This window comes from Rattus norvegicus, chromosome 6 (assembly GCF_036323735.1).
Source record: "Rattus norvegicus strain BN/NHsdMcwi chromosome 6, GRCr8, whole genome shotgun sequence".
Lineage (NCBI taxonomy): Eukaryota > Metazoa > Chordata > Mammalia > Rodentia > Muridae > Rattus > Rattus norvegicus.
The window spans coordinates 116,453,834-116,598,012 of NC_086024.1; the positions used below are offsets into that span (position 1 = coordinate 116,453,834).

Below are 144,179 nucleotides of genomic sequence, written 5' to 3' on the forward strand. Positions count from 1 at the left end.
TGTGGACCGAGATGGCTCAGCAGTTAAGAGAACTTGGTGCTTTTGTACATGGCCCAGGTTTGATTCCCAGCACCTACATTAGGTGGGTAGTACAAATAGCACAACCATCTGAAACTCTAGCTCAGGGGATTGATGCCCTCTTCTGACCTCCACCAGCATCTGCACAAGCATCGTGCCCACACAGACTAGCAGGTGCACATGCACACATATAAATAAAAAATAAATGGTTTTTTAAAAGCTTATTCTGGAAGCAAATAGTTCCTGTTGTCTATGGATGTTGTGACATCATACCCCAGGGCATTACTCACATACTCACGGAGCAAGGTGGGCTCCCCAGACAAAACAAAACAAAACAAAACCTTAGACTATAATTTAATCAGGTCTAATAAGAGTTCAGGCACAAGCACAAGGGGAAAAAAAAGAGGGTGAAACAGCTTTAAATGCATACTTGTTGAAATTGGAACTCCGGAACTTAGGCCTCCTGGTACTGGATCCTGTATTGCAGCTCCTCAGCCATTAACAGAAACTGAAACAAGGGGCTGGGAGCCCCACCCAGGAACCCTCTTAGAGAGTCAGCCGTACTTTCATTTCCTGTCTCCCTCTGTCTCTTGTGACCCTCTGTTCTTACCAGTCCCATGCTCCTAGTCTATCTTAAGGTCCCACAAACCTTGACACATAGCAGGAAAGGCCACATCCGCTCCTTATTCACAGATCCTCAGATTGCCTTTCTATTTTGGACTGGTTCCCACAGCCTGTTGGGAAGCTTGGGTCCATCCCTAAAACCCTAACAAAAGCTCTAACAAAAGCTTCTAGACTACTCCTTAAAACCATCATCACTTCCAGAACAGCATCACAAGACTATAGCCAGCAATGCAATAATAAACTGCCGGATGGAAGCCTGGCAAGTAACTAAAGTCAAGCAGGCTTTCCCTGAAGCCTCAGGAGACTGCAATGTACAGAAACATTTGACGGACTGAAAACCTAAACGCCAGAAAAGGGAAGAAGGACCCAGAAAATTGAGTGTTTAGAGGGTGCCCCAGTGGCTACGATTCTGCCTATCAGGAACATGAGTCATTAAAGGCTGAGAGACTTGGAGGCAATCAGGCAATGGCTGTCTAAGGATAAAGTTACAGTGACAGGCGGTCAAAGTCATCAAGTAAACCTCAGTGTGGAAATCAGGTAGTGAGATGGGAATTAACGATGTGTGTTATCCCAGAGATAATAAATGGAGAATCAGGAAAGTTCTGTCTTCAGCCTTAGCTGAGTACTTCCTGCTTTGGGAAACCCTGAGGTGAGCCTTTACCCCCAAGATTATAGACATGTCGATGGAGGCCAGGAGACTTGGCTGGCAGGTCCTTAGGTTCAGCACAGGACAGAGTCCCTCAGTTAGTGTTTCACCCAGTGAGACCGTAGAGACGCTACACTGACGTCTTTCTAAGACGTACTGTGAAGCATCAATACTGACTTTAAATCCAGAGTTTGAACTTTTAACACAATCCCAAGGGACAAACTTAGCTCCCATTTCTTTTTCGTCCCGTTTGTTCCAGGCACCTACTTTCTATCATAATTTGCAAAAATGCATAAGCCACCACCCGCTCTCCACATTTCGAGAGGGCGCCATTTTATAAGCGCCATCACCACATAAGGAAAGCCTCATTCTTTTCTGTGGTCATGCATTTCTTGAATGTAGTATCTTCTAAGTCTCCAGGTCTTGTAACAGATGTTTATTTCCTTTGTCTCTTTGACTATTATTTTTGTCATTACAAAGAGTTCTGTAGTGCTCTTACACCTAGCACAGCGGGGGCCTGTACTGGCTGGGATTTATTTCAACTCTATACAAGCTAGGACCACGAGGGAAGAAGAAATCTTGATTGAGAAAATGCCGCCGTGAGATTGTCCTACAGGCTAGTCCGTAGAGCATCCTTTTGATTGATGACTGATGTGGGCGGGCCCAGCTCAGTGTGGGTGGTGCCATCCTTGGGTCATGTGGTCCTCATCTAAGAAAGGGGGCTGAGCAAGCATTGAATGAGCAAGCCAGTATGGACGGTTCTTCTACAGCTTGCTTCTGCTTCAGTCCCTGCTTCCAGGTTCCGGGTGAGTTCCTGCCCTGTGCCCTTGGAGGTCGGAGCATGATGTGGAAGTGTAAGCTGAAATAAATCCTTTTCTCCCCAAGTTGTTTTTGGTCACTTTTTTTTTTTTTTACATCGCAGCAATAGAAACCCTAACGAAGGCAGAGTCATAGTGGGCAAAACGGGTAAAAATAGATATAAGGGTAAAGAAATCTGTCAGGAGACGTCCAGGAAAGGCTAAAGGCAAGCGAGTCAGTTTTCCGGAGATGGCTCATCGCTCTGCATGGCTGTGATGGGTGAGCTCTAGATTGCAAAGCTCTGAGATTTTTATTTCAGGATCACTTCTCGCTGCTGATCTGCCATTCCTGCCACTATTGCATAACCTAATGATCCCCGGGCATCAGCCTGCCCTATTGGGCAGGTTTTCTGCAGATCAATGAAGATGTACTATCATGTAATAATGCTGTGTAGACAGATTGGTGATTTTGTAATTTCTGATAGCGATTTTATAGAATTCCTAAATTTGTACGAGTAGTTTCCAGCTCCCTGAATATGGCTGTGCAAACCTTCATGTGTCACAGGCTGATTGCACTAGGCTAGGAAAGCAGGCTCGAAGCAGATTAATGTCAGGGAAAACATTCCTTCTGGGTTAGCTATGAGATCACTATCTGATAACTCAAGGTCATCAACTGGGAATGGACAACTCGTTGTAGGTGCAAGGACAGAAAATAAAATGTCGACTGGTTTATCTGTACAAAACTTCAAGAGTAATGAGGCACAAGGCAGATGATGTGTCTCTTGGCAGAACTGTCCTAACTTATAACATTAAGAATCATTGTTTTAAACTTTTAATGAACTTATGGGAGCTAGTAACAGATAATGAATGGTTAGTGAGGTACTAGTCTTAATGGAAACACACGTAAACACTTCCACTGTGACCCCTCATCACTTGAATTATTGTATTAAACTTGCTGTGAACTTATGGACTGTAAGGATGCTTGGAGAATCACGTGATCAATTTTGTATGAAGTATGTAAGAGGAAGGCAAACAGCATCAAAGAATAAATAGAGAGGTTGTAAGGCCAGGGATCATCAGTCTTCGACCTTCGTCCAATGCTGTGTCCCACTTCAGCCCCAGCCAGAGCAGGCCTCCAGCAGAAATCATCTTCTGGTCGACATATTGTAGAAATATGCACACAGTAAGAAGCAAATACGCACAACATCTGTGCTGTTGGAAGTCCCAGGGAGGGGATCTGGGGGGAATGATAAGATCCTGTGGTATTCTCTCAGACAACCTGGATTGCTTCTCAGCAACCCCATGGCAGCCGGAACCAACCCCATGGCAGCCGGAACCAACCCCATGGCAGCCGGTGGCTACAGGTCCCAGGGATCTGACGTCCTCTTCTGGCTCCAAAGGCATCACCAAGGGCACATTTGAGGTGCATATACCCTCATGTGGGCTCTCTCTCTCTCTCTCTCTCTCTCTCTCTCTCTCTCTCTCCCTCTCTTTCCTCCCTCCCTCCCTCCCTCCTTCTCTCTTTCCTCCTCCTCCTCCCCTGGCGAGTCTCTGTGAATTTGAAGCCAGCCTGGGCTACGGAGTGAGTTCAGATGTAGCCAGGGCTACACAGAGAGACCTTGTCTCAAAAATCTGAAGGAGAAAAAAAAAAGAGTTTTCACAAATGATGCATTTCACAAAAGTCTATGTCTTTGTCACCATGACAGCTTCAATAATGGTTTGAAATAACTCCTACTTAAAGGACTGCATTCAGTAGCATCTAAAGGAGAAATGAAGGGATAATAAACGACAAAGACACGTCCCTTAAAAACATTATTGTAGATAGGACTGGAGAGATGGTTCAGTGGTTAAGAGCCACTGGCTGCTACTCTAGAGGAACCTGGTACTATTCTCAACACCCATAACTATCTGAAATTCCTGTTTCAGGGGCTCTGGTGCCCTTCCTCTGAGGGTACAAGTCATGCAAATGGTACACAGACATGCGTGTGGGCAAAATACCCCTACACATTAAAAAAAATTATTCTAGGTCACTGGATGGTGAGATGGTTCACCCAAGAAAGGCACTGCTGTCAAGCTTGCTGTCATTACAACTCATTGGTGGTTGAGGAACTCCCGAGAGTTGTCCTCTGACCCCCCCCCCCACATAAGTGAGTGCCCACATAACTTCACCCACCAATACAAATTATTTTTAAAATGTAACAAAAATAAATGGTAGGTTCTACTCTAGGGCAGGCAGTGAACCCTGAACATATTATCTACCGAAGAGAAGTAGAGGTCCCACATGACTCTGTGTCTCTGGGAGAAACCTTGAGCTCCCACACAGAAAGAGGGAAGCTTTTCTTCACCACACCCACCTGCTTCCCTTTGTAATCCATCAAGTCTGTTTTCTTCCTCCCAAGCTTCCTGCCTCTGACAGGAAGGTCAGTTTCTATTCATGCCATTCATCAGGAGGGGGTTGGTCTGGTGAGATCACAACTCCTTGTGGGCAGGAGGGCTTCTCAGGAGCATAGCTGTTCGACCTAGCATGCATAGGACCCTGGGTTTGGTCAGGAAAAAAGCCCACTCACATGTCAGTATAACAGAGCGGGAAAAGCTACATGAACAAGAGTTTTTCTCAGGGAGTGTCTGGCATAGGATTGGAAGGTGCGTTTGTGGTAGGTTGGGTGGGGAGTGGTCTCTTTTCATATCCAAGGGGTCTGTCGGCCCAGGAAGTGCTGGCCGGTTGCCAGCTGACTTTAAGGAAGGTGAGTCTGGAATGCTCCCAGAATTCCCCTATGTATTTTGTTCTGTGTGTGTGTGTGTGGGGTTGCAGGTGTGTGCAAAGTGTAGAAACAATAAGTTAATATCACCTGTTCTCTGTTCCTCTCCACCTTACGGTTTGAAATAGGGTCTTTCTTTGACTCTGTAGCTCACTGATTCCACAAGATCATCTGACTAGTCAGTGGTTCTTTTGTCTCTGCCCCCACCGTGCTGGATGTCACCATTATGCCACCAGGAACTTTTTATGATTTCTGAGGGTCTAGGATCGCTTGGGTCATGAACACTTTGCTCAATGAAACATCTCGCTAATCCTCTTCTTTCTCAACTGCTAGATATGCTTAAAGAATACGTTTGGGATGATTCTTATCTGCCTGCTTAGGCATTATGACTAGCCCTGATCACTTTCCTCATTTTCCAAGGTCATCTTTCTCTCTTAGAAGCCTGCATTTCAAAAGTCAGAGGTCCTTGGAAATTATATAGCAAAGCATTGAGAGCTTGGATGGTAGAACAAAGAAATGCTGGGTGGTGGTGGTGTTAATCCTTTAATCCCAGGACTTGGGAGGCAGAGGCAGGTGGATCTCTGTGCATTCGAGGCCAGCCTGGTCCACGTACAGAGTGAGTTCCGGGACTGTCAGGGCTACACAGAGAACTCCTGTCTTGAAAAACAAACAAATAGCAAACAAACAGAAAGAACAAAGTAGTCAAGGTGACACAACTCACCAGGACCAAGAGACAAAGGGCACGCAGATTTGTGACCTGCTGCAGCTCCTTTATCAGCAAGAGACTGATTTCCTGACAGCAGCCCAGAAGGGATCAGTAACCTGAGAGGGAAGGGAAGCAGCGTGATTAAATCCACAGAGGGAAGTGGGTCACTGCTAGTGGATGGTAAACCTCACACCAGAAAATGCAAAAATGGAGCCAGAACACTTTTGAGAGTCCCTGGAAGATACCCCTTCTTCCCCTGGGCCCATCTCTGAATTATCTACAACCGGAGGTAATTCCTGTGAGTATCCCACACCAATTGCTACTAACCCTGTTACACATGGCTGTGGAAGGAACAACTTGGTAGATGCCAAAGGAGGACACTGCCAGTGGAGACCCATGCATGGGAGAGGGTGCAAAGCCTCTTTGTTTCTTACGGCACTACACCCAAGAACTGGGTAGACCAGATGGCTCCTTGGGTTGACGTCAGGTTGCATGTGTTCTCTGCAACTTCTATATTGTGCACAAAAAGACAGACTCATGATGGCACAATGGGACAGTGCTGATGATGCCAAGAGCCCCCAGGATGCCTCTACAAGTTACAGTTATATTCTTGTGAGGAGCACCTGACCTCAGACTTCATCTTTTCTCAGAAAAGTAGACTGGAAACAAGAAACAAAAAACAGAAACAACTGGAAAACTTGTTTTTTTAAAGCAAAGCAAAGCAAAACCAAAACAAAAACAAAACAACCCACGCACAAAAATTTTCAGGTGTGGCACTCTGGTGCCCTCTAGAGCATATTTTGGAAACGACACCCAAGTTTTTCAGAGGGTAATTATAAAGTAATTGATTTCATTGTGATACTTTCATATACGTGTCTCATTATACGTCATTCTCATTCATTCCCTTCCCCATTGTCCCTGACTCCATGCTCCTTGACCCCCATCCCCACCCTCGGTCGTTTCATTCTTGTGTCCAGATAGCCTCATGGCTTTATTTTCTTTACCTCGAGAGGAACTGATAGGTCCAGATTTAAAACAATGTGAGATACACAGTTGAAGACCTGAGCACACAAGAGCTTAGACTCTGAACTGTCACGTTCAATCATTTGACGTAGATGGCAACACAGTGTTATCATCTACGAGTTCACATCTGAGGACTGCGCCATCGAGTGACAAAATAATTATTTATTATTATTGATGTTATTATGATGGAGTTTTGTGCTAGGCTGCAATCATGGCTGCCTTTGGGTGCATGTGGCAATGGGGTGTAGGTTGGACTTGTCTGGTAGACATGTTCATGGTAGTTTAGCCTGACTTGCTATTTAACTTAGATAGAGGCAGTTCTGGGAGAGTAAGAGGAGTCGGTCTGCATTGTGGACTCTGCCATTCTTTCTACAGAGTCACATCCGGCAAGACAAAGATGGCTGTGTAACGACTGTAGCCACAGAATCCTAAAGAGAAACTAGACATTTTTAAGTGATCGGTAGTTACTGAAGACTCGATAGTTTTAATGGTATTTTACCACCTTGATAAGACTTTTGACTTAAGACTTTTGGGGTTAACTATATTCCAGGCAAGTTTCTCATCTTTGTGATAGCCAGATTTTCTCAGTGAAGAAAGATGAGCACGGAAAGGCCCCGTGTCCCGTGTGAGTTAGTGTGAGTTAGTAGACACAGTGCGAAGCTGGCAACCCCTGGTGGCACTCACAGCCCCTTAGCTACACTGCCTTTCTTCTCCTCTCTGGTCCAGGCTTGGGGGCAGTAAGCACCCAGGCTGCATTGGATGGGATTGGCACAGCAGAGCTAAAGAGGACAGAGGTAGTTTGGGTTTCTTTTCAGTGATGCTCTAAGTTCTCCATGCTTCCCCCTTCTTACTTTGGAAAGGGATTTGTTACTTCAGTGAGGCAATTCAATGTGAAACTTTCTGTTCCTATTTCTCTCTCTTTTTAAAAGATTTATTTAATTGTGTACACTGTAGCTGTCTTCAGACCTACCCAAAATGGGCATTGGACCCCATTACAGATGGTTATGAGCCACATGGTTGCTGGAAATTGAACTTGGGACCTCTTGAAGAGCAGTCAGTGCTCTTAACTGCTGAGCCATCTCTCCAGCTCTCTCTGTTCCTATTTCTCCATCACAGCCTGTGTGTGTGTATGTGAGATTCCTGAGCAGTCCCTCCCTCCAGGGGATGCGGGGTACTCGTCCCACTCCTAAGCTGGTTTCTCAGAAGGGATATCTCCATCCTTCTTGGGATTCGAGAGAGTCCAGGGAAGTCTCATACAAAGTGGCTAAGCCACGGGGCACCACTCAAACCATTAAATGTCCATTTGCATGTTCGCACTTTCCCCCAAGAACAGACTCTGGATATCAACCCCCCCCCCCCTTTCCCACATTCTTGCTACTAGAAACTCCATCTGCTAATTCAAAAATGAAACAAATTACTTTGGATGTTGGGCGTCATGCCAAGCACTGGACCCCTGCTGGCGAACAAGACAGACTGGTTCCTGTCTTGGGATTTACAAGCTGGGAGCGTGTAGCAGGCAAGTACTGTGATCGACGATAAGGAGAGCCATCAAAGAAACACACAGGGGCACATAGCAAATGGGCCTGACTTAATGTCGACCCAGTGGAGTCGAAGCAGAGACTTGGGGAGGAGCTTGGGCCTGATCGGGGGGTAGAGAGGCCTCAGGGAACCTTAGGAAAAGAGAAGCCAGAAGAACTGAAGCAGCCACAGTTGGCACCGAGTGTGCACACACGCAGGCCCTTATTGGCTCCACTAATCTTTTTCAATGGCCCAGATATGTCATAATGGATCCCGTGATCCAAAAGCTATAGACAAACTGAGCAGACGACAGTTACATCAGAACCCCCCTCCCTTCCAAACTTGGTACCACGGAAACAGCGTGGGCACGAGATGCTGCTGAAGATCACAGTTGAAGTCCCCGAGGATGGGCTGCTGTTTGATTCCTGGTGTTACCCTTGCCTTCCCACCCTGAAGAGCCCAGGCTACTCGTAGAGAAGCTATCTAGGAGCGAGACGTTGCTGATTTCCATGCAAGTGCGTGGCTGCTCCTGTGGCATTCTAAAGCAGCTCTACCTGAGCTCTTCGGATGTTCGCTTTGAGACTATTCTTCCTCCTCGGTTAGAGAGGTACTGGCCAGCTCCCAGATGTTTTGGGCATGCTAGCCCAGGAGCCAAGCTTATGAGTGCAGGACAGACAGAGGCTGGTTATTCTGCCCTCGGGTAGAGATGTCAGCCATCGGGGAAAAGGTTCAGGTCCTGGTCACGAGGCTCCTGTTTAAGTCATTTCACCTTGTCCTAGACATGGTGGAGCAGAGACCTTTGACCCTCACAACACTCCAGATGCCTGTCATGCTTATAGTCACAGCATGGTACCAGATACCTGTAAACAGTTTTAGCAGCACATGCTAAAAGTAGAACAGCCTGTCAGTGTGGGCAGGTTGACACGGAAGGGGACGGATATTGCATTTTCTCTCATTACTCTTTCCTGTTCACCACAGGATGGTCCACAGCTCCCTTACCACGCTGCATCGAGGGCATAGCACATCACAGCAGCTCACTCGGGTTTTAGAGCAAGGGATGTCTTCATTTGCATTTGAGTTTTTATGACTCGCACCAGCTGAGCAATCTCCAGTTGCTCAGCTTTTCAGAAGTTTGCTTCTTCGGCGGTCAGGAGAAATTCGGGAATGGGAGTGACATCATGGAGAAATTACAGTCCAGTTCAGTAACACCTGCAAAGCGCCTCTGTGTTCAGTCGGTGGTGGAGATGTCTCTTGGAGGACAAGAGCCATTCTCAATTCATTCTCTCATACACACTCATTTTCAGATTTATTTCAGTGACTTGAACATAATAAAGGCTGTTGAATGACGGACAAAACCGAAGACTTAAAATATTGCTGTTATGAATGCAAATATGCAAATACGTGTTTTCTGATGGTCTTAGGTGACCCCCGTGAAAAGGGTTGCTTGACCCCTGAGTTAAGCCATTCAGGGATGGTGGAAGGAGAGGACGGGAACTCAGCTGCAGGCCATGGGGGGTGTGTCTGACCCTTCCCTCACACCTCTGTCTCATGGTCCAGAATGGTTACAACGAAAAGGCTGTTTAATGAAGCTAACAGACCAGAGGGAGGCAACCAGGTTTTCTTCAGTTAATGCTGGGGTCTTCTTCCTGCTCATGGCATTTCCTCTATGTCAGTACTTTAAGGCCTATACGTCTTCACTGGGACTTATCAAGCTGTATCTGGGGACACTGACTTCTATATTTTTCTTTGGTTTCACCAACCTAAGTATATAGAAAATATCAGTTTTTTTTTATGATGATTTAATTACTTTTAAGTCTCAGATGAGGGATGAGATAGATACCAATGGAACAAAGGGGGAGGGGACCCTTCAAATGAACAGAGGCAGCTGTTTGCCACTGTGGACTATTTCAGTTCATGTCAGAATGGGGTTATAGGGAAATAGTACACTATTTTCAATCCTCTCTGTAAGAAATACATTTGCATGCAGTGTGTAAGATGTTACCAAACAACGCTGTTCGAATAGCGAGTGAAAGAAAATAGTATGTGTGCAGGACGCCAGAGGAACCGTTCTCAGAGATGAAGACCCGAGTTCCAGCTCATAGGCTCCCTCTGTTCCAACCACTGGCCACATACAAAGAGCCAGCATTAGTCAGAATACATTTCATTTAGAACAAAAATGTTCATTGCATACAATTTTGTTAGGAAAAGCATAGGGTGGTCAAGGCCATGGGGGTGACGGGGAGGGGAGCAGGGAAACCCAGGTGGGTAAATTCTGAAACTCACAGCTGCATTTGCACAGCTCAAAATAGGCCAGCTTTCAAGAATGGTTTCTATTCACTGATTTCATGATTCACTGAAATCTTGAATCATGTAAAACAGTGACAACCTCATTTTCCAAGTTCAGAGTCCTTACTGGAACCACATGGTCCTCCAATACTTATAAGACTTGGGAGAAGTCCTTTTCAATGGGAGGCTGGTTCTTTTGGGAGAGGCCGAGAGAAGGCCAAAGGAAACTGGGTTGAACCAGGAGAAGTATTACCGTGAGCAACATGGATGTTCAAAGGTGGGTAGCTGGCAGACCGCAAGCCACTAATTCATGTAAGCAAGCATGCCTTTTTAAAAATAGAACTTAATCCACTCTTGGGCATCAGCACCAAAAGTAAGTCTCAAACGAGGGACAAAATAGATACTAATGAAACAAAGGGGGTGGGGTTTCCTCAAATGAGCAGAGGCAGCTGTTTGCAGCGCCAGTACTGTGGACAGTTCTACTTAGTTCAGATCAGGTCGAAATCAGGTTATAGGGAAATAGCATGCTATTTTCAATCCTTGCTATGTAGATCAGGCTGGCCTTGAACTCACAGCGGTCCTCCTGTCTCTAAGGGCAGGGAATAAAGGTGTGCACTACCACACTCAACCTTTTGATACTATTGCATTTCAATGAAATTAATCCAGAGAACAACTACTTGGCCTTAGGAAAGTTGGCTTTGTCCATAGTGAGACATTATCCACATATTACCAGTTTTGGTAGCGTTCTCGGGACCCACAAATGTTCAATCTGCTTTCTAAGCTGTAGCTGGGCCAGGAACACGTCCTCTTGGACTACTGGGTTCTAAAGTGTTTTTTGTTGTTTTGTTTTTTAATTCTTATACTCCTGGGGAATAGAAAATGCTTCCTTCTGCATGTTTTTCAGTTTGTACTACAGAAATGGTTCCTATTCTCTAAGTTGTATGTAGTTCGTGTACCCAAAACACACAGACGACACAGTGCGCAAGGCCACGGTTGAAGAGTCTGGGATAAATTCTCATCTCCACAGCTCAGCGCCAGCCAATCCCAAGGAGGTAGATCCAATGTATGTTATTGCCCTCAAGGGAGCTGAAGGGCAGGAGCTGTAATCGCCAGCAGAGACTGAAGGCTTCACTGTAGTGCCTGCCCAGACAAAAATGCTGTCAGCAGTACACGGCCACCATGCCTCACTCCAGGCAGACTTTGAACATTGTCACTTGGATGTTTCTATCTTCACTTCTACTTTAGCTGAGGCCATCTCGGGTAGCTGTGTTCCTTGAAGTAACAGTTGAGACCCAAACTTTTATTTGTGGCAGTCTGTTTTAGGCAGACTGATGGATCTGATGTTGCTAAGCTGGACCACTTTGCTTTTATCACGTCCAAGTTGTCTGCTAGGGTGCTGAAGGACAAACCTAGGACTCTTTTCTGGCTTGCTTTTTTCCTTAAGGATGGAACCCAAAGCCTCTCATACTTCATCAGTAAGCCCTCTCCCACTGCCACACGCCCTACCTTGAGCTAGAACTGTGTGCACAACGTGCACTCAGCTTATGTTGTTCCTGTGTCTTTTATTTAATCTTATTTTAAATAGGCTTTATCTATGTCTGTTTAAATAGGCTATATCTATGTGCTGTATCTGTGTCTCTGCAAGCCCTGGTCAGTTTATACTATAACCAGTGTATACAGAGGTGTCCTTACTCTCAGGCAGCCTGAGGTCAAACACCAGATTCCACAAATAGTTACCACTTCCTGGTAAATTTATATCCTCCCCAGGACAATGTTCAATTAATTCATGGGAATCTGATTGACAGATAGTAAAGATGAAAGACAGATTCAAATTTCCCCAGATGAGTGCATTCTAGAATTTCATTTCTGTATTTCAGAAAAGACTCACTAAAATGTTGTATCTTCTGGTTAAAAGCCAAGTCTGAATGTGAAGGCCTCTGGGTGTGGAGTACTACCACAAACAGGTAGCCAGAGATGGGATCTTTATTTCACAAGTTTCAAGATACAGTACAAAATGAGTCTGTACATCTCTCTATTAACAGGATTTGTTTACACAATTATAATACACTTCACCAGCCGTTATACTGCATTCCATTAAATATAAAATAAATTTACAAAAAGTCTAGTATGGTGTTCCTTCACAATGTCAGCTTATGTTCTTTAAATATGTCCCTCAGCGTTTATAGTGGTCATATTTTGATCATATCAACATTGTTTTTAAATAAAAGAGAAATAGTGTCAGATCGTTCACCAATAAATAGTAAAGGAAGAACATCTGAATGCCTCCTTGAACATAACCAAAGGGGCCCTTCATCTGCATACAAAACCGGCTTTTAATGTGTAAACAGTCTCTTTAAGATACAGATCATTGGTATATGGGGCTATTTCACTAGGGGTATTTTCTTGAAACCCCTAGTGGGTGAAGACACTTAGGTCCTTTTTCAAAGAACACTACTCATTTAAAAACCTGACAATATAGCATCCAGAAATAGTTTCTCTCGTATCTGAGCAAATTTTTTTTTTGCATAAAATTGTTTTTTTTTTTTTTTTGCTCTGGTTATTTCTTGGATCTCTCAGGGCCGTAATATTGTATACCATACTTTAGAATCACTTCAAATACCAGCTGTTCCTGAAGTAAATATAAGCCTGCTCTTCTTGGCAGGGAGGGGGATCACTAGAAGCATCTTGTTTTGAAATATACATGTGAGGTGTTAGTCCAAACCCCTGGAGAGGAAAATTTCGCAGATGTAATTAGACACTGGTGCAAATGCCACACACACACACACACACACACACACACACACACACACACACACACACACACAAGGAGTTGAGGTCTGCATTTGGAGGCCTACAGGCCTGCTCCAAGCACTAGAGGACAAGCATGAGGAGCAGGGAAGAGAGAGAGAAAACCCAACCAAGCAGCCAAACAAAACCAAATTTTGTGTATAGAACACCCAGCCACCGGCTCCTTACCAGATCCCTGGTAGTTTTTAATGCTTCTCCATGGTAGAGATGGTAATAAAAATGTTCAGAAATTAATCTATATATATTTTCAGTAGAATTACAAACCTTCAGGAATATCAAGATTTAGGACTTGCATTTTTACATTAATCTAGTTTAGGTATTAATGAATTTCGGGGGGGAAAAAGCCCCTGTCCAACCTTTTTCTGTATTATTGGCTAGTAACTAAGAAAACCCGGAAATCAGAAACAAAAAATTCAAGAACAAAAACTCCACCTTTGTACAACACCACAGAAGTAAAACTTGTGGTCTCTAGACTCTGAAACAGTTGGTGGCCCGGTGGGGCAGGTGCACAGGAGAACAGAGGCTGGACAGAGCCTTCGTAGGCTGCAAGACAGACCACGAAAGGCAGCAGCAGGGATGGGCTACAGGGAGGAAGGAAGTCACGCTCTATCTGGTAAATCTAAACCCTAACGCTAGAACTCCCGAATCCTGGAGTTGGCTTAATGTCACTGACATTAACTAGCTTTATTGCCACTTTATTCAAATGGATGCCATTAGTAAGTACTGTGCATTAGTTTTAAGAGAAACACCGAACCCAATCCTATTTGCTAAGGTACCATTTCCCGTGAACTGTTAAGAGAACAGGAGCAAAGCAGCTTGAGACCATGTGTGAAAGAAGTGGTAAGGACTGAATTATTTTAAACCCGCCATTCAGACTTCCGGTAGCAGACAGCCCAGGCTGGAGACAGGGTAATAAGCCGAGGGAAGGGCGTCTGCAGTAGTGACAGTAAAGAGGATAGCAAGGGGCAAGTCTGCTACACGAAGAGCAAACCTAGACTGTGTGCAGCCGTAGGTAGTGTATGCTATTTTAAGAAATGTTCTCTCCAAGTACTCTCTGTGCGAAGTAAAGACGGACGCAAAAATGCTGCTGTCCAAGGAGGCTTGAGGTGGAATGGCACGGGAAAACCATAGAAGCCACTGGCATCTTAGAGTTTATTTTTAGAGACTGGGTCTTGTTGTGTTGCCTAAGTTGGTCTTGAACTCCCAGCCTAATGTGCTCTTCGTCCCTCAGTCCCCCAGTGACAGGGGACTACAGGGACAGACCACTGCGCCCAGTTCCTGTAATAATGTAAGACCTGCCTTCTAAACAGCGCTGGGACCATGGAATTCACTCGCTGGGCTGAGGGTGGGGCTGGGAGAGGAGGCAGCAGTAAAGGACCCTGCTTACTGTACCACTCACAATCTAATCTCCAAGCACAGGACACCAAACAAGCCTCACTATTTACCAGTGCTGCTCAAAGAGAGAAATGGTGGCTGCCTCTCAAAGATCTGCTTTTGTGTACATGGCCCTTCTGTGGCCATGTCTTCAAATTTGGAGGCAAATATCTTCGAGGAAAATTTGCTTACTGGGTTTCCCATAATACTGTGAGCATACACAAATGTACACAACTTCACATTTAAAGCCTTCATGTTCGTTATAGAGGAACTAAATTGAATTCTGATTACAACCCCAACATTCAAACTCAAAGCTTTCCAAAGTCCACAAGTGATAAACTCCAGTTGCGTTGCAGACAGGGATTACAGAAAACAAGGTCAAGGTGACAGTGAGCAGGCCAGCCTGAGCCCCGTGGGGTGCTGGGCTTGGGCTTCAGTCCTTTCACACGGGTGAGTGTGTGAAGCTCTCAATGTTTGCTGCTCGCTCACTGTAACAACTTCAGTTTCCTAGCGTTTACAACAGAAGGGTGGCAGCATGGCCGCTGAGCAGTGGCTGACGTTCTACAGCCACAGGAAACGTCAGAAACGAAAAGCTACCACAGCACACACCACGGTACACCCAGGCCTTTGTTTTTGCCATGCACTGGGTCTAACCCATCCTCAATCATCTGAGTTTTAGAATTACAAAGGAAGTCACCACCTGCCATATCTTGACAACAGAATTTCGTATTTGAAGATTTCGGAGGGCTGTCTGTTCCTGTGCCATAAGAAATGCAAAGTACAACGAAACCTGGGAAGCATCGAATCAACCCGAGGGAGGGCGTGTCTCAGATCCCACCTCAAGTCGGTTAAGGCTGTTTTCTGATTTCTCCAGTTAGTCCATCCTCTGGTGTCTGGACTAGGGCTCTGTACACTCAAACCAACAAGCAAATCACACGAGTACTTGGGGTAAAGTCCAACGTAAGAGTAAGGAGTCAGTTCATTGAGTTTTACTTCTGTTCCACTGCAAGGAAGTGACGGCCACAAAGACTTCTTTAGTAAAGCCTTTCAGTCTTCGAGGAAGAGAAGTCTGCCATGACCTGTCACAGCCACAGTGCAGGAATCAATAATTCCTTTTAAAACAAGAGTGCCAAATATAGGAACGCGCATGTAGACTGGTAGGATTTCCCAAACACCCTGAAGACATCCTGCTTGGCTTGTTTTGCTTTTGACTTAAAGGCAAGTTCTATTCTCAGACTTAAGCATGTTTTTAGGGTTAAACTTGCAACTAACTGGGTTTTCCCAGGTTGTCAATGCTCAGGACCTTAAAAGACATGGATGTAAGAAGTTATGCACATCAACAGGATGACAAAAGGTCTCTCAGGAAAGACAGTGGGTACAGTAGACATGACTTGAGTGTCTTGTGTATGTTTGCAGAACGAAGAGAGAAAAAGAAGGAAAAAGGAAAGCCACTGAGAGATGTCATTCCATATGGCACTGAAACAAACATTCACTGTAGCTCTGGTGAGAGCTACTCGTCCCTGAAAAGGAAGGCAGCAGGTTCTAAGCAGCTTCTGGGATTCAACACTTCCTCACGCCTCTTCCAGGTGGTGGCCACCATCCAGAGCCCTACATCAAATGCGAGTGTTCTCAGTGAGCAGCTCCTTAGTGGTCACGGACCCAGGCGAGGGTGGCTGCTACTGTGGTGGCTGCTGCTCTGGGGGTCCTTCCTGCTGGGGAGGAGCTGGCCGTGGCCCTGGGGGCCTGGGAACTGGTATGTCCTGGTGCTGTCGCTGCCTGTAGGCTATGACTGTACCCAACAGCAGTGCAATGATGGTCATGAGGTAAAGATCCCACTCAGGTCCCAAGAGCTGGTCCATATCCAGTTGTGTGAATAGATCTCGAATCTTAATGAGAACAACACAAAAAGCATTATCACTTCAATGTCAGTGAAAAAACTTTGAAAGTAGTTACTTAACAGTAGAGAGAAGCACGAGACTTTGAAGAACTGGATTCTGGGACACTGCAATGGTTTTTAAGCTCTTCTTAAAAGGCATGTCTCAGGACCTAAGCTTTGGTTTCCTAACAGCTCACAGCAGCAGATGTCCAACCGCTCTTTTCAACGGGGCAGTTTCCAGTTATTTCTCTAGTAGATATTTAAAGGATCACAGGACAATAAAAGCACCCCCCTCTCAACCTGAATCCTGCATACCTCTAACCTCTACACAGTGACAGTGAGGCCAGATGAGTAGCCTGCTCTCCTCACAGCCAGCTGTGCTCCCATGTAACTGACCACTACAGGACTAGATGTCCACTTGATGAACAAACACCTCCTTTTGGTTGTTTTAACTAAAATGCACACTGTTTTACACAGAAACTTGAACTTTCTTAGTCCATGAGATTTTGCAAAATTATGCCCCAAAAGCTCCCATAATACATATTTGTAGGCACAGGTGTAGGAAAAAAAAAATTCCAGGAAACTATTGTGTTCCCAGGGAATTTTGTGTCTTTTTATCCAGCTTGACTTCCTTCTCATCGATACTTATTTCTGTTGCAGTGTTTAATGGGCTGAGATTACTTTGCTCCTTTTTGTTTCAGTTGGAGAATCTTACTGCCCTCTTTGTAGATCTGTATAAGAAAACAGCAAAAAGGGGTTGGGGATTTAGCTCAGTGGTAGAGCGCTTGCCTAGGAAGCGCAAGGTCCTGGGTTCGGTCCCCAGTTCCAAAAAAAAGAACCAAAAAAAAAAAAAAAGAAAACAGCAAAAGCACCTTCTCCACGGTATGTTGCCATCCTGCATCGTAGACTGCACTCACTGAAGATAAGTGTGGGGAACAGCAGTATAGGACAGCCCTGCAGAGTCCGAGAGCCACCTTCTGTTGGTTGGGTATGAAATCTAGCACAGGCTAGACGGCTACTCTGTCCCCACACCTCAGCCTGGTCCTCACTGTCAGCTGGCTAGTGCGTTTTGGCAGGAAGTACAGCACACTGGCTCATGCTGCCAAGGACTGCAACAACTGACATTATACATATGTAAGTAGCTGGGTGGGTGGAGTCTAAGGTATCCTGGGTTCTGAGAATCTTTGTGGACGATCAACTGTGAGGTTAAGGTAGCAAAGGGGAGAAGTCCATGGTTTCTGTCAGTGTAGAACAGGCATTGCTTACTTTTAATTCTGTATAAGGAGAACTTGACTCTGACAATGGGTTTCGTGGTGTGGGATAAACTAAAGGTTAAAGGCTCCAACGAAGGCTCCAAGCATTGTAGTGTTTATGGAGCAAAGGGCTGCACCGCTAACCCACCATCCAGGAGCAGAATCTAAGTGGGTTCTGCCCCTGTTAGAGCAATCAGATGTAAGGGAAGCAGCTCTCAGGCTTCCCCTCCAGCTTTCTTTGCCTAAGGTACTGGTCTGACTTGATGTTCATTACTGTTTCAGAGTGTCCCGAGTCAGGTCTCTGTTTCCCTGAACACCAATGACACGTGCTGTCCTGTCAAGAGCACTGAGAAACGCCGCCTGCATCTGCGCTCCTGCAGCTCTGCAGCTTACCCACCTGAGGAGCTCCCTTGCCCTTTACCTGGAAAGAGAGACCCTGGGACTCCAGCTTTTAATCTCCAGGCCTGAGAAAGCGACGTAATTTGTATTTGTTAACTAAGGGACGCTGCTCACTCACGTTTGCTTCCCGTATGTACTGTAAGAAATAGACGACACCTAATTTGCAGAGTGCGAGGAATACAGGTACTTGTGCATCTGGGCTGGCTTCGGCTGCCATGTCATAAAAGCGTTTTGCCAGGTGGATATCCTAGAGGACAGAAAGAGAAGGAGATTCTATCTAAAATTAACGTCCAGTACCCAAAGGAAAACCAAGCTTTACCCAGGTAAAACTCATTTAATTATCTAATCAATGATTTTGAAAATTTAAGATAACCTCAGATTTTGCATGTGGACACGCTGGATTCAGCCACACAGCTGACGCATATTACTGATCTAGCGATTTCCATGAAAATCTCTAAGTTTCAAGTTAATTTTAGTCAGTGTAAGCAGCTCTGGTCCCACACTGGGGTAGGACAGCCAAGAATCTGAGGTTGGTCCTGCTCTAGAGAAGTATGAGAATCTATTTGGGGATCTCTCAGCCTCTACTGTGTGTTTTCTAAGACAGAAGTGCAGGGGCCAGGCCTGGGTTCATGGTAACCCGTGTCTGCAAAGGAGTGCTGCTGCTTTACTGTGTGGGGTGGGGAAACCTCAGCCATCACTCTGTCGAGGCAGGCATCTTGCGATGCTGTTTTAGGAGCAGGCCCCTGTGTTGACTGATACAAACTGCCACAGTCCTGCTTACATAATTCTGAAAAGCGTGACCCAAGCCATGGTCAATTCAGTCTTAGGACGGCAGGTTTAGAATTCAGAATGGAGGACAGGATGCTGGGAGCTCTAAAGAAAACCAAATTTGTAGGACAGAAGGCAAAGGAAGAGGAACACCCGTCTCCCTCCTCCATACACAGATCAAATGAAGCTGTTACTTTCAGGTAGTCCTGTTCCTAGCCTTCACATGTGTCATTTGTAAAAGAGAAAAGCGCTTTCAATAATAGTAAGACTTCGGTTAGTACCCGATTACAAATATGTAAGTTAAATGTTTTTTACAAATGGAATCTTTTGAGACTGTGGATCCAACTTATTGTGCTACCATAGACTTAGTGCTGTGAATGACTGTATGGGGTAATTAAGCCATATCAAACCACACCCTGAATCACATTTTCTAATCATTACTAATCTTCACACTTTGGTGTTGAACTGAATTTTGTTGCTGCTGTTGTTTTGAGACAGGCCTAGAAGGAGCTGGGTGTTGAGGAAGACCTTAATCTGATCCCCTTGCCTCCACCCTGGCTGGCATTACAGCGTGTGCCCCATGCCCAGTGCACTGAGTAGCTTGTAGTAGTAAGAATGCTTACTTCATTTACAAAGTCGTGCTCTGTAAGTCATGCCATGCTATGGACTCACTGAGTTTTGTATCCAATCACTTATTTTCAACAGCTGAACCCCACTTCCCTTCTGGAGTACTCTTTTATCATAGTCTATATTTCAAAGTGTCAAATAGTAATACTTTCTCTGAATCCTTTTGAGGTAGATAGGTAAAAACTTGGAACCATTCCAAAGAAAAGTAGGTTTCATTAGGAAGATGAAGGTCAGGAAAAGTTCATCAGTAGAAAAGATTTTAATCCATTTCAAAATGATTCAGAGGCAACTGTGTTGACTAAAGGTGCATGTAGTTCCTGACAAAGGAAGCTTTCCACAGGGCAGTGCTACCTAAGATACAGCAGAGCTTACACCGTGTATGTGTGTGCTGGAAATGACACACTGGAGACCCGCTTCTCCTCCTGTAGCTCCAAGTCTGACAGAATTCCAAAAGCACTGTCTCGTTCCAGTGCAGGCAATGCCCCCTGCCTTAGCCATGCTACTCAAGTGCCAGCTTTGATGTCACACTCACCTGTTTAATGCCTAGGCCCTTCTCATGCATGTACCCCAGGTTAAACATAGCTTGGGCACTGTGCTGTTGCTCTGAGGCCAGGCGGTAATGAATAAACGCAGTCTCGTAATCCACATCAGTGCCAAATCCATAGAAATGGTAGTCTCCAAGTTTAATTCTAGCCACAGTATAACCTGAAATAAAAATAAAAAATAAACTGCTGAGAAAGTATGCTTAAAAGAAATTAAAAGTTATTTTTTAAAACATGCGTATATAAAACAGAATTTTCATGATGTAGAAAAACTTTAAAAGGATCCCTGAACCACGTTCTAAGGTCAGTAAACATTTAGAGTAGACATCATCTCTTCTCAGAAAGCATGTTAACAGGCATAGAGACGTAGGCCATTCTGCAAAGGGTCATGCTCCACCTATGTCACTGCATGGAAAGCACTATTCAGTGTGAGCACTGCGCACAAGTGGAGAAGGAGAGGCCTAACGTGGAGAGGAGTAAGTGAGAAAAATACACTAGAGAGAAAGAGTGGGAAAGGTGAGCTCTTTTCTACTTCAGGATGGTATTCTACAGTCTTCAGTTATCAATGAATACAATCAACTGGCCTGTAAAATTCAAATGGTATTGAAAATGCCCATCAAGGACTGGCACTGCGACCACTGACCTAGGAATGAAGACCGATCACAGGGTAAGGAGCAGTGTCTGATGACGTCCACGAGAGACAAAAACCAGCACAGTGAGGATCCTGGGAAAGACTCTTTCTGACAATTAGCCAGTCACTCACCTTGGGAGGCGGCCCTATTCCAATGCAGCAAAGCTCTGGGGTAAGTTTCATTCTCACCTACAATGGTTGCTTCTCCTACAGGGGAGACATGAAACAGAAGCCAAGTGTTTTCAGTTGTAAGTTAGGGTGGCGCACAGCAAATACTAATGAAGGCGGTCTGGGAAGTAAACAGGTGGTAGGAGGTGCCAGGTTCAGAGGAGCCGTGGGTCGGACCACACTACCTCCTGCAGCAGGTTTTCGCCTGCCGAGGTTGACACTAGTCTAGGGAGATGGGGCGGAAGGGCAGTTGCTATTCACTTCGTTTTGAAAATCTACTGCTCAGTGTGGTTTAAAGCTTCGACAGGACGACCGTGGAGCTTACTCTGGTCGAGGATGAAGGCTGCGTTGCTCTGCGCCACCTCGTAGCCCTGCTCCGCCAGCAGGAGGTACTGGACCACAGCGGCGTTGTAGTCGTCGTCTTTATAGCTGTTGTAGGCGGTCATCAGCCTCTCTGACCAGCGACCACGCTCACACACGTTCTTAAACAACTGTGCAAAGAGGAGAACTACATGTGTGTGCTAGAAAACAACTACATGTGTGTGTGTGCTAGAAAACAACTACATGTGTGTGTGTGCTAGAAAACAACTACATGTGTGTGTGTGCTAGAAAACAACTACATGTGTGTGTGTGCTAGAAAACAACTACATGTGTGTGTGTGCTAGAAAACAACTACATGTGTGTGTGTGCTAGAAAACAACTACATGTGTGTGTGTGCTAGAAAACAACTACATGTGTGTGTGTGCTAGAAAACAACTACATGTGTGTGCTAGAAAACAACTACATGTGTGTGCTAGAAAACAGCTTTGCATCTTGGCTATGGTGATTATTAAGTTTGCTCCATGAGCTGCTGGCTGCTGGCTTTCCTTACCCTTCAGAAGCAACCACACAGTAGAAACAACAACAACCTACGCCTGTCCACTGTGCCAGGGCTGTTCTAGTGACATCTGTGCATTACAGGTATCAGCACATTCTCCTACCTGGGGTGCTGCTCATGAGGTGAATTCTATTAAAAATCCCAGCTGACAAGGGAGGACTTATCAGTGTCCCTCAGTGACAGGCATGAGAGCTAAGGGGAAGCAGGCCCAGTTAGGAGATGCTGGCCTTGCCCTTTTCATGTGTCCGTCAATGTACTTTTTGATCCTATGCATCATCTACTCTGACCCTTGCAAACATTGCTTCTTACAGGAACAGTGAGTGGAGTCAGCTTGTACCATGGAAGGAGTCAGGTCAGGAGAACTGGAGAGCAAAGGGCCGGCCTGGCCAGCAGTAAACCCATCCCTACAGATAGAACCGCCCTCACCTCCACTGCAGTGTGGCAGGATCTCATCACCCCTGTGCCGCTGGCGTGCATCTGTGCTAGGTTATAGAAAGCCAAGATATGGCCTCCCTGAGAAGCTAAATTAAAATACTTCAAGGCCTGTTTATAATCTCTCTTGACTCCAATGCCATCTGCAAGCAAAACAAAACAGACAAATGAAAGGTGAGCAGTCTTAAACAGGATTTAGTTAAGCACAGAGAAACTAGAAGGGGAATGAAACTAGTGGAAGTCAGAGTTCTTACCCAGCAAAACATGTCAACCTCACCAATGCAGAGTAATATAGATGGCGATGAGAAGCGAGATGCATAAGTATTGAATTGGTAGAGTATGAATTCCCCAGAATCGACCCCTCCCCGCCTGGTTTTTATCTTGGCGCCATCTAGTGGAAGCCGGTCGAACCTGTTCATCTGTGACCCACTCTGATGATACCTACTGTAGTACATAGAGCCAAGCTGCAGCTGCCCGTCCACCCAGCCTTGCTCAGCAGCTTTCTGGAAATACTTGAGTGCCAGGTCATAATTCTGTAGAAGGAGATTCCAAACGGTAAGAAAACACCAAGACTGATACACATGAGCACAGAGACATTCTCTGTATAACAAAGTATACATATTCTAAAAATAAAAAACCCAAATAAGAGCTGAAAACTAAAATGCAAATAAGAGTTTTATGAAACAATTTGCTTTCAGAAAGCACAAACGCACATAGAACATGAGAGCACGAGTTAAGACAACTTGTTTTACTATCCACCTTCAAACCTTAATTTATCTAATATTAAGTAATACTATTTTCTCCTTATTTGTTCCCATCCTGTGTACATTACAAGATGCTATGTTTTTCAATCCCAAAGGTCTGTGTCATTGTAGAAAAAAACTAAAATACATTACTCTGATTTTGGTATCCTAATTTCCAGGAGTCAGGTATCACTGTCTTCTGTGTTAGAAAATAACTACAGATAAGATTTTAAGACTCAGTCCTTAGTTTCAGACATAACAATGTATGCTGCTTGGAATAACATCACGATTCAGTGGCATCTACCCTGAGTCAGCAAGTGCCTGCAGACACAATCTCAGCATTTAGGAGGTTACCTGTGACCTGGCTATGAGGCGGAAACCTGACAGCTAAGAACTAAGGCTGCTTGTTAAGGCTCATTCTTTGGAGGCACTGGGCTTTCAGCGAAGGACTGGGGAGAAGAGAAGCAGAAGCTAGAAGGAGCGAAGGGCAGGAGTTGGCCTAAGGAGACAGTTAGGTGAGGTGTGAGGAACAAGTCAACTCAAGAGACTGAGGGATGGACTCGGGCTTGCTGCAATGGCTTGGTTCCACCAGGCTGGATGTGGAGTTAGTCAAGGACTACCTCCCACCAGCATGCCACACCACACACTTACAACTTGAACTCCTCTTCCATAGAGGTAGGCCATTCCAAGTCCGCTCTGTCCCACCGGGTTGCCCTGTAAACCAGAGAAATGAGACAAAGTGATAAGCCGTAATTAAAACAGGGGGAGGATAAATGACTGCAAAAGAAATAATCTGAAAGATATTGAAATATATCTTAATTAGTTTCCAAATAAGACAACCTTTTTCTTTCTAGTCATGTTAAACATGAGTTTTAGACACCAGTGGGCTGTCAGTAATTTGTTTTCAAAGATTAAACATTAACTGCCTTTAAGATCAATTCTTGTGACTTGACTTATGACCACCGGTACCATGAATTTATGACACAAATGTGACCAACATTATTTCACCAAAATTAAAAGCCAGTCCCATGGGGGGTGATTAAGCTTTGGTGATTTCCTGCCTATGGAAGGAGGAAGACAATGCTGTTGGGGTCAGTTAGCAGTCACATGTTAACAGGAACAATGCTACCTGGAGCATTAATGCAGTCACAAAGTATTTCCAGATGCAGGACAGAAAATTCTAGAATTCCCTCAAACTCAGAGGGATAGATGACATCTTAAAGAGATGGGTCATGGCATTTCTCAGGAAAACATTCAAGTAACATTCTGATGCACAGTGATCTATCGTTGGAAAGAGGTTGGTAAATGCTCAGGAAGCATACAGGGTTTTAAGTATCCTATATGCGTTTTTTTTTTCTGGGCCAAAGAAAGTTCAAGTTGTGTATCATGGTTACCAACGGAACTAGATCATGGATGCTTTTAAACTCTATACTACAGCTGAGGTAGGTTATGTAACTCCCAATTTCACGGCTAAGAACTAGTACTCTCCTGATTAGGAAACACTAAGCTAACATTTACCAGTTGGTTATGATTAATCCTTCCACACGTACATCTATTGAACACTAGTAACAGCATGCAGGTCGGAAAGTCTTACCATGTCAGCAGCTTTCTTGAAGTAGTGAAGTGCCGTCTCGTTACTCTGAGGCACGATGTCACTTCCCTCAGAATACATCTGGAAAACAGCCCCCGATTCCATGTGGAGTTGTCTGTCTCCGGTCTCCACACAACATTTCCCTTCTCACCTCATTTTCATTGTTATTAGCTTTCCTGACATTACCCCACAGAGTTTACGATTCTTCATAGGAAAGTGTAAAATTGAAAGCAAATTTTATTGGTAAATATATACATATTTTTAAGTATTTGGTATTCTATTAAATATATGATTTAGGTATAGATTTGAATATATAAAGCAAGTTACTGGCTGCTCAAGAAATCCTAAAACATTTTTGAAAATTACATTTGCTTATGTATATGTGCTTATGGGTAGCTATGCAGGTAACATGGTACATGTGTGGAGGTCAGAGGACCACCTGCTCCTCTCCATCAACAGTCTGGGTCCTAGGGATTGTCTTTAACCCAGGGCAGTGAGGTAGCTAATAATTTGGTTGAGACCAGATGACTGATCCCATCAGTACAGGCAGACTTTCAAGAGTCACAAAGTCTACTTTGCCATTTCCTCTACCAAGCTGCTCCAGAACAGGGTAAATGGTGCATCTGGGGTTAACAGATAGTTGGGGAGATGGCTCTTGGTAAAATACCAGATGTAAGCATGTAGACCTAAGCTAGAGCCAAGTCTAAAGAAGCTGGACATGATGGCATGCACTCGCAGTCTCAGCCTGGGAGGCAGAGACAGACAGGCAGATTCCAGAGGACTGCTGGACAGCTAACCTGGTTACTTGTTAAGTTACAGGCCAATGAGAGACCCTGTCTCAAAAATAAGGTGGATGACACCCAAGGCTGTTTTCTGATCTTTCTCTCTCTAGGCACACACATGTGCATGCATACCTACATACACATAGGACCTGTGTGCAAATACACAAGACAACAAGTAACTAAAGTTATTTAACAAGGTATACGTGATACTGACTTATAGGGCCAGTAAGGCCTAAGAAGAAAGGAAAACACGTGGCCAGCAGCGCTTTACACATAATATACTAAGGAAACAGCACTAAAGTTGCTTTTACACATAGGATTAATTAGTAATTTAAGAAAATTTAAGTATAAATGTTGGGAATAAATAAACCATAAATAACCATAAAACACAAATAAAAGAGATAAAAGACCCCAGTCATGATGCTCACTACCACAGGCTCCATGCTATAAATATGGAATGTTCCAGCTCCCAGTTAGCTGGCTGAGATTATGTGGTGAGTATGGATGAGATTTTCCTATATGTAAAATCCTTGGAATCCCCCTGAATTTCCCTCTGTTATGATTTGGTTATACATGAACAACTGTCAGTTTGCACTGTATTACTGCTAAATTAATGAAAATGGAATTCTTCCCTGACACAGAATCTCTTCGTTAGTTTTTAGATGTAAATGTTTCCTTGCTCCACAAAAAGACTATACTTAGCGGTGCTCACAGATGTCATACTTAAGGCAATGAAAAGATCTGCAGACAAATCCTAAAAACTCTCTCACTCCACCATGAAAAGAAACACAACTGTGATTCTGAGTTAAACCCTGTGTGTTATACAGTTCGATCCTGACCACTGTGTACCGTAGATACAACATTAGGAGGTCACACAGTGAATACATTTAGGAGCAAATGCTACACTATGTCTAAGTTGTCTAAGCAATTCACATAGCATTTACCTTAAGACAGGACATAATACCCTTGAGCTGGAAATTTTATTTTGCTGTTATATAAATAGCTGTAGGTATACAGTACCTTTCCCAGGAAGGCCATAGCATGTGAATTGCCAGCATTTGCTGCTAAGTTGAAGTAGTCAAACGCTCTCTGTGAAAGAATTATAAGAATAATTATTTTTTAACAGAATTCATTTCAACAAAAACACTTATTTCAGGAGTATCAAGAAACTTTTTTTTTTTGCTATAGTAAATCAACTTAAAAAATAAGAATATTCATCAGGATTTCAAATAAAATTGTGTATATCTCGAAGTTTTATAACCACAAATAAATGGTGTTCCCTAAACTTCACAGATATGATGTCTTATTTACAGCTGATGTGAAGAGGCTTCAGGCAGCCTACTTCACTAGTTTACTTTACTATTGGTCCTCATGAGAAAGGAAAGAAACTAAGAGGCAGTCACAAGACATGGTATATTCTGAAATACAGCTTCCTTTCGTATAGTGAGAGAAAAATGTGGGGCTGTACTGGAGTCCATGACAGCACTGTTGGAAGACACTCACCACCACCCTCTCGGCTCAAGGCTGCCGTGGCTCACTTCTGTTATGGATCTTATCCCACTGCCCATCCCTTGTTGCTCCTCATGATTTACCATTTTTTCTTCAGTTTCAGCTTCTTTTCCATGGGACCACTACAGGATTCTCCTTTCTGCAAGCGTGACTGGCTTCCACCAACTACTTCAGAGAGGAAGCTGCAGACAGCCTCCTCATCACTAGTGCAAGCCTCTCTTCTCACTCTACCTCTCTAGTATCTGACGCGCCCTCCTCACGCCCCTGGAAAGACTCCTTACTCGGCTCCACACGCCACTCTTTCCTTAGCCTTTTCTGTACCCGCCCTCTGGAAGCCACCCTTGCTAAGTCTCATTCTATCTTCTGCCTCTTTACGGTCACGTTCTTCAGGGCTCTCCTGACGCCCGCATTCTCACTTTATACGGTCTGAGCAGGCTCACTGTGCTCACAGATCATCTACTCAATGGCAGTGTCTACATTACATGTCTGAGCTCTGAACTAGCCTAGTTATGGAACTCGCAAAGTACCCGATGAATCCCGACTAACTGCCTGCACATGGTTCTAGTCCATATTACATCTTCTCTCATATGAACCTGTCAAATATTCTCCACTTTGATTTCCCTGATTGTACTTTGGGATTCTACTAACTCATTTTCCCCATGGTATTAGCAAAAGCCAATGTTTTCAAATCTGTGCTCGAAGAGTCCCTTGAAGTGCAGAGGTTAAGCTGACACAAGCAAGCACTGACTGTCTAGAATTACTATGTTCTATGATGTCAGCACTACGGGAATACCAGTCACACTCCTCTCTGCCCTGGGGCCTGTGCGTGTTCTGTTCCTTTTGCCTTGGAATAGCTCTACCTCCAGGGTCAATATGCCACCCTCTTCTCCCTAAAGAAGTCTTTCCTGTCAGCTTCCTTCCCTTACTTATCATATCCCTTGATTCTGCTTTTAATCAGCAACCACAACTTGACATGCTTGCTATTTGATGATGTAAGTTATTTAAAAGGTAACTAATATGCCACTGAACTTGAGACTCCAGTAAGGACAATGACCAGAGCTGTATGCTGAAACCTGGCAGTGAGCAGCACATAGCAACCACAATGTTTGTTGGAGTCACAAAGCCGCGTGCTGGGAAACCCTAGTCTTTCACTGCACAGTCACTTTACAGGTTTCCATAGCGCATGGTACGAGAACATTCCCAGATCTTGCATGCATGAGCTCTGGGGCAAAGCCTCGCAGAATCCTGCTCTCTCGTTATTTTTGTTCAGTAGCATCATCTAGCATACATTTTGGTGACCAAGAGACAACAGCAGCTGTCAAAAGTTGCCCAAATAAAGAAAACCCATAGGTGTTTGGCATAACTCATAAGTGTAGTTTTGTGACAATTTAGTCCTTAAAATTGAGAGGGTACAGTATATGAAATAACGTTACTTGGTATAGTTAATTAGTATGATAGCAAAATAAGAATTTTATGATTTGACGACTCTTTGAGAACTCAGGCCGTACTGGGTTCTGCTGGGGTCTGGGTAAAGTGTAAACAAAGCACACAGGGCTATGCTCTCTTCAACTTAGGCTCTAGCCAGGAAACAATTTCAGTTACATAACAAATTAACCTACCTTGGACAAGAATCACAAAGAGCACATATTCTCAGGCATCCTTTGTCATATGAGACCTTTCTCTGGAGTGGGGATGGGGCTGATGGGGAGACATTATATGTTGGTGTTGAGTTCTGGAGGCTGGGTAGGAATTACCACATAAGCTAAGTAGCTGTGCTGATGATCACCACCAGGGACTTTTTAAAAGGGGACATTGCTTGAAGTCATGAGAAAGAGGCTCTCAGTAGGCTGAAAAACCTTAGAAACTTCTGTGTGCTCATGCCTTAGACAGTAAAGGGCTGGAGAGGTCCAGACACTGGGATTGGGTCTTGGGGGTCAAGTTAGAGGGCAAATCTTTAAGCTACTGGAACCCACAGAGCACTGAGAGTTTTAGGTGAACCACAGTTCACCTCTGTTTACAGAGACACATTGATACCTAGAACCTGCAGGTGGCAGATAATTCAGACAAGTGACAGTTGACAATATTGGAGAGAAGGAAAGAGATGAGTCATATTTAGGACGGAAAGCAGACACAACTTGGTGAGCAGCTATAGATTAGATGGGAATAGTTGTACGCTCCTGATAGCATTTCCTCAGCCCTAGTAAGAATCCTTTAAAAGGTGCTCTTTTTATGGCTTCCATTTTGCTTTTTGAAAAAAATTAATTTTTAATTATGAGTATTTGTGTGTCTGAGTGTGAGTATGTATACCTGAGTGTAGGTAACTGCAGGGCCCTAAACAGTGTCAGATCCTCTGGAACTGGTGTAGTAGCTCTAAACTGTTCACATGGGTGCTGAGAACAGAACTCAGGATGCCAGTAAGAGCAGCGAGTACTTCTAACTGCTAAGCCATCTGTCCAGATCCAAAAGGTATCGAAAGACCCACTGTTATATTTAAAACAACAAAAAAGTCAAGATGTGTTTGTGTATGTTCGTGTGTGTGTGTGTGTGTGTGTGTGTGTGTGTGTGTGTGTGTGTGTGTGTGTGTTTGGGACAGTAATAAACCTAGGGCTGCAGAGATGGTTTGGCAGTTAAGAGCACATGCTCCATTCTTCCACAGGACCTGAGTACAGTTCCCAGCACCCACATCTGGTGGCTCACAACCACCTGTAACTCAAGCTCCAAGCTGTCTGACATCCTTTTCTGGCCTGTGTACTGGTACCTGCTCATATATGGCATACAGAAACAGGCACACACACACACACACACAGAGGCACAGGCACAGGCACAGGCACAGGCACAGGCACAGACACACACACTAAAAGTAAATGAAAAGGGCCTTTCTGGCCCTTTTGAGGTCTATTCATGTGTTTATCAGCCATCAGGTAGGTCATGAGAGTTCCCTTGTGACAGTTGTTAATGAGCCTGAGTAGCTCAGAACACACACCATGTGTAGCACCATGTTTTGCTACAATGTGAAGAAAGCCCTATAACAGGGTAAATACCTGGTGATTCTGTTCTACTCCACGCCCTCCATGCAGATGCAGCTGTCCCAGACCAACCTGAAAAGCAATAAGAATGATGCAAACGTGAAAGTGAGCATCTGGCATGCAGCTAAAGTCAGACCAATAGCTGGCTGCAGGAAGGCTCTGAGCGTTAGCCAGAAGACTAGAAATCCAGTCTTTCATCCTGCGTGTTAATTCTGTTTCAATTATCTTAAAACTGCCAAGAGCTAAGAAGGCACGCTTTAGAATCAATAGCATTCTTTTGCGGATGTATACAGAGTTTGTGAGTGTATGTATGTTCACGTGTGTGTAAGGACACATGTGTGCAGGTGCAAATGCATGCAGGTGGAAGGCCGACGTTGCTGTCAGAGTTCCCCCTCAGCTGCTTTCCATCTTATTAATGGAGGCAGGCTCTCTTAACTCACCAGAGATCCCCAGTAAGGCTGCCCTAGGCAGCCAGCTTGCTCTAGGGACCTTCTGAGTGCTAGCACTACAGGCAGGAGCCACACTCAACTTATGTGGATTCTGGGCACACAAACTCTGGTCCTCAAACTTGTGCAGCAAGTGCCTTACGTACTGGCTCATCGGCCTGCTTCCCTAAATGGCTTTAGACAAACGGTGCTGGCTTCAGTGAACATGCTCTAAGGGAAATAGTAAAGGATGCCCTTAGGCTAACAGACACAGTCATCTGAGAAGCTTAGAAAGAAGAAATGAAAACAAAAGGAAAGACCAATCTGTGAATGAGTTTAAACTAGTAATTTCTGTATAAGAGATTCTCAAAACCATGTAGAGTTAAAGCATGCTAAGCATATTGTAAAATCTCTGTGTCATATGGGGAACAGTAACATGTTACACACTAGACTTGGCAGGCAGACTGAGTGGCAATCTCTAGGGAACACAAGGAAGGCCTGACTTGTTCATGGACAGAGGCAAGGTAACAGCGGCAGGCATCATACACAAGGTCAAGGAAGCAGAGGAAAGGGAATGTAGAAAAGGAAGGTAATTAGACAGCAGATACAAGAGAACACTTAAAGCAAAAATACACCCCTGAAAACTAGACAAGGCAGTTGCATTCTAACTTCCATGAGTAACAGTAGATCCTACTGTAGATTCATTACAGTTTTAATTAAGACTTCCTTCTGTGAGCCTTAAAACCATTCTTGTAACTGTTACTTATTTCTATAGATCCCAATAGCTGCGATTTTAATGGAAAAAGGTGCTGAGAGTGTAGGATACTCTTTTTCTAAAGGAAACAAAGCTGATAATTACTCAGAGCAAAGACAATCTTACTTACAGATGTGGGTGCTTGCCCTCCCTTCCTGGATTAAGTAGACAGTGCAGTAAGAAATTCCCCGAAGCACACACACCTGTGCTTGGACATCACCCTTCTCAGCTAGGAACTGGTAATACTGAATCAGATCTTCTTCCAGCATCCCACTGTTCATCCCTGGGTTTTCCACTTCATCAGGCAGCCGTATTCTCTGGACTACAGAGCCTCCAGTTAGGGAGATATCACTAGCGACTGATGGAGAAGGACAAATAGACGAAGTCAGAGGAGCAGGCCCACAACTGTAGCAAGCAGACGTCGACAGACATGGGATGAATGGTACTAATTCTGTAGTAGTCAACAGGCAGCAGCATAATAATACATTAACAAATTATACTCCCACTGTGAAACACTTAAGAATAAAATGTAAATGGTTCTTTTTTTTTTTTTTTGGTTCTTTTTTTTTTTTTTCGGAGCTGGGGACCGAACCCAGGGCCTTGCGCTTCCTAGGCAAGCGCTCTACCACTGAGCTAAATCCCCAGCCCCAAGATTTATTTATTTTATGTATTTTTGTACACTGCTGATGTCTTCAGACACACCAGAAGAGGGCCTCAGCTCTCATTACAGATGGTTGTGAGCCACCATGTGGTTGCTGGGAATTGAACTCAGGTCCTCTGGAAGAACAGCCAGTGTTCTTAACCGCTGAGCCATCATCTCCATGTAAATGTTTCTTGATAGTTAAAAGATAAGCGCACTCAAAAGAGTCATTTTCAGTATTTAAATTACTACAACCAAAACATATATATTTAAAATTAATTGCATTTTTTCCCCTACAGGATGAAAGAGAAAAAAATAAAACAGGTACCATGATTGGCAACAAGACGATAATGGGTCAGTGCCGACTCGCAACTCTGGAGGACTCCGATGCCAGCCCAGTAGCGGTAACCCTGTAAGACACCTTGGAGTGAGACTACAGCACCAGCACAGGTTTCTATAGAGCCAATCACACTCAGAATCTGCTTCTGCAGTCCTTTGACCCACTCACTCCAACAAGAAGTCCATAGCTAAGCGCGAGAAAAGAACACTCCTAGAGCAACCAAACAAGTGCCATGAGCTTCCCGAAAAGGCACGTACATAGTTTTCACTCAGAACCAGACTTAACCTTAGTGAGAATGAGGTGCGTGTACCGATATAAAACCATAAACTGGCAAACCAAGGAAACGTGCCCAGGACGCAGGTACAATTACTCTAGTAACAAATGACACAAGAGTAATGCGGGAGGGACGACTGATTATCAGGAACATGAAGCAGGAGGGAGCTGTGGGAACCAGTTGTGCTCCTGGGTACCACTCAGTTATTTTGCTGGATTTCTATCTTCCCTGTGTATCAGCTCCCAGCATTCTACTCTTTAGGCTATCTCTGTCTACCTGCAGTATCTGATCTGATCCTGACAATCACTCGATAATTATGTTTGAAATGATCTTTGATTTACGCATCTGGCTGGACTAGCCTTGTCTGTGCTGTCAGTAACCAAGTGTGGAGATCCCTTCCTGTGCTGGATGGGTTTCCTACTTTTAGTTTCATGTCACTCAGTCCAACCGTGACATTCCTGTCAACAAGGGACTTATATTCATTTAAAACATAGCATCCATCACGCACCATGTCATGTGACCTACCCTAACTGAATTCACAAGAAAGTTAGGCCACTTAGCCCCAAAAGATTTTGGTGGAAAGGTCTGTATCACTAAGCAACATAAGAGGTCAATGCTATCAGTTTATACACAGATATTTGCAAGTGTCCATTATAGGACAGTTTTTTGTATAGTAGGAAATCAATTTAAATACAAAGATGATCCAATTAAAAATAATTTGAATAAACAATTCTAATTTACATAACTATTAACAAGAATCTGGTGGATGTTCAACTGAGCAAGGCTAGGAAGCTTACAACTACTGACGACATACATTTTACCATTTAATGAAAGTAGTCTTTAAGCTCACACTTACCAAAACCATATGCGCTATCAGGTTGCCTCCAAGAGCTCCAAAAGTGTAATACACAAGAGCCTGTGAAAATCAGATACATAAATGAGCACAGGCCAGTGCTTATTCAATTCCAAATTTAATGTGCAGTAAGACTTCAATAACATTACCTTCGCCTGACTTGAATTAACACCAAGTCCAGAAGCGTAGAGAAAGCCAAGACCCTGGGTAAAAGGAGGAAAAGTCAGTATTCTAACTTTGGTGAAGACACATACAGTCTTAGACACTGAGAAGAGTCAAAGATCTTTAACTATGAAGATTTGAGGACAACTATGCAGGATGGTTCAGTGAAAGAGCTGGAACAATACATTCAGCCCTCTATAAACCACGCAGTTAAGTGCAACTTTAACCAACTTGAGTTCAGTTGGAAGGTTAGCAGGAAGTTAAGAAGGTATTAACTAGAAAACAAAGTCAACCACACTTAAATGTGGTTTGGACTTCATTTGCTTTAGCCATTATGAAGATAAAACACCTTTTATGACATTATATCAACATATTTCTTCCTCTGCAGGGAGGAATGAATAGGACAAAAGTATCCCAGGACATCAGTGTCCAAGCAATCTCAGGAATGAAGAAACACCAGGTGGTTAGGTGGCAGCCATATCCACTAGAAACCGTGAGTCATGAAGTCACCCGGCTAAGCCTGACACAGCTCCAGCGAAGCTGAGCCAATCGAGGCACACGCTGCCCTTCTGTCTCTAACTTCTGGGTTTTGGTCTCTCCATGTTGCTAGGGACTTTCTGCATTGATTCATTTTATGTCTTTTCCTGGGAAAATTATGTCTAAGTCTTTTTTTGGGTATAATCCTAAAATTAACTTTATCTGGCTCTATCTGGAGGTTTTCTTTATGCCCTGGAGACTATGAAGCACAGAGAAGCACACAGCTAGATGAGGCCATTACTCCAGGAATTGTCTTGTGGTTTCTGCCCCTGAGCAGGCTCTAACAGTATAATTGGTGCAGGGTAAACAGACAATAGCAAACTCTGACTGGCCAGGAGAATGGTTACAGATTCAAGCCTCCATCTACAATACTCTTAGAGCTCTCTGAAAGTGTAGTTTAAAGATAGGGATGGTACAAGGTACATCCTGGGGGAATAACAACGCAGTAAGATAAGGTTGACTAAAATAAGTTCTTCCTACTTTATAGTGTAGAAGATGAAATGTACAGTAAAAGAAGTGAGGTATTAGTATTTGCTAGTCATAAAAAGACCTGTTCATATTTTTCTGTTTGTCTGGGGTGCTTTCAAACTGCAAACACTGCCAACCTAAAAGCAGGCTGTCATATAATGAATGAGTTTCCCTTGGAGGAGACATTTTTTAGGTTGTCTAAACTGGAGTTACAGGGTTGGTAATAAAACCTGTCCTGCCTGTATTTTCTAATTGTGAGTAGACTTGTAATGTGGGACGTGTAATGAAAAATTGAACACACAATCTGTATTCCTTGGATAATCATTAGTCTGCCTTTGTTCTTGAAACATGTATAACTGGTTGCTAGTCAGTCAGTCATATTACCCAAGTGATAAGGGCAGAGTGACAGAGAAGAGGAGTGTCATTAGTCTATTTCAGCCTTCCTTGCAGTTAGGTAAGACTATGATCCTAGATATGGTTGCAAAGAAGGCCAGCTGTTGCCCAGGAGTCACCATTTACAAGGAAGCAACACAAGGCTCAACCTCATTGGCAGAGCAAGAAGTATCTGACTTGGGGATCTGACTGCTGCATCAGCTATACCTAATTACCACAGAGAGAGTGCTTGGTGGGCTCTGAATGGAACAACACTGCCTTAAAGACATCAATGCCCTGAGGATAATATATGTGTACATAGGTTTACTTAAGTTGGTTTAATTAAGAAGGGAAAATATTTCAGAAACAAGAAAAACAGTTAAGATAGCATCTGTTAAAACGATTAAAAATGAGACTAAAAATGAGAAGAAAGGACAGTGGATTTATTAAGTATTCCCAGAAAATAATGGGTATGATCCTGCTAGTAAAACACCTCGAGAGGATTGTCTCACAAATTCATTCCATTATGGTTAGGGGGAAACAGGCATTTTTCTAGGTGGCAGAAAAACTTTAGAGGAAAATGTATCTTATAAAAAAATTTCATAAATTAGCATGTATTCCAACAATTTATTCTTAAGTATAACTCATATTTTGATTAAGCCTGAATTATCAGAGGCAGTTTAAATAAACACAATGTATAATAAACACAACCTAGAAGTGTATGTATGGACGTATGTACAGATGTATGCTATGTATATGGGTGCTTTGCCTGAATCTGTGAGTAAAATACTCTTGCAGGCCAGGAGAGGATGCTGGATCCAGTGGAAGAGGAATTACGGCTGTGAGCCACCCAGTGGTTGCTGGGAATTGAATCATCTGGACCAGCAGCCAGTGCTCTTAACAGCTGTGCCATTTCTTCCTTCTCCAATCAGATGGCCTCTTAAACCTAGGCATCAACCTCTGTATTCTCTGTATTACTAACTGGATGTTGTGCAATGTGGTATTGCAATTCACTTATAATGAATAGCTAAAAATAGTTACTTAGGTTTGCCAGCCTTTAGCTGTGGTATTTGGCTTACAGGAAATACAGGTAATAGAAAAACTAACTAATGGATACTATGACGAGGACAATTGCAGGCCGGACATTCTGTAGAAAAAAACCGCATCTACTTCTAACATAGAAACAAATCAAGCACCTAACCAACCAATCAGACAAAGGCTGGGTTAGAAATAACAGCAATGTAATGCTGTGATGGGCACTTGGCTGGACAAAGATTGGGATAAGCTCAATGCTGTAAGAATATATTATGGATATATAGACTGGAGAGATGGTGTGTGTGTGTGTGTGTGTGTGTGTGTGTGTGTGTGTGTGTGTTTGTGTGTGTAGGGCACTACTAAGAGATTGGATCAGTGCCTTGCATATGCTAGGCAAAAGTTCTTTTTCTTGACTATATCCCCAGTCCCAAAACATTTTATTAATTTATTTATTTCTTAAAGATGTCAATATTGGCTGGAGAGATGGATGGCTTAGCTGTTAAGTGTGCTTGCTGCTCTATCACAAGGATCAGAGTTCAGATCCCAGTACCAATGTCAGGATGCTCACCAACACCTGTAATCCCAGATCCCAGGGATCTGATACTGTTTCCTGGCCTCTCAGCACACCCATAACACATACACACACACACACACACACACACACACACACACACACACACACACACACAGACACACACACACTCATATACTAACAGACACTAATACACATTAAAATATTAAGGTTAAGCTTAGGGGAAATACTATGCTGAATAATTTCAGATAAATTGCTGCTGTAGAATTGTTCTTCATATTTCACTCTCTATAGATTTAATACTAAAAAACTACAAAAGAAATTGTGGTACAATGTAGATATAAAGCTATTTCCATGATCATAAACCTTCTTAGATGAAGGGAAACAAGTATCCAAGAAATTAAGTAAAACAGTCTGTTGTCGCTCAGTCCCCTCTAGTTATTGAAAGAAGTCGGGGCTTGGAGAACAAACTGCTCTTAGAATCAACAAGCTCTGCGTACTGCAGAGAGCCTGGAGAGAGGGCTCCGCAGTTAAGAGATGTGCTGCTCTTCCAGAGGACCCAGTTCAGTTCTCAGCACTCATGCTACTTGCCTCCTGCACTCACATGCACACAGACACATAGATGTTCACACTTTATTAAAAAAATTACAAAGGGGCAGGTGCTGGGGAGATGGCTCTATAGTTAAGACACTGTGTGATTCCCACACCCACATGGTGGCTCACGACCATCTATAACTCTAGTTCCAGGGGACAGGACACCCCCTTCTGATCTCCCTGAGTACCAGGCACACAAGTGGTGCAGACACACATGCAGGCAAAACATTCATGCACATAAACAAGGCCCCAACCCCAACCAACCCCAAACCAAAACTCAACAACAACAAAGTGCCATGTACAGAGGTTCTCCACTGAAGCCACACTTACAGTTTGTCCTTTGGGAGACCCTTCCTCAGTCAGTTTCTCAAACATCTCTTTAGCTGCCTGGATATTCTGTGTGAGGTAATCACCAAACAAGAGAGCATAGGACACTCTCTCCAGGGCTTTGGTGTGATTCATGCCTGCTGCCTTCTGAAGGTACCGATATGCTCTTTAAACAGAAGCAATCAAACAGAGAGTCAGTAGTGTTTTTAGAACAGCCATTAAAATATTTTTCATTACTAAATGAAGCATAATTTTCTTATCGTATAATAATAAATGTCCATTTATTATTCCTATTCTCTCACGTTATTTATGTTTGTAGAAACATGCTGGATAGTTTGATTTGGCTAAGGGGCCAGTTTCTCTTATGTCTAATATTTTAAAATGAACTAATTATACTAACAATGAATAAGAAATCTAAGGAGCAAGTTAACAAATTTACAGTAGAAAATTATAATCATGTAAGATAAGTATTCCAATAACTCAAAATTTTCTAATTCTACACATAGACTAACAAAACCAGCAGAAATCAGAGAGACATAAAATATTAGAATTCTTTTGGAGTGTTACATTCTAGGTAAAAATTTCAAAGCAAAACCCCAAATCAACATACTTGGTGACAATTGTTTTTGTATTTTATGTTATTTTTGAATCTGAATAGTGTATTTACTCTTAGGTCTTAGAGCTGACTACAAGTTCAATATACTATTGTGATTTTTCTCATTGGTCAGTAAGTATAATCTTTTCATCCTACTGAGTTAAAGTGTGCCAGACACACTTGGAGGTGTCTTACACCAGCACTAGGACATCTGTGTATCCGGCAGCACAGTCTCAGGAGCAAGCTCAGCGGCTGCCTCACACAGGCTGTGTCAGACGGGCCTGTGCCGGGGGCTGAACCTACTCTCTCTTTTGGTTCTTCCTGGTGCTGCCGTTCAGGATCTTCATCCCGCTCTGATAGATGGCTTCTGCTTCCTGCATCTGTCGCCTTTTGGCAGCATCTTCTTCGGCTGACAATGAAATGACACATGCACTGAATGAACCTCAGTTTTCTGTACCAAGCTCACCCACTGTGTGACCCAGGAATACACACAGAGAAGGATCGGTCATACTTCCAAATGGCTCTAAAACAGCTGACTTGTGTCCTGTACTGACAAAAGACTTCTAAAAAGCACAAAGTCCACCAAGTCACTTTCTTGTAGAGAAAGCAAGATCAGGCTACTTTTGAGGATATTTTTGTGTTAGTAATGGTGACTTTTCAAAATACAGTTCAACTAAGATTTCAAATTAAATGCTAAATTCAGCTAAAATAGTAACAAAAAGCAATTAGAGAAGAATAAACATAAAACTACCATATTCAAAGGTCACATGTTGTACATTTAGAAAAGTATTTAATTATATAATTAAAATCTTAAAACCTGACTTTTATTAAACACAGATCTCGTTCAGTGTGCAATGTTCAAGTATATTAATTTTCTCTCTCTGTCTCTCTCTGTCTCTCTCTTTTTTTTTTTTTTTTGAAATAGGGTTTCATGTAGCCCAGCCTGGCTTCAAATTCCCTATGTAACCAAGGATGCCACTGAACTTTTGTGCCTGTGTTCAGAGTATATGATTAAGGCGTGTGCCACCACACACAGTGTATGCCGTTCTGGGGACCAGTCCCAGGGTTTTGTGCATGATAGACAAGCATTCTAGCCATCAAGCTGTAGCTCAGGTCCAGCTCATTCCCTTTTCATACTCATTAACGTAGCACTGAAAGCCTGTACAACTGCTGTGAAGTTTTAAAGAGCTATTTTGTTACTTTAGTGCAAGATTTTAAACAATACAGAACTCATCATAAGACAGTAGAATCAGTATTTATTTACGTATAGAAGTGATACTTCTTTATGTAATAAAGAAAAACCTGACACATTAAACTGTCATGCTAGCCTATCTGGAGATGGCCTACATTTGATGCAGCCTTCTAGAGATGCTGTGATGTTAGAAATGGTATCTGGTATTAATTACACTGCTATGTCCCCTAACCACGGCTTTCCAGCAGAGGGCAGCATTTACACACAGGTGGTTAAGTATACTACATATGTCAAATGTTACACACGCATAGCTTATTTCACTCTAAGTGTTTAAATTAGGGTAGCTTTTGGTTTTCTTTTAATTACTATTAACCTTCACCATCATAGTCAGCTTCCATTACTGACAAAATGTTTTTGTATTACTTAGTTCAAGAGCTTGCCTCAAGGGTTTATAGAACTACCTGGGAATCAATGAGACATGAGTGAGAAGGCTGAGTGACAGCCTGAAGTAAATGCATCACACGCTCACAGTCCTCAAGCCCTTCTTTAAGGCCTGTCAATAACACTGGTTTATACAGAAGAGGACAGCTAGAAAATGCCTTCCAAATACTGCCCTAGACTAAAGTACCAGGGCGTGTCCCCACTTGAACAATACGCACTTTCGCAGAAGCCCCACTTCTCATCTGTCTTGTAGTCATAGGTTGTGGCACACCACAGTCTGCCATCTTCCCTCCCGTCTGATGTGCACTCATCATATTCCTTATCCAGGAAAAGGAAAGGGAAGTGGCAGGGCTCCCCGTGCGCCGTACCTTCAATGGCAGTCAAAACTGGAAAAAAGCACAAAAGTCTAAATATGAACACCTCTGCAATTTACAGACTCAACAGTGTTGAACTTCAGCTATCAAACTCTGAAAGCAAAGATCGCACTGCACTATTTGTAATGGGAACTGGAGGAGAGAGCTGTAATTGACTGGAGACGACCTGAGGTCAAGTCCACTCAATGAGCCTGGCTAACTACTCACGAGCATCCAGCTTAGACTTTGAGTTCTTCAGATAAAGCAGCACTGGTGTTCAAAGTCTACTGTGGAACAGTGTAAAGGCTGTCATGAGTTGGAGACTAGCCTGGGCTACAGTCTCAGGAAGCAAAGCAAAGTGAAGCAAAACAAGTGCACACGAAGGGTTCCCCAAATCTTGTCTAAGGGGTGAACAAACACTAAGGCAGATATAAGGCAACCATCTCTGTTCTTTTCTTCTGAATTAAGTACATCAATTTCAATTATCTCCTGGGATAATGCTTCCCCAGGCAAAATTAATCATTTACAGATTCCTCTGCGAAGCACATTTTACTAGGGTACTTATCATATGTACTTAGGGTTTAATTACCCCCCTCCCCAACAGGTAGCTCTGGCTAGACTATGTAATACAGCCCCTGGCATGTCAGATAATAAGTTCAAGAGCTGACAGCTGCTATTATTGCTAAAACCCTTTCCCTCCTTTTTTTCCAGTTTAATAAAGGCTACATCCTAAGACACTAATTGTAAAATTACTTTCACTACGCAGAGAGACAAAATGTTTCAAAGGTTGCATCAGGTAGATGCCCTTATCTCATAGCTGAAAGGGATCTAAGTGTACCTCCTGTAGGAGCTGCTGCTCTTGCTGCACAGACAATGGCTCCAAGTGTGCCCGGGGCTGTGTGAGGAAAGGGCAGTCACACAAGTACAGCCACCATGTTTGATCTGCATGTACTTAACCAGATTTTTTCTTTCCTATGGTTCTAACCAAGTGGTTCTCAACCTGTGGTTGTGACCCCTTTGGGGATCAAATGATTCTTTCACAGAGGTAGCATATCAGATATTTATATTATGATTCATAATGGTAGCAAAATTAGTTAGGAAGTAGCAACAAAAATAATGTTATGGTTGGGGGTCACCACAACATGAGGAACTGTATTAAGGGTCACAGCATTAGGAAGGTTAGGAACCACTGCTCTAACCTATTTACCAAATTCTCTTTTCTATGAATAATGAATAATAAAAGTCAATACCTTGATTCTAGAATAAAGGAATTCTATGATTGAGGAGACCTGGATACTCCAGTTCTAATGTCAGGTTGTCCTGGGTTAATCTTAGTTCTTCCCCTACATAGTCCTTTATCACTCACTCTGTGTGACATAACATCCTTGCAACTGTTAGATTAAAACCTTTGGCATGCATAAACTTAGGAGACCATTAGCCTCTACCAACTCAAAGGCTACAAATGTCATCAGATAGCATCTGAACCTATAACATATTTCCTCATTTTAACTCTTCTAACTTGACATCCCCATCGTTGCATTTGGTTAAAAACAACCCCTAGACTTGCAGTTGTCTTTTTTTCTGTGACTGTAAAACTTCATGTAACTGCTTACACACTGGGACAAGCAATGCTTCCAGGTCCTGGTCCCTCAGACCTGGCTCAGAATCAACCTTCTTACTCTCTTGGAGGGAGAGCAATATTTTGAGTGAACAGCAATGAAGATCTTTCCACCAAAGTTGGGGCCCACTGGAAGCTATTGCCTATGACTTCACAATCCTCCACTAGATGAAGGATTCTTCCCTTGCACACCCAGAGCAACAAAGAAGCACAAACAGCTGGTATCACCCAGCAACTTGCTTTCTCTGAACCTGTTTGTGCCAGTGAAAGATCAGGTGTTGGTTAGTGTACTGAGTTAGTATTCTTTGTATTTTTTACTTTACTGTTAGGAACATATATTTTTATATGACACAATAAAAACAACTGGACAGTATGCAGATGTGAAGAAAATAATCAATCATCTTTGCCTATTGCTTCAAACTCCTTTTCTCCAGAGCTAAGGAGGCTTTATAGAAATTTTGAGCTTTTCCTTTTCATTTGCAAACAGGAAAAAAAGGTGCCCGCGCCCCAACACATGTGACTCACTTGTTTGTTTAATGTGGTTTATGCTCAACACCTACTTTCCTCTGGGAAGTCTAAAGTTTTGGTGCATGCTAGGCTAGTTCCCAGTCAAAACATCAGGTACTAGGTCTCTCGTGAGCTACCCTGTGGACAGCATCTCACATGTCATCCCAAAGTGCTCTGTTATGGAAGCTATAAAGTGTCAAGTGAATCCTGTACGGAAATGAGGCTTTGAAAATTTAGCCAAAAAGTGTTTTTCAGCTCCAACTCTCCACAGCAAGTACTGTATGCAGTACGGATGACTAATTCCCTCAGACCCTGTATGCAGTACAGATGACTAGTTCCCTCAGACCCTGTATGCAGTAGAGATGACTAGTTCCCTCAGACCCTGTATGCAGTAGAGATGACTAGTTCCCTCAGACCCTGTATGCAGTAGAGATGACTAGTTCCCTCAGACCCTGTATGCAGTAGAGATGACTAGTTCCCTCAGACCCTGTATGCAGTAGAGATGACTAGTTCCCTCAGACCCTATATGCAGTACGGATGCCTAGTTCCCTCAGACCCTGTATGCAGTAGAGATGACTAGTTCCCTCAGACCCTGTATGCAGTACGGATGCCTAGTTCCCTCAGACCCTGTATGCAGTAGAGATGACTAGTTCCCTCAGACCCTGTATGCAGTAGAGATGACTAGTTCTCTCAGACCCTGTATGCAGTAGAGATGACTAGTTCCCTCAGACCCTGTATGCAGTACAGATGACAGTTCCCTCAAACCCCGCCCAGCTCCAGGAGCTAAGCCTTATCTTCCAGTTCAAATAACTGAGACACATTGACTAAATCTACATATGTACACTGGCTGCATTTTTTCCTGCCTTTTCTGTAACTTGTAACATTGTTTAGATGTTGAGAGTGAGAATTTCCTCTCAGTTTTGGCCTAAACAATAAATAAATTAAAAACTTTGCTTATACATGATGTCTGCCTGTGTGTGATGTGCATCAGTACAGTGCCTATTGAGGCTAGAAGAAAGCTGGAGTTACAGGCAGTTATAAGCTGCCTGACAAAGGTGCTGCGGTTGCCTGTAAGCGTTGCGACTCCTAGGAGAGGGAGGACCTTAGGAGCTTCAGTCCTGCTTCCCCTATTTACCATAGGTATCTTTCCCTTCACTGATTTTGCTCTGGATCGTTCCGTTGTATAGTCATGGCCAAGCGCCGTGATTCCTTCTAGCAAATCACCAAGCCTGGGATGGTCTTGGGTACCCTGATGCCTTGCAAGTGGGATTTCCTAGAATGACTAGGACTCACTGTTCCCACTGCTAAGGAAGAGGAGAGAAAGGGGCAAGGCATGATAAGCTTGGTGCACAGGTGGGTTACAGAGCCACAAGAGGTTCTGTGTGCATGAGAAAGTTACCGCCGGGGGGAACTGAAAATTAAGGGGTTTAACTCTAGGAGATGGGCTTGGATCCCTAGCTGCTCTTGGTCTTACTGTCTATGGAATGGGAAATGATAGTAGTTCAGTTGATACAGATAGTTTTGGCTTTTATCTAGATGTCCTCTCATGAAGCCTTAACACTCTCCAGATGAGACCAAAGATGTTAACCTTTCTTTACCCTTTCTTTACTCTTTTCTCTAAAAGTGTGTGTGTGTGTGTGTGTGTGTGTGTGTGTGTGTGTGTGTGTGTGTGTGTATGTATGTATGTATGGGGGGGTATGATTAATGATTAAATCAGGTTCCAGAGCTGAAGAAAAATGGCCAATAAAGCAGAGGACAAAAGGGGTACAGGCAGTCTTCAGCCTGGCTGCCATCATGGCTGCAGCGGCCTTCCCTGCTCTACTCATGAAGCTGGGTCATCTCTGGCTGCTCTGAGGCAACACAGCAAACGCTGAATTTAGGACTTGGGATTTGAACAAACAGCAGTGAGGGGTAAAAGTGGAAAGGGGGTTTTAAGTGATCTGTACTGTGTGGTTAGTGCATCTTGGCTATGTGGTAAAAATCCACACAGAATACTAAGTACACTGATTTTGTGAGCGGTAGCACCCGGGTCAAGGGAACCCAAAGGAAGACTGTGTTACTGAGACATGGCTCCCTTGGCTTCTCTAAGCATAGGCACTGGAAACACAATAAATCTCAATAGCTGATCTTTTCTATTTCGGAAGATGTGGACTGGTCTGCTTAAGAGGAATCAAGAAGAAAAGGAGGTGGTCTATAGACAGAGGTATTCTTTTAGAGTTTAAAAAACAGGTTTTAGTTGCTAATTTACTCTTGTGAAAGCTGAAGTCTGACTCACTGCTTCCTTCCCTTCCTTCTCTTCTCTTTTTCCTTTCCCTTCCCTTCCCTTTCCTCTCCCTCCCTCCCTTGTTTGGTGATAGGATCTCACTACATCACCTTGGCTGGCCTGGAACTCACTATGTAGACCAGTCCTGCCTCTGCCTCCAGAGTGCTGGGATTAAAAGCATGTCACCAGAGCCAGCCAAAGTCTGATTTCTTAAAGGCAGATGATTTTCCAACTAGAACGTATTTTGAGTAGGTCAGTTAAGACTAAAGACTGAATAGACAAAAAGGACTTAGGAAAGCCTGGCTTATCCAACTCCCTGGCACTGAGGCAACCTTGCTTCTCTTATTGCTCATATCTGGCCTTCTTACAGCCCTGAGTTTACAGACCTTCATTGCCTGGACTTGACTCTGAGCCAAAAGCCAACACTGCCAGGATAGGCTTTCAGTCCCAGGGGGAACTGTGCCTCTTCTGAAGCAGGAATGAGCTCCATGAACAGCGCGAGGCTCCCAGAGCCTCACACATTTAGGACACTGCTTAGGGCCCCTGCAGCTGTGAAAGGCCATAATTTTGGATGTTAGCTGGCCTAAATAGCCACATCCATATGCCCCCAGGGATGGGCTCATTCTGTGTGGGGACCCCCTGAGATCAGGCTGCTGACTGGCTGTCCACGTCTCACACAGCCAGCACGGTGACACTGGCAAGTCTGGTGACGACACAGTGAGAGACCATGATCCTCTGCTCACTCTGGGCAGGCAACCTGAGTCCTGCTGGGCGGTGCTCACGCACTGCTGCTGGCCTTATGCTTCTTTCCCCATCAGCTGCAGTGCACAGCAACAGACTGATGGCCTGCCTGGTTTCCTTCACCCACTTCCTGTTCTGCACAGCTCAGGGAAGTCTGAGCCATCACAACCTCCCCTCGGACTGACTGGTACGTGAGGAATGAGCAGAGTGAAAGTGTAAGAGAGCACATGAATTCATCTTCAAACCACTTGAAAAGTCAGGGTTTTGTTGTGTCCAGTTTCTGTGTATAAATAAAGTTACACAAAAATGTTTTTCTGTGACACTGTGCTGCACCTCTTCCATATAACCCCTCTAGACAAATGATAGAGATCAAACTAGGGAATGGCTGAAAATGTCTATTTATGATTTCTGGATAGAATTATTGGTTTTTCAAACAACTGAGTATAACAAGCTGAAACTCGTGCATGGAGAAGGCAGGAGAGAGCACAGGGCATTCCTGACATTTGGAAACTGGGTCTAGAACCTTCCTGCATCCTAAAGACAGCTAGCCAGGGAGGACGGACTAGACAGCAGAGGACCCAAGCTTTCAGTTCCTACACTTTAGTCCTGCCGATGCTTCAGACTCATGGGGAGATGGACCGAGTTATGGACAGCACAAGGACATGAAACCTACTAGCAAGTCCTCTGAAACCAAGGACCTGACTAGGAAGGCTTAGACAAGCCACCCATGGTGGAAGGGCACATATACCACTTAACCAACAACTGTCAGCTCGTGGTTTCCAGGGTTGTCATGTGTGCCGTGGGGGATGGAACTTCTCATAACCCTACTTTAGCTCTGGAAGGCCGTTAGGTCTACTTCAACCTACTAGACCCAGTAATGCTACATGTCAATTGATGCTTTGAGCCAGGTAAATAAGAAAGAAATGTTAAAATAGAAACTTAAGGAGGAAACCACCTGGTTTTCTAATAGATCTACTACAACTAATAGGATTTGATGTAATTCACTAAGAACAGACCTCCTGGAGGACAAAGCAGCAGACTGGCCTCCTATTCCCAGGTCTTACTGATACATCTTGGCTCTACAGATGCCTTGGGCCAATGGCCACAGAGGTAGAGACGGTGCTGTGCGGAACCAACATAGCAGGCCATAGTTCTATCCTTGAAAAGGGTTATCCTGCTGACGTGCCCTTAGCTGGCATGTGACTTCTGATGCGCTCCTACCAGCTTGCCTCTTCAGAGTGGCTCCCTCAAGTTTTACAAATAGTACAGTTCATGCTGAACACTTGCATTCCCTCTGTGCGTTGGCATGTGCTAGGTACATGGCTGCCACCTTGCCCAGCTCCCAATACAACTTCAGGTACTTTGTCAGCTCCATCCTAAGGTACTGGGACTCTGTTTGGTATGTGTTACTATTACCTACTGCTGTGCATCTGGTTAAGTGCATCTGGTGGGATATACCTGGGACAGGACCCCTAGATTTGACTTTATGTACTTCTTCCTTTGCATTTTAAGAGTAAAATTAATTAACTGGGGGAGAGGCAAGGGCATGCCACAGTGTTTATGAGTGTTGTGTGTATGTGTGCATGCATGTGTACCTAAAATGTCAGTCTATTGCAGAACAGCTATGAATACAACTATGTGCTAAGTCTTTAGATTCTCTCTGGTGAATTGCTAACCCTGGGGCTGTGGTTTTCCTAACACGGTGTGAAACAGGACTAGTAAGAAGGCGAGTGTGGCTGGGGTCATGTGGGAGATGGGGAGCAGCAGAAGAGGAAGCTAGAAGGAGGGAGGTCTTAACAATAAAGGCGACACGTTTGGATTCTGAAGATGACAGGCACCTGCAAGACTGAGCGGAAGGCTGGCTCTGCCTGCCTGCCCGCCTGCCACCAGGGACTGACTTTAGAGGAAAGAGTGGAAGTCTGAGCCAGAAGGAGGCTCTTAGCCTGCGTGATTTGTGAGTAGCGGAAAGAAGAGCAGACACCTGGTAGTCAGGTTTGTTTGAGGGGCTGGTGGGCGGGGCATTAAATCATGAGGATAACCTGTGGAAGGCCCTGACACAAACTGAACAGCACACTTGGGGAACTTTCTGAGAAAGGATGTTCCAGGGAGGGCTGCAGGAAGTGAGACTGCAGAGCTCATGCCATGCCAGAGTCTCCGAATCAGGCCAAGAAGTGCAGAGTGTGCACTTCAGAAGGCAGAAGGAAGCAGTAGGGTCAAATGTGAATTTTAGGAAGATTAACACAACAGCAACAGGAGCCAGAAGCTGACCAGAGTAATTTAGCAGGGACTGTCATAGAATCTCATTCTAATGTAGCTGAATGGAACACACAAAGCCATGCAATCCCATGCAATATACATTACATAACATGCATACATACATATGCATACATTACATACATATGCATAAGTGTATAATATTTCATGTGTTATGAATGATTGAAAAATCAATCCAAATCATTACTGAAAACTAAAACAAGTAGAACAGACAAATGTAAATATTTATAAAGTTGTTGGTATAACTACCCACAGAAAATTATGTAAGAGACAGTTAAAACACTATTTCAAATCCCTAGTAAATACATCTCGGAAACAAAAAATCAGAAATCCCAATTTGTTGTGTCCTTTCTCTGGTGTAAGAAAAAGAGAGATGACCTGATAAATATCCCTTATAAAAAATGCTTGTGACAGACCTGCATCAAACATGTTACAGGCTAAAGGGTCGAAGCTATGGAAGTGACCCTCCATGGCACCAGAGGGTGGTGGACCCAGAGGCGTGTGGAGGCTCTGCTTCCTCTCTACATATTTACTGTCTCATTGTTCACCTGCCTTCTGTAACACACTTTATAACAGATGGGTAAACACGAGCTTATTCCTGACTTTGTGAGCTGCTCTAACAAATTAACTGAACCCAGGGATGATGCTATGGGAACTCTAGCTTACACAGACTGTCAGAAGCACAGGGAATTGAGACTTGTAACTGGCATGTGAATGGGGCAGGTGGCAGTCCTATGGGACTGAGCATTTGACCTGGGGGAATCTGATGCTATCTCCAGGTAGTGTGAGGGAACCAAGGTAAATAAGAGGACACCAGGTAGCATCAAGTGTAAAATCCACTGCAGAACTGCTTGCTTGCTATGTGGGAAAATACTTACCAACTGGTGAGTGTAAGACAATTACCTGCATTTGTTTCTTTTCTCTATATTCTTATTAATTCTCAAAAAATAAAGCAAAGAACTGCCACTGTACACACACCTGGTGAGAAGCCTGACAGAATATTCTCCAGGATGCTGTCAAGCGTTCTTTTTAGTTGACGGAATAAAGAATCTTTACTATTTAAGAAACGATCATTCTATTGATAAGGATGGCATCATTTTAACTGGGCCGGATTCCTGACAGTGGCTGCTGTGCCCATCCAGGAAGTTATAAATTAAATGGTAAAATGCTAGGCGAAGGCAGAGTATATATGTCACCAAATCTGAAAGGACACTTAACACACTGCGTATTAAGAAAGAGCAGCTTTCGGGGCTGGGGATTTAGCTCAGTGGTTAGAGTGCTTACCTAGGAAGCGCAAGGCCCTGGGTTCGGTCCCCAGCTCCGAAAAAAAGAACCAAAAAAAAAAAAGAAAGAGCAGCTTTCAACGTGAGGCTGTGAAGCAGGCGCAGGTTAGAAGGCGGTGTTCAGGAATGTTTCAATGGGAGAGGGGTAAGACCTAAATCCAGGAAGACTGAAAAGTTACAGCGTGACGGAAAGGATAATAAAACTCCTAAAACACTTCTGCAACTGCACTGAGACATCTGTGTTTCTTTTTGTCCCACCTTGACACATTATTTAATTTTTTCTTAAAGGAATTTATATGCTAGTATGCAGAAAAGCTAGGATATTAATAAAAATAAATGCAATTTTATCTATGCATTCAGGTCACATAACACCAAATCTGTACAGCAAATATCTGATTTCCTAAAACCTTGAAAATCCTGTAAGACTACACTCGGCTCTTCCTATGCGGTTAGTAATCAGCAAGACCAGCTTTTGCTACCATCCGCCTATGCTCCCGAGGTACATGAGAAGAAACCAAGCAATGCATCAGGCTACCTGGCTTCCGCACTCTCTTTAGTTCTTCGTAGGTCTTGCTGCTTGGATTTGGAGAGTCTAAAAAGCTGATGTCTTCCGTGACACTGACTTCCTCCTGGCTCTTGGAGCTCTCTTCCTCGTCCTGAAGAAGGGATTCCACCTCTGAGTCCTCAGAATCAACAAATCTCTGGCCAGCAACTACTTTGCCAGTGGTGTGGTCCTTCACCGACCCATCTGTGGGTAAAGCACCCTGAGAAAGAAGATAAAGGCGTCTGTTACTCATCGGCTGTAGCAAGGCTCCCTCCAGTCCAATCTGCTCTGCCGAGTGTCTACAGGTGTTCCCTCAGCTCCAGACTACAGACCGACACCCTTCTCAGTCAGGCCTTCCCCACCCGACTAGCTCTGCATTTCTGCTCAGATGTTACCTTCCCATAAGCCGTCTTTAACCCTCAGTCTGGATTACGTCCTCCTCCACACATGCTCCTCCGACCTTACACTTGCCCTTGGTAATTCTGCATTAGGACTTCCTGTTCTTATCTCTGCTCCATCTAATCTAGAGATCAGTATTCATAACCAGCAGGTCTTTTTGGATATGAGAATCACCTACACTAACGTAACCCGTAAGGATGCACATTTCCTTATTGCATTAAAAACATCACGTGTAAGTTGAAACATACGGCACAGGTTAGGCCTTCACAATGAAAGGAGACTAGAAACTTTAAAACTGGGCATGGTGATGCTTACTCTTAATCCTAGTATTTGGAAGGCAGAGACATGAGTGTCTCTAAGTTCAAGGCCAACCTGGTCTACAAAGTGAGTTCTAGACCAGCCAAGACTACACAGTGAGACCCTGTCTCAAAAAATTAAAAAAAAAAAAAAAAAAAAAGGGCAAGGTGGTACACACCTAAAATGCCGGTACTTAGGAGGACACAGGAGAACGAGAACTTGTAGGCAACTCTGAGCTACACAGTGAGTTTGAGGCCAGCCTGAGCTACATAAGACTTTGAGGGGGAAAGGTAATAAATCCAATCTTCTTTTAGACACTAAGCATGCTGTCTTAAAGCTCTTTTGTGTGAATGTCCACCATCCACACAACACATTCAAATTTAAGTTGAAACTAACCCTAACAGCCAGCACTCCTTAGGGAAAAGCTTACTTGCTTTTATATAGGTCAGTGATTTTTTTTTTTAAGGCAAAAGAGTTAGACTACTGGTATCATTTTATCTTTTTAATTGAATTCTATTATTCAAGGACTCATTAGTATGTCCTTGCTAAGGTACAGAACGCTGGCTTTAACTTGTTCAGTGCAAGTCTTAGTTCTTACCTTGGAATCTAAGGATTCATCCTGGTTAGTTTCCTCATCTGCAAAGAAATTTTTAAAAAAATTATCTTTTTTTGTGGGGAACTATAAATGTTAAGAAAGTACACAAAAGACACCATGTGTCCCTACTCAGGAGTCCAGGTATTTCAGGAGTTATAAGTGAAAAACTTAAAGAACAAATACACATTAGATGATAACACTGGATAATAAATGAACCTAGAGTTATTTAAACATTGATTATATTCAATAATTTCATAAACATTAAGGGGGAAATGTCCCCCTTCTTTTTCTACATAGGAAAACCAGGGGGAAAACCATCTCACTCTCCTAAACCAGCTTTGCCTTCAGATCAGTTTACAAAAGTGAAGCTTTCTTGTACCAGTCCAGGTTTTCAGCTCTTGTTTCTCTGCTGAGGCTCTTGGGTTACCGTAGGCTATTTGAGAATTTTGTCATCTCACTAATACAGTAGGGTGAGAGCAAATAATAACCACTGTTACTGTTCAGCTTAAAAAGAGATTTGGACAAATACATTTAAATTTGTGTCCTCCTTTGCTAAAGGGATAACCAGACATAGGCCAAATGTAGCACTGGACTGTCATGTGTTACTTGTCTGAGAGTTATTTATTAAAGCACCAGTTTCTTTGTGTCTGTGTAAGTGTATGCCATGTGCATGTGGGTGGCAGTGGAGGTCAGAAGAGGGCTGAGGCTTAGAGAGCTACGGGCTGTCTAACAAGGGTACTTGGTACTGAGCGCAGGTCCTCTGAAGAACAGCATGCACTGTTAATTGCTGTGCCATCTCTTCAGCCCCAAGAAATCAACAGCTTCTTAAAAGGGGTGTGTGTGTGTGTGTGTGTGTGTGTGTGTCTCTAGATGATTCAGTGGTTAAGTGGACTGGCTGTCCACACAGAGGTCTCAGGTTTATTTGGATCCCAGTACCACACAGTAGCTCGCAGCAGTTTGTGACTTCAGTTCATGGGAATCTGACACCCTTTTCCGGCCTCTCTGGACACCAGGAATGCACATGCTGCAAAGACATACATGCAAACAAAATACCCATACACAGAAAATAATTATAAACCTTAGAAAAAGGAGAAAGAAATAGCTTATATTAAAAATAAAAAATCAAACAGGTGGTGGTGGCGGTGGTGGTGGTGGCACGCACACCTTTAATCCCAGCACTTGGGAGGCAGAGGCAATTTTAGGACAGGGACACAGGGAAACCCTGTTTCAAAACAAAACAAAAGTCCCTGTCACTCCTCACAGCTTACTTCTGAGTGCACACAGGAAGCTTAGCTTTCTCAGGAAACGGTTTTCTCTTACCCTTTCCATGCTCTTGGTTGTCCCCACTAGTCTTAGTGGCTGTTCTTGCCCTTCTTCCTGTTCTTGACAGAAACAGGCAACAACCCAGGCCAGGTGCGGGCACTTGACCTTTGTGTCATTGCCAACGTAAAGAAACAAATAATCACATGGTCCTTCCTCCTTCTTAAAAAAATGCTCCGATTTCATCCTGGATGGGGCATTAGTAATCCCTGGTCCTTAAACTATGAGACATTTACCAGGAAATTCTATAAAACTACTTTTTTTAACCAGAAGATGTGGTATTATTTTTGTTTCAGATGGTATACTTAACTGCAGTTCTTGTTTTGCATGTTTCTGAGAAATAAGTCTCTCAGTGATGCTCTGTCACATGTGTGCTTCCAGCTTCTTTTGTTTAAAGTAGAATATAGCTACTATTTAGATTCTTTTGCTTTAGGAGGGCCTTCACCATGGTTTACTTTTGCAGGTTGGGGATGAAGGTGGGTAGGAAGGCATCCACAGTGCCCATGACATTTTGGTAGTGGTCCCTGCGTCAGCCACCATCCTACCTCCTAACCTTCTGAAGATCTCAATGGTTAAAATTCTGTCCTCAGCAAATCACTGCTAAGGCCAGCAATCCGTCCCTGTTTTGTACCAATGCTGTCTGTACAAACGTACTCTGCTCAGTACAGATGCCAACCAGTCAGCATAGGAAGAGTGGGCATCAACTGTGCAAATTCACACGTGACGTGTCCCTGTACAGTGGGCTTCTCCACTAGCAGCACGTGCAGCCATTAAGTCAGTCCCGCAGACAGCAGGCAAGTAAATGATATCCTGATATCTCTGTGTAAACATGTGATACACATCACAGTGAGACCTCACGGAAGGTCGTGAGGCTCTGGAGGAGCAAATGTGTTGTTGCACTCCGGGAGAAAGGACCTGTGACAACGGGGTGGTTTCATATGCATTGCATCATGCTTTTCTTTCACACATTAGACTAAGATGACTTGGTCAACAAAAGAATTCTTTCTCAGTTACTAAACTGGAAAACCTACTCCAAGCAGTAGCTTTCTGGAGAAGCTATGTTCTTTCCAGCTCATATTTACAGATATCGCCTTTAAAAAGAGGCTGGTCAAAAAAGTGCAGGCCGACAGGAGCCGGATGTAGATCGCTCCTGAGAGACACAGCCAGAATACAGCAAATACAGAGTCGAATGCCAGCAGCAAACCACTGAACTGAGAACAGGACCCCCGTTGAAGGAATCAGAGAAAGAACTGGAAGAGCTTAAAGGGGCTCGAGACCCCATATGTACAACAATGTCAAGCAACCAGAGCTTCCAGGGACTAAGCCACTATCTAAAGACTATACATGGACTGACCCTGGACTCTGACCCCATAGGTAGCAATGAATATCCTAGTAAGAGCACCAGTGGAAGGGGAAGCCCTGGGTCCTGCTAAGACTGAACGCCCAGTGAACGTGATTGTTGGGAGGAGGGCGGCAATGGGGGGAGGATGGGGAGGGGAACACCGATAAGAAAGGGGAGGGGGAGGGGTTAGGGGGATGTTGGCCCGGACATTCCATGGAAAGGGAATGACACTCGAAATGTAAATAAGAAATACTTAAGTTAATAATAAAAAAAAAAAAAAAAAGAGAGAGGCTGGTAAGTGACTTCCTATGAATGTCGTTTTCAAGTGAAAGAGAAGACACTGTAATTGTACATAAATTGAAGGCACAATATAAGGTCTGAATAAGGCATTATTATTATTTTTTAATCAACTACTGATACAAAGCAAGAAGGAAAAAATGCAAAAAGATTCTATAAAGAGCTCCAAATTCCTTACTCATCAGTATTAATATCTAAAATATAACTACTTTTCAAGCTACTTTAACTAACTGTACCCCTTTCCCTGAAAAAAAAAATCCTTTAATTTTGAAAAGTACCTTAGAGAACTGCACACGACACGGATATTCTGTCAAGGAAAGGTGGTTGTTACAAATTCATTTGCTATGTGTCATGTCTATTAAACAGGCTAGTCTGGCTCCAAACGTAAGAGCAGTGAGGTTTGTGAAAAGAATGGCCATCCTGTCTCCTGCTTAACTTGACATGGACAGTCCTAGGAAACCCCTGGTCCTAAATCACCCCAAATCTGATGTTTGGAAAGCTAAGACCTGGCTTTCTCACATACTTATGTGGAGATGCGTGGTTCAGTATGGAAAGCTCGCTTGGCCTCTATTGTCTTAGTCTGTCAAAAGAGAATACGGACATGTGTCTGCTGATTCACAATGATGTTATTTATAAGGAACAAGGAAAACAGGGAAATGAAACATCCCTGCTAATCCAGAAGCTGCTCTCTGAACTTGCCTCAACTACCTGGCAGTGTAGCTAATGTAAAGACCATGACACTCATTTTCTTCATCGCTCTAAGTCTCTCTCCAACCTGTCTCTGGATTGAACCCAGGCTGCCCCAGTGAGGCACTCCCAGCTCCAACAAGACATATGTTTCTAAGTGAGAAAAATGAACACCCTTTCACTGTTATCTTGAGAAAATTACAGAGATGTGTGTGTGTGTGTGTGTGTGTGTGGTGTGCCTGCCTCTCAATTTACTCAATTACAAGAAAAAGAAAGCAGTTTAACAAGGTGTTATGCTTTTACATGTTGCTAAGTCAACATATTAAATGATATTTACCAACAGCGGTGTGGTGGTAAGTTCAACCTGCCTTGGATAAGATGAATATTAAACATGAAATTTTTATTAAGAGCAAATCTAAGTTTCAAAAATGAGGTAAAAATCATATGCAAATAAGCAACTGAATACATGACATGGACAGCTGAAAAATTCAAGCCTTTCATTTATAAAGCTCTATATCAAATATGACATTTGAACTTCATGTAAACAGAGTAGAGCTATTTGATATATAGAAATGCCGGGTTCCAGGACAGCTCATGATGTCCTAACCCTAAGGCACCCAAACCCAAGGACTACTAAGTCCCTCATATAGAATAGAACACAATTTGCAGATACTGTCTGTCCCCTCTAGAAGGCAAATGCTAATCAGCTATTATATTGTTTAGAAAGTAAGAATGGAAATAAAAGTCCACAAATGTCTAGAACACTTTAACCCTTAAAGGACGGCTGAATCTGATAATGTGGAACTTGGGGATGAGCACGGTCCACTGGCCCTGGCTCTCTCACATCATGCATTTTTTACATTTTACAGTTGTAGTTTGGGCTACATTTATGCCTCTACCAGAGAAATCCTTTGGCATGGTTGTCACTGTGACGGAAATCTGAGCAGACATTTCTTAAACTCCGTACTCCACTTACATCAATATAACCCTATGATTTAACACTTGAGTGCTAAGTATTTTAGAGTAACTCTCAACTGGTGATTGGCTCTACTGTCTAGAGCTCAAAGTACAGGCAACAGGGTCGACTGAAGACACAGGAAGAACTGTTATGTTTGAATGGTCTTTAAACTCTGCGAATGGACATTTCATGGGGATGTATGTTAGGCTAATTCAATCACTGGAGTCTTCCTGCTTCAGTGTGAAGACTCACAGAGCTCCTTCATGTATGGGTATGTGGTATATTCTAGATCTAAAACTGTATTCTTAGCAGACTCCCAAGAGGAACTCAGTCTATCGGGTCCTTTACCAAGGCACGGGCAGCTCCACTTCATTTGAACAATACCTGCTAGAATTTCTGTGAGAGTCAAGTATTGTACAGTCTTTAAAGAACTGCTCTTCAACGCAAACTGTCATTTCAAATGAAGCAGAATGGACCTCAAGCGTAATGCTGACAGTAAAATGATTACCATATGCTTGCCCCTTTTGAAAGGGTGTCTCCAAACACACCGGAGACAGGATCTTGGTCTAACTCTATTTTAGAAGCAGAATGACATTATGGCTTTCATTTACAGCTAGAACGGAGGATCTGGGAATTCAAATAACCATCTGGGAAGATTTGTTGTTAAAGAAAAAAAAGTTGACATTTATATTTTGCAGTGTTCCAGGAAAAAAAAAAGTGCAAAGCCACCCAACAGCTGTCTTGTTAACTGAAACTGATTAAAATCTCAAAGTCTTACAGCTTAAACATTCTAAGTACGTTTGAAATAAACTTCTCTAAGACAGTAAGTTTTCTGATATAGGCTGATCAAAACATTAAAAAAGAAAATCCTTGACAAAGAGGTAATGTAAGTCAGCTAGTCGAAAAATCAATTTAAAGGTGTGCAGCTTTGTGTAGTTACGGAAAAGGGCAACATTATTTTCTATTAGTTTTGAAAGAATCAAGACTTTTTTCAAAACTCATAAAATCACTATCTACGAACTCAAATACTGTGGACACAGTGGCAGAGGTCACATTTTCCCAGGACGGGGGACAAGTGACTACAATTATATCAGAGATTTTTCTTTTAAAAAACCAGACTAACAGATCAGGTATTGAGCAATCCCTCCACTGTCAACATCCTAGTTCCGATGAACCCTGCTCTGCACAAAAGTGACAGCTCCAGGTATGTCAACTGCAAATCCCAGCGTGTCCCAAAGCCTGTGCACACATTACCTACGTGAAGGCAGAGGAATCCCGGAGGGTCTATGCCAGCCGTCAGGTATCCCTCCCCACCAGTTAATTCCTAATTTGCCAGAAGTCACCTAAAGTTTGCTGCGTGGGAGAGGTGTGAACAGGGTGACTAGCCCTTCCTTACGTCCAGTTTCCTAAGCACTCTCTTTGGCCCAGGCTAACCGATGCCCATGGCAAGAGTGAGTGACAGTCAGGGCGAGGAGTGCCCGAGACCGCTGAGCTCCGTGGCCCTGTCTCCACCGCGGTCGGGGGGCGGTGGCTCGGGGCCTGCTGTCCAAGGCTCGATACTGACCTGAGGACGCGGCGGCCGAGCCCAGGAGCACCGCGCAGAGCAGCAACAACAGTCTGACGCGGACCTGCATCCTGCTCTCGAAGGTCGAGAGCCCTCGCTGTCGCCGTCGCCGCGACCAACTCAGCCGCTGCCTCTGCGCCGCCGCCTCGCAGCCGCTCTTCCTGCTCAGGTTCCTTCTTCGCCCCTTCCCAGGCCTCCCTGGCCCAGAGCGCAGCCAATCCGCGCCCGCCGCTCCCGCCTCCTTGGCCAATGGCCGTGATAGCCCTACCCCACAAATAGCCACGCCCCCTATGTCATCTTCTAGCCAATCATTGTGTACAGTTCTCATACCAGCTTTCCCGGTTGGACCACGGCCTCACCGACATGGCCCCAGCTAATTGGTAGCGCCTGAATCAGCGCGTGAGTCAAGGGCTGGAAGGCGGGGAAGCCTCATCCAGGACTGCAACTCCCACAATGCACCGCACTAGATTTTTCTGGGCCGATGCTCTTGGGAGATGCAGTTTAGCTAGAGTAAGAGTAGAAGCCGCAGGTGGCTGAGGACTTAAGGAGTTGGGCTAGATATTCAAGGGAATGGATTCATGGAACTCTTGCGTTTGAAGCAGAATAAATATCAAGGAACAGATATCAAACGGTTAAGAACTTGTAAGGTTGCTAAGTATGTCTTTGTAATTATTTTGGGAATTTGAATTGGACATGAACACTGAGAAATAAGCAATAGCTGAATCTAAAATTTTAAATATTTTAAAGATTTAGTTAAAAACACTCAAGTCTTTAAAAAAAAAGCTTAGGGAAAGCAAGACCTGAAGTTTTCAGAGCTTGGAGTACAAGAAAACGCCCACTGGTCATTTCCTTAATAAAACAAAAGGAAAGGAATTTCTCTCAGTGAAGATTAAAATGTTCAGTTCCTGTGATCATTTTCACTAAGGCTTCCATATCTACTAGCCGCCCAGTAAATGTTTCAACAGCTCTCCCAAACCCTTCAAACACCTTTCCTCATTCTTCTCTAGTGAAATATTGCAATGTTTTCTTTTTCCTTGACCAGAAAGGGAATTAGAACATTTGTGTGGCCGTAGAGGTGAGAGCCAAGGCATTTCAGGGGTGGTGATAGTTATGTAGTAAGTACCGATGCTGACACAATCCCTTTCCGTAGTAGCACAGAGTCTTGATGCTTTTCAGTCTTCTTAATCAAACTGTGTCCTTCTGCAAAGATTTACTTCCCCGCACTGCCATACATTTGCTTCTAAGCCAACTCTGCAGGGGTTTGGGGGTAAGTCCTCCCTGTCTCAATGTCTTGACTTCTCTGAACACTTGTTTTCTGTTTTATTATTATTTTTTGGCAGTCTTTATTTTTAGGAAGATGTTAAAAATTAGCTGCTGTACGTTTGCATCAGAGGGGATGCCCCACCCCCACCCCGTGTGTGTGTGTGTGTGTGTGTGTGTGTGTGTGTGTGTGTGTGTGTGCGCATAAAGGTATACAGAATGGAGGTTGATGTCAGAGTTCTTTCACAATTGATATCCACCTTATTTTTTGAGACAGGGTCTCAGTATGGACTTTGTTGATTCATCTAGCCAAACCTAGAGTGGTTTGGTTTGTCTAGGATGTCCCAAGGATTCTCCTGTCTGTTCTTCGACAGCAATGGAATTCCAGGTTAATGCTACCCTGCTTGCTTTTTTTTTTGCTGGGTTCTGAACGAGGGAGCTAAGGTCCTCCATATTAGATCTCAGAGTGTCCGGATATTCAGAAATGAGCAAGCTGGGCTACAGGAGGACTTCTGGTGGTTGGCAAAAGCCCGCATTCTTCAGAAACTTGTAAAATTGACTTCTATCCACCAAGAGGGATCATTTCTCTTACCTCTGGCAGAAGTGACATAAGGTTCTCCATTGACATGGGCCCTGTGGCTGCATATTAAAGCCCATGCCAGCCTCCGGGCTCTCTCAGTCTTTGCTGACAAGTACTTGTTGTACATTTCAAAGCCAGCTCATTGGTCTGTTGGCCCTTCCCTCCCCAAAGCTGCTCACCCTCCGCCCGGCTGCTCATTACTCTCCTCTTCCAGCAGCCGTCTCCTGGTTATTAGTTTCTCAGGATGCTATCTCCAAGATTCTCTCCTCCTCTCCTGCTTTCTCTCTGTTCTGAACTCTTCTAGATGCCTCTGGCTATTTTCACCGCCCAGATAGACAATTAAAACCTTAACCATATCATGGAGTAGTCGTGCCAGCAGTTTCTTTACTGATAATCTTTCACGCTTGTGCAGCAAGTACTTTATCAAACTGCATATATATATATATACATATATATATATGCCCTGATATATACATATACATATATTCAACTTGATACAAGCAAGGTAATCTGGGAAGAGAGAATTCAGTTGAAAAAATGACTCTCAGATTGGCCCATAGGGGTCTCTGGGGGCATTTTCTTGATTCAGGACTGATATGAGAGGGCCCCAGCCACTGGGAGCAGTGCCACTCCTGGGCACATTGTATAAGAAAAGGCATGGAGAGCAAGCCAGTAAGTAGCACCCTCCACGACCTCTACTTCAGCTCCTGCCTCCAGGTTCCTGCCTTCCTCATGATAGCCTCATGATAGACTGTTACCAGCAAGCCAATGAACTCTTTACCCCCAAGGTGCTTTGGGGTACGGATTTTTATCACAGTTAAAGGAAAGCAAAGTATGACACAGTCTGAGTCATCTTGTTAGATTGTACTCTCCCGGAAACAGGAATTCACTATGTAGCCTAGGCTGGCCTTGAACTTGTATCAGTCCTCTTCCCAAGCTGTGATAATGTGATATAGGCTTTGCCTGTCGTGTTTAGCTCCAAGGTCTCTTAGAGTAGGGTCTCTTGTGCTGTGCAATTCAGATGCTGATTTCTGCATCCCGAGACCTAGTTACAGTCTGGATGCAGGCGCTGTCATGAATACCAAAGACTCTCCTGCGCCAATGTGTAAAGAATGGCTGTCAATTATCTCTGGTTGGTTAATGAAAAGCTGAACAGCCAATGACTGAGCAGAAGAAAGGAGATAGAAAGGCTGGACTTCCTATCCCAGCCAGGGGTCCCAGGGAGAAGAGCTAGGGGAAGGAGAAGAACCATGGTCCTGTTGGAGGGAGAAGAAGCTCACCATGAGGTTGGGCATGAGGACAGCTACAGCAGAGCGAGCCAAGGAGAGACTGAATGCAAGTAACTTGGGGCATGTGGCTGGGAAGTAGCTTGATAGGTTAGAGGGTTAGGAATATCTGCTCAGTTATTAGGCTTACAAGCTTGTTGAATAAATCAGTAGGCCCCAGACTCAATTATTTAGGAGCTAGTCTGGTTAGAAAAAAAAAAGCTGCTAATTTAAAATTTCATCCTATAAAATTGTCATTTTTATTGCCTCCTTGACTCTTACCTTCATTTCTGCCATTAACAATATTTCCCCAGACTTCCACTGTCCTGGTTAGGTGTATATCCATTTGACATAAGCTAAAGTCATATTATTTGAGAGACATGAACCTCAATTAATTATCTCCAAGCAGGCCCTGAACTTTGCCTGGACAGCATAGGAGAACTGGTCCTGGACAGGGGTTTCGGGTGAGCCAGCGTGAGGATGAGAACGTGGGAGATTTGTCTCTTGCTGTTGTCTGCTGTGTGGTGATGTGGATGAGGGAGAAATGCCCTCCTCCCCTCTCTCATTCACTGATAACTCGGCCAGTTGGAAGAGCTGGCTCTGGAGTTGTAAGAGTGAAAGAAGTGGCCCTGTCCCTGAGGCTGCAACACTCCAAAAAGCAGGCTCCACACTTCACATGGACAGCACAGTAGAGCTGGCCCTGACAACATGGGTGTGGATGAACCAGCCCCGAAGGCATGAGGGCAGGAGACCTGGCTTTGCCCTTTGCTGGCTACAGCATCGGATGGACCAGCCAGGGCAGGATAGGAGAGCTCAACTGGGTGGTGTGGGTGAGGCAGAGCTGGCAGGCTGACCAGCTTAGATACTCTCTCAGGCCCAGATCTTGGGCTTTGAATTGGCCCACCCCAATATCTACCCTATCAGTCAACTGCTAGAGTGCATGAAGGGGCCAGTTTTGCTGATCCCAAACTATAGGATCTCCCTGAAGCAGGGCAACAACAGTATGTCCAAGAGGATTCCCAGTGAAGTTCCAATATGATGGCGTAACAGAAGCCAGAGGCCTCAAACCAGTCCAACGACTCATTGCAATGAGTATTTGCAAGCAAAGAAGTGTGGACAAAAGGGTATACTGTGGGACACACTGTGACACAATACAGCTACCACAATGAAAATTGTTTTCCTCTGTTGGGCGGGGAGGTTTCAAGGGTAGAGGGCAGGTATGAGGGTAGTGGGAGATGAGGGGATTCGGGTGTGTGATGTAAAATTCCTGAAGAACCAGTAAAAAGTTTAATGAAGAGGGGAGAGAAAATGCCTCCATAAAATCAGACTGCAGGCAGGCCTGTAAGGCATTTTCTTAATTAGTAATTCATTGGGGAGAGGCCAGGCCATCGTGGGTAGTGCTACCCTTGGACTGGTTCTATAGGGAAACAGACTGAGCAAGCCATGAGGAGCAAGCCAGTAAGCAGCACTCCTCTGCACCAGTTCCTGCCTCCAGATTTCTGCCCTGTTTGAGTTCCTATCCGGTCTTCTCCCCTTCAATGATGAACAGTGATATGGAAGTGTAAGCCAAATAAACCCTTTCCTCTTCAACTTTCCTTTGGTTATGGTGATTCACTGTAGCAATAGGAACCCTAACATCCACTGTTTTAAACCCGAGAATAAAATATTGTTTATTTTCCTACCTTTTATCTTGCCTATTATCAAGTCTAGTTCTTTTGAATCGTGTAATTACTTTTAAAGATGTACTTTCATTCTTTTAATTAATTTACCAGCAGCAGGCTTCCTCTGCATTTAATTATTTTTATATTGTGTTGTGTTACAACTTGGTATTACTTCATATTACTGTATTACTCACAGTATTGTATTACTTGTTGTTTTTCTTTCTCCCCTGAAACTCCCTTTTTGGCCCTCTAGAAACTCCCTTTTGGCCCTCATTTTCTCTTCCCTGGATGCACTTGAACTCAGGACCTCTGGAAGAGAAGCCAGTACTCTCCAGCCCCTCACTTACTGCTTTATGCTGTTGGGGCCCTGGCTAGCTGCTACACAGATGGAGTTCTGCTTCTTTTCATCTGCGTTTCAGGTTTCTATGTTAATACAATCCTCTGTGCTTTCTGGTCCCTTTACCTTCATCCCAACGACCTTTTCTTGTTCTTTGTCTCAACCTTGGGATCCTTCCCAGTTTTACACGCATCTCTTCTTTGCCGAGACCTTTACAACTATCTCTCTCGTCGTTCCTAGTTAGTTCTCTAAATATCCCTCAGATGTTTTCAGTCTGGCCCTTTAAATGGATTTAAACTTGCTAAGGTCAGACATCATTTGTATGACTCCTCGGATTGGTATTGCTCTCAGCTAACACTAGATAATTGTTGACTAATAAATGTACTTGTCTGGTTGTACAGTTCCCAAATTCAGAGAGAGAGCACTTTCTATATTGTGTCCTGTTTTACTAACGTTACTATTTCTTGCAGATTGTAAGGGTTGGAAATTCACTTTAGCCCCTAGATTTGGAAAGATCTATAGTTGGTAGGGCTTTTATCATTAGCCAGCAATAAATAACTGACCTGTTTTGAAAATGCTACAGGACCTTGACTTCCTGGATTAACTTGACATTTTCAAAGTAGGGGCAGGACTGTGGGAAAATCAGATTTATTTGGTCAGCCTGCTGCCTTGAATGATGTTTAGTTGCGAGGGGGCGCGGGGGAAAGGCTGTGAATTCTCAGTGGCCTTATCTGGTCTGAGCACATGTTCCTCCAGGTTCCCAGCCAGCATCCCCAGTTAATGTTATGTACTTCCTGTGCTTGCCCATGATGATAATGCTATTATCTGTCAGTCCTTCATATTTGCTCAGCTGTCTCCATTCTGTCTGTCCCCTCCTGGTGTTCTAACTCACTGTTGCAGACTGCCAAGTCACAGAGAACCTGTTTGCTCTTTATGGCAATGCAACACAGAACCCGAGAGAGGGCGATAAGCCTGTGGGTGATCTCCTGAAAGGGCTTCAGTGTACCCACCCAGCCTATTTTTCCCTTAAGTATGGTGGAGCAGCTCCTAGATTTATCGTGAGAGTGGAGTAGCTGTCGTCAGCTCTTAGAGGGTTATAGCCTTGCCTATGCTAAGGGATCCGTTTGAGCTGGTAATGTGCTCAGGTTGCTAGCATCTCTATCTGCCAAGGAAGGATTAGGGAGAGAGAAACAGGATATGTTCTCAGAGCTTAGAAAACAAAGTACTTTCTTTGATGTAGCTGAGGCAAATTAAAGACATTTTTCACGTGTTTGCTTTTCATCCATAAATAAAGTATAAATCCAATAAGTGGTAGGCAGACCCGAGGGCATACCATGGTCTTCGTTTACATTCTGAGCTATTAACTTGAACAATGGTTTTTTTCCCTTGTCATATCCCTCATAGCGTGGGGACAGCATCTGGAAGGTACATCATAATAATCCAAATAAATCACCTTCAGATGTCCTTGTCCCGTTCTGTCATTACGATTCGAGATCACCAGTTCTAAGTGTAGATCATACATTGTGGAGGCGTGGGTTGACCAGACTTCGAAGCTGACAGAAGGTGAGAAGGTGACAAGTCCTCAGACTGTTTACCAAGCTCCGGCCTGAAGTAGCATTTACTTCGTGGAATGTTTTCTCACTGGACATTATCGATCATACCAGATAAAGGAGAAGTCAGGATGCTTTTATATCCAGAATAACTGGATAGGCATCTTTGGGTTTAGTCTTTGAGTAGATTTGTTAACTCTTAGTTTTAAGAGAGAGCTTGCGTCAAAACTAACTTGCAGCAAGAATTGATCTGCTGATATTATGAGGAGACAGAGCAGTTGGAGTTCCCATTAAATTCAGAGTTCACAATGTTGAAGTAAATGGCAATACGTCTAATTAGTTGATTTTGCATCTGGAACATTATATTCATATGAAAACAGCTTCCTTTCTGCTCCTTCCTCCCCTCTTCGCTTCCCTTCCATCACTGTCAGACACAGGGTTCATTTTTGCAGGTTCTTGGACTTGTAGATGAAATCATCCACATGTGCAGATGGGAATGCAAAGGTGATACATTGGAGTTATGGAGAGAAAACATCAGGGCAGGCAAGCTAAGAGTGCCTGCAACTGTGGGGCCACGGGAGACGGAAAGGGGCGAGAAGGAAAGTGAGATTCTTTGAGTTGGAAGTCAGAATAGACAGGTTTACAGTAGTGCTGTGAGCAGCTGCCCTATGTGTATGTGCGTGTGTTTGCACGTGTACAGGCATGTAGGGCTTGTTTCAGAAAGAGGAGAGAGAGAGAGAGAGAGAGAGAGAGAGAGAGAGAGAGAGAGAGAGAGAGAGAAAGAGAGAGAAGAAGAAAAAGAGGAAGAAGAGGAGGAGGAAGAGGAGGAGGAAGAAGAGGAGGAGGGGGAGGAGGAGGAAGAAGAGGAGGAGGGGGAGGAGGAGGGGGAGGAGAAGAAGAAGAATAAGAATAAGAAGAAGAAGAAGAAGAAGAAGAAGAAGAAGAAGAAGAAGAAGAAGAAGAAGAAGAAGAAGAAGAGGAAGAAGAGGAAGAAGGGAACCTTAGACTTAGGGGCTAGTGGGCACTTGGGATTTCAGTTGAAGTGAGATAGAAAGAGAGAAGCTTTCTGAGCTGGAATCCAGAGAGTCATCAGGCTCTGCAGTGACAGCCTGTGCACAAACACAGAGTGGGTGCTTCCATATTGTGTAGGCACACGCATTTCTCATTAAGAAGACATCTGTTTCTCCTGTTTCTTTATGTTGTCCTTAGGTATACTATAGTTCACCTTCCATCTATGGAGTGGCTTTCTGTAAGTTACATAATAAGATTTCTGCCTCAACACAGGAGGTCTTCATCTTGTCTGAATTACACCAAAAGGGTGTTATGGACTATATTTGTTGTGGAGTTTTTTTTTTTAAGATTTATTTATTATATATAAGTACACTGCAGCTGTCTTCAGACACACCAGAAGAGGGCATCAGATCCCATTACAGATGGTTGTGAGCCCCCATGTGGTTGCTGGGAATTGAACTCAGGACCTCTGGAAGAGCAGTCGGTGCTCTTAATCACTGAGCCATCTCTCCAGCCCAAGTTTTTTTTTAATTCTAATACAAGGTTTCTACCCTGCATTTGATCATTTATTTCCTGGATAAAAAACATAACACAACTTTTATATTTACAGTAAGCCTTAAGCAGCATTAGAAACTGCGTAGATATCTATTCTAATCTTCTTTCTTAGCATTAACCCCACGTAATTACTTATTATATTTCATCTGGGCTGCTCATAACTCATAATGGCCAGCTCTCAGGGCTGTGTTTTCTTGACTTTTGATCCACTGCACCTTCTGCCTCCTCCTCCTGCAACCTTCTCCTCGTGGTGCTCCTCCAACCCCAAGCCCAGGAAACCTAAACCCCACCTATGACTCTTCTGCCCAACTATTGGCTGTTGGCATCTATATTTACCACTAAGAAATAACCTAGGGGTAAAGTCACAGTGTCACTTGGTTCTGTGTGCAAATTCTCTCAACTCTGGGACAACCAGGTTTTGGGGGCCCAATATTAGCATTAGAATATAAGCACCATCAGGCCAACCCACTACATAGATGATATGTAAAGGGAGCTACTGACTATCAACCATGCTGCTTGTATCGGAGAATAAAGGCATGTTAGTAGTCATATGTCCTAAATGGTGCCTAGGAGACAGCTGTCCTGTCCTTCAGTCTAAGGTCTCCCCTTACTTCCATAATGTCCCTTGTCAATGCTCTTTATCCAAAGGCCACCGAGAACATGTCTGTAGTTGAACAAATAGTCTTTATTATTTATTGCAATATGGGATGACATACAACTCAAGGTGTCTTTGAAACTTTTCTATTGTTGCGAAGAGACACCGTGACTAAAGCAACTTACAAAAGAAGCATTTAACTAGATGTAGTAGGAATAGTGTTATTGTACACTGTGTAAAGTTTATCCTTGTGCTATTCAAATGCTGATTTTCTGCCATCATTATCTGGTTTCAGTTCAAAATGGCATTGTATTATCCTCAGCAATAAAAACTGATCACTCAATGGTTGGGTAGAAGAGAGAATAGAAGGAGACTTCCACTAGCCAGGGGAGGAAGAGAGGGAGAAGAGTAACTGATTGAGCCATGAGAGCAGACATCATGAGAGTTCAGCTAGAACACGGAAGGCCATAAATACAAGTATTATTGGGATTTTGGCTGGGAGGTAGCCAGATGAGCTTAGAAGATTAAAATGCAGTAAATGACTGCCTAGGTATTGCTGTAAAGTTTGATTACCTAGATCTTGTTCTCTCTGTGCCATTACTGGGGCGTTAGCTAGGATAAAGAAAAACAGCCACTGTATTATTTTACTGCATACATTTATATTAAAATTAACATTTATAATTAGAGGCTTTCTTACAGTTCAGGGGTTGAGTCCATGACTGTCATGATGGGAGCATGGCAACTGACAGACAGGCAAGGTGCTGGAGAAGTAGCTGTGAGCTTACAAGCATGAGGCAGAGAGACAGAGACAGAGAGAGAGAGAGAGAGAGAGAGAGAGAGAGAGAGAGAGAGAGAGAGAGAGAGAGAGACTGGGTAATGTCATGGACTTTTGAAATCTCAAAGCCAACCCCCAGTGACACAGCTCTTTCAACAAGACTATACCTCCTAATCCTTTCTAAAATGTGCCTCCAACTTTGGACCAAACATTTAAGTATATGGTCATATGGTCCCAGGAGCCCATTCTCATTCAAATCATCAAATAGGGTATCGCAATAAGAAGGCATTAGGATCCTGCTATCGAATTTGGGTTAAGGTTGGTGACTTGTAGAAAGTCTATGGGAGATAGACTTGTTATAGGCTGAATGTGAGAAGTACTTTTACTTTCTATGGTTTGATATAAATGAATGAGGGAGGTAGAATAAAGGGATAATGCTGTTATTTGTAAAAGATAAACACTTCATCTTCTTGGCTCAAAAGAGGTGGTATTTGGTATATCGTGGGTGACAACCAGTCTGCTTGGTTTGAGCTTAGAATTATGAGATGGTCTTGCTTTGTCTAGTCATCCTTTGGTGTCCGAGTGACCTGTTGTTATATGACTCTTCCTGGGGAGATGTTGACAAACATCTACTCACTCCAGATAATCAGTAATTGACCAAAGTCAGGATACAGACAAAGTCCAGCTTAATGAGTTAATTTATTGGGTTACTTTTAGGGTTAGATTAGAGGTGACAAAGACAAGTGCATCAGTGAAAGCCCACCCTAGCATGGCTCCTGGCTCATGGAAGCTACTAATCTGTAACTAACTGCTTAGCTTGCAGACACTTGTATGGGTTGAAGAGTATTTCTTCTAGGTAACTCACCTGATCTGAACCTCTTCCAGATAGCTCAGGTTTTTGCTTCTTCCAGGCAGATTGGCTGGTCTAAGATTCTTCTAGGCTGCTATATTTGTCTGGGAGTGACTCCCACAAGCCCTTCCTGCTTACGCATAGACTTGAGGATTAAGGGGCCTGGTGAATCTGGTTAGAGATTTCTTGAGTTGTTTACTTTTTGTTTTAAGGAAGTTCTTGATAGAATGAAATGTTTTACCTCTCTTTAGAATACCCTGGGTCTTAAAGAGCTTCCCTCCTTGATAGAAAATTTTATTTACAAGGAAATTGCCTCACAATAACTGTCTATGTCTGGTAAGATTGCTTATGTCTAATTCAAGAAGGACATAGTCTTCTTGTGACTGTCAGGCCAGTTTCTGAATGCTATGGACTGATCTTTGTCCTTTTCCTTGGCACCTACCTTATGGTATACCCAGATCTGCTGGGAATTCAGCAGTGGATAAAATAGACCAGAATCCATGGGCTTTATATTCTAATGAGGGAGAAATCAAGAAATAAGGAAAATAAGTAAGTTAGAACATGTTAGAAGGTGGTGAATGCTGTGGGAAAACCAGCACTTCAGGAAAAAGAATACTAAAGAAAGAAACCATTAGAATGGAATTGATGAGGTCAAGGGACACCCATGAGGGTCACATGTTTGAGAAAAGATGTGGAGGTGGTGAGGGAATGAGTCATAAGGATGTAAGAGAGTGTGGTGTCTCCCAGATACAGAGAATAATGTGTGAACTGGCAAGAATCTGTCTGCTGCGTTCTGTGGTTATCAAGACATCCTATGGTTGCAGGAAAATGAGGGAGAGACATTCTGAGATCATCAAAACACCCCTATGGTTTCAGAAAATAATGGAGGATAGCAAGATATGCTGTCAAGGAAGGGATTGGGGCTAGATGTGTTGGAGATTTTAATCCAATATTAAGGGAGCAGGCAGAATGCTACTTCTGAGAACTTTGAGACTAGCAATCATCAGCTGTAGCTGGTCCTAGGAATCTTTTCTCTTCTGTACGGGAATGACCAACTCTATTGCTGATGCTAGTTTATTGTTTTTGCATAATGCTGAAGGGAATGCTTAAGAATGATTCTAGTCAGAATTTGATTCAGGGGACATTCATGCATGGATGGTTGTAAATTAGTCTTTAAGAAAGAGATCTTCAAATAAGGGAAATAATAGTGTTGTAAATGTATACCATTGTCATAGTAGTCTGTAAATACTCAAATACAAGGGCTACATTAGCAGAAAGAAATGCATGTACTATCATATATAAATATGTATGTATATATTTCAATTACGTAACATCTAAACTATACAGTTTAGAACTGAGAGCTAAAATTTAGACATGATGCTTTTCCCCCCATGAGTCTGTTAATATATATACCCTGAAAACAAAAAATGGTCTTAATAACCAGATAACTGTTATCAAAGGCAGATGATACTCAATACTGACTTAATAGTATGATATAATCCACAGCCTTTATCCAGATCGCACCAGTTTCATACAATGATTTATTTTCTAAATGTAGCAAATCCAAGATCATAAGGTGTGTCTATTTTGTCTTATGAATTTGCTTTTGCTCTAAACAGATCCTGAAGGGAGGGAGGGTATGCGTATGTTTCCTAGTATCACAATACTGACATTTTCTTCATTTATTTAGAACAGTTTAATTGGTCATCTCTTACATGCATATAATGTGCTTTGATTAAACCCACCTTCTGTATCCTCCCCTTCAATCCTTCCCCCATTCCTTCCATTACTTCCCCAACACCCAACTTCATGACCCTCCCCCTGAGTCTACGTAATGAGTGTAGAGCCCTCTAAGGAAGGGCATAACCAGTTACTTTGTAAACTATGTTCTAATTTCAATTTATATCACTAGATTTAGGTTATGCATGCTGGGTAGGAACACCCATGGAAGTGAAGCTGAATTTTTCTTAGTGCAGCAAAATGGTGGGGGGATGTTGCTGGTGAGTTTTAGTCCTGGCGAAGGTAATTTCGATCACTTGGTTAAGGAAGCATTTGTACTGTACTATGCTTTTAATATGAACTGTCCTCCAATGCTCATCTATTGAATGGTTGGCCCCCAGATGGTGGTACCAACTTCAGGAGATAGGGTCTGTCTGGAGGAAACTCGATGCTGGAGGGTATGGCTTTGAAATTTACACTCCATTACTGGGCCCTTCCTGTTTATCTGCTGCCTATGAGGTATGAGTCGGATAGTCTCTCACTCTACATGATCTTACTATCTTGATGTTCAGGCTTACTGCAGATCAAAGTGATGTGGCCAGCCCATCATAGGCTGAAATTCTGGAACCGCAAGGGTCTCAATTACTTTTCTACTGCCACGATAAAACATCATGATCAAGGAAACTCTTAAAAAATTGTTTAACAATGCTCCCATGAGACATTTTATGGCACCAAATAAAGTCAACGGTGCAGGAATGGGTTGCATCTTGTTGATTTGTTGGCTAAAGGGTTTCGATGGATCTTTCCCAAATATTACAGGTCAACACTAAGGTTATTACATACAAACCTGATAGTAAGGTCTTATGGCTGAAGACACCACTTTCTTATATCATCGAACCTGGAGACGTCTAGCTGGTGCCCAACTAGAAGCTTCATCCCTACTGACTAGTGTTCACCATGCTGGAAGGTACCTTGATGCTACCAGAGAGGGAGAAAAGTAATCATCAATATCACCCAGCTATAAAACCTGCAACCTACAACAGCAACCTGCTTGCAAAATATACTGGTGTAACAGTGGCACAGACGTTATGGCAGTAACCCTTTAAACAATTGGATTTAAGGCTCATTTCATGAGATAAAATCCATACCTGAGAGTGCTAAAGTAGCCAGGAATCTGAGGCTACATAGGCCCTAGGGAAAAACCTTCCAGTATTTTTCTGCTAAAGGAACATAGCAATACATTAATTCCCAATGACTCATTGCTAGACTTGTGGATCGGTGACTCACTTAATCATCATCAGAAATGCCCTTTCTTGCAGTAGATGGTAACTAACACCTCTGTGTTACCCACAACCAGAGAATATACAGAGTGAGAAACTTTGGAGAACTCATCCCTATGTGGAATGTCTATCTCCAATTCAGTGTTCAACAGTTTATGTGCAAGAGGAGGTAGGAAGATTGTATGAGCCAGAGACCCTATATGGCTCCAAGGAAACAATGTCTTCCAGACATAACAGGGCAGGCATATTTATGAACTCACAGAGACTGTGGCAGTACGCAGAGTGCCAGACCGGTACAGGTTTAAACCAGACAGAAAAAAATCTCAACACTGAGAAGGGGAGGAAGACATAAAATTCCACTCTTAACCAAGAAGCTATCTGCAATTTGTTACCTGCCAAGAAAGGGAAAAGTCAGTTTTTTCCCCCAGTGGAGTGTCAGTGGATAGATCCACCACACCCTGGGCCAGACCTCCATATCTTGGAGTAGTTGATTAACATAGAACAAATTTCATTTTTTTGAGTGCGTTTTGTTTTTGTCTTGCTGATTTTTTTTTGATTTTTAGTTTTATTCATTTTATTTTGAAAGAGAGAGAGAGAGGGAGAGAACATGAAGGGGTGGGAGTGGGGGCTGGGAGGAGTTGGGAGAGGTAAAAGAATATGGTTAAAATGTATTGTATGAAAAATTTTAGATAAAAATTAATTAAAGATAAAGTGTTTAATTTGGCTTATGGTTTCAGAGTCCATGATGGCAGAGTGAAGGTCACATCTTGATCCCAAGCAGGAGGCAGAGTTAGACACTGAGAATGGCACTAGTCTTTCAAAACCTCAATGCCCACCCCAGTGACACACCTCCTCCAGCAAAGCCACGCCCCCTAATCCTTCCCAAACAGTTCTACTAATTGAGCATCAAGTACTCAAATATATGAGCCTGTGGAGGTCATTTTCATTCACATTATCATGATGAGGCTAAATATTTAATTCCTGTTTTAAAATTGCTTTTCTTAGGTACTTGAGCAACACAAAATAACTAATACTTATTGGGTTTTACTATTTTTTTTTTTTGGTGTTATTATGATTAAGTTGAAGGCTCATTTTTTTTTTTTTATTAACTTGAGTATTTCTTATATACATTTCGAGTGTTATTCCCTTTCCCGGTTTCCGGGAAAACATCCCCCTCCCCCCTCCCCTTCCTTATGGGTGTTCCCCTCCCAACCCTCCCCCCATTGCCGCCCTCCCCCCATAGACTAGTTCACTGGGGGTTCAGTCTTAGCAGGACCCAGGGCTTCCCCTTCCACTGGTGCTCTTACTAGGATATTCATTGCTACCTATGGGGTCAGAGTCCAGGGTCAGTCCATGTATAGTCTTTAGGTAGTGGCTTAGTCCCTGGAAGCTCTGGTTGCTTGGCATTGTTGTACTTTTGGGGTCTCGAGCCCCTTCAAGCTCTTCCAGTTCTTTCTCTGATTCCTTCAATAGGGGACCTATTCTCAGTTCAGTGGTTTGCTGCTGGCATTCGCCTCTATATTTGCTGTATTCTGGCTGTGTCTCTCAGGAGAGATCTACATCCGGCTCCTGTCGGTCTGCACTTCTTGCTTCATCCATCTTGTCTAATTGGGTGGCTATATATGTATGGGCCACATGTGGGGCAGGCTCTGAATGGGTGTTCCTTCAGTCTCTGTTTTAATCTTTGCCTCTCCCTTCCCTGCCAAGGGTATTCTTTTTCCTCATTTAAAGAAGGAGTGAAGCATTCACATTTTGATCATCCGTCTTGAGTTTCGTTTGTTCTAGGGATCTAGGGTAATTCAAGCATTTGGGCTAATAGCCACTTATCAATGAGTGCATACCATGAATGTCTTTCTGTGATTGGGTTAGCTCACTCAGGATGATATTTTCCAGTTCCAACCATTTGCCTACGAATTTCATAAACTCGTTGTTTTTGATAGCTGAGTAATATTCCATTGTGTAGATGTACCACATTTTCTGTATCCATTCCTCTGTTGAGGGGCATCTGGGTTCTTTCCAGTTTCTGGCTATTATAAATAAAAACGTGTCTCTTTTATATGTTGAGGCATCTTTTGGGTATATGCCCAAGAGAGGTATAGCTGGATCCTCAGGCAGTTCAATGTCCAATTTTCTGAGGGACCTCCAGACTGAATTCCAGAATGGTTTTACCAGTCTGCAATCCCACCAACAATGGAGGAGTGTTCCTCTTTCTCCACATCCTCGCCAGCATCTGCTGTCACCTGAGTTTTTGATCTTAGCCAATCGCACTGGTGTGAGGTGAAATCTCAGGGTTGTTTTGATTTGCATTTCCCTTATGACTAAAGATGTTGAACATTTCTTTAGGTGTTTCTCAGCCATTCGGCATTCCTCAGCTGTGAATTCTTTGTTTAGCTCTGAACCCCATTTTTTAATAGGGTTATTTGTTTCCCTGCGGTCTAACTTCTTGAGTTCTTTGTATATTTTGGATATAAGGCCTCTATCTGTTGTAGGATTGGTAAAGATCTTTTCCCAATCTGTTGGTTGCCGTTTTGTCCTAACCACAGTGTCCTTTGCCTTACAGAAGCTTTGCAGTTTTATGAGATCCCATTTGTCGATTCTTGATCTTAGAGCATAAGCCATTGGTGTTTTGTTCAGGAAATTTTTTCCAGTGCCCATGTGTTCCAGATGCTTCCCTAGTTTTTCTTCTATTAGTTTGAGTGTGTCTGGTTTGATGTGGAGGTCCTTGATCCACTTGGACTTAAGCTTTGTACAGGGTGATAAGCATGGATCGATCTGCATTCTTCTACATGTTGCCCTCCAGTTGAACCAGCACCATTTGCTGAAAATGCTATCTTTTTTCCATTGGATGGTTTTGGCTCCTTTGTCAAAAATCAAGTGACCATAGGTGTGTGGGTTCATTTCTGGGTCTTCAATTCTATTCCACTGGTCTATCTGTCTGTCTCTGTACCAATACCATGCAGTTTTTATCACTATTGCTCTGTAATACTGCTTGAGTTCAGGGATAGTGATTCCCCCTGAAGTCCTTTTATTGTTGAGGATAGCTTTAGCTATCCTGGGTTTTTTGTTATTCCAGATGAATTTGCAAATTGTTCTGTCTAACTCTTTGAAGAATTGGATTGGTATTTTGATGGGGATTGCATTGAATCTGTAGATTGCTTTTGGTAAAATGGCCATTTTTACTATATTAATCCTGCCAATCCATGAGCATGGGAGATCTTTCCATCTTCTGAGGTCTTCTTCAATTTCTTTCCTCAGTGTCTTGAAGTTCTTATTGTACAGATCTTTTACTTGCTTGGTTAAAGTCACACCGAGGTACTTTATATTATTTGGGTCTATTATGAAGGGTGTCGTTTCCCTAATTTCTTTCTCGGCTTGTTTCTCTTTTGTATAGAGGAAGGCAACTGATTTATTTGAGTTAATTTTATACCCAGCCACTTTGCTGAAGTTGTTTATCAGCTTTAGTAGTTCTCTGGTGGAACTTTTGGGATCACTTAAATATACTATCATGTCATCTGCAAATAGTGATATTTTGACCTCTTCTTTTCCGATCTGTATCCCTTTGATCTCCTTTTGTTGTCTGATTGCTCTGGCTAGAACTTCAAGAACTATATTGAATAAGTAGGGAGAGAGTGGGCAGCCTTGTCTAGTCCCTGAATTTAGTGGGATTGCTTCAAGTTTCTCTCCATTTAGTTTAATGTTAGCAACTGGTTTGCTGTATATGGCTTTTACTATGTTTAGGTATGGGCCTTGAATTCCAATTCTTTCCAGGACTTTTATCATGAAGGGGTGTTGAATTTTGTCAAATGCTTTCTCAGCATCTAATGAAATGATCATGTGGTTCTGTTCTTTCAGTTTGTTTATATAATGGATCACGTTGATGGTTTTCCGTATATTTTTTTTTATTCTTTTTTTTTTTTTTTTATTAACTTGAGTATTTCTTATATACATTTCGAGTGTTATTCCCTTTCCCGGTTTCCGGGCAAACATCCCCCTCCCCCTTCCCCTTCCTCATGGGTGTTCCCCTCCCAACCCTCCCCCCATTGCCGCCCTCCCCCCATAGACTAGTTCACTGGGGGTTCAGTCTTAGCAGGACCCAGGGCTTCCCCTTCCACTGGTGCTCTTACTAGGATATTCATTGCTACCTATGGGGTCAGAGTCCAGGGTCAGTCCATGTATAGTCTTTAGGTAGTGGCTTAGTCCCTGGAAGCTCTGATTGCTTGGCATTGTTGTACTTTTGGGGTCTCGAGCCCCTTCAAGTTCTTCCAGTTCTTTCTCTGATTCCTTCAATAGGGGACCTATTCTCAGTTCAGTGGTTTGCTGCTGGCATTCGCCTCTGTATTTGCTGTATTCTGGCTGTGTCTCTCAGGAGAGATCTACATCCGGCTCCTGTCGGTCTGCACTTCTTTGCTTCATCCATCTTGTCTAATTGGGTGGCTGTATATGTATGGGCCACATGTGGGGCAGGCTCTGAATGGGTGTTCCTTCAGTCTCTGTTTTAATCTTTGCCTCTCCCTCCCCTGCCAAGGGTATTCTTTTTCCTCATTTAAAGAAGGAGTGAAGCATTCACATTTTGATCATCCGTTTTGAGTTTCGTTTGTTCGAGGGATCTAGGGTAATTCAAGCATTTGGGCTAATAGCCACTTATCAATGAGTGCATACCATGTATGTCTTTCTGTGATTGGGTTAGCTCACTCAGGATGATATTTTCCAGTTCCAACCATTTGCCTACGAATTTCATAAACTCGTTGTTTTTGATAGCTGAGTAATATTCCATTGTGTAGATGTACCACATTTTCTGTATCCATTCCTCTGTTGAGGGGCATCTGGGTTCTTTCCAGTTTCTGGCTATTATAAATAAGGCTGCAATGAACATAGTGGAGCACGTGTCTCTTTTATATGTTGAGGCATCTTTTGGGTATATGCCCAAGAGAGGTATAGCTGGATCCTCAGGCAGTTCAATGTCCAATTTTCTGAGGGACCTCCAGACTGATTTCCAGAATGGTTTTACCAGTCTGCAATCCCACCAACAATGGAGGAGTGTTCCTCTTTCTCCACATCCTCGCCAGCATCTGCTGTCACCTGAGTTTTTGATCTTAGCCATTCTCACTGGTGTGAGGTGAAATCTCAGGGTTGTTTTGATTTGCATTTCCCTTATGACTAAAGATGTTGAACATTTCTTTAGGTGTTTCTCGGCCATTCGGCATTCCTCAGCTGTGAATTCTTTGTTTAGCTCTGAACCCCATTTTTTAATAGGGTTATTTGTTTCCCTGCGGTCTAACTTCTTGAGTTCTTTGTATATTTTGGATATAAGGCCTCTATCTGTTGTAGGATTGGTAAAGATCTTTTCCCAATCTGTTGGTTGCCATTTTGTCCTAACCACAGTGTCCTTTGCCTTACAGAAGCTTTGCAGTTTTATGAGATCCCATTTGTCGATTCTTGATCTTAGAGCATAAGCCATTGGTGTTTTGTTCAGGAAATTTTTTCCAGTGCCCATGTGTTCCAGATGCTTCCCTAGTTTTTCTTCTATTAGTTTGAGTGTGTCTGGTTTGATGTGGAGGTCCTTGATCCACTTGGACTTAAGCTTTGTACAGGGTGATAAGCATGGATCGATCTGCATTCTTCTACATGTTGCCCTCCAGTTGAACCAGCACCATTTGCTGAAAATGCTATCTTTTTTCCATTGGATGGTTTTGGCTCCTTTGTCAAAAATCAAGTGACCATAGGTGTGTGGGTTCATTTCTGGGTCTTCAATTCTATTCCATTGGTCTATCTGTCTGTCTCTGTACCAATACCATGCAGTTTTTATCACTATTGCTCTGTAATACTGCTTGAGTTCAGGGATAGTGATTCCCCCTGAAGTCCTTTTATTGTTGAGGATAGCTTTAGCTATCCTGGGTTTTTTGTTATTCCAGATGAATTTGCAAATTGTTCTGTCTAACTCTTTGAAGAATTGGATTGGTATTTTGATGGGGATTGCATTGAATCTGTAGATTGCTTTTGGTAAAATGGCCATTTTTACTATATTAATCCTGCCAATCCATGAGCATGGGAGATCTTTCCATCTTCTGAGGTCTTCTTCAATTTCTTTCCTCAGTGTCTTGAAGTTCTTATTGTACAGATCTTTTACTTGCTTGGTTAAAGTCACACCGAGGTACTTTATATTATTTGGGTCTATTATGAAGGGTGTCGTTTCCCTAATTTCTTTCTCGGCTTGTTTCTCTTTTGTATAGAGGAAGGCAACTGATTTATTTGAGTTAATTTTATACCCAGCCACTTTGCTGAAGTTGTTTATCAGCTTTAGTAGTTCTCTGGTGGAACTTTTGGGATCACTTAAATATACTATCATGTCATCTGCAAATAGTGATATTTTGACCTCTTCTTTTCCGATCTGTATCCCTTTGATCTCCTTTTGTTGTCTGATTGCTCTGGCTAGAACTTCAAGAACTATATTGAATAAGTAGGGAGAGAGTGGGCAGCCTTGTCTAGTCCCTGATTTTAGTGGGATTGCTTCAAGTTTCTCTCCATTTAGTTTAATGTTAGCAACTGGTTTGCTGTATATGGCTTTTACTATGTTTAGGTATGGGCCTTGAATTCCTATTCTTTCCAGGACTTTTATCATGAAGGGGTGTTGAATTTTGTCAAATGCTTTCTCAGCATCTAATGAAATGATCATGTGGTTCTGTTCTTTCAGTTTGTTTATATAATGGATCACGTTGATGGTTTTCCGTATATTTTTTTTTTATTCTTTTTTTTTTTTTTATTAACTTGAGTATTTCTTATATACATTTCGAGTGTTATTCCCTTTCCCGGTTTCCGGGCAAACATCCCCCTCCCCCTTCCCCTTCCTCATGGGTGTTCCCCTCCCAACCCTCCCACCATTGCCGCCCTCCCCCCATAGACTAGTTCACTGGGGGTTCAGTCTTAGCAGGACCCAGGGCTTCCCCTTCCACTGGTGCTCTTACTAGGATATTCATTGCTACCTATGGGGTCAGAGTCCAGGGTCAGTCCATGTATAGTCTTTAGGTAGTGGCTTAGTCCCTGGAAGCTCTGATTGCTTGGCATTGTTGTACTTTTGGGGTCTCGAGCCCCTTCAAGCTCTTCCAGTTCTTTCTCTGATTCCTTCAATAGGGGACCTATTCTCAGTTCAGTGGTTTGCTGCTGGCATTCGCCTCTGTATTTGCTGTATTCTGGCTGTGTCTCTCAGGAGAGATCTACATCCGGCTCCTGTCGGTCTGCACTTCTTTGCTTCATCCATCTTGTCTAATTGGGTGGCTGTATATGTATGGGCCACATGTGGGGCAGGCTCTGAATGGGTGTTCCTTCAGTCTCTGTTTTAATCTTTGCCTCTCCCTCCCCTGCCAAGGGTATTCTTTTTCCTCATTTAAAGAAGGAGTGAAGCATTCACATTTTGATCATCAGTTTTGAGTTTCGTTTGTTCGAGGGATCTAGGGTAATTCAAGCATTTGGGCTAATAGCCACTTATCAATGAGTGCATACCATGTATGTCTTTCTGTGATTGGGTTAGCTCACTCAGGATGATATTTTCCAGTTCCAACCATTTGCCTACGAATTTCATAAACTCGTTGTTTTTGATAGCTGAGTAATATTCCATTGTGTAGATGTACCACATTTTCTGTATCCATTCCTCTGTTGAGGGGCATCTGGGTTCTTTCCAGTTTCTGGCTATTATAAATAAGGCTGCAATGAACATAGTGGAGCACGTGTCTCTTTTATATGTTGAGGCATCTTTTGGGTATATGCCCAAGAGAGGTATAGCTGGATCCTCAGGCAGTTCAATGTCCAATTTTCTGAGGGACCTCCAGACTGATTTCCAGAATGGTTTTACCAGTCTGCAATCCCACCAACAATGGAGGAGTGTTCCTCTTTCTCCACATCCTCGCCAGCATCTGCTGTCACCTGAGTTTTTGATCTTAGCCATTCTCACTGGTGTGAGGTGAAATCTCAGGGTTGTTTTGATTTGCATTTCCCTTATGACTAAAGATGTTGAACATTTCTTTAGGTGTTTCTCGGCCATTCGGCATTCCTCAGCTGTGAATTCTTTGTTTAGCTCTGAACCCCATTTTTTAATAGGGTTATTTGTTTCCCTGCGGTCTAACTTCTTGAGTTCTTTGTATATTTTGGATATAAGGCCTCTATCTGTTGTAGGATTGGTAAAGATCTTTTCCCAATCTGTTGGTTGCCATTTTGTCCTAACCACAGTGTCCTTTGCCTTACAGAAGCTTTGCAGTTTTATGAGATCCCATTTGTCGATTCTTGATCTTAGAGCATAAGCCATTGGTGTTTTGTTCAGGAAATTTTTTCCAGTGCCCATGTGTTCCAGATGCTTCCCTAGTTTTTCTTCTATTAGTTTGAGTGTGTCTGGTTTGATGTGGAGGTCCTTGATCCACTTGGACTTAAGCTTTGTACAGGGTGATAAGCATGGATCGATCTGCATTCTTCTACATGTTGCCCTCCAGTTGAACCAGCACCATTTGCTGAAAATGCTATCTTTTTTCCATTGGATGGTTTTGGCTCCTTTGTCAAAAATCAAGTGACCATAGGTGTGTGGGTTCATTTCTGGGTCTTCAATTCTATTCCATTGGTCTATCTGTCTGTCTCTGTACCAATACCATGCAGTTTTTATCACTATTGCTCTGTAATACTGCTTGAGTTCAGGGATAGTGATTCCCCCTGAAGTCCTTTTATTGTTGAGGATAGCTTTAGCTATCCTGGGTTTTTTGTTATTCCAGATGAATTTGCAAATTGTTCTGTCTAACTCTTTGAAGAATTGGATTGGTATTTTGATGGGGATTGCATTGAATCTGTAGATTGCTTTTGGTAAAATGGCCATTTTTACTATATTAATCCTGCCAATCCATGAGCATGGGAGATCTTTCCATCTTCTGAGGTCTTCTTCAATTTCTTTCCTCAGTGTCTTGAAGTTCTTATTGTACAGATCTTTTACTTGCTTGGTTAAAGTCACACCGAGGTACTTTATATTATTTGGGTCTATTATGAAGGGTGTCGTTTCCCTAATTTCTTTCTCGGCTTGTTTCTCTTTTGTATAGAGGAAGGCAACTGATTTATTTGAGTTAATTTTATACCCAGCCACTTTGCTGAAGTTGTTTATCAGCTTTAGTAGTTCTCTGGTGGAACTTTTGGGATCACTTAAATATACTATCATGTCATCTGCAAATAGTGATATTTTGACCTCTTCTTTTCCGATCTGTATCCCCTTGATCTCCTTTTGTTGTCTGATTGCTCTGGCTAGAACTTCAAGAACTATATTGAATAAGTAGGGAGAGAGTGGGCAGCCTTGTCTAGTCCCTGATTTTAGTGGGATTGCTTCAAGTTTCTCTCCATTTAGTTTAATGTTAGCAACTGGTTTGCTGTATATGGCTTTTACTATGTTTAGGTATGGGCCTTGAATTCCTATTCTTTCCAGGACTTTTATCATGAAGGGGTGTTGAATTTTGTCAAATGCTTTCTCAGCATCTAATGAAATGATCATGTGGTTCTGTTCTTTCAGTTTGTTTATATAATGGATCACGTTGATGGTTTTCCGTATATTAAACCATCCCTGCATGCCTGGGATGAAGCCTACTTGATCATGGTGGATGATTGTTTTGATGTGCTCTTGAATTCGGTTTGCCAGAATTTTATTGAGTATTTTTGCGTCGATATTCATAAGGGAAATTGGTCTGAAGTTCTCTTTCTTTGTTGTGTCTTTGTGTGGTTTAGGTATAAGAGTAATTGTGGCTTCGTAGAAGGAATTCGGTAGGGCTCCATCTGTTTCAATTTTGTGGAATAGTTTGGATAATATTGGTATGAGGTCTTCTATGAAGGTTTGATAGAATTCTGCAGTAAACCCATCTGGACCTGGGCTCTTTTTGGTTGGGAGACCTTTAATGACTGCTTCTATTTCCTTAGGAGTTATGGGGTTGTTTAACTGGTTTATCTGTTCCTGATTTAACTTCGATACCTGGTATCTGTCTAGGAAATTGTCCATTTCCTGAAGATTTTCAAATTTTGTTGAATATAGGTTTTTACAGTAAGATCTGATGATTTTTTGAATTTCCTCCGAATCTGTAGTTATGTCTCCCTTTTCATTTCTGATTTTGTTAATTTGGACACACTCTCTGTGTCCTCTCGTTAGTCTGGCTAAGGATTTATCTATCTTGTTGATTTTCTCAAAGAACCAACTTTTGGTTCTGTTGATTCTTTCTATGGTCCTTTTTGTTTCTACTTGGTTGATTTCAGCTCTGAGTTTGATTATTTCCTGCCTTCTACTCCTCCTGGGTGTATTTGCTTCTTTTTGTTCTAGAGATTTTAGGTGTGCTGTCAAGCTGCTGACATATGCTCTTTCCTGTTTCTTTCTGCAGGCACTCAGCGCTATGAGTTTTCCTCTTAGCACAGCTTTCATTGTGTCCCATAAGTTTGAGTATGTTGTATCTTCATTTTCATTAAATTCTAAAAAGTTTTTAATTTCTTTCTTTATTTCTTCCTTGACCAGGTTATCATTGAGTAGAGCATTGTTCAATTTCCACGTATATGTGGGCATTCTTCCCTTATTGTTATTGAAGACCAGTTTTAGGCCGTGGTGGTCCGATAGCACGCATGGGATTATTTCTATCTTTCTGTACCTGTTGAGGCCCGTTTTTTGACCAATTATATGGTCAATTTTGGAGAAAGTACCATGAGGAGCTGAGAAGAAGGTATATCCTTTTGCTTTAGGATAGAATGTTCTATAAATATCCATTAAGTCCATTTGGCTCATGACTTCTCTTAGTCTGTCTACATCACTGTTTAATTTCTGTTTCCATGATCTGTCCATTGATGAGAGTGGGGTGTTGAAATCTCCCACTATTATTGTGTGAGGTGCAATGTGTGTTTTGAGCTTTAGTAAGGTTTCTTTTACGTATGTAGGTGCCCTTGTATTTGGGGCATAGATATTTAGGATTGAGAGTTCATCTTGGTGGATTTTTCCTTTGATGAATATGAAGTGTCCTTCCTTATCTTTTTTGATGACTTTTAGTTGGAAATTGATTTTATTTGATATTAGAATGGCTACTCCAGCTTGCTTCTTCTGACCATTTGCTTGGAAAGTTGTTTTCCAGCCTTTCACTCTGAGGTAGTGTCTGTCTTTGTCTCTGAGGTGTGTTTCCTGTAGGCAGCAGAATGCAGGGTCCTCGTTGCGTATCCAGTTTGTTAATCTATGTCTTTTTATTGGGGAGTTGAGGCCATTGATATTGAGAGATATTAAGGAATAGTGATTATTGCTTCCTGTTATTTTCATATTTGGATGTGAGGTTATGTTTGTGTGCTTTCATTCTCTTTGTTTTGTTGCCAAGACGATTAGTTTCTTGCTTCTTCTAGGGTATAGCTTGCCTCCTTATGTTGGGCTTTACCATTTATTATCCTTTGTAGTGCTGGATTTGTAGAAAGATATTGTGTAAATTTGGTTTTGTCATGGAATATCTTGGTTTCTCCATCAATGTTAATTGAGAGTTTTGCTGGATACAGTAACCTGGGCTGGCATTTGTGTTCTCTTAGGGTCTGTATGACATCAGTCCAGGATCTTCTGGCCTTCATAGTTTCTGGCGAGAAGTCTGGTGTGATTCTGATAGGTCTCCCTTTATATGTTACTTGACCTTTTTCCCTTACTGCTTTTAATATTCTTTCTTTATTTTGTGCATTTGGTGTTTTGACAATTATGTGACGGGAGGTGTTTCTTTTCTGGTCCAATCTATTTGGAGTTCTGTAGGCTTCTTGAATGTCTATGGGTATCTCTTTTTTTAGGTTAGGGAAGTTTTCTTCTATGATTTTGTTGAAGATATTTACTGGTCCTTTGAGCTGGGAGTCTTCACTCTCTTCTATACCTATTATTCTTAGGTTTGATCTTCTCATTGAGTCCTGGATTTCCTGTATGTTTTGGACCAGTAGCTTTTTCCGCTTTACATTATCTTTGACAGTTGAGTCAATGATTTCTATGGAATCTTCTGCTCCTGAGATTCTCTCTTCCATCTCTTGTATTCTGTTGGTGAAGCTTGTATCTACAGCTCCTTGTCTCTTCTTTTGGTTTTCTATATCCAGGGTTGTTTCCATGTGTTCTTTCTTGATTGCTTCTATTTCCATTTTTAATTCCTTCAACTGTTTGATTGTGTTTTCCTGGAATTCTTTCAGGGATTTTTGCGATTCCTCTCTGTAGGCTTTTACTTGTTTATTAATGTTTTCCTGTGCTTCCCTAAGTGTGTTCATGTCTTTCTTGAAGTCCTCCAGCATCATGATCAAATATGATTTTGAAACTAGATCTTGCTTTTCTGGTGTGTTTGGATATTCCATGTTTGTTTTGGTGGGAGAATTGGGCTCCGATGATGGCATGTAGTCTTGGTTTCTGTTGCTTGGGTTCCTGCGCTTGCCTCTCGCCATCAGATTATCTCTAGTGTTACTTTGTTCTGCTATTTCTGACAGTGGCTAGAGTGTCCTATAAGCCTGTGTGTCAGGAGTGCTGTAGACCTGTTTTCCTCTCTTTCAGTCAGTTATGGGGACAGAGTGTTCTGCTTTCGGGCGTGTAGTTTTTCCTCTCTACAGGTCTTCAGCTGTTCCTGTGGGCCTGTGTCTTGAGTTCACCAGGCAGCTTTCTTGCAGCAGAAAATTTGGTCTTACCTGTGGTCCTGAGGCTCAGGTTTGCTCGTGGGGTGCTGCCCAGGGGCTCTCTGCAGCGGCAGCAACCAGGAAGACCTGTGCCGCCCCTTCCGGGAGCTTCAGTGCACCAGGGTTCTAGATGGTCTTTGGCTTTTTCCTCTGGCGTCCGAGATGTGTGTGCAGGGAGCAGTCTCTTCTGGTTTCCCAGGCTTGTCTGCCTCTCTGAAGGTTTAGCTCTCCCTCCCACGGGATTTGGGTGCAGAGAACTGTTTATCACGTCTGTTTCCCTCAGGTTCCGGCGGGGTCCTGCCGCTCCTGGGCCCTCCCCCACGGGAGCCCAGAGGCCTTATACAGTTTCCTCTTGGGCCAGGGATGTGGGCAGGGGTGAGCAGTGTTGGTGGTCTCTTCCGCTCTGCAGCCTCAGTAGTGCCCACCTGACCAGGCGGTTGGGTCTCTCTCTCACCGGGTCTGGGAGCAGAGCGGGTTTTACTATTTTTATAATGAATATGTGTTCGTAGTGGGTACTATCATGCTCCATAAGTATTCTTCCTTTTATTCTATCTTTCACATTCAAAATTGTTGCTTGAAATGATTGTTTTAAAATGACAGTCACCAGGTGATGATTTTCTTATTTCACTATTTCTTCTATACTTACTGTTAGCATACTAGGATAGTCGTGTGTGTGTGTGTGTGTGTGTGTGTGTGTGTGTGTGTGTGTGTGTGTGAACATGTGCATATATTTGTAGGTGTGTTTGAGCTAGGGTTTAGTTAGGGCATATCCTCAATTGCTCTCTATTATTTATTTTTTCTCATTTTTCATTGATTCTTTGAGGATTTCACATTTTTAATCATATCCACTCTCATCCCTCACTATTCCCAGCTGTACACTACCCTTCTCTACTCACCTATGTACGTGTTCTCAGTTGCTTCTGATTTCCCATTAAACACAGTTGGTATTGCCCATATTCTCTTGTATGTGTAGCCTTCTACTGGAGCATGATCAGTTTGCCAGGAGCCACACACTAAAAGAAACTGACTCTTTCCCAACAGCTATTAATTGTCAATAGCTTCTTTGCCTACCTCTCTGTGCTGGGATTTTGTCTGCCTAGAGCTTATATAGGTTTTGTACAAACTATCTAAGTGACTCTATGACCACCTTGGCGGGTCTGGAAAATACTGTTTCTTTGTAATCATCTATTACCTCTCCAATTTTTCTGCCTCTTCTTCTACAATTATCCCTGAGCCCTGGAAAGTGGAGTTTACTATAAAAGTCCTGGTTACAAGTGAGTTTTCCCCATTCTCTTATTCTTTGAATCTTGACCAAAGAGTTGTAGGTCTCTGTGTTAATCACCATGTACTTCCAAAAGAAACTTCTGATGGGGGTATAACTGTAAGTGGGCATAACTATAAGTCATTAAGAGTCAGTTTAATACTATGCCTTTTAGTAGAATAATGGTAGTAGGATCTCTTATAGGCTGTCTTAGTTAGGGTTTTACTGCTGTGAACAGACACCATGACCAAGGCAAGTCTTATAAATAACATTTAATTGGGGCTGGTTTACAGGTTCAGAAGTTCAGTCCATTATCATCAAGGTGGGAGCATGGCAGCAGGCAGGCAGGAATGGTGCAGAGGAGCTGAGAGTTCTACATTTTCATCTGAAGGAAGCCAGGAACAGACTAGGCATCCTTAGGCAGCTAGGAGGAGGGTCTCCAAGCCCATCCCTGTCGGGGTCCAGCCTCAACACAGGATTGGAGTTCTCAACTGGAAGCAGGGATATCTGGAAGGCACACAATAAATATACACAGATTATTCTTTGGGTATAAACTGACAGGCAATTTCAAGGCTTAAAGTTTCTCTCTCTCTCTCTCTCTCTCTCTCTCTCTCTCAGCTTGAGGCTGCACACACTCTGCATTCTCTTGCACACTCTGCTTTTTTCTATTGCACTTTTCTTTTCTTGAACTCCCGCACTCATGCATACCTCTGTTTATTACCCTTTAATTCGCACACACACAATCTTCATACTCACCTCACATTCTCTCTCCACTCACTCTCTCTTCACGTGGCTGTCTCACGCTCCCTCACTTGCTCTTACATTTGCTCTCAGATTCGCTCTCTCATTCGCTCACATTCGCCCTCAGATTTGCTCCCTCATGCCCTCTCTCATTCACTCTTCACATGCTCTCCAGCCTTTCTCTTGCCCCAGTCTTTTATTGATAATTCAAAAGCAGGTAGAAAAAAAGACATATAATCATTGCCAAATCAAATTCAAAAGAATAACCACATCACAAAGACTAAGAATTACAATTGTTCCCCAAAGTTTCAAGCTTCCCCTATTCCCAGGCCTGTGGCCAAAATAATAATAATTGCAAACTTATCATTATTTAAACTTTAACTTTTGACTTATTATACTTCAGAGCTCAAAGCTCTGAGGTCAGCTACTTGCATTTTCCTGGGAAGCTCTAATGATAAAGGACATGGGCAAAGCTGCCAGGCAGTGGCCAGAATCAAGTTAACCCTTAACACAGTGGTTCCGCTAGCTTTCTGTTCCTTGCACACAATGACTCTCATAAGAGTCCCACTATTTTGACTTAGTTTTACTAGTATATAATTTTATATATTCTATACTTCCTTATCCAGGAACCACTCTCAAATGTTATGTAAAACTTATTTCCTAACTTCAATAATTTTTCCTTTCTTAAGATCCCAATGTTGACTCTAATTCATTTTCTAATAATTTCTTTAAAGTTTCTTTGCAAGTCAAGCATTAATCTGGAACTACCATTGTGCAGTTATTACATTATTTCCAAGATGAGAACACACAGCATGAACCTGGGCCATTAGGGCTGTGCTGTGCTGTGCCCCTATGCCTCAATTTCCAGTCGTTTAAGAATCATAGCATCTAGTTTCACAGAATTCACTAGAGCAGAAGGAGAAAGAAGTAGGAAAGTCAGATATAATAGAATAATTATGCACACTGAAGCCAACTGAAAGGCAGTCACGCACACATGAAATCTATGCAGCCATTGTCCAAGGCTAAGGTTAGGAGAGATGGGAACAACTTTTTTTCACAAAGAACTGCTGTGGGCCCCTGAGATGTCTCCATCCTGGCCTACTGCTGGCAGTCCCTGTCATCGTATGCCATCCCCAACACATCCCCACAGTGGCACACTTCCTCCAACACGGCCATACCTTCTAATTGTGCCACTCCCTGGGCCAAGCATATGTAAGCCGTCACAGAGGGGTCAATGACCTATCTAGTCACAGGTTTTTGGCTCTAGTAGTGGTATTAGATACAGGTTCCAATTTGTAGAGTGGGACGTAAATACAATTAGGAAGTGGTTGGTTACTTCCACAGCATTTGTGTCATAGTTGCCCCAGTGGACGTATCTTGTCAGGCCAGGAATTATTGTCGTTTGAAGGGTTTATAGTTGGCTAAGTTCAGTGAACATTTTTTTCCTCCTCTAAGACTACGTGTAGTACCTGAAAACTCGTCTGAAGGAATGAAGTTTCCATGTGAGTACCAGCTTGATTTCTCCATGTTCTATGATTCAAATATGTTATACAGTCAGTGATATTGTTTAACTATCAAGTTCTGGAGGATTGGTAATAACTTATGATGCTTGGACGGGATCTATGGGGTCTCACTGGCTAATAACCCTACAAGAAGTAATCTATTCCTGTAAGTGGGCTTGTTAGCCTATCTGGTAGGGACATTGTTTTCCCATTAAAGAGCAATACCATACATATTATAATGTTATGTTATGCATGTATATCTGTATGTATATATGCTATACATTATTAACTGGGTTGTTTATTTTTTTGATGTTGAGATTTTTGAGTATATTCTAGATGCTAATCCTCTTTCACATCTATATCTGGTAAATACTTTTTTTCCCACTCTGTAGGCAGTGTCTTTATTTAAATGGTGATTTCTTTTGTTCTATAGCAGCTTTGTAGAAACATGTAGTCCCATTTTTTTAAGTTGTTGGTATTAATGTCTGCCCTATCAGGTTCCTGCACAGAAAATCCTTCACCGTGCCAGTGATTTCAAACATATTTCTACTCTCTCAGATTCAGGATATCAGGTCTTACGTCAGAGTCTTTGATCTATTTGGAGTTGAGTTTTATGTAGGGTGAGAGATAAGGGTTTATTTTCACTCTTTTGCATTTAGCGATGTAGTTGGATCAGCGCCATGTGTTGAAGATGCTGTTCTTTTTTAATTTTAAGAAGACTACTGATTTTCGTGTTAATTTTGTAACCTGGTACTTTGCTGAGTGAATTTATCCCCCGTAGGAGTTTTCTGGTGGACTCACTAGGTTTAGAACTATGTCATTGGCAAACAAAGGCACTTTGACTTCTTCTCTTCTATTCACATCCCCTTTTCTCCTTCACTTGTCATATCGCATTAGCTAAAACCATATTGACGGGAATTGAGAGAGTGGACATCCTTGTTTTGTTCCTGACTTTAGTAGAAATGATTTGAATTTTTCTTCATTTAACATGATGCTTGTTATGGGTTTGTGGTCTACTGCCTCTGTTATGTTGAGGGACATCCCCTCTATCCCTAGATTTTTGGACATTTTCAAAATCAAGAAATACCAGATTTTGTCAAAGACCTTTTCTGCATCTGTCAAGATGATCATGTGGTTTCTGTCCTTGAGTCTGTTTATGTGGTACATTATGCTTATTGATATACATATGTTGAATCATCCCAGCATCTCTGGGATGAAGCTCACTTGATCATGGTGAATAAAGTTTTTGCTGTGTTTTTTAAATTTGGTTGGGAAATGGAAACATTCAATATTAAAAAAAATCAAGTAAGTCACACTAGGTATAACTGTAATAAGTATTTTCAAATTAAACATTTATTGCCCATCTAGTTATCAATGTAAACAATCAGTTGAGCTTAATATTTGTTCTTTCAAGATTGACTTCTACAATTTTTTTTTTTTTTTATTAACTTGAGTATTTCTTATATACATTTCGAGTGTTATTCCCTTTCCCGGTTTCCGGGCGTACATCCCCCTCCCCCCTCCCTTTCCTTATGGGTGTTCCCCTCCCAACCCTCCCACCATTGCCGCCCTCCCCCCATAGACTAGTTCACTGGGGGTTCAGTCTTAGCAGGACCCAGGGCTTCCCCTTCCACTGGTGCTCTTACTAGGATATTCATTGCTACCTATGGGGTCAGAGTCCAGGGTCAGTCCATGTATAGTCTTTAGGTAGTGGCTTAGTCCCTGGAAGCTCTGGTTGCTTGGCATTGTTGTACTTTTGGGGTCTCGAGCCCCTTCAAGCTCTTCCAGTTCTTTCTCTGATTCCTTCAATAGGGGACCTATTCTCAGTTCAGTGGTTTGCTGCTGGCATTCGCCTCTGTATTTGCTGTATTCTGGCTGTGTCTCTCAGGAGCGATCTACATCCGGCTCCTGTCGGTCTGCACTTCTTTGCTTCATCCATCTAGTCCAATTGGGTGGCTGTATATGTATGGGCCAAATGTGGGACAGGCTCTGAATGGGTGTTCCTTCAGTCTCTGTTTTAATCTTTGCCTCTCCCTTCCCTGCCAAGGGTATTCTTTTTCCTCATTTAAAGAAGGAGTGAAGCATTCACATTTTGATCATCCGTCTTGAGTTTCGTTTGTTCTAGGGATCTAGGGTAATTCAAGCATTTGGGCTAATAGCCACTTATCAATGAGTGCATACCATGTATGTCTTTCTGTGATTGGGTTAGTTCACTCAGGATGATATTTTCCAGTTCCAACCATTTGCCTACGAATTTCATAAACTCGTTGTTTTTGATAGCTGAGTAGTATTCCATTGTGTAGATGTACCACATTTTCTGTATCCATTCCTCTGTTGAAGGGCATCTGGGTTCTTTCCATTTTCTGGCTATTATAAATAAGGCTGCGATGAACATAGTGGAGCACGTGTCTCTTTTATATGTTGAGGCATCTTTTGGGTATATGCCCAAGAGAGGTATAGCTGGATCCTCAGGCAGTTCAATGTCCAATTTTCTGAGGAACCTCCAGACTGATTTCCAGAATGGTTTTACCAGTCTGCAATCCCACCAACAATGGAGGAGTGTTCCTCTTTCTCCACAACCTCGCCAGCATCTGCTGTCACCTGAGTTTTTGATCTTAGCCAATCGCACTGGTGTGAGGTGAAATCTCAGGGTTGTTTTGATTTGCATTTCCCTTATGACTAAAGATGTTGAACATTTCTTTAGGTGTTTCTCAGCCATTCGGCATTCCTCAGCTGTGAATTCTTTGTTTAGCTCTGAACCCCATTTTTTAATAGGGTTATTTGTTTCCCTGCGGTCTAACTTCTTGAGTTCTTTGTATATTTTGGATATAAGGCCTCTATCTGTTGTAGGGTTGGTAAAGATCTTTTCCCAATCTGTTGGTTGCCGTTTTGTCCTAACCACAGTGTCCTTTGCCTTACAGAAGCTTTGCAGTTTTATGAGATCCCATTTGTCAATTCTTGATCTTAGAGCATAAGCCATTGGTGTTTTGTTCAGGAAATTTTTTCCAGTGCCCATGTGTTCCAGATGCTTCCCTAGTTTTTCTTCTATTAGTTTGAGTGTGTCTGGTTTGATGTGGAGGTCCTTGATCCACTTGGACTTAAGCTTTGTACAGGGTGATAAGCATGGATCGATCTGCATTCTTCTACATGTTGCCCTCCAGTTGAACCAGCACCATTTGCTGAAAATGCTATCTTTTTTCCATTGGATGGTTTTGGCTCCTTTGTCAAAAATCAAGTGACCATAGGTGTGTGGGTTCATTTCTGGGTCTTCAATTCTTTTCCATTGGTCTATCTGTCTGTCTCTGTACCAATACCATGCAGTTTTTATCACTATTGCTCTGTAATACTGCTTGAGTTCAGGGATAGTGATTCCCCCTGAAGTCCTTTTATTGTTGAGGATAGCTTTAGCTATCCTGGGTTTTTTGTTATTCCAGATGAATTTGCAAATTGTTCTGTCTAACTCTTTGAAGAATTGGATTGGTATTTTGATGGGGATTGCATTGAATCTGTAGATAGCTTTTGGTAAAATGGCCATTTTTACTATATTAATCCTGCCAATCCATGAGCATGGGAGATCTTTCCATCTTCTGAGGTCTTCTTCAATTTCTTTCCTCAGTGTCTTGAAGTTCTTATTGTACAGATCTTTTACTTGCTTGGTTAAAGTCACACCGAGGTACTTTATATTATTTGGGTCTATTATGAAGGGTGTCGTTTCCCTAATTTCTTTCTCGGCTTGTTTCTCTTTTGTATAGAGGAAGGCAACTGATTTATTTGAGTTAATTTTATACCCAGCCACTTTGCTGAAGTTGTTTATCAGCTTTAGTAGTTCTCTGGTGGAACTTTTGGGATCACTTAAATATACTATCATGTCATCTGCAAATAGTGATATTTTGACCTCTTCTTTTCCGATCTGTATCCCCTTGATCTCCTTTTGTTGTCTGATTGCTCTGGCTAGAACTTCAAGAACTATATTGAATAAGTAGGGAGAGAGTGGGCAGCCTTGTCTAGTCCCTGATTTTAGTGGGATTGCTTCAAGTTTCTCTCCATTTAGTTTAATGTTAGCAACTGGTTTGCTGTATATGGCTTTTACTATGTTTAGGTATGGGCCTTGAATTCCTATTCTTTCCAGGACTTTTATCATGAAGGGGTGTTGAATTTTGTCAAATGCTTTCTCAGCATCTAATGAAATGATCATGTGGTTCTGTTCTTTCAGTTTGTTTATATAATGGAGCACGTTGATGGTTTTCCGTATATTAAACCATCCCTGCATGCCTGGGATGAAGCCTACTTGATCATGGTGGATGATTGTTTTGATGTGCTCTTGAATTCGGTTTGCCAGAATTTTATTGAGTATTTTTGCGTCGATATTCATAAGGGAAATTGGTCTGAAGTTCTCTTTCTTTGTTGTGTCTTTGTGTGGTTTAGGTATAAGAGTAATTGTAGATTCGTAGAAGGAATTCGGTAGGGCTCCATCTGTTTCAATTTTGTGGAATAGTTTGGATAATATTGGTATGAGGTCTTCTATGAAGGTTTGATAGAATTCTGCACTAAACCCATCTGGACCTGGGCTCTTTTTGGTTGGGAGACCTTTAATGACTGCTTCTATTTCCTTAGGAGTTATTGGGTTGTTTAACTGGTTTATCTGTTCCTGATTTAACTTTGATACCTGGTATCTGTCTAGGAAATTGTCCATTTCCTGAAGATTTTCAAATTTTGTTGAATATAGGTTTTTATAGTAAGATCTGATGATTTTTTGAATTTCCTCTGAATCTGTAGTTATGTCTCCCTTTTCATTTCTGATTTTGTTAATTTGGACGCACTCTCTGTGTCCTCTCGTTAGTCTGGCTAAGGGTTTATCTATCTTGTTGATTTTCTCAAAGAACCAACTTTTGGTCCTGTTGATTCTTTCTACGGTCCTTTTTGTTTCTACTTGGTTGATTTCAGCTCTGAGTTTGATTATTTCCTGCCTTCTACTCCTCCTGGGTGTATTTGCTTCTTTTTGTTCTAGAGCTTTTAGGTGTGCTGTCAAGCTGCTGACATATGCTCTTTCCTGTTTCTTTCTGCAGGCACTCAGCGCTATGAGTTTTCCTCTTAGCACAGCTTTCATTGTGTCCCATAAGTTTGAGTATGTTGTATCTTCATTTTCATTAAATTCTAAAAAGTTTTTAATTTCTTTCTTTATTTCTTCCTTGACCAGGTTATCATTGAGTAGAGCATTGTTCATTTTCCACGTATATGTGGGCATTCTTCCCTTATTGTTATTGAAGACCAGTTTTAGGCCGTGGTGGTCCGATAGCACGCATGGGATTATTTCTATCTTTCTGTACCTGTTGAGGCCCGTTTTTTGACCAATTATATGGTCAATTTTGGAGAAAGTACCATGAGGAGCTGAGAAGAAGGTATATCCTTTTGCTTTAGGATAGAATGTTCTATAAATATCCGTTAAGTCCATTTGGCTCATGACTTCTCTTAGTCTGTCGACATCACTGTTTAATTTCTGTTTCCATGATCTGTCCATTGATGAGAGTGGGGTGTTGAAATCTCCCACTATTATTGTGTGAGGTGCAATGTGTGTTTTGAGCTTTAGTAAGGTTTCTTTTACGTATGTAGGTGCCCTTGTATTTGGGGCATAGATATTTAGGATTGAGAGTTCATCTTGGTGGATTTTTCCTTTGATGAATATGAAGTGTCCTTCCTTATCTTTTTTGATGACTTTTAGTTGGAAATTGATTTTATTTGATATTAGAATGGCTACTCCAGCTTGCTTCTTCTGACCATTTGCTTGGAAAGTTGTTTTCCAGCCTTTCACTCTGAGGTAATGTCTGTCTTTGTCTCTGAGGTGTGTTTCCTGTAGGCAGCAGAATGCAGGGTCCTCGTTGCGTATCCAGTTTGTTAATCTATGTCTTTTTATTGGGGAGTTGAGGCCATTGATATTGAGAGATATTAAGGAATAGTGATTATTGTTTCCCTTTATATTCATATTTGGATGTGAGGTTATGTTTGTGTGCTTTCATTCTCTTTGTTTTGTTGCCAAGACGATTAGTTTCTTGCTTCTTCTAGGGTATAGCTTGCCTCCTTATGTTGGGCTTTACCATTTATTATCCTTTGTAGTGCTGGATTTGTAGAAAGATATTGTGTAAATTTGGTTTTGTCATGGAATATCTTGGTTTCTCCATCAATGTTAATTGAGAGTTTTGCTGGATACAGTAACCTGGGCTGGCATTTGTGTTCTCTTAGGGTCTGTATGCCATCAGTCCAGGATCTTCTGGCCTTCATAGTTTCTGGCGAGAAGTCTGGTGTGATTCTGATGGGTCTCCCTTTATATGTTACTTGACCTTTTTCCCTTACTGCTTTTAATATTCTTTCTTTATTTTGTGCGTTTGGTGTTTTGACAATTATGTGACGGGAGGTGTTTCTTTTCTGGTCCAATCTATTTGGAGTTCTGTAGGCTTCTTGTATGCCTATGGGTATCTCTTTTTTTAGGTTAGGGAAGTTTTCTTCTATGATTTTGTTGAAGATATTTACTGGTCCTTTGAGCTGGGAGTCTTCACTCTCTTCTATACCTATTATCCTTAGGTTTGATCTTCTCATTGAGTCCTGGATTTCCTGTATGTTTTGGACCAGTAGCTTTTTCCGCTTTACATTATCTTTGACAGTTGAGTCAATGATTTCTATGGAATCTTCTGCTCCTGAGATTCTCTCTTCCATCTCTTGTATTCTGTTGGTGAAGCTTGTATCTACAGCTCCTTGTCTCTTCTTTTGGTTTTCTATATCCAGGGTTGTTTCCATGTGTTCTTTCTTGATTGCTTCTATTTCCATTTTTAATTCCTTCATCTGTTTGATTGTGTTTTCCTGGAATTCTTTCAGGGATTTTTGCCATTCCTCTCTGTAGGCCTCTACTTGTTTATTAATGATTTCCTGTGTTTCCCTAAGTGTGTTCATGTCTTTCTTGAAGTCCTCCAGCATCATGATCAATTTTGAAACTAGATCTTGCTTTTCTGGTGTGTTTGGATATTCCATGTTTGTTTTGGCGGGAGAATTGGGCTCCGATGATGGCATGCAGTCTTGGTTTCTGTTGCTTGGGTTCCTGCGCTTGCCTCTCGCCATCAGATTATCTCTAGTGTTACTTTGTTCTGCTATTTCTGACAGTGGCTAGACTGACCTATAAGCCTGTGTGTCAGGAGTGCTGTAGACCTGTTTTCCTCTCTTTCAGTCAGTTATGGGGACAGTGTGTTCTGCTTTCGGGCGTGTAGTTTTTCCTCTCTACAGGTCTTCAGCTGTTCCTGTGGGCCTGTGTCTTGAGTTCACCAGGCAGCTTTCTTGCAGCAGAAAAGTTGGTCTTACCTGTGGTCCCGAGGCTCAGGTTCGCTCGTGGGGTGCTGCCCAGGGGCTCTCTGCAGCGGCAGCAACCAGGAAGACCTGTGCCGCCCCTTCCGGGAGCTTCAGTGCACCAGGGTTCCAGATGGTCTTTGGCTTTTTCCTCTGGAGTCCGAGATGTGTGTGCAGGGAGCAGTCTCTTCTGGTTTCCCAGGCTTGTCTGCCTCTCTGAAGGTTTAGCTCTCCCTCCCACGGGATTTGGGTGCAGAGAACTGTTTATCACGTCTGTTTCTTTCAGGTTCCGGCGGTGTCTCAGGCGCAGAAGTCCTGCCGCTCCTGGGCCCTCCCCCACGGGAGCCCAGAGGCCTTATACAGTTTCCTCTTGGGCCAGGTATGTGGGCAGGGGTGAGCAGTGTTGGTGGTCTCTTCCGCTCTGCAGCCTCAGGAGTGCCCACCTGACCAGGCGGTTGGGTCTCTCTCTCACCGGGTCTGGGAGCAGAGAGCTGCTGCGGGCCGGGATCCGCGGGTGTGGCGACTTCTACAATTTTAACCGCAATCTATATCCCACGGTATATTTCTGTGGTCAGCCATGATGCACAAGGCATTGGTTGAGCCCCAGCACCCTCATTTCTCCCTTTCCTCTAAAAGCCATATGAATTCCTTGATGTCGCAAGCGATCGTTTGACATCTACAGTGGCTGTAAAGGTGAGGAAAGTTGTAAAGATGCCTTAGAGTTGCTCAGGGTATGGGTGACTCAGAAAACTTGTCACTACCGAGGAATAAGTTTATTTTGAAAAAAATCTATTTTACTTCAGCTCTTTGACAAGGACAAATTAATGAATGAAGAAGGACTAGGAGCCAGACCTCTCAGACCATCAGAGCATGCATGCCTTCTGTGTGTAGGCCTTTGGGACGAAATGTTTGGAATAATTTACTTTTTTTTTTTTATTAACTTGAGTATTTCTTATATACATTTCGAGTGTTATTCCCTTTCCCGGTTTCCGGGAAAACATCCCCCTCCCCCCTCCCCTTCCTTATGGGTGTTCCCCTCCCAACCCTCGCCCCATTGCCGCCCTCCCCCACATAGTCTAGTTCACTGGGGGTTCAGTCTTAGCAGGACCCAGGGCTTCCCCTTCCACTGGTGCTCTTACTAGGATATTCATTGCTACCTATGGGGTCAGAGTCCAGGGTCAGTCCATGTATAGTCTTTAGGTAGTGGCTTAGTCCCTGGAAGCTCTGGTTGCTTGACATTGTTGTACATATGGGGTCTCGAGCCCCTTCAAGCTCTTCCAGTTCTTTCTCTGATCCCTTCAACGGGGGACCTATTCTCAGTTCAGTGGTTTGCTGCTGGCATTCGCCTCTGTATTTGCTGTATTCTGGCTGTGTCTCTCAGGAGCGATCTACATTCGGCTCCTGTCGGTCTGCACTTCTTTGCTTCATCCATCTTGTCTAATTGGGTGGCTGTATATGTATGGGCCACATGTGGGGCAGGCTCTGAATGGGTGTTCCTTCAGTCTCTGTTTTAATCTTTGCCTCTCCCTTCCCTGCCAAGGGTATTCTTGTTCCCCTTTTAAAGAAGGAGTGAAGCATTCACATTTTGATCATCCGTCTTGAGTTTCATTTGTTCTAGGCATCTAGGGTAATTCAAGCATTTGGGCTAATAGCCACTTATCAATGAGTGCATACCATGTGTGTTTTTCTGTGATTGGGTTAGCTCACTCAGGATGATATTTTCCAGTTCCAACCATTTGCCTACGAATTTCATAAAATCGTTGTTTTTGATAGCTGAGTAATATTCCATTGTGTAGATGTACCACATTTTCTGTACCCATTCCTCTGTTGAAGGGCATCTGGGTTCTTTCCAGTTTCTGGCTATTATAAATAAGGCTGCAATGAACATAGTGGAGCACGTGTCTTTTTTATATGTTGGGGCATCTTTTGGGTATATGCCCAAGAGAGGTATAGCTGGATCCTCAGGCAGTTCAATGTCCAATTTTCTGAGGAACCTCCAGACTGATTTCCAGAATGGTTGTACCAGTTTGCAACCCCACCAACAGTGGAGGAGTGTTCCTCTTTCTCCGCATCCTCGCCAGCATCTGCTGTCCCCTGAGTTTTTGATCTTAGCCATTCTCACTGGTGTGAGGTGAAATCTCAGGGTTGTTTTGATTTGCATTTCCCTTATGACTAAAGATGTTGAACATTTCTTTAGGTGTTTCTCAGCCATTCGGCATTCCTCAGCTGTGAATTCTTTGTTTAGCTCTGAGCCCCATTTTTTAATAGGGTTATTTGTTTCCCTGTGGTCTAACTTCTTGAGTTCTTTGTATATTTTGGATATAAGGCCTCTATCTGTTGTAGGATTGGTAAAGATCTTTTCCCAATCTGTTGGTTGCCGTTTTGTCCTAACCACAGTGTCCTTTGCCTTACAGAAGCTTTGCAGTTTTATGAGATCCCATTTGTCAATTCTTGATCTTAGAGCATAAGCCATTGGTGTTTTGTTCAGGAAATTTTTTCCAGTGCCCATGTGTTCCAGATGCTTCCCTAGTTTTTCTTCTATTAGTTTGAGTGTGTCTGGTTTGATGTGGAGGTCCTTGATCCACTTGGACTTAAGCTTTGTACAGGGTGATAAGCATGGATCGATCTGCATTCTTCTACATGTTGACCTCCAGTTGAACCAGCACCATTTGCTGAAAATACTATCTTTTTTCCATTGGATGGTTTTGGCTCCTTTGTCAAAAATCAAATGACCATAGGTGTGTGGGTTCATTTCTGGGTCTTCAATTCTACTCCATTGGTCTATCTGTCTGTCTCTGTACCAATACCATGCAGTTTTTATCACTATTGCTCTGTAATACTGCTTGAGTTCAGGGATAGTGATTCCCCCTGAAGTCCTTTTATTGTTGAGGATAGCTTTAGCTATCCTGGGTTTTTTGTTATTCCAGATGAATTTGCAAATTGTTCTGTCTAACTCTTTGAAGAATTGGATTGGTATTTTGATGGGGATTGCATTGAATCTGTAGATTGCTTTTGATAAAATGGCCATTTTTACTATATTAATCCTGCCAATCCATGAGCATGGGAGATCTTTCCATCTTCTGAAGTCTTCTTCAATTTCTTTCCTCAGTGTCTTGAAGTTCTTATTGTACAGATCTTTTACTTGCTTGGTTAAAGTCACACCGAGGTACTTTATATTATTTGGGTCTATTATGAAGGGTGTCGTTTCCCTAATTTCTTTCACGGCTTGTTTCTCTTTTGTATAGAGGAAGGCAACTGATTTATTTGAGTTAATTTTATACCCAGCCACTTTGCTGAAGTTGTTTATCAGCTTTAGTAGTTCTCTGGTGGAACTTTTGGGATCACTTAAATATACTATCATGTCATCTGCAAATAGTGATATTTTGACCTCTTCTTTTCCGATCTGTATCCCCTTGATCTCCTTTTGTTGTCTGATTGCTCTGGCTAGAACTTCAAGAACTATATTGAATAAGTAGGGAGAGAGTGGGCAGCCTTGTCTAGTCCCTGATTTTAGTGGGATTGCTTCAAGTTTCTCTCCATTTAGTTTAATGTTAGCAACTGGTTTGCTCTATATGGCTTTTACTATGTTTAGGTATGGGCCTTGAATTCCTATTCTTTCCAGGACTTTTATCATGAAGGGGTGTTGAATTTTGTCAAATGCTTTCTCAGCATCTAATGAAATGATCATGTGGTTCTGTTCTTTCAGTTTGTTTATATAATGGATCACGTTGATGGTTTTCCGTATATTAAACCATCCCTGCATGCCTGGGATGAAGCCTACTTGATCATGGTGGATGATTTTTTTGATGTGCTCTTGGATTCGGTTTGCCAGAATCTTGTTGAGTATTTTTGCGTTGATATTCATAAGGGAAATTGGTCTGAAGTTCTCTTTCTTTGTTGTGTCTTTGTGTGGTTTAGGTATAAGAGTAATTGTGGCTTTGTAGAAGGTATTCGGTAGTGATCCATCTATTTCAATTTTGTGGAATAGTTTGGATAATATTGGTATGAGGTCTTCTATGAAGGTTTGATAGAATTCTGCAGTAAACCCATCTGGACCTGGGCTCTTTTTGGTTGGGAGACCTTTAATGACTGCTTCTATTTCCTTAGGAGTTATGGGGTTGTTTAACTGGTTTATCTGTTCCTGATTTAACTTCGATACCTGGTATCTGTCTAGGAAATTGTCCATTTCCTGAAGATTTTCAAGTTTTGTTGAATATAGGTTTTTATAGTAAGATCTGATGATTTTTTGAATTTCCTCCGAATCTGTAGTTATGTCTCCCTTTTCATTTCTGATTTTGTTAATTTGGACGCACTCTCTGTGTCCTCTCGTTAGTCTGGCTAAGGGTTTATCTATCTTGTTGATTTTCTCAAAGAACCAACTTTTGGTTCTGTTGATTCTTTCTATGGTCCTTTTTGTTTCTACTTGGTTGATTTTAGCTGTGAGTTTGATTATTTCCTGCCTTCTACTCCTCCTGGGTGTATTTGCTTCTTTTTGTTCTAGAGATTTTAGGTGTGCTGTCAAGCTGCTGACATATGCTCTTTCCTGTTTCTTTCTGCAGGCATTCAGCGCTATGAGTTTTCCTCTTAGCACAGCTTTCATTGTGTCCCATAAGTTTGGGTATGTTGTACCTTCATTTTCATTAAATTCTAAAAAGTTTTTAATTTCTTTCTTTATTTCTTCCTTGACCAGGTTATCATTGGTAGAGCATTGTTCAATTTCCACGTATATGTGGGCATTCTTCCCTTATTGTTATTGAAGACCAGTTTTAGGCCGTGGTGGTCCGATAGCACGCATGGGATTATTTCTATCTTTCTGTACCTGTTGAGGCCCGTTTTTTGACCAATTATATGGTCAATTTTGGAGAAAGTACCACGAGGAGCTAAGAAGAAGGTATATCCTTTTGCTTCAGGATAGAATGTTGTATAAATATCCGTTAAGTCCATTTGGCTCATGACTTCTCTTAGTCTGTCTACATCACTGTTTAATTTCTGTTTCCATGATCTGTCCATTGATGAGAGTGGGGTGTTGAAATCTCCCACTATTATTGTGTGAGGTGCAATGTGTGTTTTGAGCTTTAGTAAGGTTTCTTTTACGTATGTAGGTGCCCTTGTATTTGGGGCATAGATATTTAGGATTGAGAGTTCATCTTGGTGGATTTTTCCTTTGATGAATATGAAGTGTCCTTCCTTATCTTTTTTGATGACTTTTAGTTGAAAATTGATTTTATTTGATATTAGAATGGCTACTCCAGCTTGCTTCTTCTGACCATTTGCTTGGAAAGTTGTTTTCCAGCCTTTCACTCTGAGGTAGTGTCTGTCTTTGTCTCTGAGGTGTGTTTCCTGTAGGCAGCAGAATGCAGGGTCCTCGTTGCGTATCCAGTTTGTTAATCTATGTCTTTTTATTGGGGAGTTGAGGCCATTGATGTTGAGAGATATTAAGGAATAGTGATTATTGCTTCCCGTTATATTCATATTTGGATGTGAGGTTATGTTTGTGTGCTTTCACTCTCTTTGTTTTGTTGCCAAGACGATTAGTTTCTTGCTTCTTCTAGGGTGTAGCTTGCCTCCTCATGTTGGGCTTTACCATTTATTATCCTTTGTAGTGCTGGATTTGTAGAAATATATTGTGTAAATTTGATTTTTTCATGGAATATCTTGGTTTCTCCATCTATGTTAATTGAGAGTTTTGCAGGATACAGTAACCTGGGCTGGCATTTGTGTTCTCTTAGGGTCTGTATGACATCAGTCTAGGATCTTCTGGCCTTCATAGTTTCTGGTGAAAAGTCTGGTGTGATTCTGATATGTCTGCCTTTATATGTTACTTGACCTTTTTCCCTTACTGCTTTTAATATTCTTTCTTTATTTTGTGCGTTTGGTGTTTTGACAATTATGTGACGGGAGGTGTTTCTTTTCTGGTCCAATCTATTTGGAGTTCTGTAGGCTTCTTGTATGTCTATGGGTATCTCTTTTTTTAGGTTAGGGAAGTTTTCTTCTATGATTTTGTTGAAGATATTTACTGGTCCTTTGAGCTGGGAGTCTTCACTCTCTTCTATACCTATTATTCTTAGGTTTGATCTTCTCATTGAGTCCTGGATTTCCTGTATGTTTTGGACCAGTAGCTTTTTCCGCTTTACATTATCTTTGACAGTTGAGTCAATGATTTCTATGGAATCTTCTGCTCCTGAGATTCTCTCTTCCATCTCTTGTATTCTGTTGGTGAAGCTTGTATCTACAGCTCCTTGTCTCTTCTTTTGGTTTTCTACATCCAGGGTTGTTTCCATGTGTTCTTTTTTGATTGCTTCCATTTCCATTTTTAATTCCTTCAACTGTTTGATTGTGTTTTCCTGGAATTCTTTCAGGGATTTCTGCGATTCTTTCAGGGATTTTTGCGATTCCTCTCTGTAGGCTTCTGCTTGTTTATTAATGTTTTCCTGTGTTTCCCTAAGGGAGTTCTTCACGTCTTTCTTGAAGTCCTCCAGCATCATGATCAAATATGATTTTGAGACTAGATCTTGCTTTTCTGGTGTGTTTGGATATTCCATGTTTGTTTTGGTGGGAGAATTGGGCTCCGATGATGCCACGTAGTCTTGGTTTCTGTTGCTTGGGTTCCTGCGCTTGCCTCTCGCCATCAGATTATCTCTAGTGTTACTTTGTTCTGCTATTTCTGACAGTGGGTAGACTGTCCTATAAGCCTGTGTGTCAGGAGTGCTGTAGACCTGTTTTCCTCTCTTTCAGTCAGTTATGGGGACAGAGTGTTCTGCTTTCGGGCATGTAGTTTTTCTTCTCTACAGGTCTTCAGCTGTTCCTGTGGGCCTGTGTCTTGAGTTCACCAGGCAGCTTTCTTGCAGCAGAAAAGTTGGTCTTACCTGTGGTCCCGAGGCTCAAGTTCGCTCTCGGGGTGTTGCCCACGGGCTCTTTGCGGCGGCAGCAACCAGGAAGACCTGTGCGGCCCCTTCCAGGAGCTTATGCAGCCTCAGGAGTGTCCACCTGACCAGGCGGTGAGGTCTCTTTCCCATGGGGTCTGGGAGCAGAGAGCTGCTGCGGGCCGGGATCCGCGGGTCTGGGACTTCCGGTAAACACAGGACGTGCCCGGTCCTAGAGGAATTCTGCCTCTGTGTGTCCCGATTTCACCAGGCAGCCTTCTTGCAACAGACAAGTTGGTCTTACCTGTGGTCCTGAGGCTCAAGTTTGCTCACGGGGTGCTGCCCATGGGCTCTCTGCGGCGGCAGCAACCAGGAAGACCTGTGCCGCCCCTTCCGGGAGCTTCAGTGCACCAGGATTCCAGATGGTCTTTGGTGTTTTCCTCTGGCGTCCGAGATGTATGTACAGAGAGCAGTCTCTTCTGGTTTCCCAGGCTTGTCTGCCTCTCTGAAGGTTTAGCTCTCCCTCCCACGGGATTTGGGTGCAGAGAACTGTTTATCCGGTCTGTTTCCTTCAGGTTCCGGCGGTGTCTCAGGCAGGGGTCCTGCCGCTCCTGGGCCCTCCCCCACGGGAGCCCAGAGGCCTTATACAGTTTCCTCTTGGGCCAGGGATGTGGGCAGGGGTGGGCAGTGTTGGTGGTCTCTTCCGCTCTGCAGCCTCAGGAGTGCCCACCTGACCAGGCGGTCGGGTCTCTCCTGGAATCATTTTCAAACTCAGGTGGTGTTAGCTGTGAAGGTCGGAGGTCACACAGCATATTTGTAACAACATTTGCAGGTTCCTGTATATCCAGTATGGATATACAGTTTTTGCTTGAAGTCAGGACAGTATTTCACCTGGAATCAGAGCTACATGGGTTCAGAGTTGAGAATTCATCTTTGTGTTTCCATTTGAAAAAAACCATTAGTTGGGTAAAACATAGCTTTAGATAACAAAATGCACAGATAAAAACACTGTCACCAGTAAAAACGCAAAAGTTACACCAAGGTCCTGACCCCTAAAACAGTATATGGACTTTTGTTAAATGAAGAATGGTTATATTCTGCTAGAGAACTTATTTTCTTTATAGCTTGAAGTCTGCATGTAACTCAAAAATGTGCACCCTCAAATGAACAATTGTTTCCTGTAGCATTCTCTATTAGAATCCCAATTAATAGTTAATTTAGATTATGTATTATATTATCCATTTGACCTTTGTGGAGGCTTGGACAAGGTAATAAACTCTATTTCCCCCATGGGTTCAGAATCTGCTAAGAGACAGAAACAGACAGAAAAAATTATCAGTCTTATTTCTGCCTTTTGACAGCTCTGCTTGTACCTGTGACTCATTTTTAAGGGATAGGTCTTAGTTTTTGCAAGCACAAGCATGTCCGTGTAGGACATATGCATGTCATAACCCCCTCAGGAGATTATGAAAACTGAACTCTTCCAGAGATTAAAAAAGTTGCTTGTCATCCTCTTTAATGAAAGAAAACCAGCCAGAAAGCCCACGGTGAATAGAATTACAAGAAGAAGGACATAGGCACAGTACAAAGAGTTCATAACATCGAGTTGAGCACAGAGCCTGAGTGTATATGGACCTAGTAAATTAATGGCATATATGAAGTTACAGAGCTCCACTAGCCTCAGCCTGTCTTCCAAATTCTGTCATTAAATTCAGCTCACCTCTAGTGTTGGAGATTGGTTCTAACGCTTTGTCTTAAACTGGCTCCCCAAATCACATGGAAATCTGCATGTCCACGTGCTGAGGTCCCTGTCCTCAATTGTTTTTTGATTAATCAATAAAGAGCCAATGGCCAATGGCTGGGCAGGGTGAAAGAGGTGGAACTTTTAAGATTCCCAGGCAGGAAACACGGAAGAGAGAATGGACAGAATCGTCATGACAAGGAAGCAGAAAGATCAGAATTAAAGGCCCACTGAAATGTAAGAATCCAGGAAAGTGGTCCCAGGGTCCACTCCCCCTGTTTGGGTCTTGGGTAACAGAGATGAAATATAGATTTTAAAAGGTGTTAACTCAGGAATATTGGAGGGGAAAGTGGGTTAGCCACACGGAGTTAGGGAGAAGCCCAGCTCGCTCTCTCTCTCTCTCTCTCTCTCTCTCTCTCTCTCTCTCTCTTTCTTTTTTTTTTTTTCGGAGCTGGGGACCGAACCCAGGGCCTTGCGCTTCCTAGGTAAGGGCTCTACCACTGAGCTAAATCCCCAGCTCTCTCTCTCTCTTTCATTCATGAATCCAGAGCTCTTGGGCAGGTGCAGAGCACGAATGCACCTGCTGGGAGCTAAGAGCCGCTAAACACCACCGCAGATAACAATTCACCACTACATTCTATAGTTAGTTTTTCAAAAAAGATTATTTATGTATATGTATGTGCACTTTTATGAATATATGTTATATGTATGCTGGTACCCATGTAGGCCAGAGGAGGATGCCAGATCCCCTGGAACTGGAGCTACAGGTGGTTGTGAGCCTCTTAATGTGGGTGCTGGGAGTCAAACTTGAGTCCTCTGAAAGAGCAGCAAGTGATCTTAACCGCTGAGCCCCAATTCTAGAATTCATTACTAGCAGGTATTTTGTAGTCTCTGGTATTAAAAAGAAACCCCAAGTTTCACTCCTTTTGAAAGAATGGCTTGATAGAGTTCGAGGAGGTTGTAGGAGATTCCTGGAGATATCCCTGGGAGGGAGTTCAGAAGGGAGCAGAACCTGCTATTCCTCATTGGAAGTAAGAAGCTGGATTAATTCTTTTATTTTTCTTCTTCTTACAACTTAAAAACGTAGCATATGAAACTCATTTTCTCATATGCAGCGTGTATTTTTCTGGGCATATATTTTCCACCCTCACTTTATAGATGTAAAATAATATATGAATATGAAGCTGCAAGACACGTTCTAACAAGAGGAGCAGTGGGAGAGAGGGATGCTGAAAAGCCAGGGCCTGTTGTGAAGCTCAATGGTGGGGATACCCTGCTGACGACTGGCTTTCTCCAAGGAGGCAGACATGAAGGCTTAAGTCTGGATGAGAATCTCAATGCGTTCTTGTTCTTCTGTCTTCTTGAGGGAAGTGGGGAGCTTACCTTTGACTCATACAAGACAAGGCCTAGCTCATGCATTGGGCAGCAGAGAGGCCATTATTTGAATTAGAACTTGGAGTTATTAAGAATAGACCACCATACACCGCCATAGTGAGGTAGCTGCCATCTTGGTCCTGGGACCGAGAAGCTGTGACTTCTAATGAGAGGTGCCAGTCAAGATTCGGAGGGACCTCTGGGAATCTCTTAACTTAATGGGATTGGGACTTCAGTCTGCGTCTTAGTTCAGATGATTCTGCAATCACACGAATTAGCAAAGTCCCAGTTGTTGACTTCCAACCATTCATCACAGCTATGAGACTGACTGTGAGGCAGAGTGAAGGGGAAGCCTGGGTAGACAGAAGGAGGATGCAGTGAATGTTACACGATTCATTCCTCTTTGCAGGAAGCAGATGGGCTGGGCAGGGAGCAGGGCTAGAAAGAGCTGTAAATCTCTGTAAAGAGACATCGAAGCCACGTTGTTCATGTGCTGAACAGTGCATTCTTGATATAGAAAAAGGGCTTTGGGGGAAGCAGCAATTTGGTATAGGCAAGGGACATAAGACATTTTTATGAGGGTGGCCTCTATGGCCTTAGTATTGAGACTATAGAGGCTACAGTGCCCAGAGATGATAGATTTGGTTATGATGTATGTCACAGCAGTAGCAGCTTCTGCCTTGTCATCGATCACATCAGATTTAGTAAGGACTGTGCTGTCAATGTTTGAATCAAAGAATGGTCAGCCAAGACTGTGTTGACTTTGACTATGGCTCTTGGCTTCACTGCCTAGTAAAGCAGTCTCAATAAACAGTACAGCCTAAGATTATTAGTAGTAATGAATTGGCAGGGAAGTCTTTAAGGACCATTACCTTGTATGTAGCCAGTCTTGTTCCAGAGTGCTACATAAAAGCCTGTGTTATGTGCAAGAGCAATGGCTTCCTTGTCACAGCCCTTTGTAAACAACTGAACTGATGATGAGGTTTCCATGGTTCTGGAGGGTAGTGTGGGACAGTCCCACACTAGGGGTGTGTGCATTGTGCTGCTTCAATGGACATGACATGAAATGGATGACAGGAGTAACGAGGGTGATAAAACCATTTTCTAAAGCCAGCAGGGAATCTTGGCAAGATTAGTAGACTTCTCTACTCTATCAGCACTACCACAGAAGGTGAGAACACAAGGATGCTGGCAATATCGTATGGCCATGATACTCCAGAGCGTGCCTGAAGGATCTGCAGACTCCTGGAGAGCTTGCTAGATCGTGGAAGACCCCATGCTGACACCCCATCATTTTCCCTTCCACCTTCTGACTACAGATTCACAGAGCTGGATGATGGTGCCTGAAGCTGCATTCTTAGTGATGAGACAGTCGTGCATTTAAAGGCAGAACCCGTGCCTTTGGATTTAAACTCTTGGAACCCATCCAAACCTGCCACCTGGGGTTCCCTTGGTAGCACTACGTTTGGTAGTTTTCAGTGGACCTCAGTCTTCTGAGTTCCTGCTATCTAGGGCTTGAAGTCACTGAGTAGTCCCAGTTCCTAGAATAAGGTCAAAGCCTTCAGGTAGGGCAGTCTCTGGGGTCCTGTGTGTCCAGTGGTGGGAATACTATAATCCAGGACTTCCTTGTTTATACAACCACCTGATTCTTTTTCCAAGTGCCAGGTGTCTCTCTTTTGGGACATCTGATTTCATCACTGGATAGATTTGCCCACATCTAAAATAATTAGTAACCAATACACTTGGCTTAAGGGAAAAAAGAGGAGGAGGAAAAGAGGAGGAGGAGGAGGAGGGGGAGTCGAGTGAGAGGGGGGAGGAGAAGGGTGATGATGCTGATGCTGATGATGCTGATGAAGATAAGCTATTGCCTTGTGAAACTAAACTGACTTGGGAAACTCTGGATCCTGTAACTCATCTTGTGGCTGCTGCTACTTTGTTACAACTGTTTACTTTCCTCCATCAGGAACTAAGTCAAAATCCAGAGCTAGGAGGAATGTAAACAAAAACTTCCAAGGTAAGTCTGTGGGTGAGACTCCTGTACTGAAGAGTATACCATGGGTTTGAACCCTACGGAACACTGGCTCCAATTCAAAGGTGTGTGTAGATCGTAGGATGTGCTTTAGAGAGGGCATTTCAACATGCAAACTGAAACGGAGATCTGTGAGGACCAGGCAGTGCTAAGTAAACCACTCTGTCTGCATTGGGAACCCAGTCAGTTCCTCATTTATTTGTCTAGTTTTACTTAAGATTCCCTTGTAAAAGGAATTGTATTAGCAGATCTAACAAGCCCGGGCCACAGGGATGACGTGACCTTTACACATATAAGTCATAGCCAAGCAAATGTCACATGTTCTGTGCAGTGGGTTTGGTGGCTATCAGAAAGCCTTTGCAGATTTGAGGCTTCTCATGTGTTTGATTTTGAATACTAAGGGAACAGCGGGCTGGCTGTTCACTTTTGCTATTTTCTTTAGGAGGAATATTTTAGGCTGGATTACTCTTGCAGACCATCAAATCTCTACTAGTATTTTTTTTAAACTTCCCTTAAAAGACAACAAGACCCAGAAGAATCAGCGTCTGTTAAAGGTTGCTTGCAGCCAGTGGGACTTTTACGGTCTCCTTAACACAAAACTGCTTGGATAGACCTGGAATATGAGGGAATCTCATGACTTTGGATTATATGTGACATGCAGGTGGCCCGACACCTGGAGCGTACAGTCACATCCCTCCACTGGCTTTTCCTCATGTATAGGTCTTAAGGAAATCCTCAGCTCCTAGGAGACTCACAAGAGAGGACACCAGAAAAGCCTCAGGAGGACCCAGGAGCCCCAGAGGAGTGGCTTTCCTTCAACCATACCTGCTGGTATTTGTTTTGGAAAATGCAAAGGCTCTCGTGGTGTCTCCCATCTTCAGAGTTCCAGAGAGAAGAGCCTTGGTGTGAGAGTCCAAAGCCCCTGCAGTGGTTAGCTGTGTCTGTGAGGTGCCTCTTCCTTCCAGGCTTCCTTACATCCTTTGCACGGTTTACCTCACCATTGGAGCCACAGCCCAACCCATCCCTTTGTAGAATGTCATACAGGTGAGGGCAGGCACAGGATAGAATGAGGGCTGTCATTGGCTGAGAAGGAAGGATGGATGGGAGAAAAGTTTGAGGGAAAAGGAGGAGACTGGAATGGACAGCAGGCTGGAGGAGACTTCGAAAGAAGCCGCCACCGAGAGAACAAGGAGGCTGACGTTTTTACAGGTTGTTATGAATATTCTTTTATTTTTCTTTATTAACTTGAGTATTTCTTATTTACATTTCGATTGTTATTCCCTTTCCCGGTTTCCGGGCCAACATCCCCCTAACCCCTCCCCCTCCCCTTCTATTTGGTGTTCCCCTCCCAACCCTCCCCCCATTGCACCCTCCTCCTAACAATCAGGTTCACTGGGGGTTCAGTCTTAGCAGGACCCAGGGCTTCCCCTTCCACTGGTGCTCTTACTAGGATATTCATTGCTACCTATGAGGTCAGAGTCCAGGGTCAGTCCATGTATATCTTTAGGTAGTGGCTTAGTCCCTGGAAGCTCTGGTTGCTTGGCATTGTTGTACATATGGGGTCTCGAGCCCCTTCAAGGTCTTCCAGTTCTTTCTCTGATTCCTTCAACGGGGGTCCTGTTCTCAATTCAGTGGTTTGCTGCTGGCATTCGCCTCTGTATTTGCTGTATTCTGGCTGTGTCTCTCAGGAGAGATCTACATCCGGCTCCTGTCGGTCTGCACTTCTTTGCTTCATCCATCTTACCTAGTTTGGTGGCTGTATATGTATGGGCCACATGTGGGGCAGGCTCTGAATGGGTGTTCCTCCTGTCTCTGTTTTAATCTTTGCCTCTCTATTCCCTGCCAAGGGTATTCTTGTTCCCCTTTTAAAGAAGGAGTGAAGGAATGAATATTCTTTTTTTTTTTTTTTATTAACTTGAGTATTTCTTATATACATTTCGAGTGTTATTCCCTTTCCCGGTTTCCGGGCAAACATCCCCCTCCCCCCTCCCCTTCCTTATGGGTGTTCCCCTCCCAACCCTCCCCCCATTGCCGCCCTCCCCCCATAGACTAGTTCACTGTGGGTTCAGTCTTAGCAGGACCCAGGGCTTCCCCTTCCACTGGTGCTCTTACTAGGATATTCATTGCTACCTATGGGGTCAGAGTCCAGGGTCAGTCCATGTATAGTCTTTAGGTAGTGGCTTAGTCCCTGGAAGCTCTGGTTGCTTGGCATTGTTGTACTTTTGGGGTCTCGAGCCCCTTCAAGCTCTTCCAGTTCTTTCTCTGATTCCTTCAATAGGGGACCTATTCTCAGTTCAGTGGTTTGCTGCTGGCATTCGCCTCTATATTTGCTGTATTCTGGCTGTGTCTCTCAGGAGCGATCTACATCCGGCTCCTGTCGGTCTGCACTTCTTTGCTTCATCCATCTTGTCTAATTGGGTGGCTGTATATGTATGGGCCACATGTGGGGCAGGCTCTGAATGGGTGTTCCTTCAGTCTCTGTTTTAATCTTTGCCTCTCCCTTCCCTGCCAAGGGTATTCTTTTTCCTCATTTAAAGAAGGAGTGAAGCATTCACATTTTGATCATCCGTCTTGAGTTTCGTTTGTTCTAGGGATCTAGGGTAATTCAAGCATTTGGGCTAATAGCCACTTATCAATGAGTGCATACCATGTATGTCTTTCTGTGATTGGGTTAGCTCACTCAGGATGATATTTTCCAGTTCCAACCATTTGCCTACGAATTTCATAAACTCGTTGTTTTTGATAGCTGAGTAATATTCCATTGTGTAGATGTACCACATTTTCTGTATCCATTCCTCTGTTGAAGGGCATCTGGGTTCTTTCCAGCTTCTGGCTATTATAAATAAGGCTGCGATGAACATAGTGGAGCACGTGTCTGTTTTATATGTTGAGGCATCTTTTGGGTATATGCCCAAGAGAGGTATAGCTGGATCATCAGGCAGTTCAATGTCCAATTTTCTGAGGGACCTCCAGACTGATTTCCAGAATGGTTTTACCAGTCTGCAATCCCACCAACAATGGAGGAGTGTTCCTCTTTCTCCACATCCTCGCCAGCATCTGCTGTCACCTGAGTTTTTGAACTTAGCCAATCGCACTGGTGTGAGGTGAAATCTCAGGGTTGTTTTGATTTGCATTTCCCTTATGACTAAAGATGTTGAACATTTCTTTAGGTGTTTCTCAGCCATTCGGCATTCCTCAGCTGTGAATTCTTTGTTTAGCTCTGAACCCCATTTTTTAATAGGGTTATTTGTTTCCCTGCGGTCTAACTTCTTGAGTTCTTTGTATATTTTGGAAATAAGGCCTCTATCTGTTGTAGGATTGGTAAAGATCTTTTCCCAATCTGTTGGTTGCCGTTTTGTCCTAACCACAGTGTCCTTTGCCTTACAGAAGCTTTGCAGTTTTATGAGATCCCATTTGTCGATTCTTGATCTTAGAGCATAAGCCATTGGTGTTTTGTTCAGGAAATTTTTTCCAGTGCCCATGTGTTCCAGATGCTTCCCTAGTTTTTCTTCTATTAGTTTGAGTGTGTCTGGTTTGATGTGGAGGTCCTTGATCCACTTGGACTTAAGCTTTGTACAGGGTGATAAGGATGGATCGATCTGCATTCTTCTACATGTTGCCCTCCAGTTGAACCAGCACCATTTGCTGAAAATACTATCTTTTTTCCATTGGATGGTTTTGGCTCCTTTGTCAAAAATCAAGTGACCATAGGTGTGTGGGTTCATTTCTGGGTCTTCAATTCTATTCCATTGGTCTATCTGTCTGTCTCTGTACCAATACCATGCAGTTTTTATCACTATTGCTCTGTAATACTGCTTGAGTTCAGGGATAGTGATTCCCCCTGAAGTCCTTTTATTGTTGAGGATAGCTTTAGCTATCCTGGGTTTTTTGTTATTCCAGATGAATTTGCAAATTGTTCTGTCTAACTCTTTGAAGAATTGGATTGGTATTTTGATGGGGATTGCATTGAATCTGTAGATAGCTTTTGGTAAAATGGCCATTTTTACTATATTAATCCTGCCAATCCATGAGCATGGGAGATCTTTCCATCTTCTGAGGTCTTCTTCAATTTCTTTCCTCAGTGTCTTGAAGTTCTTATTGTACAGATCTTTTACTTGCTTGGTTAAAGTCACACCGAGGTACTTTATATTATTTGGGTCTATTATGAAGGGTGTCGTTTCCCTAATTTCTTTCTCGGCTTGTTTCTCTTTTGTATAGAGGAAGGCAACTGATTTATTTGAGTTAATTTTATACCCAGCCACTTTGCTGAAGTTGTTTATCAGCTTTAGTAGTTCTCTGGTGGAACTTTTGGGATCACTTAAATATACTATCATGTCATCTGCAAATAGTGATATTTTGACCTCTTCTTTTCCGATCTGTATCCCCTTGATCTCCTTTTGTTGTCTGATTGCTCTGGCTAGAACTTCAAGAACTATATTGAATAAGTAGGGAGAGAGTGGGCAGCCTTGTCTAGTCCCTGATTTTAGTGGGATTGCTTCAAGTTTCTCTCCATTTAGTTTAATGTTAGCAACTGGTTTGCTGTATATGGCTTTTACTATGTTTAGGTATGGGCCTTGAATTCCTATTCTTTCCAGGACTTTTATCATGAAGGGGTGTTGAATTTTGTCAAATGCTTTCTCAGCATCTAATGAAATGATCATGTGGTTCTGTTCTTTCAGTTTGTTTATATAATGGAGCACGTTGATGGTTTTCCGTATATTAAACCATCCCTGCATGCCTGGGATGAAGCCTACTTGATCATGGTGGATGATTGTTTTGATGTGCTCTTGAATTCGGTTTGCCAGAATTTTATTGAGTATTTTTGCGTCGATATTCATAAGGGAAATTGGTCTGAAGTTCTCTTTCTTTGTTGTGTCTTTGTGTGGTTTAGGTATAAGAGTAATTGTGGCTTCGTAGAAGGAATTCGGTAGGGCTCCATCTGTTTCAATTTTGTGGAATAGTTTGGATAATATTGGTATGAGGTCTTCTATGAAGGTTTGATAGAATTCTGCAGTAAACCCATCTGGACCTGGGCTCTTTTTGGTTGGGAGACCTTTAATGACTGCTTCTATTTCCTTAGGAGTTATGGGGTTGTTTAACTGGTTTATCTGTTCCTGATTTAACTTCGATACCTGGTATCTGTCTAGGAAATTGTCCATTTCCTGAAGATTTTCAAATTTTGTTGAATATAGGTTTTTATAGTAAGATCTGATGATTTTTTGAATTTCCTCCGAATCTGTAGTTATGTCTCCCTTTTCATTTCTGATTTTGTTAATTTGGACACACTCTCTGTGTCCTCTCGTTAGTCTGGCTAAGGGTTTATCTATCTTGTTGATTTTCTCAAAGAACCAACTTTTGGTTCTGTTGATTCTTTCTATGGTCCTTTTTGTTTCTACTTGGTTGATTTCAGCTCTGAGTTTGATTATTTCCTGCCTTCTACTCCTCCTGGGTGTATTTGCTTCTTTTTGTTCTAGAGCTTTTAGGTGTGCTGTCAAGCTGCTGACATATGCTCTTTCCTGTTTCTTTCTGCAGGCACTCAGCGCTATGAGTTTTCCTCTTAGCACAGCTTTCATTGTGTCCCATAAGTTTGAGTATGTTGTATCTTCATTTTCATTAAATTCTAAAAAGTTTTTAATTTCTTTCTTTATTTCTTCCTTGACCAGGTTATCATTGAGTAGAGCATTGTTCAATTTCCACGTATATGTGGGCATTCTTCCCTTATTGTTATTGAAGACCAGTTTTAGGCCGTGGTGGTCCGATAGCACGCATGGGATTATTTCTATCTTTCTGTACCTGTTGAGGCCCGTTTTTTGACCAATTATATGGTCAATTTTGGAGAAAGTACCATGAGGAGCTGAGAAGAAGGTATATCCTTTTGCTTTAGGATAGAATGTTCTATAAATATCCGTTAAGTCCATTTGGCTCATGACTTCTCTTAGTCTGTCTACATCACTGTTTAATTTCTGTTTCCATGATCTGTCCATTGATGAGAGTGGGGTGTTGAAATCTCCCACTATTATTGTGTGAGGTGCAATGTGTGTTTTGAGCTTTAGTAAGGTTTCTTTTACGTATGTAGGTGCCCTTGTATTTGGGGCATAGATATTTAGGATTGAGAGTTCATCTTGGTTGATTTTTCCTTTCATGAATATGAAGTGTCCTTCCTTATCTTTTTTGATGACTTTTAGTTGGAAATTGATTTTATTTGATATTAGAATGGCTACTCCAGCTTGCTTCTTCTGACCATTTGCTTGGAAAGTTGTTTTCCAGCCTTTCACTCTGAGGTAGTGTCTGTCTTTGTCTCTGAGGTGTGTTTCCTGTAGGCAGCAGAATGCAGGGTCCTCGTTGCGTATCCAGTTTGTTAATCTATGTCTTTTTATTGGGGAGTTGAGGCCATTGATATTGAGAGATATTAAGGAATAGTGATTATTGCTTCCCGTTATATTCATATTTGATGTGAGGTTATGTTTGTGTGCTTTCATTCTCTTTGTTTTGTTGCCAAGACGATTAGTTTCTTGCTTCTTCTAGGGTATAGCTTGCCTCCTTATGTTGGGCTTTACCATTTATTATCCTTTGTAGTGCTGGATTTGTAGAAAGATATTGTGTAAATTTGGTTTTGTCATGGAATATCTTGGTTTCTCCATCAATGTTAATTGAGAGTTTTGCTGGATACAGTAATCTGGGCTGGCATTTGTGTTCTCTTAGGGTCTGTATAACATCAGTCCAGGATCTTCTGGCCTTCATAGTTTCTGGCGAGAAGTCTGGTGTGATTCTGATAGGTCTCCCTTTATATGTTACTTGACCTTTTTCCCTTACTGCTTTTAATATTCTTTCTTTATTTTGTGCGTTTGGTGTTTTGACAATTATGTGACGGGAGGTGTTTCTTTTCTGGTCCAATCTATTTGGAGTTCTGTAGGCTTCCTGTATGTCTATGGGTATCTCTTTTTTTAGGTTAGGGAAGTTTTCTTCTATGATTTTGTTGAAGATATTTACTGGTCCTTTGAGCTGGGAGTCTTCACTCTCTTCTATACCTATTATCCTTAGGTTTGATCTTCTCATTGAGTCCTGGATTTCCTGTATGTTTTGGACCAGTAGCTTTTTCCGCTTTACATTATCTTTGACAGTTGAGTCAATGATTTCTATGGAATCTTCTGCTCCTGAGATTCTCTCTTCCATCTCTTGTATTCTGTTGGTGAAGCTTGTATCTACAGCTCCTTGTCTCTTCTTTTGGTTTTCTATATCCAGGGTTGTTTCCATGTGTTCTTTCTTGATTGCTTCTATTTCCATTTTTAATTCCTTCAACTGTTTGATTGTGTTTTCCTGGAATTCTTTCAGGGATTTTTGCGATTCCTCTCTGTAGGCTTTTACTTGTTTATTAATGTTTTCCTGTGCTTCCCTAAGTGTGTTCAGGTCTTTCCTGAAGTCCTCCAGCATCATGATCAAATATGATTTTGAAACTAGATCTTGCTTTTCTGGTGTGTTTGGATATTCCATGTTTGTTTTGGTGGGAGAATTGGGCTCCGATGATGGCATGTAGTCTTGGTTTCTGTTGCTTGGGTTCCTGCGCTTGCCTCTCGCCATCAGATTATCTCTAGTGTTACTTTGTTCTGCTATTTCTGACAGTGGGTAGACTGTCCTATAAGCCTGTGTGTCAGGAGTGCTGTAGACCTGTTTTCCTCTCTTTCAGTCAGTTATGGGGACAGAGTGTTCTGCTTTCGGGCGTGTAGTTTTTCCTCTCTACAGGTCTTCAGCTGTTCCTGTGGGCCTGTGTCTTGAGTTCACCAGGCAGCTTTCTTGCAGCAGAAAATTTGGTCTTACCTGTGGTCCCGAGGCTCAGGTTTGCTCGTGGGGTGCTGTCCAGGGGCTCTCTGCAGCGGCAGCAACCAGGAAGACCTGTGCCGCCCCTTCCGGGAGCTTCAGTGCACCAGGGTTCCAGATGGTCTTTGGCTTTTTCCTCTGGCGTCCGAGATGTGTGTGCAGGGAGCAGTCTCTTCTGGTTTCCCAGGCCTGTCTGCCTCTCTGAAGGTTTAGCTCTCCCTCCCACGGGATTTGGGTGCAGAGAACTGTTTATCCGGTCTGTTTCCTTCAGGGTCCGGCGGTGTCTCCGGCAGGGGTCCTGCCGCTCCTGGGCCCTCCCCCACGGGAGCCCAGAGGCCTTATACAGTTTCCTCTTGGGCCAGGGATGTGGGCAGGGGTGAGCAGTGTTGGTGGTCTCTTCTGCTCTGCAGCCTCAGGAGTGCCCACCTGACCAGGCGGTTGGGTCTCTCTCTCACCGGGTCTGGGAGCAGAGAGCTGCTGCGGGCCGGGATCCGCGGGTGTGGGACTTCCGGTAAACACAGAACGTGCCCGGTTCTAGAGAAATTCTGCTTCCGTGTGTCCCAAGCTCACCAGGCAGCTTTCTTGCAGCAGAAAATTTGGTCTTACCTGTGGTCCCGAGGCTCAAGTTCGCTCGTGGGGTGCTGCCCAGGGGCTCTCTGCCGGAATGAATATTCTTAAGGGATGGATGTGTATAGGGCTTTTTTTTTTAAGGTGGGCAATTATATCTTATCAGTTGGATCAGAGGTTATTGTGTTGTGTGTTCTTTCTTGTGGCAAATTTGGGAGAGTGTGTGGCAAAGAGACACAGGGCCGCCACAGAGTTGGGATGAGTTTCTGCCAAGATATCTAGCAGATATCTTGGGGCACTGTGGTTCCGGATCTAGTGGGGGTAAAAGACACCATTCTAATTTTTATAATTTTACAGCAACATCCCTTCTCCACTCTTCTGCCCCAGGAAAGTAGTGTACCTACCGTGACCTCTTTTAGTTTGGAAAGAAAGGCACTGGCAACTCCCCTAGGACTGAGAACAGCCCTCAAGTGCAGCTGCCGGAGGGAGAACATGAAACTGTGATGTGAACTGTCCCTTCTTTAAAAGTCCAACCCAAAGCTATGTATGGGCCTCAAGCCTCATCCAGTCTTTGTGGAGTGATATAAACTTGAGGTCACAAAAGGAAAACTGAAGTTTTAGAACCAGATAGGGCCTGTTTAAAATGGATCGCCTGACCTCTGACGGGGAAAAAGAGCAGAGAAGCAATTTTCCTATCAGAGTACCTCCTATCAGGGTCCCAGTGATTATTTGGTTTCCTTGGTGTCGAACAAATAGGAAGTTAGTGATGTGCATTTCTTGCTATTTGGATGTCAGTTCAATAACACATTCAATTATTTTCATCCTTAAAATGAATAGAACATCTCCCGCATGGGTAACCAGACCGTCCTTTGCTCAGATTTCCCATTCTGCACTCATGTTTCCTGAACATGTGGCCATGATATGGCTCATCGAGCTAGGAACCAGACATTGGTTCTGGGCCTTTGTACTTTAATCTGGGGTCTTACCATGGGCTCCTGACGTTTGAAGCAGGGTCCTTAGACAGTTAAAGAAACTTCCCCTGATTCAGATTTCCAAACGCGGACAATTCTGTCCTGGCTGCTTTGATGAATTCAGCTAACAGAAGCAACTCATAGATTCTCCCTACCTGCCTCAGAAAGTGATTGCCTGTAGTTCCAGCTGTCATGAAACTTAAATGATCTGGGATGTTAATAATTGAGATCTGTGTTCCAAATTCGACACAGCAGAGAGGAAGAGGACGGCCACCGATTTTCAGCTCTTAGGGAAGTGATGACCAAGTCAGCAGACCTGGTTCTGAGGCTTTAGCAACAGGACTCCAACTGTTCAGACCTCACTGTGACTTGAATACTTTTTGGCACACAACAGGTTCCTGATAAGTCCTTGTTGCATAACGTATGCCTTTATTTTCCCATAGAGGGTTTGCCAGAAGCCTTTATACAATAAACTAAAGAATGCGTCAGGCTAAGTCTGAAGCTGTTCCTGGTTGAACACAATGTGTGCACCGTTTATTGAATGAGCCATTCAGCAGTCACTGTGACAAAACGCCGGAAACAATCAACTTAAAAGGAAGAAAGGTTTCTTTTGGCTCATAGTTTTGGAGGATACCACTTCATCCCATGACAGTTGGGAAGCAAAGAAAGGGACAGGAAAGGCTAAGGCCTCAATATATCCTTTTAGGGCAAATACTCCTTTCAAGAATGTGTTTCCAGGGGTTGGGGATTTAGCTCAGTGGTAGAGCGCTTGCCTAGGAAGCGCAAGGCCCTGGGTTCAGTCCCCAGCTCCGGGGGGGGGGGGGGGGAAGAAAAGAATGTGTTTCCAGTTTCGCAACTTCCTACAGCTACATCCCTTTTCTCAAAGTTCCACGACTTATGAATAGCATCACAGACTAGCACAAGCCTTTATTTAATACATAGGCCTTGGGAGGGGCATTTCAGATTCAAAGTACAACAGTGAGTAGTGTCTGAGGGTGAGACACCAGAGAAACAGCTCTGAGGAGATGACTGTTTGGTGCAATGGGAGGTGTACATGTTTGGGTGTGAGGTGCACCCGTCAGCTCTTCCACTTGCTCTCTTCGGAGAGGAACAAGCTAATACCTTCCTGTCCTTTCATTCATAACACTTGGCTAATAGAATTTTTTTTTGCAATGACTTACAATGGTTAAGTGGAGTAAGAAAATTTTTTAGGCACTATAGACACCCAGAGTTCTGTTTATTTTATTTTATTGCCATTAATTCTAATGATTACTGGTAAAAACCTAAACAGATTTTCCTAAAAAAAAAAAAAAAAAAAAAAAAAAAAAAGCTTCAGATGATGCTATAGTTCCTATTTCCACTAGGGGGCAGCATGAGCTCACAGTTTGAATTAACTTTCTCCATAGATGGCTCCCAGTGTTCAACACAGCTCTCCTTGGGTAGTGTGAGTTTAACATATTTAGAGGCCTTAAGCATCTTAGTCTAATATTTTAAAAAATGGCAGATTCTAACCTCCAGGCTTCTATTCAGCTGGGTATCGATGGGAACAACCTATTAAACGTTCTCCATCCCAGATGCTGAAAATACTATCGAAAGGAGAACTCAGCTGGATCTGATTGTTTTCAAGTCTTAAACATTAATCCAGGTTATCTAAAAACATGAGGTCGTCATCGGGCATGGAGACTTCCACGCAGAGTTGGCCAAGATGTTAAACCTAGGCCTCTCGGTAGCAAACATGAGTTCATCTAAACTCTAAACCTCGCTTAGCTCAGTTGGAAACACGGAGGTGAGGAGAGGATACAAAACAGGAGCCTTCTTTATTGACTACTTACTATGGACTCCTTTTTGGGATACAGTATTGAGGAAAAGAGATGGAGGGAGAGGAAGACAGAAATGGGGGGGGGGGCTCCAAATGCTTGAATTACTCTAGATGCCTAGAATACATGAAACTCAAGACTGATGACCAAAATGTGAATGCTTCACTCCTTCTTTAAAAGGGGAACAAGAATACCCTTGGCAGGGAATAGAGAGGCAAAGATTAAAATAGACACAGAAGGAACACCCATTCAGAGCTGCCCCACATGTGGCCCATACATATACAGCCACCCAATTAGACAAGATGGATGAAGCAAAGAAGTGCAGGCCGACAGGAGCCGGATGTAGATCTCTCCTGAGAGACACAGCCAGAATGCAGCAAATACAGAGGCGAATGCCAGCAGCAAACCACTGAACTGAGAACAGGACCCCCGTTGAAGGAATCAGAGAAAGAACTGGAGAGCTTGAAGGGGCTCGAGACCCCATATGAACAACAATGCCAAGCAACCAGAGCTTCCAGGGACTAAGCCACTACCTAAAGACTATACATGGACTGATCCTGGACTCTGACCTCATAGGTAGCAATGAATAGCCAGCCTAGTAAGAGCACCAGTGGAAGGGGAAGCCCTGGGTCCTGCTAAGACTGAACCCCCAGTGAACTAGATTGTTGGGGGGAGGGCGGCAATGGGGGGAGGATGGGGAGGGGAACACCCATAAAGAAGGGGAGGGGGAGGGGTTGGGGGATGTTGGCCTGGAAAGGGAATAGCAATCGAAATGTAAATAAGAAATACTCAAGTTAATGGGGTTGGGGATTTGGCTCAGTGGTAGAACCCAAGGCCCTGGGTTCGATCCCCAGCTCCGGAAAAAAAAAAAAAGAATAGAAAAAAAAAAAAAAAGAAATACTCAAGTTAAAAAAAAAAAAAAAGAAACGGGGGGGATTCCGAGGAGGCAGACGATAAAATGTAAGGTATGAGTTTTGTCAAATTTCGAACTGAAAAGCGACAGAGAAGAAAGGGATAGTGTTTCTAGGCAACAGAGCAGGGGCCTGTTTATGTTTGCATGAGGTGTGCTGACCTCTAACCCCTTTAAGTCCCTTCACCCGAGATTCCCAGCTCCAACCCTACCCCATGGTTGATGGACGGGGCTCTGTTAATATCTCCCACTGGGGAACACTTATACTCGTGCTTCTAAACCTTCATGCTATGACACGCAGGTACATTACTAAGAACTTTAAGGAGTCTGTCAGAGGCAATTTTCTTTTACTAAGAATCTCGGCTAGAAATGAGCAAGGTTATAGCTTGCTTTATTGTCCCGTGAGTCATGCTAACTTAATTTTGCCCCTTTATTGTGCGTGGAAGGCAGAAAACCGTCTGGATCGATTTGCGTTTCTTGTTCTAGAGCTGGTGGTGTGGCCAGGGTGAAGTAAAGGTGTCAGTATGTGTCCAGAAGGTCCTCTAAAATTCATGACTTTATCTGACCTCACATGCATCTCTTGAGATGTCTGTTACTCATTTAGTCCCTGGTTACAGTTTATTTAGCTTGCAGATGGTAAAGCCATCCATCCTCTTGCAGTTTGGAACTCATTAGCCCCTTCCTTGCTCTACCTCCTGGCCCTGGCTGAGGGGATGGGTGTGGTTCATGAATCACTCCTTTACAGTGGAGTTCAGTGAAATCTATGAGTAATCTCTGCCTATGAACATTCTGTCCCAGAATTGCCAGGCAGTCACCACCTCTTTGCATCTTACTGTCTCTTAGGTGCTTTCTAAGAAAAGAATGTTATTCTTGCTTCCCAATCTCTAACAGCTGCCCCCCCCCCCCAGGGTGTGAGACCTCCTAGAGGTTAGACCAGTGAACCCCTTAGCAACCTCGCTCCACACTCTCTGCTTCCCAGTAGGATTTCTGGCTCAGGCTTGGAAAAATCCTCTCAAATCTAGAAATCGAAGGGCTTCTTGCTCTTTTTATGCACGATTTGTCCCTAAAAACCTGCCCCTCAAATTCTCTTCCTTGTACCTAAATGCCTCAGCTTTTGGAAGTAACGAAGTCCAGAATGACTTTCACAGGCCGTGTGTTGGTCTCCCTGCTGTGTCTTTCTACTTCCCTAGGAGACAGCCTGGGCTTCTGGCTGGATGTGAGGAAGAGGGGTAGGAAGACAGAGCAAATGCAGGGAATAATATGGGCTCCTATTGTAGCCATGCTCTCCTGCCACACCTATAACAAAGCACCCACGCTTGTGAGTGATTTACTTTTTAATGAATTGGAGTGTTTTCAAGGTTAGCCTCCCAACAACTTCCATCCCCCTTTTCTTTTGCGCTTCACTCATTTCCCCTGCCCCTCAGGGAAGACTCTTTCGGCCTGCCCCTGCCAATGCCTTTGTTGTGCTGTTTGTTCTGTCTGCTGTAACACTTGATTTCATTTTGAAAAACTGTGGCAGCCCACAAATCATAGAGCTCATGTTTTTAGCTGTATTGTTTTTGAGTCAAGGTTTTGCTATATAGACCTGGCTGGCCAGGAATTTGTGATGTACACCAGGCAGCTTTAAACTCACAAAAGTCCCTTCCCCTACCTCTGGAACGCTGGGATTTCACATGCATCGTCACCACGCTCGGCTCTCTTTACCACCTTTAATGTACAGCTACATCACACACATGCTTGGAGTTCTGCTACTGTCACATCACATACCGGTGGGGATCCTTTCTGTTTGAAGGTAAAATTATTTTAACTTTGTTGTGGCCGTGACCGCGATTCATGTCTGCTTGTTCCAGAAGCTGCTAAGGTGACAGAAGGGCTTGTACCGTGCCCTGTTCTTCTCCTCTGTTCTCTAGTGTCTGGCACAGTCCGTACCCATGAATAGGAGCTCAACCAGCATTGCCACTTAGCGGGACAGCTCTCCATCACCTCCCACAGGCGCTCCCATTCTGAAATGGGAGGAGAAAGGAAAGAGGCCCAAGTCATGTTCCAGAAATGCCTTAATGCCTTCTCTGCCCCGGGGGGAGTCCTACATAATTTAATTGCAGACTGTTCTGTATCCTTTCCTCCCAAATACAGTGTAATAGTAAAATCTACCCCTAAGAGGGGGAAAAAAACAACAAAGAAAAAACTCATTAAGCAGTTAGCTTAGCCAAAAAAACAATTGTGACATAAAAAAATCACACAAGTGAAAAACAAACCAACCGATCTGGACGCAATGGAAAGGCTCATGAGGTGTTGGAACAGACAAAAATCTAGGCTGACCTCTTAAAACTGAAGTGGTGATGCCACAAAATCCTGAGACTTCAGTACAAGTTTACATTTGAACAGAAAAATATTGAACAACTTGATATATATATATACACACATATATATAGTATTTTATATATTAAAATTTTTACATTTACACATACATTTAAAATTTTTATATATCAAAAAAATAAATTTTTTCTTTTTCTGCTTCAGTGCCAGGAGCCATCAAGGAGAAGCTAACAACCAGCAGGTGATCTTCCTGAGATGGTTCCCTCATAGACTATTAAAGTTAATGATGGAGAATTTCATTTTAGGAAAGATTCCTTCCACCAATATGCTTTTCCTGTTATTATTAAATATATACAACAGTTACTAGAAATTAGCCCACCGTTTTGAGCAGATCTCTGCAGAACAACAAAGATGTACTGTCTTGTAGTGGTGCTGTATAGACAGATGACTTCTTAATTCTTAGTGATGATCTTATAAGAATTCCTAAAATTGTATTAGTAATTGTTAAGCTCTTTTAGAATAGGACTGCTATTAAGTTCTTTCTGACGTCAAGACTGTAATGGGAACTCTGTCAGTCTTCAAGTGTCACCAGTTAATTGCTTCTGAGATAGCAAGAAAGCATCTGCAACTTAAGAGCGTATTCCATGAGGTTGTAAAACAATTAACCAAAGGTCACAAAAAGGGAACTGAGGATTTACTTATACGTGCAAGGACAGAAGATAAAATATTGAATTGGTTTATCTATTTAAAACTTCAATTATAACTTATTTGTGGTTTTTAATTTTCCATGAACCTATAGATCTGGTGACAGATGATGAACGTTTAGCTAGATAATTACTCTTAATGGATATGTATGTAAACCTTCTCTGTTGTAAATTTCTCATTCAATTTATGATTTGAATTTATGTGTAAACTTGTGGTGAACTTTTTACCATGTGATCATGTACTCTGTAAGATGTATAAGTGCTAAGGACAAAGAGAATGAGACACTGGTCTCCTATTCTTGGAGAACTTTCATAGGAAACTTTTTAGGAAGAATTTATAAATAAATATTAAAATCACATTTCAAAGTGTCTCCTTTTCTTCCTTCGACCTCAGTTAGCAGGGTGGGAGTTAGAGCCCCACATTTCCTGTGGAGATAGAACTAAGGCTTTATTAAATCCCCATCATTAGGCTACAGGTGTTAACCACCTAACCCAGCCCAGTGGCTTTTAACCCTCACAATGAGTAAGAACTTTTAAAAGGACTTTTTAGAAGTTATCAACAAGCATTCAGTATAGAGAGCTAGGACATCCGGAGACCATGTCTTTAAAGATACATCCCCGTCTGACTTTGTGTCTCACATCAACCCATTCCAGGACAGGTGTCCCCAGCACCCGGGAACTGAGGAAATTATGGTAGAAGGGAGCAGCATATGAGAACAAGTTCATGGCCAGGCATAGAGTTGGAATAGTCTACTAGAACCCAGAGCAGTTTCTGAGCAGTAAGAATAAGACTTGCCTATGTCTAAGTGTCTCAGGTACAGTGATCTGTCACACAGCACAGATGTAAATGTGTATTGGAAGGAAGAGCAAGACAGTTTTCTATGCATGATTCCCCTGGTCTCTATCAGAGGTGAGTTTTCCAATCTTTGTCTTTGACTGGTTTTAGATATAGAGAGAAGAGAGCCAGGATGTCTAGCCCGTGTCATTGAATGTCCCAGGAAGTCTGTGCAGGGCTGCTGAGCCAAAGAAAAATGCAGGTAAGCAACATGGCTACAGCATAAACCACTATGGAAAAGGAAATCATGAAATTTCCAAGAATATGTAAAGGAGATTTCATTTCAGAAAAAAAAACATACCAAGGAACAGAAATAAACTCTTTGGAACTGCTTTGCACTTTAGAATAATTCAGCTATTGAATTTATTGATTGAGACAGGGACATGTTATGTAGTCCATGCTGGCTTGGACCTTGCTGTGTAATCCAGGTTGGCCTCCAATTTAGATTCTCCTGGGAGTTTGAATTGTTGGTGTGTGTCACCATGCCTGGCCTGACATTTAGATGTGATAGATCAGATCATAGTGGTAATTAAGAACTGAAAGATAATAAAACAGTGGAAAACATAAAAGAGTTCTGGAAGCAAGGGAATTAAATGGAAGAACTATCCAATATGAATGTAGGACTAGTAATTGGCAACAACAAAGAACAAAATGAAAATACTGATTGAATTTGGATTATTAACCTAGAGGGAAGACTTGAGACAATCTGAATAAATGTAACATAAAACATGGTTTAAAGCAAGGGAATCGAAGCTGCTATTTACAAAAGGGCAAAGAAAGTTTGAGCATTGGTTGCCAGTTGAGTCTGGTGGTACAGGCTTGTAATGTTAGCTGCTTTGGAGGTTGAGGCAGGAGGATTGTGAATTCAAATCTATCCTGAGCAACTAATGGAGACCCTGTCTCAAATATACATATGTATGTATATATAAAATCTATCATATAATATATACGTATATATGCATATATATGCATGTATGTATGTTTAAAGCATTGGAGACATAGCACAATGAAAGGGCACTTGCTTGCTTATCAGCATATGTGAGGTGTCTTAGTTTGGGTTTTAATGGGTAGACACCATGACCAAGGCAACTCTTATAAAGAACATTTAATTGGTGCTATCTTACAGGGCAGAGGTCCAGTCCATTATCATCAAGGCAGGAACATGGCCACTTCCAGGTAGGCATGGCACTGGAAAAGCTGAGAGTTCTACATCTTCATCCAGAGGAAGCCAGGAGCAGATTGTCCTCAGGCAGCTTGGAGGAGAGAGTCTCAAAGCCTACTCCCACCATGACACACTTCCTCCAACAAGGCCACACCTCCTAATAGTGCCAACCCCTGGGCCAAGCATATTCAAATCACCACATGAGGGTTCCATCCTAAGGGCTGCAAAACCAAGAAAACAGATCTCCAAGTAACCCATGGAAACAGTGTCTCCTAACCAGTACTGTGTGTGCATGAAAGAAGTGCTTACGGAAGTAACAGAAACATTGTTTTGCATGAAAACCAGTCAGCAAAGGCAATTCTCAGGATATTGTCAGTGGGAGTGTAAGCTGTTGAAATCACTGGAGAAAATATGGAAGTTCCTCAGAGTATTGCATCTAGAACTACCCTATCAGCCCACACATTTATTCTAAATATCAACCTAAAGGAACTGATGTCAGCATCCTGAAGAGAGGTCCCTGCAGGTTTAGTCACAACAGTCAAGCTGTGGAAACAACTCCAGGGTCCACCGTGAGTGGGTAAAGAAAATGTGAGATGGACAAACAATGGATTTTGTTGTGGCGTGTTCATCAGCACAGACTAATCTGGGGGAAATAAGTGGATGCACTGAAGGAAGTTCACGCGGATGTCAAGTATATGGGGTGTGAAAAATAGTCAATGTGTAGGTGTGGAGAACACAGTGATAACCACCAGGGGCGGGAGGGAAAAGGGAAGTGGGCGTGGCTATCCCACAAGTATCAGGTTTCAGTTATGGGAGGGGATTAATCTTGAGATCTGTCTCACAATGCATTACCCAGAGATGTTGCATACGGTAAGTTTCAAAGGACAGACCATATGTTAAGTGTTTCTAACCTCATAAAGAAAAGAACAAAACTTCAAGGAATGCTGCAGTTATAAGGGCTTCTTGGAGGGAACTACAAGCAAATAAAACCTCTTCAGGTATGGACTGAAATGGGAATACAGTCTTGGTAAATACAGCTGGTGAGCACTGATTCCATAAACGTGTACAATAAACTCTGAGCTGCTATGGGGATTATGTTTGATGAGCAAAACGAGACTGTTATAAACACAGACAATGCAAGCATGCAACATAATTATAAACACAAGAAGGTTCAGAAGAAAGGACATCAAATGTCACTTATTACTTCCTTTTTGGAGAATGTGTGATATGCGGTTATGTGTGTGGATGTGCGCACGTAGATGGAGGCTAGCCACAGACATTGGGTATCATCCTTAGTTACTCTCCATCGTAGTCTTTGAGACAAGGTCTTTTACTGAGCATGGAGTACCTCCCTGGGCTTTTCTGGGAGTGCTGGGTGTCCAAGCTCAGGTCCTCATGTTTATGGAGCAAGCCTTACCCAAGAGCAAAGCCTTCTGTATCCCAGGCTGGTTTGACCTCATGATGTAGCTAGGGGTGATCTTGAACTCCAGCCTTCTGCACGAACCTTCCAAGTACTGAGATTACAGGCCATACCTAGGTTTATACCATGCCCAGGGCTTCGAGCATGCTAAGCTAGGACTCTCCAGGAAACGTGAGTCTGAGTCTTCAACCTTCATAGTGAGCAGCAGAAAGTACTAAGAAGAGTCCTTACCAAAGTAACTGGCTTCCACAAAATACCAATCCTCTAACGTTTTTAAAACCTCCCCTGTTAACCCCAGAGGTATCCTTTAAATATTAAAAAGTGGGGAAGCATGTATTTGAAACTCAACTGTTTCTTTCATGTTACCATAATTTCTTTTTTAAACTTCTTTTAAAGCCAAAGTAAATTTAAAGTCAGTATTTTTTTTAGTGAAAACTGCTTATATAAGTCACATTTTATAAATGAAAGTTCCTTTTCTCCCCTTTTTTTTGCTCTTATCTTTCTTTATTGCTATACTTGAGTGTGAAAAGCTACGTGGGATCACTTAAACCTAATATGAACAGGAATTATTCATGGTTTAGATTCTCGCCTATTACATTTGACTTGGTGATTTTTCCTGCACTAAAATATTTATAACAGAATGTATTTGTGTGTGTGTGTGTGTGTGTGTCTGTGTGTGTGTGTGTGTGTGTGTGTGTGTGTGTGTATGTGCTCATGGAATCCCAAAGCTGATACTCGTAGTCTTCCTCAATTGCTTTTCCATTTGAATTTCTTTTTTTCTTCTCTGTTGAGTCAGGGTTTGTTAATCTGTAGATCTTCAGCTGGCTGGACTGTCTGGCCAGTAAGCTGGAGGCATCCTTCTGCCTTCATCTTTGCAGGTCTAGGTACTGGGGAATCTAAACTCAGGTTCTCAGGCTTTGGCAGCAAGGGTTTAACTATTGTGCAATTTCCCCATTCCCTAGGAATACGCTCTTTTACACAGGGAACTTAAAACATAAACCTCCTTCCAACAAAACAAAACAAAACAAAACAAAACAAAACAAAACAAAACAAAACAAAACAAAACGGGGGCATGGTAGTACACACCTGTAATACCAGTGCTTGAGGGGTTGAGGCAGAAGGATAAGAAACGTAGTCATTCTTGGCTTATAGTGAGTTTGAGGCCAGCACTGTCTACAAGAGACTCTGTCTCAAACAAAACAAACAAAACAAAACAAATAAAACAAAACCCCCACAAACATTGTTCAAACAATAAAAAAACCCAAACAAGTAAATATATAAATAAACGTTAGAAATGATCATGACAAGGGATGAGGAGCGACCAGCTCTGGAGAGGGCATGATTGGATAATAACTAGGTTTCTTTTTCACCTTGTACTTTTAGTTTGCAAAAAAGTATTTGTAGAGCGTGCTGGGGAGACAGTTCTGTGGGTGAGGGCACTTTTTATCCCAAGCTTCATGATCTGAGTTCAAATCCTGGGGACCACATTGTAGAAGGGAATATCTGAATCCTTCAGTGGTCCTCTGATCGCTACTCACGTGCTGTGATATACTTGTACTCACATTCGGTCGCATATGTGTCCGAGCGCGCGCATGCGCACACACTCAAAAATGTTAAAAATTGTAGATAGAAAAACAAAAAAGAATTTAGAGAATTTGTTTTATTCCAATTGGACTGCAGTCATGTATCCAGGCTGAGTAAGACATCCAAGGACAGGTTGCAAAAGTGAGTGGCTGGCCAGCGCGGTCTCTTGGATCTGTAGTAGTTAGCCGGCTGTGTGGCAGGCTGGTGTGGCACATGGCCACGCTCAGGTGGTCAAAGAGAAAATTGACAGTGTCTGTTAGTAACTCCAGGTTTCTTTCAAGGGTCTGTGAGAGACGGGAGAACAGTGAGACCCATTCATCACTGCGTACCCTTAACGGCGACCCACTCAGTGTTTCCTTGTAAGCCTAACACCTAGTAAAGTCTGAGAACGTTTATAGGTGTTAGTTTTTTCCCCATTGAACCAGGATGAAAATTTATTCTACTTATTAAGCATCCAACCAAGATGGATGCATGTTCACGAGAACTAATGAAACAATAATTATTTCATGGCAAGATTTTTGTGAAGCTTATGGCACACTCATAGGAAGAGAATATGGAATTCAGAGAACGGGATGGAGAGAAGAGACCCGACATGATTGCTAATTCGCTGTATGATAGTGATGTCCTTTTCACGCCTTCCCCTAGCCTGCCCTTGGAACCCAGAGACTGGGAAGCATCCTATGGTGGTTTAAATGAGAGTGGACTTTATAGGCTCACATATCTGAATACTTGGTCCCAATTGGTGAAATGGTTTGGGTAGAATTAGGAGGGATAGCCTTGGAGGAGACGTGTCACTGCGGGTGGGACTTGAGGTTCCAAAAGATTCGCGCCATCCCCAGTGTGCGCGCTTCTTCCTCCTCTTTGGGGATCAGGATGTGACTTCTCAGCTGTTCTTGCTGTGCCTTTGCTCCACCATCATGGACTCTAACCTTCTGAAACTGTAAGCCCACATGCTTTTTAATTAATTGATTAATTTGCCTTGGTCATGATGTTTTGCCACAGTTATAGAAAAGTAACTAAGATATACGGAGAAATACAAAGGGCATAGACTCTGAGTCAAATTTTAGCTCCTCGATTCTGAAGGTTCCTTCTTCAGAATCTGGGGATCCCGTGTGTCACTTATGGGTTACATTATAATGACGTGGGTGGGACTACAATGAGGACGTCAGTGAGGAAGATTACTCCTCAAACACAAAGACGGCTCAGTTTCAACCCTGATCATGATCCTGACCAGGATTATGACTTAAAATGTGCATTTTTCTATTTCTGGAGCCTATGAAGTTAAATTCGAACTAAATTTTATCCGGGGGAGAGGAGCGATGGCTGAGATGATGACTCTAAAGTCCTAAGAGAATAGTATCGTGTATGTGAAGCTTGCAGGCCATCCTGTGTACAGAGGTTAGGAGGGATATGGTAATGATCCAGAGCTTCCCCATTGCAGAAAGTGATGCTGAGACCCAAAGTAGCAAAGGCCTGTTTGGGTTTGTCTTACTAGTAAATAGTAATGCTGTGACAAGAGAACTCAGCTTCCTGACTTGGAACAATCACCTATACTATGGAGTATCAGGTGCCTTTTAACAAGACTGGTTTATGGAGGGAGAAACATGGCAGTTCAGAATGCAATGGGGTGGGTGGTAAGAAGATGACCCAGTGGGTTAAATGCTTGCCAGGCAAGCATGAAGACCCGAGTTCTCATCCCTAGAATTCACATAAAGCTGGGCATGAGTTTGGATCTCCAGAATCCATTTATAGTTGGACACAGTAGAGCAGGTGTTCAATTCCAGCACTTCTATTTCAAGATGAAGAATGGGACAGGAGAACTGGTAGCTTCTAAAATATCTAGGCTTACATGGTATGATAAATAAGAGGTCCTATATTAAAGAAGGTAGAAGGCAAGAATGGACATCCAGGGTTGTCTTGTTTTCTAATTTCCACACATGGCCTGTGGTATGAATGTGCCCAAGGTCTCCCTTCCTGCCCCTCCTCTCCCCCTCCCTCTTCCCTTTTCCCTTTTCCCTCTTCCCTCTCCCCTTTTCCCTCTTCCCTCTCCCCGCTCCAACCTACCCCATGTAATAACAACAGCAAATAGACTAGAGATAATATATTGACCGTAAAGCCTCTGCCCTCAGCCACAGGCTGTAACCCCAATCGGGCATGTATATGCCTCACCTCTATCTCTCTTACCTGTAGTGAAATTCTCACTTCATTTCCAGAGTGCTTCATCATCTTTCCCTCTCCTCAGCTCACTCAAGGGTCAACGTATTGTCACTTGAAGAAACATTATTACTGCTTAATCATTCTTCTATATGATATGTCCTTAGGACAGGCATAGAAGAGTCTGAGATGTGAACCCCCTCTCTGTTGGACAACCCTACACAGTCCCCCAAGATTGGTTGGCTTTCTGAGCTCAGCCCAAAATGGAGGACTTCCTTTGTTCCCAGGGCTTCCCTGTTTCTGCCTGGCTTTGCCTGGAGAGCGTCCCTGCACACAGGTGTTTGGCTTTGTCTGAAAAAGGAGCTTGTATAAAGTTCTCTGCAAGGCTGCATAACTGAGCACACGAGTCCCTCTCTGGCTTCCTACTCTATGATAATTAGGTGCTGCATTATAACCAATCAACCTTTCCTGTCTGCTTCGTGCTAGGTCCAATTAGCCCTTTCCACCCATACCTTAGAAAGAGCCCTTAGACACCCTATGCCCAGAACAATAAAGTAGACTTGTCTTGCTGCAGACGTCTCTGGAAGTTCTGTCATACTCATAGCCATATGAACCCCGCTGGTCATTTCTGCTCCCTTTGTCCTTGTGGACTAGTGGCCAACAGCCTACAAGGAGAAGGGAGGGCCACAACTGTTCCCTGAGTTGGCATCAGGGTGTTAAGGACCAAAAGAAAGGTAAGAGATTGGCATTTGAGAAGTTGGTGGCAGCATTGTCAAGAACTAAGATTGGTCCCTGTCCCTAGTTGCTGGAACTACAGACATTTATTTCACAGGTCCTGGAAGAAGTTCAGCCATAGAATGGTGCAGAAAATAAACACGTTGGTCCACAGATGCCGAGAAGCAGGAGGGAGCTGAAGTTGCTTCTAACTTGTTAGATGTGTCTAGCCTGAAGCTAGTGGATTTGCTGACTGCGTTTCCCTTCCGTGGGGACTGAATGCCTGTCTTGGAAGCGTACACTGCTTTCAAGAGAAGCCCCAGGCAGATGCTCTGACAGCAGTAGCTAGAGATTTGTGCCCTGGCATGGTTTTATCTTCAGCCTTTGCCGGCCCCTTCGTCAAGTCTTCCCATTTCTCCAGGGTCTTTCTACTTGCAAAATGGAGAAAGCACACATTTAGCCGTTCCCAGAGAATGGAACAAAACTGCTTTATAGAGAGGAGACATGATCTCATAGAAGAGGGATGTTTATTTACCCCAGGTCTGGAGAGGGTCATGCTAAGAGCGTAGTTTTAGTGCCAATGAGACAAGCACCTGTGAGGGAGCTAGCTACGCCAAACTGTTTTCCTTCTATGGTTCTACCTTCTACAGGAATCAGTAGGTTGGAAGACCAACTCTCAGAGTTTTTTCTTTTCAACTGACTTCAATTTTATACTCTCACCATTTTTCCCCCTCTTTTTTTGGCTTGGACTTCTCTTTTCATTTGGAGATCAGAGAGGGTTTCTTGGAATTTATTAAGAGAACGGACCTAGCAGATATTAGTGTCAGTGATGTCTCTTGGAGAGACTCACAAAATAATGTGCTGTGGATTTGGTTGGACCTCGTTGGCCTCTATGAGTTTTTATTGGAATCCACTTTGCTGACATCTTCTTCCTCTGTGACTAAGGCTGTGGGATCTCCACCGACATTCTCTGGCTCCTGTGTACTGAGCCTTGCAAGAGTGTGAGACTCGGGGTATTGGAGGCTAGGAGTAACATGGGTAGATTATCAATGATGGAAAGGGTGTGGGAGGTGATGGGAAGAACTGAGGTTTGGGTTTCCATGGTCTCTAACACTCAGTGGTTTCTTGGGCAAGAGGCAATTTAATGAACTGATGAATGAACTGTTAGAACAAAGTAAATATAGTTTGTCTACGTATAGACGCTAGATCAAGTAAATATTACATGCCCTCAAGAGACAATGTTCTTTTTCTCTCTTCTCTTTTCCAATTTCCACTTTCTGTTTTATTTCATGAAATAATAATAGCAACTTTACCACAGTGATTAAACCAATGAATGACATCGTGTATTAGTGCATGAGGACAAAATGTGCAGTACAAATAGTAATGATTTATTTATGACATTGTCGCTACTCACCCTTTCTATTTTCTTAGTAAGGTATCTAGGGACCTCAGAAAAGCTGTCAAGCAAATACACTAACACACACACACACACACACACACACACACACACACAACTTATATATTTAGGAATATCTATTTCCCCCACACATAATAAAAGAAGGAAAGTGGTACACTCTTAGAATAAAAATCATTAGACATGGAAGCCATTCGCTAAATTTATAAACTACTGAAACTTGGTTCTATGATTTTCAAAGTCAATTTGGACATTCTGGAATATCGAGACACAATCCTAGTTATCAACATTATTCTAAAGTCAAAAACTATATTCAGATTTTTTTCTTTCTGTCACAGTTTCATTTTTCTGCCAATTTCAGTCATTTACAGATGTCTAGATTCCTTGGACCAAGACACTGTTCATTGTTTTAGGGACCAACGTAATGTTGCAATAGTTAATTTTACCAATTAAGCATATTAAAAAGTCCCCTCTCTTTTATTATCATGACCCAATAAAAAGAATAAAGATTTAACAACGTAAAGGTAGGAACAATATAACTCCACAAGGACTTTAATCTCATTCAACAAATGCAATTTTGACATGGGAAAAACTCTTGGCATCATTTATTTCAGTTTATCAAGGATTGGTGAAAGATTTTATTGGTGTAGGTGATGGAGAGAAGTTTAGGGAATAGTGACGTAATGCTTCGCTCTGAATGAGACAGTTAAGAAAATTTTAATTCTTTCTACCAGTGAGATGGAAAAAACATACCACAGTATAGTTGGGAGCCACTAGCTCTCGGGCGACATGTGACTTTTAGCAGACCTTGGATATCATCTTACAGCAGATTTTTCCCTACTCACAGTGTGTGTGCACATACATGCATGCATGCATGTGTGTGTGTGTGTGTGTGTGTGTGTGTGTATGTGTGTGTGTGTGTGTGCATATTTGTAACATGTGCTTAGGAACTGCAGCTGCTAGAATGCAGCCCATGCCTAAGAAGCACTGCTGTTTGTAAATCCAGGGCAATTGTCTGTTTTAAGAGATTATCTTGTGAAGCTGAATGGGGAAGATTTGCTCTTAGTGTGTATGAGCAACGTCCAAATCAATCATGGACCCAGGGAGAACACACACAAACTGTGAATGTATTTTTCTCCTGGGATCTGGAATGAACTCTTTATCTGTTGCCCTAGATATCAGAACTCCAAAGTCTCGGGCCTTTTAGACTCTACATCTTAAAGAAGCGGTCCAAGCTTTTCAGGTTTACCACTGTGGAGTGAGAGCTACATCATCAGGCTCCTTGGTTCTGAGGCCTTTAAGCTTCTCCCGGGCCACCCTTACCAACACCTAGTGTTTCTGGCTCAGAGATGGACTGTGCAATGAAATTATAACTGTCATGGTTGCACGAGGAATTCTCCAAACAAATTCCTTCTCAAAGGATTATATATTAACCCATTGGTTCTGTCTCTGGAGAATTTTCACTAATGTGTTAAGATGCATGTCAAAAGCCAGATTAATCATCTACTAGGTTTTCTCTCTGTAGACTGAAAATTTCTCGTCCTTACTTCCTGTGATATATAGCACAGTGTTATTTCCCTTAAATCCTGTGGAGCTTCTTAATTTGCACATCTGAGGAGTCTCCTCCGGGAGTACACTGTGTGTGCCAGTTGATTAAACAGTAGAGTAGGCATGGAAGTTCCTATCCCTACGGTTACTGACAACCTAACTGCCTTTCCTAAACTAACAGAATTGGAGAATGTACAAACTGGTGTCTGATTCCTACATGCTCTTGATGATATCAAACTATAATGACCTAGATGAATAAATTTCAAAATCTTTCAAAGATTTTAAATATTAAAATATAGAGAGAATGATAAACTTGTTTGGGTATTTTCCCAAGTATTATAGGTAATGCTGTGGTTGGAATATGTAATGCGCCCTGGTGACTTGGAAATTTTGGCCCCTATGCTGTATTCTTTCTGGATCTATAAGCCAACATTAACCCTTATGTTTTCTAAGATGCTTTTGATCAGGTTGTTCTATCACAGCATCAGAAACGTAACTAACACAGGTAAGGGGTGAAAGTTGGAGCCAACCAGAGCACTGGAGACGTCTAGTGCTTCCGAGGGTGACCTCTCACCCATATCTTACCACTATGCCCTGGCTAGTCAGGGACTTTCAATATAGGTCAGGCTGGCCTTGGACTCACTGAAATCTGCCTGCCTTTGTCTTCTGACTCGGGAATTAGAGATAGATGCTGTCACTCTTAGCATCCTCTCCATTCTTATGTGTCACCCTTAGAATATAACGGGATAGCCAAATAAAGACAGGGCCAAATATATCTTAATGGTGGAACATATTTTTTTATTTTTGATTTTGTGGACTTGTTACTTTGGTAAGCTTATTGAGATTAAAGATTCTTTTTTGTGTGACTTACATGGGAAGGGGTTGGCTGGCTGCGGGAAAGAGGGGTTCATTTCATGGCTTGTTCTCTATTTATCACTGCTTTATATTTTATAGGTTCATATAGACAGAGATGAGGGAGCAAATTGTGTTATAGCTCTGAGCTGAGAAGCAGAGAAAGAGTAGGATGAGAGCAGAGAGACAAGTAACAGGGTATACGGATGGGAAACATGAGTTAGAGTCCTAAGACTTTTAAGTTCTTTCTAGAGCGGACATAAACAGAATCCTTCTCTAAATGTGATGGCATTCAAATGAGATCAATAGTTTACTAATTTCAGCCGAAAATGTGGCATCTTCTGTCTGACTTAGTAAAGTGGATTTCCTCATTTCTTCTTAGGCATGCTCGCCTTGCTCAACCCTTACGTCTTAGAAGCACAGTGCCCCTTCCTTAGAGCTGCACAGTTAATGAACATTTGCTCAGAGCGATATGCTACATTTCATTCAAACGAATCTCCAAGTTGCCACGTTCTATTAGAAACTGCAGTTCTTGCTTTGTTTGTAGACAATTCAATTATGGAAAATACCCAGAAAGAAGTTGTGAAAAGCATCTTATGAAGCAGCCAAATAGGTCTCTGCTTATATGTATTTTAAAGAGGTATCAGCCTGTGAGCTTGCTGGTAATTGACCACAGAATTGGGTTGTCTGTTGAGCAAGCAGGTATTGAAATTGCAAGGTGAGATTGAATGCATAACAGCCTCCGTTGTAAGAAGCTCTAGAAAGTTCCAGGGCAAAGAAAGGGAGGAGTGAATCTGTGTCTGATCCTATTTGGTTTTGTACTTTTCTGCGATTAAGGTAAAAACCACATAGATGGTGTTCTGCTAGGAGAGTATAGTAATAGAACCCCAGCACTCAGGACTCTGAGATAGGAGGATTATGAGTTTTCAAATGTGAATATGCCTTTTTAAAAACTTATTTTCCTTTGGAGACATCATTGGCATTTGAGTTTTATCATTCTATGCTTGTTTTCTTTTTTTTTTTTTTTTTTTTTTTTTTATTAACTTGAGTATTTCTTATATACATTTCGAGTGTTATTCCCTTTCCCGGTTTCCGGGCAAACATCCCCCTCCCCCCTCCCCTTCCTTATGGGTGTTCCCCTCCCCACCCTCCCCCCATTGCCGCCCTCCCCCCATAGACTAGTTCACTGTGGGTTCAGTCTTAGCAGGACCCAGGGCTTCCCCTTCCACTGGTGCTCTTACTAGGATATTCATTGCTACCTATGGGGTCAGAGTCCAGGGTCAGTCCATGTATAGTCTTTAGGTAGTGGCTTAGTCCCTGGAAGCTCTGGTTGCTTGGCATTGTTGTACTTTTGGGGTCTCGAGCCCCTTCAAGCTCTTCCAGTTCTTTCTCTGATTCCTTCAATAGGGGACCTATTCTCAGTTCAGTGGTTTGCTGCTGGCATTCGCCTCTATATTTGCTGTATTCTGGCTGTGTCTCTCAGGAGCGATCTACATCCGGCTCCTGTCGGTCTGCACTTCTTTGCTTCATCCATCTTGTCTAATTGGGTGGCTGTATATGTATGGGCCACATGTGGGGCAGGCTCTGAATGGGTGTTCCTTCAGTCTCTGTTTTAATCTTTGCCTCTCCCTTCCCTGCCAAGGGTATTCTTTTTCCTCATTTAAAGAAGGAGTGAAGCATTCACATTTTGATCATCCGTCTTGAGTTTCGTTTGTTCTAGGGATCTAGGGTAATTCAAGCATTTGGGCTAATAGCCACTTATCAATGAGTGCATACCATGTATGTCTTTCTGTGATTGGGTTAGCTCACTCAGGATGATATTTTCCAGTTCCAACCACTATGCTTGTTTTCTTAATTAACTAATGATAGATTGCTTCAGATAAGCTTAGAGGGAGGTCTGCTTCCTATCTGTTTGAGCCTTATTTACTCATGTTTGGGGCACTTGTATATTCAAGATTCTCATGCAGTGTGGCCTCTTTCTAGTGTCCTCATTGACTTAGGAGCATTTGGGTAGGTCAGCTGTCTTTATTCACTCTCTTGCTCCCTTGTGGCTGTCCAGTGTGCATTTCTGTCACATTGTCATTTACAATGTCTTAGTCTGATGGTGATGTAATCCTAAGGTTGTGTTTGGGCTTAGAGAGATGGAAAAGGTCCATTTGACTTTCAGGTAGACCACATACATCTCTAGCCATGTTGTCACCCAACTCTTCACAAGTTTGGAAAATTCCATGTGAAGAGGGCACAGTTGTTTTCTTCCTGATTGACACTGTTCCCATGTGAGAGAATTCACAATATGAAGGAGGTTGGCTAAGGCTGAGAATTCTTAGGTGACATTAGCTAAGGGCCTTAACCATGCCAAATTCTTACCATTTTTAGCTTTTTCTCATATCTCATCCATTTCAAGAACATTTCTTCAAGGCATGTTGCAGTTTTCTTACTAGCTTTGGCAAATTTTGTATTTTTGGATGGCAGGAGCTGTACCTTACACTTCTTTCTAACTCTCCTCTTTTCCTTCTTCTCTAGAATGTAAAGCACCACGCATTCAAGTAGGTCCCCAATTGTCATTCCAAATAGAAGACAACACTGAGCAGATGTCCTACCTTCATTTTATTTCAAGCAAGAAGACTGAAGGTAGATGAGGTGAAACATAGAAACAACTGAGTGCAGTGTCTACCACACACTACAGCCTTGTGCTATTCAATGGTTCTGTTTGTGAGGCCAGAGCAAGGACTGGGGTCTTTGAGAAGCATGTTAAGTATCCTCATAAGCAAGAGCATTATGACGTCATGCTAAATGGTCATGTTGGTCTCTAGAGCAACGGTTTACACACATACCCAGTGTGGGAGCCATACATAAGATAGCAAATGTGGTGTTGGAGGCTTCAGGGGTACAAAGATGCTGAAATGGGAAGGCCCGATGGAGAGCTGATGAAGAAATAATAAAGAAACTATGATAAATGTCCAATTCTCTGCTCCTTGTGAGCCAGTGAGGAGAATTACTGGGCACACAGGATTAGATATTATCACTCTTAGCAGTCAAGAAAGGCATCTCTGCATCTGAGCCAGTTTCCTTGTGATTCATGGCTACTCTATTGAACCACCCAGTTTTGGAGCACATACGAAACACGGGCAGTATGCCACAGAGTGCTACTCTATAAAGTTTCAAGGCATTTCAGAATATAAGGTATATGGATATTGGTTAAAATCTTAAGTTCGTGGGATTTTTTTATACACGTGCATATACATATTTTGTTTTAAGGTAATATAAACAACTTAAACATGGGACTATATTAAACATAAGGTCCTAGCTAAATGCTCCTCAGGGTCCCTGTGAGAGCCACACCCTCACATGCATATGAAAACTGAGGCTCAGAAAGACAGGGACCTGAAGAAGATTGCACGAGTAGATGGAGTAGATGGTAGAAAGAGGGATTAAACTGGAACCCACTGGCTTCTAAAATTGTTTTTATTTCCTTTCTCGCTTCTCCACATTGTCCAGGTAGGCATATGGCGAGATAGAACAGGCTATGCTTGGGTTTGCAGGTCAAGGCATCCAGAATACTACAGCAGTCCCCATAACTGTTTAACCTTTATTTATAGAGCCCAGGGAGTGGTGGCTATCTCCCCACCCCTCACGTCCCCCAACACTGCTGCCTTTCTGGCTGTGAGTTTTATTGTAGACCCGATAAGAAACATATTGAATAGTCTTTTAGAATTTGCTTCTGTTGAGTCAAAGAACCTGCCACAGCAGAACAAATATTTCAGAGAGCCAGAACAATATCTTTAATGACTTGATAATTAAAACAACACGACACAAGTAGGATTTAAATGTAAGCAAATTACTTAGAAAGGAGAAAAAAACTCTTTCAAATGATCTGCTATTTGTTTAATTAGAGCCGAATCTTGTTTTATATAAAGCCACTGACAATGAAGTCCTAAATGAATTGATTTCTAAAAAAAAGTAGTAATTAAACATGTTTTCCCTAATAATGAACTGGGATGGGGGTAAGTAAGAATTGTCAAGGATACTTGGTATGCAGGATGCATGGAGGTTGACGGTGACATATTTGCTTTGCTCTTAATTTTGAGCTCCTTAGGGCAGGGCTGAGAAAAAAAAAGGTGGCAGAAGGAGTTTACTTGGGAAGTGGTCCCAAAAACCACAAAGAGAAGAAGAGGGAAGTAAGAAAATAATAATGTCTGTGTCAACACTAAGCTATTTAGTGTGGGCAACTGGGACTCTGTCCTGCTGGGCAACCCCAGAAAGTACATGTATAACAGACCTTAAAACAGTTTTGCTGAGGAGCTGCTAAAGTCTTGTAAGCATCCGTTGTTGGTTGAAAGTTGCTATGAGAGTGTTAACTCCTAGGCATGTTTTACTTAAGCTGTCCTGGCAAGCTCCCAAGGAGCTAGATAGGGCTTTCATGGAGAGACGGAAAGAGATGCCCCAGAGAAGGGGTCTGGGAAGTCTTGACAAGTGTATAGCCGTCTTGAGTGTTGGCGTATTAGAAGTAGGTCTAGGAGGCACAATGCAGAGTACTACACTATCTGTCACAGGTAACAACCTTGTACATCAGCTCAGGACAGTATTACGGTTGTAATATGAACCATAAATGTGAGACTCATGGTTAATGTCCCCCTTTCTGTTAGACACATTAAAACACGGAGAGAATCAAAATGAACTTGGCGTGTTTCTAAAATATTATCATTTCAACACATATTCAGTGGAAATAAATTATTAATGAATCATCACAAATCCCTTTTCTTCTCAATGTCTTTGAGATCTATCTAGCATGCATTTTACATTTAGAGCACATCTGCATCTGGCCCCATTCCATTTTAATGCTCGGGATCTGCACATGGCTCATGGCTACTTTTTGGGTGCCACAGCTAAGGGAAAACATAAGACAGACACTCACTGAGAAACTCATGAGAACATCGCGATCACCTTCAAAATAATATGCAAGTCATAATATATGAGGATGTTTCTGTATTGTTTTTCTTGTTTTGTGAACATCTTTGAGGAGCAGCCTTTGGTACTTTATGGATTACTTTAAGAATATTCTCTGTGCTTTTGACTTCCCATTCTCTTTTTCTGAGTTATGTGATGACGGCCATGATTTGTTTTCCTTTATGGTACTGGTTGGAGAAGCCTGCAGGCTCTCACCCTGTTTAGTGTAGAATACCCATCAACGGGGTTTCCCATAAAGTGAAGGCGATCAATCAATGGGAGGGTAGAGGCACCATTCAACCTGCTCTTTCAAAGGTTAGTACTGACAAACTAAGTTCTGCCTTTTAACTACAGCATTAAAAACCTTAATTTTTATGTATGCAATATATATTTGAATTAGGCCACAGCTTTGATAACTGTTTCTTCTTTCACAGCTCTTCCTTTACAAACTTTCTGGACACTCGCATGAACAGCCATCCCTCTCTGTAGTTGACAGCTGTGTTGGTAGCTAGCCTTACCTGACCAAGCTTTCATCCCAAGTGTGTTAATTTTCTTTCTGCCTCTAGCAGGCTGTTTGTGAAATAAAGCACAATGAAAAGCAAATCATACATTGATTTTTCTCGTTTTCCTTGCAGGTAGTAGTGACCATGTGACAGAGCTGGCTAATGCAGTGATAAGCCTTCATTGGCTGCTTCCTCTCCTTTCTCTACTCTCTTCAGGAACTAACCTGGTTCTGGTGATGTGGAAGCCACTCAGTGGCAGAGAAGCAACCATGGTGAAGATGAAGGTCAGCATGTTAGGGACTGCCCAGAAAAGGTAGAGGAGACATGTTATAATGGGTGACTTTTCGTTTTGCTTGCCAGCCTTAGCAGAGCTCCCAGGATTTTATGTGTGGCACAAAATGCGTTATGTATTTAAGGCACTATTAATTAATTTCCTTATATACACAGGAATGAATTCCTACCTGAAATAGGGAGGCCTTTCCAAATCTACTACTGGGCAAAACTCAGTATGCAATTTCTTTCTTTATACTCTCTTCAAGTAGCTAATTAAGCAGCCATCCAGAAACACAATTAGAACAAACAAATACACAAAACGCTGCAAATCTGAAGTTGACAGTTCTCAAGAGACCTAATTAGATATCTCAAAGCTTTGAAAAAGTATAAACCATCAAAGCATTTACCTTCACGTTCTTGCCTAGAATGCCCTTACTTAAAATTACTGTAATTTCTTCTTTGGAACATCACTCTTTTCATTTAAAGGAGACAAAAATCATTTAAGATCACCCATCTTTGGGTTTCAATATCTGTGGTAAGCCTAGAACATAGAAGGAGATCAGTACACATTTATTGTATGGGTACATTAGACACTCAGGATTTGTTCATTTTCATCCATGATGGGAAAGCCTGGCTTTCCACAAGCTGGCCTGGTCTGTAGATAGTATTACCATGAGCTGTACCAACCCTAGAGATTTCCTCTGAGGTTTGGCTGGCCTCCCCTTCCCCAACAGGAGTAGACACAGAAGGATGAACAATTTGAACTAGGGAGTTGTCTCTGAAGACCTGCTGGGCACAGGACCACTAATAACAGTAAATAAGACATGGTGTTTCCAACTGGGTTAGCATACATATGAACTCACAGAGACGGAAACAGCATGCATGGGTCTGCAAGATTCTGCACCAGATAGAATCCTAGAGCTGAAGTATGTGCGTGCGTGTGTGTGTGTGTGTGTGTGTGTGTGTGTGTGTGTGTGTGTATGTGGGGTAAGTATTGAGATGAGACACAGACCTATAATCTCTGGCATTGTAAACTCTCTCCTATTCTGTGGCTAAAACCCACTGCTTTCCGTTTATTAACTCCTGCTATTAGCAGCAGGGGATTAAGCAAAGAAGTTAGTTATTGGTCTGTTTTCTCTTTGACCCATAGGTCCCTTTCTGGCTGATCAGGCCAGAGGCTCAGAGGTCATTAACTCTTTGTGAGCCAGAGAGAAAGAAAAAGGAAAAAATCAATCTGGATGATTCTAGAGAAAAGAAGTTCTTATCACCCTGTCTAAGTCCAAGTGGGTCACAGACCTCCACATAAAACCAGATCCACTCAAACTAATAGAAGAAAAAGTGGGGAAGAGCCTCGAACACATGGGCACTGGGGAAAATTTCCTGAGCTGAATACCAATGATTTATGCTCTAAGATCAAGAATTGACAAATGGGACTTCATAAAATTGCAAAGATTCTGTAAGGCAAAGGACACTGTCATTAGGACAAAATGGCAACCAACAGATTGGGAAAAGATCTTTACCAAACCTACAACGGATATAGGGCTAATATCCAATATATACAAAGAACTCAAGAAGTTAGACTCCAGAGAATCAAATAACCCTATTAAAAATGGGGGCACAGAGCTAAACAAGAATTCTTAACTGAGAAATATCAAATAGCTGAGAAGCACCTACAGAAATGTTCAACATCCTTAGTCATCAGGGAAATGCAAACCAAAATAACCCTGAGATTACACCTCACACCAGTCAGAATGGCTAAGACTAAAAAAAAAAAAAAACAACACCCAGGTGACAACAAATGTTGGCGAGGATGTGGAGAAAGAGGAACACTCCTCCATTATTGGTGGGATTGCAAGCTGGTATAATCACGCTGGAAATCAATCTGGAGGTTCCTTAGAAAATTGGACATAGTACTACCTGAACACCCAGCTATACCACTCCTGGGTATATACCCAAAAGATGTTCCAACATATAACAGGAACACATGCTCCACTATGTTCATAGCAGCATTATTTACTATAGCCAGAAGCTAGAAAGAACCTAGATGTCCCTCAACAGAGGAATGGATACAGAAAATGTGGTACATCTACACAGTGGAGTACTACTCAGCTGTCAAAAACAATGACTTCATGACATTCATAGGTGAATGGATGGAACTAGACAATATCATCCTGAGTGAGGTAACCCAATCACAAGAAACACACACATAGCATGCACTCACTGATAAGTGGATATTAGCCCAAAAGTTCAGATTACCCAAGATGCAATTCACAGGCCACATGAAGCTCAAGAAGAAGGACGACCAAAGTGTGGATGCTTCAGTCCTTCTTAGAAGGGGGAACAAAAATATTCATAGGAGGAAATACAGAGACAAAGTTTGGAGCAGAGACTGAAAGAAAGACATTTCAGAGCCTGCCCCACCTGGGGATCCATCCCGTATACATACAGCCACTAAACTCTGTCACTGTTGGGGATGCCAAGAGGTGCATGCTGACAGGAGCCTGATATGGCTATCTCCTGAGAGACTCTCCCAGAGAATGACAAATATAGAGGCAGACTCTTGCAGTCAACCATTGAACTGAGAATGGCGTCCCCGTTGGAGGACTTAGAGAAAGAATTGAAAGAGCTAAAGGGGTTTGTAACCCCATAAGATCAACAACACCAATCAACCAGAGCTCTTAGAGACTAAACCACCACCCAGAGTACACATGGGCAGACCCATGGCTCCAGCTGCATATGTAACAGAGGATGGCTTTGTTGGGCACCAATGGGAGGAGAAGCCCTTGTTCCTGCCAAAGCTGGACTTCCCAGTGTAGGAAAATGTCAGGGTAGGCAGAAGGGAAGGGAGGTGGTTGGATGGGTGGGGGAATACCCTCAAAGAAGAAGGAGGAGGGAGGACAGCATAGGGCGTTTATGAATGGGAAACCATGAAAGGGAATAACATTTGAAATGTAAATAAATAAAAAAATCCAATCAAAAGTAGAGTACAGAGCTAAAAAGGAAAGAGAAAAAAGAAAGAAAGAAAAGAAGCTCTAACCAATCTTTATTTACTCACACAGAAAAACACACACTCTGGATGAAGCTGAAAAAAACTGCACTGATGTTTTACTGTAGTTTTTAGTTTTTATTCTCTCTAAAAAAATTACCTCATACAACTATCAGGTATGGTTACAGTGGAATAATATTTTACATGATTTTCTAAATACTTTTACATTGAAATAAGTTCATAGTAAATTTAAGTTCATGTGATAGATCAGTAAAGTTTTAGGAACCATAATAGAATTGTTCATGTCTTTCCACTGAGACTAGTACCTCACTAAACATTTACTATCTGTTACTAGCCCTATAAGTTCATTATAAGTTTGAAGCAATAATTTTTATGTCACAAGTTAGCACAGTTTTGTCAAGAGACAAATTAGCTACCTTCTGTCTTAATAGTTTTGAAGTTTTGTATAAACTAGTTAATATTTTATTTTCTGTCTTTGAACCTACAATAAATTGTCCATTCCCAGTTTATGAACTTTAGTTACAATAATTGTCTCACATCTAACCTACAAGAAATGTTTCTTTGATTGTAAATTTGTTTCAAGTCTGCTTTCTTTTCCTAGTACAATTAGCCTGTGATATATGAAGGTTTACAGAGTTCTATTTGCAGCTTTTATTCCATAGAGGGCTTGAAATTAGTTGTATCAATTTAGGGAGTTCTATAAAATTTTTATCAGGAATTATGAAATCATCAATTTGTCTACAGAACATTATATATGAAAGTACATCTTCATATTGATTATGTAGGATATCTGCCCAATAGGGTAAGCTAATGCCCAGGAATCATTAGGCTATGTAATAGTGACAGGAAAGGCATATCAGCAGCAAGAAACAATCCTGGAAAGAAGCCTCTTGGGACTTTGCCTCTTAGAGTTCACTCATAGCAGGTCATGCAAAATGGTGGGCCATCTCCAGAAAACTTATTTGCTTGCTTTAGTCTTTCCTAGACAAGCTACCTCCAATTGCTAGTCACTTGCAAATAAAAACAGTTGGTTTACTTCAAGGAAGTCTCACTAGGGAAACAAGTTACTCTTTTTTTTTTTTTATTAACTTGAGTATTTCTTATATACATTTCGAGTGTTATTCCCTTTCCTGGTTTCCGGGCAAACATCCCCCTCCCCCCTCCCCCCTCCCCTTCCTTATGGGTGTTCCCCTCCCCATCCTCCCCCCATTGCCGCCCTCCCCCCAACAATCTAGTTCACTGGGGGTTCAGTCTTAGCAGGACCCAGGGCTTTCCCTTCCACTGGTGCTCTTACTAGGATATTCATTGCTACCTATGAGGTCAGAGTCCAGGGTCAGTCCTCTTTTTTTTTTTTTTTTTGGAGCTGGGGACCGAACCCAGGGCCTTGCTCTTGCTATGCAGGCGCTCTACCACTGAGCTAAATCCCCAACCCCAACAAGTTACTCTTAAGGGTAGAACTCATGCCTGGCAGATGACTAACACAAAACCAACTCAACAGCATATTTAGAGGTTCTTTTTCTCCTAATGTAAAGTTATGGCATTTCTTTTAACCTTATATGTCCTATGCTATATATTATGACTTCTGATTTTCTGTCTTTATGGGGTTCCTGTGTGTGAGAACATATGTGTTTTTGCATCTATATGTGGTTCTTGTGTTTTTTTTCTTGGTTCTTTTTCAGTGGTTGAGCTTTGTAAATTTGGGTTAGAGCAACTGTGCCAGATATCTTTCTCTGGACAAATCATTTATGTTTTCTGAGCATTGGTTGAATCTTCTTCAAAATGGAAATTATAATACAGTGTTCTCACTGGTTTATCATGATGCTTTAAGCAGGTATTAGATGTACTGTAAAATACGCAGCACTGGGGCTGGGGATTTAGCTCAGTGGTAGAGCGCTTACCTAGGAAGCGCAAGACCCTGGGTTCGGTCCCCAGCTCCGAAAAAAAGAACCAAAAAAAAAAATACGCAGCACTGGACCTTGTATGAGCTACATTCTTCAGAAGCACTAATTTTTAATGAATTAGATGCTTACATTTTAGATTATGAATTACCTAGGAAGAATTTATTTTAGATTAAGGTAGGTGGAGATGACTGTTTATCTTAGTCAGGTTTTGTATTCCTGCACTAAGCATCAGGACAAAGAAGCAAGTTGCAGAGGAAAGGGTTTATTCAGCTTACACTTCCACATTGCTGGTAATCACCAAAAGAAGCCAGAGGAGGAACTCCCATAGGGCAGGAGCTTGGAGGCAGGAGCTAATACAACAACCATGGAGGGTGCTGCTTACTGGATTGCTTCCCCTGCTTTGGTCAGTTTGCTTTCTTTTTTTTTTTTTTTTTTTTTATTAACTTGAGTATTTCTTATATACATTTCGAGTGTTATTCCCATTCCCGGTTTCCGGGCAAACATCCCCCTCCCCCCTCCCCTTCCTTATGGTGTTCCCCTCCCAACCCTCCCCCCATTGCTGCCCTCCCCCCATAGACTAGTTCACTGGGGGTTCAGTCTTAGCAGGACCCAGGGCTTCCCCTTCCACTGGTGCTCTTACTAGGATATTCATTGCTACCTATGGGGTCAGAGTCCAGGGTCAGTCCATGTATAGTCTTTAGGTAGTGGCTTAGTCCCTGGAAGCTCTGGTTGCTTGGCATTGTTGTACTTTTGGGGTCTCGAGCCCCTTCAAGCTCTTCCAGTTCTTTCTCTGATTCCTTCAATAGGGGACCTATTCTCAGTTCAGTGGTTTGCTGCTGGCATTCGCCTCTGTATTTGCTGTATTCTGGCTGTGTCTCTCAGGAGAGATCTACATCCGGCTCCTGTCGGTCTGCACTTCTTTGCTTCATCCATCTTGTCTAATTGGGTGGCTGTATATGTATGGGCCACATGTGGGGCAGGCTCTGAATGGGTGTTCCTTCAGTCTCTGTTTTAATCTTTGCCTCTCTCTTCCCTGCCAAGGGTATTCTTGTTCCCCTTTTAAAGAAGGAGTGAAGCATTCACGTTTTGATCATCCGTCTTGAGTTTCATTTGTTCTAGGCATCTAGGGTAATTCAAGCATTTGGGCTAATAGCCACTTATCAATGAGTGCATACCATGTATGTCTTTCTGTGATTGGGTTAGCTCACTCAGAATGATGTTTTCCAGTTCCAACCATTTGCCTACGAATTTCATAAAGCCGTTGTTTTTGATAGCTGAGTAATATTCCATTGTGTAGATGTACCACATTTTCTGTACCCATTCCTCTGTTGAAGGGCATCTGGGTTCTTTCCAGCTTCTGGCTATTATAAATAAGGCTGCAATGAACATAGTGGAGCACGTGTCTTTTTTATATGTTGGGGCATCTTTTGGGTATATGCCCAAGAGAGGTATAGCTGGATCCTCAGG

The 144,179-nt window shown here is 42.6% G+C and overlaps 1 protein-coding gene and 1 long non-coding RNA gene across 6 annotated transcripts; one reads left to right on the top strand and one right to left on the bottom strand.

The window, feature by feature from the left end:
* Window positions 1–12,329: 12,329 nt before the first annotated feature.
* On the bottom strand, window positions 12,330–56,603 carry Sel1l (SEL1L adaptor subunit of SYVN1 ubiquitin ligase). Of its 2 annotated transcripts, none has more exon segments than NM_177933.4 (21): window positions 12,330–16,445; window positions 18,206–18,334; window positions 20,015–20,187; window positions 20,788–20,862; window positions 21,149–21,314; window positions 22,127–22,275; window positions 22,578–22,665; window positions 23,527–23,589; window positions 24,470–24,547; window positions 26,269–26,337; window positions 29,799–29,855; window positions 31,166–31,320; window positions 31,931–32,012; window positions 33,073–33,132; window positions 33,219–33,272; window positions 37,100–37,262; window positions 37,995–38,100; window positions 39,543–39,710; window positions 48,899–49,127; window positions 50,202–50,239; window positions 56,367–56,528. In NM_177933.4, coding segments are annotated over 21 exon segments (2,382 nt in total). In that variant the 5' UTR covers window positions 56,437–56,528; the 3' UTR covers window positions 12,330–16,235.
* LOC120103592 (uncharacterized) lies at window positions 24,072–37,242 on the top strand. 4 transcript variants are annotated; one of them, XR_010052319.1, is made up of 3 exons: window positions 24,072–24,317; window positions 31,902–32,195; window positions 33,624–37,242. It is a non-coding gene; the product is annotated as an uncharacterized LOC120103592 (long non-coding RNA). The 4 variants fall into 4 exon arrangements; XR_005506140.2 differs by having other exon boundaries at window positions 31,902–32,052; window positions 33,620–37,242; XR_005506141.2 differs by having other exon boundaries at window positions 24,072–24,172; window positions 31,902–32,052; window positions 33,620–37,242.
* Window positions 56,604–144,179: the final 87,576 nt, after the last annotated feature.

What these genes read in the sequence shown, in the direction of transcription:
- Sel1l (XM_017594162.3), bottom strand. Translation starts at nt 56,436, where the DNA reads ATGCAGGTCCGCGTCAGACTGTTGTTGCTGCTCTGCGCGGTGCTCCTG. An exon ending in TTAATTCAAGTCAGGCGAAG is followed by an intron (nt 33,133 to 33,218) that starts GTAATGTTATTG and finishes TGATTTTCACAG; the next exon opens with GCTCTTGTGTATTACACTTT. An exon ending in TGATAGCGCATATGGTTTTG is followed by an intron (nt 32,013 to 33,072) that starts GTAAGTGTGAGC and finishes GGTGTCTTACAG; the next exon opens with GGTTACCGCTACTGGGCTGG.